The 144,179-nt window shown below is 38.9% G+C and overlaps 1 protein-coding gene and 1 pseudogene across 10 annotated transcripts; both read left to right on the forward strand.

Annotated features, from left to right (window-relative positions):
• Window positions 1–4,409: 4,409 nt before the first annotated feature.
• LOC131237236 (kinesin-like protein KIN-6) lies at window positions 4,410–109,960 on the forward strand. 10 transcript variants are annotated; one of them, XM_058234920.1, is made up of 24 exons: window positions 4,412–5,057; window positions 5,774–5,976; window positions 7,135–7,258; window positions 7,373–7,467; window positions 10,591–10,726; window positions 17,927–17,992; window positions 18,094–18,156; window positions 18,415–18,465; window positions 47,128–47,210; window positions 63,358–63,469; window positions 96,875–96,923; window positions 97,039–97,247; window positions 97,702–97,950; window positions 98,103–98,225; window positions 98,332–98,406; window positions 98,546–98,645; window positions 98,780–98,904; window positions 99,858–99,980; window positions 100,064–100,135; window positions 100,290–100,389; window positions 100,494–100,609; window positions 108,330–108,457; window positions 109,101–109,173; window positions 109,552–109,960. In XM_058234920.1, exons 1-24 carry the CDS (start codon window positions 4,560–4,562, stop codon window positions 109,645–109,647), a joined length of 3,069 nt encoding a protein of 1,022 aa, XP_058090903.1. In that variant the 5' UTR covers window positions 4,412–4,559; the 3' UTR covers window positions 109,648–109,960. The 10 variants fall into 10 exon arrangements, 9 of the variants coding, with proteins under 9 accessions (XP_058090906.1, XP_058090909.1, XP_058090908.1 ...); XM_058234921.1 differs by having other exon boundaries at window positions 108,333–108,457; XM_058234919.1 differs by having other exon boundaries at window positions 4,413–5,057; window positions 98,786–98,904; window positions 100,488–100,609.
• Window positions 64,278–66,030, forward strand: LOC131237238 (chaperone protein dnaJ A6-like; annotated as a pseudogene).
• Window positions 109,961–144,179: the final 34,219 nt, after the last annotated feature.

A 144,179-nucleotide genomic window follows, 5' to 3' on the forward strand; every position in this document is an offset into this window, starting at 1 on the left:
CCAATGTTTCATTTGGTGTTATCTTGATCCACATGAGATTTGGATATACTTCCTAAAATGAGCTGGAAAAAAGGATGGATGGCGTTGACATAACGTCCTCGAGGTGGGCCCCACAGTAAGGGTGTTACCCCCGTGACACCTGATCCGCTCCCAAAGAGGAAGACATGCTTTTACATAGAGTTGTACATGAACTGAGTTAGCTCGGTTTGTTTGCTTGACTCGACTCAAAAAAGCTCAATTCGACTTGGTTTAAAAGTGAGTTCAAGTCGAGTCGAGCTGATTTTTTGAGCTCGAAAAAATTTTGAATTGAGTTTGAGCTTGCCCAAGCTTGACTTGACTCAACTCGGATCAAACCCCAACTCGAATCAAACTAATCCGGTGACTCGGTTACTTTGATATTGATATTGCTCACCAAGTGTTTGATGAAATGGCTCAATGAAGTGTCGGCTGGTGGCAAGGAAGGTATGTATGTGAAACAAATACCATTTTTTCTTGATTCTGATATTGCCTACAAGGTGTTTGATGAAATACCTATAAACAATTGTTGTTGTTTTACATGCAGTAAGAAATTGAAGGTGCACTCCATGTGTTTGTGAAAATGCCACACAAGCTCGAACTCGGCTTGAATTGGCCGGAGCTGCTGACCAAACCGAGCTGAGCTGGCTAGTCAGGCTCGAGGACTAAGCCGAGTTCGAGCTAGGGTCTGCTAGTGGCCAAGCCGAGTCGAGTTGTGCCAAGCTCGACTCGGTTCGACTCATGTACACCTCTACTTTTACCCCCCTAGTTACCAAGTCGAAAAGGTGTGCATATACCAACTAGATCAGTCCCGTTCATCGTATCGTGCACCACACTTAGTGCTGCACGTCCAAATGTTAGGTTGCTGCATCGGTTATTGGACAAATCTTGGCCGTTGCTCAGCTTCCGGCTCCCCTTTGAATATCCAATTCCTCCCTTTTGTTCTGCTTAGGTGGAGTAATCCGAACTCTCGATATGATATAAAAGAGGATTGCAGCTTGTGTACACAACACAACGAACTCACACGGACATGCAGAACGAGATCTACTTACTTATGGATCTCGTTAGTTTGTTCAACCCATGGGATAGGTGTGTATCTTGTTTGTGATAAATGCTTCCTAATTCCTCTGAAAAGAATATTGGAACATGGTTACGAGTGGATCCATTGGATCTGCATTGGGTTAGAATCTCATTTTAACTCACTCTCCCACCTAATAAGTGACGGCCCCATTAGTCTGGGCTGAGATAGGGACAAGGAGTAAGGATTGAAGTCCCCCTTAGCTTTGCCATACATTAATTGGTAGTAAAACATCAATTTTCTTGTTAAGACCCAATTCTATCTTTAGAGATTTCTCAAAAGACTTTCTTACGAAATTTCATTATATCATCTATAATTGCCTTTTGGTTTAGATGCTCTTCTTGATTGTCCTGAACAACTGAGCATGCTATGGTGTGTTGAGTAAACTTTGAGTGGCCACCATGATGTATCTGTGTTATCGGTTATCCATGTTGTCTAATCGTTTTTTCACATCAATGTTAGGGCATGAGCTCAAATTTGAAGCACATACAAAGCTCAAGTATACCGCACTGTGGGAAAGAGTGGGAATTGAACGCCTATATTTGAAAAAAAAATTGGGGCTAAGAAATTTTAAATCAAGCTTTTATATATATATATATATATATATATATATATATATATATATATATATATATATATATACACACACACTTCATCCATGTCTGCATGACCTTATGAACAGCTTGGATCACAGATAAACATCATTATGTGCTCATGGAAGGTTTTAACCATGGACGTCATTATCTCCATTGTTTTATGTGGTGTTGTATATTTAGCTTTTTGTTGTAGCCTATTTATGGTCATTATGAGAAATCTAATAGGAAGGTGACATGTGACATTGCATGAGGAATGAGAAGTGAATAAAAGGATCTTCAAGATTTGGAGCGCTTTTTGCGGGAATACAACTTTCATAAATCTAGTTCACACACTGGTAGATGGTTGACAAAGTGTTGTGAGTGGATGGTCGACAAAGTGTTATGGTCGACATATAAGAAAAACGATCAAACTATTTAAGATAAAAAGAGTAGGGCAACAAAGTCCTGGCAGACAAAGGTGGAACCATCATGGAGAGAAACATGCTAGAAGAATGATTTATAAAAGCTTTTAGAATACAGTAACCGTTGCAGTAATGGAAAAAGGATATGAAAAAATAAGCTACAACAAAAATCTATAAATAATAGATGAATGAGATAGGGAAAGATATCTCAAATAATCAAATATCCAATAACAAACTAAAATCAAATTTATCAATTTATCTTTTATCTAAACTTATCCTAGGAGGAATAGTAATTCTTAGCCATAATTTTTAGCTGTAATCTAAGTCTATGCTCATTGTAAACACCCCACCCTAGGTAGATAAGCTGATTGAGTTTGAACTGATAGGTGGACAACTAAACCCCAATCATAAACCCTAACCCTATAAGTCTAAACACTGAGAAACCTAGTCCTAAACCCTAAACTCAACCCATTCAACCCAATCAACCCAGTCAGCCTAACCCTGAACCATAAGAACCTAAAACCCTAGAGCCTTGAGTCATCTCGGCGACCCGATCAACTTACCGAACCCTATAACCCAATCAACTCACCTAGTTAAGCACGTTTCATCAGTGGTCACTCAATCCTCACTTTTTTCTCTCGTGTGACCCACTTTAGTTTTGGACCTGCTTCATTTTTAATCGCATGTCCTAAAATGGTTTGAAAAAATGGATAAATAGGGTAGATTTCTCACGGACATCAAGGTGGCCCCACCTAGCTTCCCAATGCAACAACTTCTTGTTTATTGGACGGTGCCCTGTGGGCCCCTCCATGGTGTATATTTCTATCAACGCCATTTGTCCATTTCTCAAGATCATTTTAAGGCATGAGCCCAAAAATAAGAGAGATGAAAGTCTTTGATGGACCACCCCACGAGAAATCAACGGTGATTGAACACCACCATTAAAAAATTATTGAGGCTCACTGTAATGCTTATTTGCCATTCAACACGTTGATTAAGTTAAAAAAAACATGAATGAAGTTAAAAACACAAATATTAGCTTGATCCAAAACTTTTATAGCCCCCAAGATTTGTTTAATGGTGAGTGTTAAATCACAATAGTTTCCTATGGTATAGTCCACTTGAGATTTTTATCCATTTTATTTTTGGGCTTATGCTCTAAAATAAGCTGGAAAAATGTATGGACAACATGGATTAAACACAACCATCATGCCAGGTCACATAAAGCAACATCCAATAGCCAGTGTCATTTCCTCTCCAAAACATGTCGGGGCATATAAGTTCGGGTCAAGTTGATATCATGTCTTCCCTTTATCCAATCTACTGCCCTATCAATAGATTAGATGGCCCTCATGAACATTAGTGTGGGCCTTAGGAAGTTTCCAATGGTGGGTGTCAATATTCTTACTTTCATTTTGATTTGCCCTTTGCACGAACAATTAGGGTTTTAACTGCGGGTGACTAGAATGGGTTATGGAGGGAATAGAGAGAACATGAGAGGGAAGAGATGCGCAACGGGAGAGGGGGAGATGATTAGTTGGCCCATTGATGTTTTTACCTAATGAGAGGGAACATAAGAAGGTTTAATCAAATGAAAGAGAATGAGGGTAATTTTGTCATTTTAAAAATATAGTTCCTAAACTGTATATAACACTATCAGTATATGATGGCAAGTGACTGCATGTCTAACATTGCAAACCAGCCTTGTTTTGACCCATGAATTTGAAATACCCTAGATTTGGAATCCTCTGGTTGTGTTTAGCACCTGGATTCATAATATCATGTAATCCAAAAGTAGCTATATATATATATATATATAAAAGATATTTGAATTTAATTGCTAAATCAACTTTAATATCCATAATTAGTATTCACATGTAATGTTTGACACAATGGTTATAGTAAGCCCACTGAAATATATATTTTGGTCGAAAATAATGAGATTCCAAGTCTCAAATGGGCCATAAGCACAAGATCACATCCGAGTGATTAACCAACAATTTTTAACCATTGATTTACATGGATAATGTTTGGGCGGCACATATCATCATATTAAAGTAATTTTAGTGTAGTTGATAATCCGATTGTTTTGGAATATCATGAGTAGGCCATTTACCTAATAGATTAGTAGCCCAGTGGCACACATGTTACACGTGAGACTCTTAGACTCTTGGAAGGATTTTAGAGCTAATCCTCGCTTCCACCCTGGATTTCAAATCGATTTGAAATTCCCTTGATCTCCCCCAAAACACCGTCTAATGAGAGAGCCTCCCTCTTAGACACATGTTATCGTGATAATACCGTCTAATGAGTTTCCCGCGATTTCAAAACATCGTCAATAATTGCCCCACTGTCCCAAATAACAAGAGAGCCTTCCTCTCCCGCCCATTTCTTTAAAGCTTCAATTGAAAAGCAGAGAGAGGAGAGACAGCGAAAGCAAAAAACGGAAAAGGAAAGTCCCCCATAGCCATGGATTTCCAGTTCAAGACAACTCCTTACACGGTCACGGTTCGGCGAAACCCACACCGCAAGGCTAGACAAACCCCTTCAACAGCCAACGCTCCAGATCCCTCCACGTCATCCTTACCTTTTGCCATCACTGACATCCCCCCACTCCCTGCCATTGACCTCGACACTCCATCTCCTTCCAAATCATCTGAGCCTGCACATGCCCCCGAAACCCTTAGAGTCTTTCTCCGAATCCGGCCCGTCATCGTCAGTCCTCCTGGGGAGAAGAAGAAGACCCCTGCTGCCAGCGGCAATGCAGCGTCACGACCAAAAGGTTTTCCAGAGAAAGAGAAGAAGAAGAAGAAGAAGACGGCATCAGCGAAGAACAATGTTTGTTTATCAGTGAATGATACAGGATCCGTGACGATCACAACACCGTCGTCCATGATTGATGTGAAACGCACAAAGACCGAAACCTATGATGGTTTCACTCATGTATTCTCCCCGGATTCTCTCCAGGTATTGTTCTTGTTGCTGCTGGTGTTAGGGCTAGACCACGTTGATTGCATTTGCAGAGTATGTGTAGATCAATCTGGACTGTCCTAATCACAGGGCATGATGTGGATGGAGCGTAGGTTGAAATTCATACTGATCTATTGCGTCAAACCATCCAATTGGAGTCCGTGAAATGGATGGTTAAAAAAAAACCATTGTCGGTCCAAATCCAATGCGTGAATTATCACCTATTTCAGTCTCCAACCCGTATTCTAATTTTGGGTTTCTATTTTAGTTTTGTCCTTCTATTGTTATGACAAATATAATTGGGGCGTGGCACAGCAAATTGACATGTGGCATAATAGTCCATGGTCCTGACTCTGATCATCAGGTGGGCCCTGCTGCCGTTCAAGCATGGGAGAAATTTTCACTGACTGGACAATCTTAGCTGTACAATCACCAACGTGTGATTTGAGAGCAGAAAAGGATATCGGCAACAGCTGCGTTGAATGCAAAAGGTCCACTTGGATGGCTATGATCATCCATTCCATGCAGTTTGCTGAAAGTGATCCATCCACAGTGGGACCCACCTGAGCAATGGTCCATTTAGCTGAATGCTTTTCCATGTTTCTAATTTGAATGAAGCACAGTAATTAAAGAAATTTGTTTGCTGCGCTCGGGTTAGGTTTCACACATTGTTATAATTATTGCAATTTATAATTTTGAACCTCTATAAGCAGAGGGAAGTCTACGAGCGGGTGATGGATCCTCTGGTTACCGATTTCATCGGTGGAACGAGCAGGCTGTTGGTGGCAATGGGACCCACAGGTTCTGGAAAGACCCATACTGTTTTTGGCTCTCCAAGGGAACCCGGTATGGTGCCTCTCGCACTTCAGCGGATTTTCAATGACAGCAGTGGCATTGGTGCTTCCAAGCTGCCAAGGTAATTGCGATTTATCACAGCATTTTGTCACTGTCATATAATAGTTTCTTGTTGTCCTTCTCTTTTTCGTGCTGATCTTGGGCTTGTCCATGTTGTGAAGTCTTGATACATATAGTCCAATCATAATTTATTCTAATGTGATGATCGGTTATTTGCTTCTTATAAATCACGACTGCCCATTTGCATGCCAAACACTTGTCATGCCTGTAAAAATCTACACTCAATTGCATTTCTGAATCTACAGAAAGATAACAGTGAATAAGGTAGAGTTTCATTTCTGGAGTTGTCTGTTCATGTACCTGACTGAATTGCAACCTTTTTCTTTCCATTTCATTTCCCACTCATATTTATGCCCTCTTCTTAATTTTACTTTGTAGTAATCAAATATCTGCTAGGATTCAGATGTTCTTTAGAGTTGATGCCGATTTTCTATTGTAAAGAAGGCAAAGATGTGTACATGGCCTATTCATGCAAAGAAGGCTGCCAGCAGATTGACACCTCAATGGTGTCACAGTTCTTATGCAAGATGAAGTCTTCCTGTGGTGGTATAAAAAAGAGAGTATTTTATGCCATTTTCTTATGTAATTTTAATCTTATAGCTATTAACACAATTGGAAAGTAGAGAGATGCAGTGTATACTCCCCCAACCCTGTTTGTTATTTGCTTGCGTTGCACATACATACAAATGGCGCACATGTTTGAGATTGGTTTGATCATTAGGTGTGCCCAACTGAGGCCCAAAAGGAAGGCTGGTTAGGTTATCTGAACCTCTGGTTTGAGCATTGAATGTGGTTGTTGTCAGTGTTTCTTTCCCATCATCCTTTTTATTTTTATTTTGTTACTCAAATGCAGTTGGGGTTGTCTAGTCAACCTGATGTTTGGGCAGGGATGTCCTGCCCATCACTTGAGTGGAGTGTTTCCTAAACATGCATGCGGTTGAGTAGGGATGGGCGAGTATGCTTGCCAGCCCTCTGCAAACTAGCTTTTGGAAGTCATATTGTGTTTATATTGGTCAGTGCTGCATGCTTATTGTCAGAAAGTATGGAGATACATGTTTATATGGACGTGTAGATGGTTAGATGAATTATTCCCTTCTCTATCTGCATTTCATGAAATTAAATTTAAGATATTATTAGTTCTTAGTGGGTGATTTTTCAGGTCATACTATTTGTCTATGTTTGAGATATACTCTGAACGAGGAAAAGGGGAGAGGATATTTGATTTGTCTCCAGATGGTGGAGATCTGTGCCTTCAACAGGCAACTGTAAAAGGTCTTCAAGAGGTCATTATCCATTCTGTTTTTTTATTGATCCTGTCTTGTCTGGGATTTCTATGAGGTAATTTATTTTGCTGAATGCTGATGAGGCTTAAAAACATGTGTGGTTCTTGTTTGCAGATAATGGTTTCTGATGTCACACAAGCCGAATGTTTAATTGCCCGTGGAATGCTGAAACGTGCAACTGCTATGACAAATGCAAATAGCCAGTCGAGGTATATAGAAACATTAGTACCATTCTAGCTACGTGCCTTTGAAATTTCAAAGAAAAATGAAGCAACTATTAAATTAGGCATGCTGTTTTTCTTTAATTTGTCTCTATTTTATGGAGGTGTCGTTGCCTTAGCTGAGCATTGGTTCTATAGATTGTCAGTGTTGAATGAAGAGGTTTATGGTTATGGCATTTGAATTTAGAATGTGGTGCAAAAGCATTGAGAGTGAGAGCCCTCTTCATCGCTGTCAGTTTTGCAGGTCCTTTAAAGAAGAATTTCATATTAGAATCAATTCTTTATTGGCCATCAAGGTATCCCACAACAGATATGTAACGGCTGTTGTGCATCGGTAATGGTGGTGCCTGATTGCCCGTTATGTGATATGGAGGCATAACGGGCACCCCAATAAAATTTGGCTGTAATGGGCCGTTATGAGGATATAGTAGCTGTTACGGGGTGTAACTGCTGTTACACCTTGTAACGGTGAGATTCCCTCGTAACGGTAAAAAAATGGCCACTTTTTTCCCCTTTATAACAGGGGGTTGTTTGGGGTTGAAAGTCCAACATTTCTTGGTTGTTTTGAGTTTCCTAGAGTGTTGGTAAGGCAATTTCAATTGTGTGTGCACTCATTGGCCATTAAAACTTACAATTGAAGGGGGGTGGATAGATTGAAGCTTGAGTGGGCCATTTTGGGAAAAAAATGGGTAAATGTCCTCTTTTTTTTTTTTTTGTGTGTGTGTGTGTGTGGATTGCATATACAATTACATGCACTAGATCAATTGTTTGCATATACAATCACATGCACTAGATCGGTTGTTAGAATGCCTTTTTATATTTTAATTGAATTTTATACTTTCGGTTGAATATTAGAATGAATAGTGGCAGCTTTAAAAAATTATAAAAAAATTTTTTTTTTTTTTTTTTTTTTTTCTTTTTTCCCCAAATTCAGTGGTTTATGGTTGGAATGCATGTTCAATAATTGCATATACAATTACAAGCATTAGATCAGTTGTTTGAATGCCTTTTCATGTTTTTATTTGAATTTTTAAATTTCGATTGAACATTGTAATGAATAGTGGCAGTTTTTGAAAATTAGAAAAAAATGTCTTCTTTTCCTAATTCGATGTTTATGGTTGGAATACATGTACAATGATTGCGTATATGATCACATGTGTTACATTAGTTGTTTGAATGCATTTTTATATTTTTAATTTTGGTTGAATTTTCGAATTAATAGTGACAATTTTAAAAATTAAAAAAAATGGTTTTCTTTTTCCCAAATTCGATGGTTTATTGTGGGAATACATTTACAATGATTGTATATACAATAACATGCATTAGATCAGTTGTTCGAATGCCTTTTTATATTTTTAGTTGAATTTTCAAATTTCAGTTGAATATTGGAATGAATAGTGACAATTTTTAAAAATTAGAAAAAATGATTTTTTCCTGAATTCGATGCTTTATGGTTGGAATACATGTACAATGATTGCATATAGAATCACATGCATTAGATCAGTTGTTTGAATGCCTTTTTATATTTTTATTGGAAATTGTAAAATTTGTAATATTTTTGTATTTATAACACATTGTCCATGTTTATGTAATTATAAATAAATAATTATCTTATTATTACATTCATCATTGATACCCATATTATCTTATTTATATTGAATCATTGATAAAAAAGATATTTAGGAAATGAAATATAGGACTTTTCCAGCCAATCCAAGCCTGTTAGGTTCATGAAATCAGCAGATAGGAGAGTGGAACATTAAGCCATCGTAAACATGTTCAAAACCAGAAAAGAGTATATATTTGGAATCCTCTAAATATATGGGATTTCCCCATATTTTCTTTTCACAATTTTTGGCAAAAAAAAAAAAAGCAACCGTTACGGCTACGTAACGGTGGGGATTATTACACCCACTGTTACGTAATACCTCGCTGGCCATAGATTTTTCATGCGCTCTTTGAGCGCCTGATTGAATCTATTTGTTCCTCGTACTATCTAATATTAATGTCTTTACATCCATTTAGTACAATATTTCCGATATATGCTTCTAGGTGGCTAGTTTCGAGATTTGGTCGGTATGTCTTGATTCTCTCAGGAGGATATTTTGGTTTATTAAGTAATAACTGAGCATGCAAAGTTTCTTTTGCTGAAGTAAATTAATAAAAGTTCATTGCACTTTATCATCTTACCAAGTTAATGGCGACATATATCAGCATCAAAACTACGTAACTGTATTCTTGCGTACTTTTTATCATCTAAGGTAGTCAATCTATTTTTGACCTCAGCAATTAATCTACCATATTTTAAAATTTAGTCCAATCCACTGAAGTGTTTTTAGTTCTTGAAAAGTCTCTTCTTTTCATATACAGCTGAGTCTGTTTAGCTATGCTGTGGTGGAAGGTGTGATGAACCAACATAAGTTCATTGTAATGAAGCATAAGAATAACCTTTATACAGAAGGGTACTTAAGGAAAAAAAAACTAATGAAAATAGGGAATAATGACAGTTTGATTTTTGAAACCTGCAGATATTTTGGAGGCAACCATGAAATTATAGGAACTGGTATGGCATAAATGAATATTGTACAAAAGCAGGCGCCTCAATTAGTTTTCATTATATGGCGAAAAGGTTCAAATGGGTAATCTGACTGACAGTCAAAAGTGGGTCTTTTACCATAAAAGGGAACTTAAAATTTGCACAAAATTTAACTGTAATATTCATTTCTTATCATTCTCTGGTTCATTTCAAAATATCTCCATTCGCCATGCATAACAAGTGATTTCTTGTTTAGAAGCCTGGAATATAACTTCATGTAAGCCATGTACTCTCTGTTCATTCCCTCACATTTATGTAACATAGTTTGTTATTCCTCTAACTGATAACGTTTGCATTTAAGGTGCGAAAACAGCAAGAAACCATTATACAAAATATATTGACAGCGTCTTCACTATAGTAAATTTTGAAAGAATGCATTCATATGTATTATGGCATGCTGAAATGTGTTGGGTTTCTACCCAGTTGCCAATTTTCCATATGATGTCAAGTTTCCTTGATGTTTTCTAGTAAAGTCATTGATTGTTTTAATATTGGGGCATGCTGTTTGCTTGCAGTCGATCACAGTGCATCATTAACATTCGCAGTGCCTCTAAAAGTGCTGATAATGAAGACGAGTTTCTTGCAGACAATGCTGTTTTGACTATAGTTGACCTGGCCGGTGCTGAGAGAGAAAGGAGAACGGGAAATCAGGTTCCTATTGTTCATCATAATTTTCTTTCATTCAATCAAATCCGGTTTACTTGTCTCTTTATTTAAGGGCCTGTTTGCATTGCTGCCATAAAAAAGAATTGGAATCACCTTTAATAGCGACCTTCCATGTCATGACATTATTCACCAAACTTCATATGCATATACAACACAACAGAATGGGGTAGCAGAACATAAGAATTGTCAATTTGTCATTCACTTGAGGTTGCTAGAGCCTTTTTGTATTTGAGTGATGTAGCCTTAATTGCATCCTACTTAATAAATTAGAAGCCTTCATCTATCCTAGATTGAAAGTTACCTCTCTCTGTCTTGTGTCCACACATTCCTACCTACTTTCCTCCCAAGGTGCTTGGTTGTGTATTGCTTTGTACATTGGCTTGATCATGTTAATGACAAGTTTAAACCAAGGGCTATCAAGTGTATCTTTCTTGTGTACCTCTGTACTCAACAAGGATACAAATGTTATATACCTTTCTCTCGGAGATGTTATGTGTTAGCCAATGTCACATTTTTTGAATAAACTCCATATTTCTTTGAGGAAGGAGAGTCTTTACAGTTTGAATAGAGCTCCATAACTACTCTTACCATTGTATCAGATAGGGCTGAAAGTTGGGCGGGTTCAACCCGACCGACCCGACATTGGGTTGGGTTTGGGCAGGATGTATTGGGTTTGGTCTTGGGCTTGGGCCATACAAACGCCAACCCGATAAAACTTGGGTTGGGCTCGGGTTGAGGTCTCGGGTTGCCCGACCCAACCTGAACCCGATCAATATATAAGTTCCTTATAAATTAATTATAATTGAGTGCAGATCGTTTGTGTTGAACGCACAGGACATTCCAATGCTGTCCGGTTTCATTGGTCCATGTCATTTCCGATGACTCAAGCTAACAAGACACACCTGATTTCTCTCTCCCAAATAGATTGCTTGATACACAATACGACTTTTAAAGGAGTAGTTATCGTATGTTTTAGCTTGTTTGTTTAGAAAAAATGTTCTTTACGATAAATAACTACATATATAATTAATAAAATTATAGGTATAAAAAATAAAACTTATATTGAAAATATAATAGACTAATGTAATAATGAAAATATTAGCATATATCTACCCGGCCAACCCAACCGAACCCGCTTGGGTTGGGCTTGGGTTGAGAATTCCTAACCCGAGGCTGGGTTGGGTTGGGTTAGGGTTGACGTATAGGAACCTTGGGTTGGGCTAGGGTTAAGCACCAACCGGACCCAACCCGCCTGACTTTCAATGTCTGTGCAACATACATATTGGCCTTTGCAGGTTTACTCCAGACGTTTCAAACGTGGAGATGGATACGCATGATAATGGCTTCTACCAATTCTTCAAATCCATTAGAAGATCATTATTCTTCTAAGTCCTTGCCTCCACCATCAGTTGAAGATAATCTACCGATTCTTCTTTGTAACGGTATTCATTTATGGATGGAGTATCTAATTTCTTTGTTTTATTTCTTGGTGTATCTCCATCATTTCAACAATTTGCTTCGTCTCTGTCTATTTCTCGTTCTTTTTAGAAGGTTCTGAGTAGTGATTGGTGGAAATGGGCTATGAAAGAAGAAATGGTGACACTTTATCGTAATCAAACTTGGATGTTAACTGAAATGCCTGTTAGAAAGTGTGTAGTTGGTTGCAAATGGGTGTATACGACAAAATACAACCTTGATGGCTTAGTAGATAGTTTAAAAACTTGGTTAGTTGTCAAAGGATACTCTTAGATCCTTAGTGTTGATTACTTAGAGAACTTCTCACATGTGGCAAAGCTTCTCTCAGTGTGAGTAGTTATTACCATTGCCGCAAATTTGGATTGGCCATTATATCGGCTTGATGTGGAGAATACTTTTCTTCGTGGTGATCTAGTTGAAGAAGTTTACATGGAGCAACTCTCTGGGTTTGTTGCTTATGGGAGTCAGATAAGGTACGCTGTCTCAAAAAATCAATTTATGGGTTGAAACAGACTCCAAGAGCTTGGTTTGACAAGTTTAGTAAAGTGGTATTTGAGTTCGGGATGAAGCGTAGCTAGGTTGTCCATTCTTTTTTTTTTTTTTCCAGCAAAGTTAGACATGCACTGTTGTGTTGGTTGTATATGTAGACGATATTATTGTCATATGCAATATAGGTGATGACAAGTTGAAGAAATTCTTTCAGCATATTTCTATGCGAAGGGCTTGGGTCGTTTTTTATATTTCTTGGGCATTGATGTGGCTAGATCTAAGGTGGGCATCAACTTGTCATAACAAAAATATGTGATGGATTTACTGGATGAGACAGGTCTTATAGGAGCCAAGCCTGTTGAACTCCCATGGATAAAGTAAAAAACTTGGTGTGGATCAGGGTGAATTAATTGGCGATCTAGGGAGATATTGTCGACTTGTGGAAAAATTAATTTATGTAATAATTACCCGACTTGATATTACATATCTTGTCAGCATGGCTATCAGTTCATGTAGGCTCCTTGGGTTTCTCATATGGAGGCCATGCTTTGTATCCTCATGTACTTAAAGGGAGCTACAAGTCGTGGTATCCTCTACAAGCAAAGTGGTCATCTTTGAGTGGAAGGATATTCTGATGTAGATTGAGCTAGTTCTCAATTTGATAGGTGATCCACATCTTGGTAATGTACTTTTGTATGTGGTAATCTTGTTACATGGAAGAGTAAGAAGAAAAGTGTTGTGGCCCGTTCAAGTGTTGAGGCGAAATACAGGGCAATGACCCATGTTATATGTGACCTTTTTTGGTTAAAAATATTAATGGGTGAACTTGTTTTTATAGTTGGGGTTCCTATGAAACAGTCTTTTATATTGCCAACAATCCTATCTATCATGAGAGGACCAAGCACATTGAAGTTGATTGCCACATCCTCCCAAGATCAACTAACAAATATATTTATGAAAGCTCTATGTTGTACTCAATTGGATCATCTCTTTATCAAGCCGCACATTCATGTTATATATCCTCAAGCTTGATGTGGAGTGTTATTGAATGTGAATGTGGGCCATTTTATTTTCCCATCTTAGGCTCATCTAGGTTTAGGACGTAATGGGTATTTTTTCTTTTCTTATTAATGGCATTCTTGTAAATATTGAAAACTATATTAGTAGGTTTGAGAGGTGGGGATTTGGGAACCCTAATCCTCATTCTCTCTCCTTTCTTATCTTTTTCTTCTTCTATTTCCTGCTTTCTCAATCTGTTCACAGAGTATGTGTCTCTTTTTAGTTGTTTGAAGGCCATTTTAGATAGATTGGAGAGGTTATTTTTTTAATTAATTATTTATTTTTCCCTAGAAAAGGAGCAGAAGAGAATTTTTTTTTTCATTTGTTGAAGTGGAAAGAGGTGTGTTCATGGTGTGTCGTAGAGGCCGTTATGGGGCAGTAAAGGTTGTTACTGTTGGGGAATCGTGGAAGCGCACAGAGATGAATCAAGCAAAGTACTCCAATTGCACAACCAAGTTCAAACACAACAAACCGAATTTTATGTGGAAAAACCCTTGTGGGAAAAAACCATGGCATAAAGCGACAGTAATGCACTATGAAAGCAGAAAATTACAAGAGATAAAGATTATCGAATTGAAAAAGCCTTGAATCTCCCTCAGAAGCCAATCTCTATGCCCTTGAAACTAAGGTGTACCGTTGCGGTAACGGTGGGCGTAACGGCCCCCACCGTTACCGCTCGTATCAATCGATACAGGGCCGTAAGGCTGATACGGGCCCTTTGCCGGTCTTTTTTTTTTTTTTTTTGTAACAAAAATCTGGAAAAATATCCATTAAATCCAAAAAATTCTAAATATTCCAAATATGCATTCATTTATAAATTTGAACATGTTTATGGTGGTTTAACGGTCCACTCTTTGGTGAGAAAGTTATATCGGGCTGTCTGATGAATTTATGAACCTAACAACCTGAAATTGACTGCAAAACTCATATTTAATTTTCTAACTATATAATATCAATGATATATATATTAGAATGAACGTGATATCAAAATATCTCAATGTGTAGTTGTTTGCAATTATTTTTCATAATTTATTATATATTAAGTTATTAACATACCTGAGGAGTGAGGACTGGAGACTTGCATAAATTGCAATGTTCATTCTATTTTCAAGTCTTCAACATGTCAGAGTCTTCTTCTATCCCGTCATCCTCAAGTCAAGAATATAGTAGTGTCTGATATACTCTCCTGCAACTTAAAGGATTACTTGATTGGTTGTTAGGGGAGTTATTTTAAGTACAAGTTCGGCAATGTCAAGTGTGTGTTTGCTTGGTGAATGTGTGGGTAATGGACTAATGGGTATATAACAATACTTGCCTTAATAAAAATATATACTTACAGTTACCATAATAAAATTCACGAGTCACCACTCACCACCAAAATGAAAATCTGCTTTGTTGTGGTTGCTCGACCTCCACCTCCATGTCATCATCATCATCAGGCTACAACTGTGGAATATGTGATGCATATCCATAATATCCAGTGCCAGAGGGAAAGACTAGGTCAATGAAACCAGAGGATGACTGATCCTAACTAGGCAACGACTCCGACCCCGAGTAAGGATATCCACCAGTGTCCGTCGAATAGTCGTACTGGTGCCCGTACTCAGGTTGTTGAGAATCTTGAGATTGAGAATGTGTCTGTGATGTGTAACTTAGATTTGGATATGAATATGTATAATCATATGGATATGGATCAGGAGGACTACTCCAACATGAATGTGACAGAATAGGCTCCATATAACTATAATCCCATTGGCCATAAGAATATCCATCGTAATGCCCGGGACCATGAGCCTGCTGATGTTTCGGACCTCCCGGTGTACCATTAGACCTAGTTTCCTCTTGCTGGCTGTATTGTGACTCAGCAAACTTATAAGTACGACCTCGTGTACCTTGTCGATGTTCATCGGCCTTGTGATCTGTAGACGGCTGTATAGTTTGCCGAGCAATATCAGAAGTTGGACCAACATCATGGGCGTCATCACCACCACCAGTATGATCATCCGACTCGATGTCGCTGCTGCTACTGCTCGTACTCTTCCGTTGAACTTGAGCTGGACTTTGCATGAAAGTTGTCCCTCTTTTTGGGTCCAACACAGCTGCACAACTCTTTTCCTGTGCCGTGCGTATTATTGGGTCATCAACTTCCAATTCTTCATTATCCTCTTCAATATGTTTTTCCGTTGCTTCCAACAAATGTAGAAGTGGGTTGTCCTCATCATAAATATTGTTTAAGTTTATTGGACAACAATCCATGTCACTGGTGCCTGTAATGTTCCTATGATGTCGCTGCATTCTTAGCCTCATGTTGTAGTGCATGAAGACAAGTCTATCCAACGTCCTCCAATTCCTTTCATAGCTCACTGAAGATGTTGTCTGGCTTAAAATTTTTATTGCAATTTTTTGGAGAGCCTTCGTACTCTCTTCGAAATTCATCCACCATTCGGCCGGTTGCAAACTAGATATTGCATGCTCTGCAAGAGCATCGCCAAAGCTACCCTGGTTATTTCCAAATGTATCTAATTCATTTAATGCCTTTATTTGCATATCTAAGTCAAGCTCTAATCTCTTTATCACATTTTTTAGCTCGACATGAACTTTATTATCTACAATAAATGATTGGGCATATCTGTACCTAGGATTTAGATAGTAACTTGTTGTATGAAGATCGTGATGGAGTTGTTGTGTTGTCAATCTCTTGTCGATCATCTTCCAATAAGACTCCCAGTTTATACAATCACGATGAATTGCCAACTTTGCCTTATCCATGGCATCGTAGAGGAAGCCCATGGTAGGTGCTTCGTCGGTTTCAACAAGACAGAGTACCCTCATTAGTGTCTCCATCACCTTTAGGATCCTCTTGACCTTATTCCAATATTTGTTGTCCCTTATGGTGTTCACAACATCAACTGGTCCCTGATGTTTTCTTCCCATGTTTTGTGTTGAGCCAATTCTGAGAAGCGAACATCTCACTCAACTCTCTCTTATACTGGTATAAACTCTCCAAGGCTAAGTTTGTTGCGAATCTAGTCGCCGCAAGCCTCAACAACTCTCGTCCCTTCGTGAACTTCCTCATTATTGTGACTACTTGATTATGGTTGTAAATAAATGTCGTCACTTGTCTTGCCCTTTCGACTATTTCCCTAACACTCTTCTTCTTCCCCAATATCTTTCAATATAAGATCAATACAATGGGTAACACATGATGACCAAAATATATGTGGTCTCTTTATCATCAACTTTTGTCACGCAACCTTATATGTTGCTTCGTTATCTGTAACAATCTGCACCACATTCCCCTCTCCAATCTCATCCACCACTTTATCCATTAGGGAAAAAATATAATTAGAATTTTTTGTTTCGGCCGAGGCATCAATTGACTTATGGTACACAGTTCCCAAGTGGTAGTACACCATGAAGTTGATCATGCTGTGTCTGGTTGGGCCAGTCCAACCATCACACATGATCATCCATCCTTTGGCCTGCCATATGGGTTTAAAGGTAGCCCACTCATGCTTTCCATTGGATGATATTTTCATACAATATCTTGATGCGAGGTAATCTCCAAAAGAGGCAGCAACACCTTTCTAAATTTTGTTTCATGTGTAAGGCGACGAAGGAGATGGTAATCACCTGTTTATTTAGGAATCATGTTTAGATCTATATTCATAGCTATGGCTACATTATGAAACACTTGTATAGTGGACTCACACACACAGAACCACACACATGTTTTGCGGGACTCTATTCTTACCTTTTCTTTATCTTTTAGCTTGCACCTCAATATCCTCTAGGTTAAGGGTCCTCTCGTCTAACTTACTTCTTTATGATATCATTGTCTCTATTCGCAATCTTTTTAGGGCATGTGGCATGTTCATTTTGTTGGCTAAATGGGTGGGTTGGCAAACTATGGTTCTTTACATCCGGTTTGTGTTTGGTATTGTTTCTTGGTGGTCATGTTTTTTTACTAGCTGAGCACTTGTAATAGTTGTAATAGTTTAGGTGATAGAAATGTTTTGCTCAAATTTTCACGCACACATATTTTCCTTCTTCACGGGTTTTTCTATTAATTCTGTAGAGCACTTCGGTTATCTTTTCATTGATATTTGGACTTGGGCATGATTTCTTGTTGTTGTGCATGACAACTTCTGTGTTCTGCAGGGGGCAAGGTTGTTAGAAAGCAACTTCATAAATAATACATCCATGGTTTTTGGTCTGTGCTTAAGAGTATGTGGATTTTTACATGTTCTTGCCTCCTTTACTATGTTTTCTTTGATGGTTATTTAGGGGATGGAAAATCTTTGTGTTCATTGTTTTTCTGTTTCCAGTCTTTGCTAGAGCACCAAAAGAACCCAAAAAGACCACCACATAAGCACTTCCAGAATTCTTTGGTAAAATTTCTTTGTTCTCCGTTTGGTTTCATATATCCATGTATATCCTTTACTCTCTCTCTCTCTCTCTCTCTCTCTCTCTCTCTCTCTCTCTCTCTTTTTTTCCATTTTTCTAAAACTATATAACTAGCATTTGATTATGATTTTTTTTCCCAACTTTTCAACTACTACTGTAAAGCATATAGAAATGCTACAATTTCTTGAGTATTCCACTTTTTGAAGTTGGTCCGTAAAAGATGTTACCTTCTTTTTGAACAGCTGACCAGGTATCTAAGAGATTACTTGGAAGGGAAGAAGCGGATGACTCTTGTATGTGGCTTCCTTTTTCTTTTCTCCCTGATTTACAATTTAAATTCTATTTTTTATTCGTTCGCAATTTCATGCACTATTGTTAACTTTTCATATCTATGTTTGATTGTTCGAATACAAGGTTTTGTTACTTTAGATAAGTTCTTTTTTCATTTTTGTGCCCCCAAGTATTTCCAGTTACATAACTGATACTATGACTTGGCAGTTTCTGTTGAAAGAATCATAGTGCAGTTCATGACTTCACTCAAGGATCAATTAACACTTCCTATGTGATATTATGTTGCAAATCTTTGATGAATGTAACCTTCAGCCAGTTGTTTATAAAGAAACGCTTCTAACCAAACTTCTTCACCTTTTGAAGCTCTTTGGAGGCAGAAGAGCGACAATTACTTTGTACTGTATTTTCTGTCATCTTTTCACTCTTAGCCTTTGGATTGAATTTGTAAACGTCATAACAATGGGAGCAGTTGTTCTGTAACTGTAAATTATAAACCACCACAGACATTTATCCTTGTCTGTAAAAAACTATAGTGATGAGAACACCTCCCCTAATATGTTTAATTCTTCTATAATTCCTTAGCAGTAGACATATTACAATGTTGTCATTCCCCTTGCAGCAGTTCTCTAGCAACTTCACTAAATGTGTTTCTGATGGTATCACAGGGAAGACAAGGATAGAGTGATAATTCACTATCATCTTTAAAATTGCATTAACTTGTCCACTGCACGTGGCATATGTATTTTTGTCAATCCAGACTGTCCAAACCATAGCTCCCATTATGGCCTGAAACATTGATACTAAGTAATTAATTGGTGGTTATCAAATTGATGGGTAAACCAGATGGTGAAGATTGACTAGTCAGCGTGTTTTTTGGGCTATGCCCCATCTATGGTGGGCCAATGGACGAGTGTTTCAACTTCCTGAAGTTTGCAATGTATGACCCAAATAGGTGCTATAAATTTCCTCAAAAATCCCACGCCAACTATTCAAAACAAAAAATTGAAATAGATTTTTTATCTGATTGTTTCCTATATCTGATAAAACACCTCCAAAAATTTGTCAAAAGTTCTTGAAAAATTATTACAAATTCTCTAAAATCATACTCTACTAGGTGCTATGGTTTTTCTTTAAGGGTGTTAATGGTTAGGTATGGGCCCATGGCTCTCTTGGTTTTGGTTATGGGCCTATGGTCCACAAGTTTCTTAGTGTTTTTAGTCTTAGGATATTGATGGGGACATCAGATGACCTACTCGAGTGTACCAGAGACGAAGATGATCACCCACTTCAGCACAACTTTATTCTTGGATGGGAGACGAGTTCCAGATGGGGCTCGTCAGGCCATTTTGAAGACCCCACTTGCATTGGACGTGCATCAAGAAGACCTCACCTTGGGATGATGCATGTGGGCTGCTTAGGAGACTATTTTAGTCATAGGATTTCTATTTTGTATTGATCCGACCATTGAATCTTGTCGATCAGGCCATCGGGCCACCAGATCTTTTACATCTGGCCCCTTGGACTCTGATCTTGCTTTCTTTATGGTTTTTGGTATTTTTAAAAGTTATTTGATGGTTGAGATTGATAATATATGTTTAGTTTTCTTATTTTGGACAATGGGCCACTTTACTTAAGTGAGTGGCATAGTTGTAATTATGCTGGATTTTAATTTCGAATTTTTTATTATAAAAGCACATGAGGGGTGGAGTTCCAACCCTAGTGGTGTTATTGAGAAGGAAAAAAAGAAGAGTGGAGCTCTCTTGTGTGAAGGAATTTTCCTCCTTATTTTCTAGGGTTTTTTTATTTAAAAAAACCCTCTCTTCCAATTAAATTGTGGAACGGTAGAAGCTTGTTTGGTAGTGGATTCCAAGGTACATCCTCTTCTTCTTCTTTGAAAGGTATTCTCTTCTTCTCTTGTCTTCCTCTTTTCCCTTCCATTACAACCTTCTAAACCCTAGATCTTCAACTTCTTATTTTCCCCAATTTTTAAAAACTCTAATTCTAAAATCCCCAATTCCCATGAACCCTAATTCTCTATAATTTAGATTTTCCCCTTCCTAGCCCTAATCATAAAGCCTACTAGTCTTTCCCTTGAGTGTGAAACGTGCCTACGCTAGATTGGAAGTCCCTACTTCCAACTGGGCCACTCTTGAACTATTTTATATTTTCGTACACCGTGTATGTGAAAACCTAGGATCTTCATGTTATAAATCTGAATTTTTGAATCTATTATGAGGATATTCTTGATTTTACATGTTGATTGCTGAAATTAATGTGTAATTGATCTCTTATCGTGCATCCTAGGATAGTTTCCATCATCCTGCATCAAATTTGGTATCAAAGCCTAGGTCTAGCGTAGGGTAGGTCTTCGACAAAATTCCCATACCCATAGTAGAGCATATAGGTCACATATAGCTTGCTGAATTTTCTGCTTGGGTGTTTCAAAGCAGGGTGTCCCACATCCGTTACGATACGGCCGTATCAGCCGATACGTAACGTTAACGGCCGACACCGTTACGTGATACGGGGTCGAAACGGGCGCCCCCCCAATTCTGTGACCGTAACGGCCGTTACGGGCCTAAAGAAAAAAAAAAAAGAAAAAAAAAAACATACCTTTTTTTTTTTCTTTCTTTTCTTCTTCTTCTCCTTCCTCTTCTTCTTCTTCTCGGATTGCTACGGCTGCGGCCCTGCGCGCGTCCTTCTTCTTCTTCTTCCCTCTCTCTCTCTCTCTCTCTCTCTCTCTCTCTCCCTTCTGTCCCTCTTTTTCTTTTCGGTTTCCCTCTCTGGTATCGAAAAAAGAAATTGGAAGCGGATTGGCTGGTGTACGACAAACTAGCTATATAGCTGCTGTAGGTACGTGTCATGCTAAGACGAGCGTTGAAACTCCTCGAGCTCCAAGTTGCACGAACGGTTCAAAGGAGATCAAAGTTACATGGGTTCCACGGTGATGTATTTATTATATCTACACCGTTCATCTATTTTTAGAGATCATTTCGGAGCATTACCCAAAAAATGAATTATATCCAAAGATCGTCTGGACCACACCAAAAATAGCAGTGGAGATAATGATCTTCACCGTTAAACAATTCGTAGGGCCCTTATTTTCCATCCAATCCGTTCATAAGGTCAAAAAGACTTGAATGAAGAGGAAAAACAAATTCATATTGATCCAAAACTTCTGTGATCCCAAAAAGGGTTTTGATGGTAGACGTTCAATCCTCCATTGCTTTTTGCAGTGTGGTCCACTTGATAACTAGATCTGTATTATTTTTCGTGTCAAGCCTTAAGACGAGCTCATCAAATGAATGGACGGTTTGGATATAACACATACCTCATTATCAGACCCACAGGACTTGTTGACGTCAATACAACAACTATATAGGTGTAGTACAAGTTACGCGGTACGCTGTTATCGCTCCACGTGCCGCGTGGGCCCCACCATGATGTATGTTTTTTATCCATGCCGTCCATCCATTTTGCCACATCATTTTAGGTCATGATCCAAAAAATTAGTAAGATCCAAATCTCAGGTGGACCACACCATAGGAAACAGTGGTTATAGAATGCTCACCATTAAAAATTTTAAAATTTCTTAGGGTCCACTATAATGTTTATTTTCCATATAACCTATTAATTGGGTCACACTGACGTGGATGAAGGGAAAACACACATGTCAGCTTGATCTAAAACTTTTGTAGCCCGCAATAAATTTTTAATGGTGGACGTTTAATTATTGTTGTTTCTTATGATGCGGTCCACTTGAGCTTTGGATTTGCCTCATTTTTGGGCTCATGCCCTAAAATTATTTGGCAAAATGGATGGATGGTGTGGATATAACACATTCATCACGGGTGAGGCCCAAAAAACTTTGACACTCGTCTGCTACAGTTCACAATCCGAGTCCCACCTAATTCGGGCCCTTAAAAAATTGTACACGAGACATGTATTTACTTAAAATTTACCAATTAAATTATGGACTATAGTTGCTAACTCACAATGCCAAAATCAAATTGTTTGAATAGTTTTAATTCTTAATTTGTGGACGCTTATTTTTTAAAATTAGGCCTTTTGATTTTTTTCATGATTCACTATCCAATAAATGTCCACCAATTCATAAGTGGGATAATGCTAATAAATTGCATGAATTTGAGGCTGATTTGGGGCATGGATTGGTCCTCCAAGTCAGCCCCAAATTGGCAACACTATCTACCTGAATTTAATTTCATTTTTTAAAAGAACTATTGGGAGAAATGATATTAAATTGTTAAGTATATAAATTAGATATTTAGAAAATTAAATATATAAATTTTGTAGTCAATTTCAGGTTATCTGGTTCATAAATTCATTAGACAGTTCGATACAACTTCTCACCAAAGAGTGGACCGTTACACCACCATAAACATGTTCCAATTTATAAATGAATGCATATTTGGAATGCTTAGAATATTCCAGATTTAATCCATATTTTTAAAAAAAATATTTTTTTGGCCAAAAAAAAATAATTTGCACTGTTACGGGCCATTACGCCCCCATATTGCCGTTACACCCTCGTATTCGTATCGGTATCGGAGGGCACCGTTACGCCAACCGATACCGATACAGGATACCTTGTTTCAAAGTCATATGTTGTTGGAATTTTCAGATTTAGTGGCTTTAAGACACATAATTGCTGAATTTTCAATTTTAGTCTTATTAGAATTATTCTAGAGTTGTCATAGGGTTTAAGGCACATAGGGTCATCATACATAAAGTACATGTGCATCATATAGTGTCACATTGGACGTCATCAAATCTGATTTTTGCATCGGATTCATCATATAGTACACACATCTAGATTGTCTCTCATTACGGTCATTTAGCGTATGCAAACGCGAACTGGTTGTGGTTTTGGTCTATTCCCTACCATGAATCCGGATCAAATTGCTGAGGCTCTGGAAAAGATTAACTGCTGTTTGACGGCCATTGAGACGCACAATAAGACCATTGCCGCGCAATTGACTGCCAGCAACCAGCGTATCGCGCGGCTAGAGGCTACCTCTCACGATACTCTTGTCACTGGGGAAGACTACCAGTCTCAGGCAGGAGAGCCAGTAGATGAGGACCCAGTTGAGCAGGGTTCAGTCCCAGTAGAACCCATTAGGGGTCGCAATAGGAACGTTGGTCAGGGAGTAGGTCATGTAGGACCGCGCGCTCATGCGCCCCGTAGAGAGTCGCGAGATCTTTACGACCCTGAGGATAGGGTTATGAAGAGCGTCAAAGTCGATGCTCCCAGTTTTGATGGTCACTTGAACCCAAAGCATTTCCTTGACTAGCTAGCTGACATGGACCACTTCTTCGAGTGGCATGATATGTCAGATCACCGTCGAGCGAGGTTCGCTAAGATAAAGTTGACGGGTCAAGCCAAGTTGTTCTGGATCAATACAGAACGGAAGGTAGATCGGCGTGGAGATGAACCCATTACATCAAGGGTTGAGATGAAAGAACTTGAAGAAAAATATGTCCTGCTCTCCTACCGCGATCGTCTTTTGGACCAGTGGCAGTCCTTGAGGCAAGGGTCGATGTCTGTATCGGATTACATCAAGAAATTCGAGGAGTACATGATGCGATGTGATGTCGATGAGTCCCCTGCTGTGACCCTGTCTCGTTTTAGGACTGGCCTGCGCCCTGAGATTAGGCGTGAGCTCATCCCTCATGATGTTGGTACACTAGAGGAGGCCTACCTCAGGGTAGAGGAGCTTGAGCGATACCTAGTGCAACCGACCATGAGGCGGTTTGGATCTCGTGATTCCAATGGCCGGGTTGCTCCTCAGGGAGCCAAACCTAACCTTGGGAGCCAGACCAAAGCCCCAACTGGTGCTCCCACCTATAGCAGAGATGTTAAAGGTAGGGATCTAGTTAGCACTAGTTCGAAGGGAAGTGTGCACATGCAGTGTTTCCGTTGTAATGGTTATGGTCACCTCTCAAAGGAATGCCCAAACAAAGAAAGAGGTAAAGCTCTTATGATAGATGAGGCAGATGAGGATGACGGGGACAATTGCAATGTAGAGGATCTTGAGCCTGATGTTGGTGCTAGTGATGAGGAGTTTGATGATCAGGAGACCCACACTCTCGCAGTAGTCAGATGCGCCTTTAACCAAGCTAAAGAAAATGATGATTGGCGCAGGAACACGATCTTTTATACTTATACCAAGTGTGGAGAAAAGAATTGTAAAGTGATCGTGGATAGTGGCAGTTGTGCCAACGTGGTCTCTACTAGCACCGTGAGTCGACTGGGCTTGAAAGCCGAGTCTCACCCTTAACCCTACAGAGTGTCGTGGGTTGATGAGTCCTCCATTCCGGTTTCACAGCGATGTTGTATCCCCATCCAGTTTGGGTCGTATAAGGATTCGCTGTGGTGTGATGTGGTTCCCATGGATGTTGGCCACATCATCTTGGGTAGGCCCTAGTTATTTGACTTGGACGTTACAATATTTGGTCGCTTGAATATTTGTACATTCATGTTTGAGGGGAAGAAAATTAGGTTGAATCCCCTTCCACCCAAGAGCATACTGGGAAAGAAGTAGATCACCAAGAAGGGTGAACTTTGAGGAAGTCCAAACCTAAGTCTCTTAATATCATTAATGCAAAAGAAGTTGAAAGAGAGGCTAGGGAGGATTTGGAGGTGTATGCCCTCGTGACTAGAGAGGCTTCACCCCAGGATGGTGTAGAGTTGCCTAGTGAGGTGATTTCGTTGATGGATGAGTTCAGTGATGTCTTTCCCGACGACCTCCCAAATGAGCTTGCACCTATGAGGGACATTCAACATGCCATTGATTTTGTCCTCAGGTCGACTCTCCCAAACCTTCCTCATTACAGAATGAACCCCACGGAGCATGCAGAATTTAAGAAGCAAGTTAATAAGCTTCTTAGGAAAGGGTTCATTTAGGAGAGCATGAGTCTATGTGTTGTGCCCGTCTGCCCTTCTGACGCCTAAGAAGGATGGCACGTGGCGTATGTGTGTGGATAGCAGGGCCATCAACAAGATTACCGTTAAGTATCGGTTTCCTATACTACGTCTTGACGATATGTTGGACATGATGGCCAATGCCACAATTTTCTCCAAAATAGACCTCAAGAGTGTGTATCACCAGATCCGTATTTGCCCAGGTGATGAGTGGAAAACGGCCTTCAAGGCGAAAGATGGGCTGTACGAGTGGCTAGTCATGCCTTTTGGGCTGACCAATGCCCCAAGCACATTTATGCGGGTGATGACCCAAGTGTTGAGACCCTTTATGGGGAAGTTCGTGGTTGTGTACTTTGACGACATCCTTATTTATAACATGACTAAGGAACAACATCTCCACCATCTGAGGCAAGTGCGTGGGATCCTTAGGGCAGAGAAGTTATATGCCAACCTCAACATGTGTTTGTTTTTGTCTAGTAGTGTCATCTTCTTAGGTTTTATCGTGTCATATGAGGGCATGTCTGCGGATCCCGAGAAAGTCAAGGTCATATTTAGTTGGCTTGAGCCGCGTAATATTTATAAGGTGCATAGATTCCATGGTTTAGCCACCTTTTATAAACAGTTCATTAGAGGGTTTAGTTCCGTCATGGCTCCCATTAACGATTGCATAAAAAAAGGGGAGTTCTAATGGATTAAAGCAGCCTCTAGGGCGTTCAAGGAGATTAAGGTCAAGATGACTGAAGATCCTGTTATGCGACTTTCAGATTTTTACAAGGCTTTTGAGGTCGCATGTGATGCTTCTGGTGTAGGTATAGGTGGAGTGCTTAGTCAGGAAGGGCACCCTGTCGCTTTTTTTAGCGAAAAATTGAATTAAGTGAAACAAAAGTATTCTACCTATGACAAGGAATTCTATGCGGTAGTGCAGTCCTTGCACCATTGGCGACATTATCTATTACCACAGGAGTCTTATTTTCTGACCATGAGGCTTTGCGCGATCTCAACTCACAAAAGAAGTTGAACCCGAGGCATGCTAAGTGAGTCCAAATTCTCCAAGAGTACACTTTTGTATTGAAGCACAAGGCCGGGGTTGAGAATAAACCTGCCGATGCATTGAGTCGTAGGGTTGCGTTACTTCGCTCCATAAGCGTTGAAGTCACTGGGTTTGAGCATTTTAAGGAAGATTATCCTAGTTGCCCGGATTTTGGAGAGGTGTATGTATCATTGTTAGATGGTCAGTTTAGGGGTAGTAGTGAGTTTGTCCTAGTCAGTGAGTTTTCGTTTAGAGGTGATAGATTGTGTATACCCTGTAGTCCCTCCGTGACTTTCTTGTTTGTGAGCTTCATGCTAGAGGGGTACCTGGTCATTTTGGGCGTGACAAGACTATTGCCCTTGTAGAAGAGCACTTTTATTGGCCAAGTCTCCAGCGAGATGTGGCTAACATCATAGGGCTCCCCAAGACGATTAAAAAGCACGATTCCATTTTTGTAGTTGTGGACCGTTTTTCGAAAATGGCTTACTCTCCCATATTCTAAAACGTTTAATGCCACTGACGTGGCGAAGATATTCTTTAAGGAGATAGTTTGTCTACATGGTTTGCCGAAGACCATTGTGTTAGATCAAGATGTACGATTTATGAGTTATTTTTGAAAAACTTTATGGCACATGATGGGGACTAAGTTACAGTTCTCTTCGGCATACCATCCTCAAACTGATGGTTAGACGGAGGTTGTCAATCGAAGCTTAGGAAATCTGCTACGATGTTTGGTGGGAGACTATATTAGGACCTGGGATGCGGTTTTGCCCATAGCCGAGTTTACATACAATAATTCCATCAATAGGTCCACAGGAATGAGTCCATTTGAGATAGTATTTGGGTACAAGCCTAGAACGCCTATAGATCTCATACCCATGTCTGTTTCACATAGGCCATCTGAGTCCGCAGACACATTTGCACGACATTTTCATGATTTGCATAGTGAGATCAAGAAGCGCATTAATGCTAGTAATCAACATTATAAAATCTCTGCAGATTCACATCGTAGGTTTAAGGAGTTTCATGTGGGTGACTATGTCATGGTCCGCATTAGGCCCGAACGATTCCCACAGGGAACCGTGAGGAAATTGCATGCCCGTAGTGCAGGTCCATATAAAATTTTGACAAGAGTGGGCCCTAATGCGTATGTGGTGGATCTTCCATCTGACATGGGCATTAGTGCAACATTCAACGTGGAGGACCTTGTGCCTTGTGATGGACCCACACAACTATCTTCTATCCCTCCTGCAAACCTTTCTCCTATCCCAGATGATGGTGTCCCTGACCCTATCCCCAACCCATGGCCTTTACTAGACTTTACTTCCCACACATTGCCTTCTCTTCCATCACTACCTAGTTGGAAAGAAGAGATCGAGGATGTTCTGGATCACCAAGCAGTCTCTACTCGTCATGGAGGATATCAGAAATACCTCGTGAAGTGGAAGTACAGGCCAGAGTCAGACAACACCTGGATTACAAAGGCAGAGTTCCAACGCATTGATCCTGACCTCCTCGAGCGTTATCACAACTTTATTTCGCCAGTTGCGAATTCTTCTCAGCCGAGGAGAATTGATGGGGACATTAGACGACCGACTCGAATGTACCAAAGACGAAGACGATCACCCACATCAGCACAACTTTATTCGTGGATGGGAGACGAGTTCCAGATGGAGATGGGGCTCGTCGGGCCATTTTGAAGACCCCACATGCATTGGACGTGCATCGGGAAGACCCCACCTTGGGATGATGCATGTGGGCTGCTTAGGAGACTATTTTAGTCATAAGATTTCTATTTTGTGTCTATCCGACCGTTGGATCTTGTCGATCAGGCCATTGGGCCACTAGATCTTTTAGATCTGGGCCCCTTGGACTTTGATCTTGCTTTCTTTATGGTTTTTAATATTTTTAGGAGTTATTTGATGGTTGAGATTGATAATATATGTTTTAGTTTTCTTATTTTGGACAATGGGCCACTTTACTTAAGTGAGTGGCATAGTTGTAATTATGCTGGATTTTAATTCCGAATTTTTTTATTATAAAAGCACAGAGCTCTCTTATGTGAAGGAATTTTCCTCCTGGAGCTCTCTTGTGTGAAGGAATTTTCCTCATTATTTTTTAGGATTTATTTATTAAAAAAAAAACCTCCCCTTCCAATTAAATTATGGAAGGGTAGAAGCTTGTTTGGTGGTGGATTCCAAGGTACATCCTTCCTCTTCTTCTTCGAAAGGTATTCTCTTCTTCTCTTGTCTTCCTCTTTTCCCTTCCATTACAACCTTCTAAACCCTAGATCTTCAACTTCTTATTTTCCCCAATTTTTAAGAACTTTAATTCCAAAATCTCCAATTCCCATGAACCCTAATTCTCCATAATTCAGATTTTCCCCTTCCTAGCCCTAATCATAAAGCCTACTAGTCATTCCCTTGAGTGTGAAACGTTCCTACGCTAGCTTGGAAGTCCCTACTTCCAACTGGGCCACTCTTGAACTATTTTATACTTTCGTACACCGTGTATGTGAAAACCTAGGATCTTCATGTTATAAATCTGAATTTTTGAATCTATTACGAGGATATGCTTGATTTTACATGTTGATTGCTGGAATTAATGTGTAATTGATCTCTTATCATGCATCCTAGGATAGTTTCCATCATCTTGCATCAGATATGCTGCACATAAAGTTTATTGTATAGGGGTATTTTTGTCATATTTACTTTAATAAAAGAGAAAAGGGGTGGGGTGGTGCAACCCTAACCAATTCCTTTATTTCTTCATCTTTTCTTCTCTCCTCTCTTCTTTTTCATTTTTTCTTCTCTTTTTCAATCTCTATACCAATTTACATGGTATGAAAGCCTCGTTAGGAGTGGTTCAAGCCTCGCAATCTTCTCCAATCCACCCCCAAGTTGCTGGATTTAACTTTGGGGATCTTTCAGAAATGTAGGGGGCTGATTAGGCTTTAAGGTAAAGCAAGTTGCTATTTTTTGTGTGTGTGCAGAAAACATGTTTTCCGTGTCGTTCTTCAAATAGAAGGAAAACACCCTTAAAAAAAAAGGAGCACAGGCGCCTTGACGGATAATGAAGTCTTGCTGATTTTTCATGACGTGATTTTTAAAGTTGTTCTTTTATGTTGGTTTCATTGTGTAGATGCAGTTTTTGGTTGAATATTCCTACCCAGAAAGTCGTATCCGATGTAGGAACTGTTTTGACCTGAATTAGAGTTATTCTGGGCTAGAAATTTCTATGTTATGTGATTTTGGACATATAGTTGTGTGTGGATCTGGCGTTTAAAATTAGGGTTCTTCATTGGTGGTAAAGTAAGTTTATTGTGGAATGTATATGGAGCCCAAAAGTGTAGTTGGTGGTTCCTCGTCTCTTGGGGAAATGCAGGGTCCTCCTTCAATGCATTTATAGCCTCTGTCAAGTTGAACGGGAAGAATTATCTTCTATGGGCCAAGCCTATCGAGGTTTTTCTCTTAGCCCACGAAAAGGATCAAAATCTCACATATCCTAAATCAGAGGAATCTAACCCTAAATATAGACAATGGATGCATAAGGATGCCCATATTTGATCTTGGTTATAGAATAGCATGGAGTCTGAAGTCAGCTCTAATTTGGTGTTCATTGTTGATCTTTGAGAGGAAGAAAAAATGAATGGAAGAGGAGAAGAGAGGAAGAAAGAGGAAAAGGTGTGAGAGAATGGGATGCTTCACAACAGCCCCACATGCCTCACCTTTTGTTTTATTATACTAGGGCTTTCACTTAAAAGGTGAAATTACAAAATACCCTCGATACTTAAAAGAGCTAAAGACCCAAGTACACACAACCCCAATGCACAAAGATTGAACCCACAATGCATAAAGGCTGAACCCAAACAAGATGATCACACGTGTGATGGACATGTCACATGTGTCCACAAGTGTGATCATTCTAACACTCCCCCTCAAGCTGGAGCATATATATCATAAATGCCCAGCTTGTCAAAAGACCTGTCTAGATGAGCTCGACTTAAAGCCTTTGTGAACATGTCGGCAACTTGATCTTCAGATTTAAATAAAGGGGTTGATATTTCCTTGTTTGCGAGCTTCTCTTTGATGAAGTGACAGTCCACTTCAATGTGCTTGGTCCTCCCATGATAAACTGGATTATTGGCGATATGTGACGCAACTTGATTATCATAATATAGATTCATGGGAGTATCAACCACAAAAACCAACTCACACATCAATGTCTTTAGCCACACAAGTTCACACGTGGTATGGGCCATGGCTTTATATTCTGCTTTTGCACTAGAACGAGTAACAACTTGTTGCTTCTTGCTTCTCTAGGTAACGAGATTGCCTCCTACAAAGGTACAATAACTTGTAGTGTATTGCCTATATGAAGGAGATCCATCCTAGTCTGCATAAAAAAATCCTTCCACTCTAAGGTGTCCATTCACTTGCAGAGAATTCCACGACTTGGGGCACCCTTCAAATATTTAAGTATGTGGAACACAGCTTTCATATGAGATACATGAGGGGCGTGCATAAACTGACTAATTACATTGATTGGATAAGTAATATCTAGTCGTGTAATGGTTAAATAAATCAATTTACCAACTGGTGATATCTGCTTGGATCATCAAACATGTCTTCATCATCTGCACTTAAGTTAGAGTTTGTATCCATGGGAGTTGTAACTGGCTTAGCCCCTAATAAACTTGTCTCTTCTAACAAATACATAACATATTTCCTTTGTGATAAATTAATTTCCAATTTTGACCGAGCTACCTCAATACCAAAAAGTATCGAAGGTAGCCTAAATCCTTTGTACAAAAGTGTTGCTGCAAGAATTTCTTCAACTTAGATATGACTTTACCATCATTTCCAGTAATGATGATGTCATCCACGTAAACATTAAGAACTGGAGTGTCTGTCTCACTCTGGCTAATAAAGACTGAGTGATCAACTTGATTGCGTTTCATCCCAAACTGAATTACCGCATTACTGAATTTGTCAAACCATGCGTATGGAGATTGCTTTAAACCATAGATTGATTTTCTTAGCTGAGAAACTTTATCAAACTCCCCCTGAGCAACAAAGCCGGGCGGTTGCTCCATATACACTTCTTCAAGCAAATCGCTATGAAGAAACGCATTCTTCACATCCAGTTGATATAGGGGCCAATCCGAATTTGCAGCAATAGATATCACCACGTGATTTGAATCAAGCTTGGCCACCGGGGAGAAGGTTTCAGAGTAGTCTACTCCAAAAATATGAGTATACCCTTTTGCCACCAATCAGGTCTTTAAACGATCCACACTTCCATCAAACTTGTACTTCACTGTATATACCCATCTGCACCCTACTGCATGTTTCCTTGCAAGTAACTTGGCCAAAGTCCGAGTTTGATTTTGATAAAGCACAACTATTTCTTCTTCCATAGCTCTTTTCCACCCATCAATATGAATAACCTCCTGAAATAATCTAGGGACAGACACAGACGACAAGGACAAGGCAAACTGCTAAAATGAAGGTGATAGACCATTTAACGAAATAAAATTGGAAATAGGATGTAGAGTACAAGAACATATACCCTTTCGGATAGAAATAGGTTGATCAGCTTCATTTAGCAAGTCTGGTGGAGACTGAAGAGGAGGATCTTCTAATGGATTGGTAGAACTGGTGGAGGGCACATTACTAAGCACTTCAGTACTTCTCTTAGAATGTCTGGAGTAGACCTGCAACGGTGGTGGATTTGGATGTGACTCGGTGGCTTGCTTTTCAGGTAAATTTGTGTCCGTCACCACATGAAGAGTGGTAGAGTGTTTGGAAAGTTGCAATGTCTTCCTATTATCTGAGAAGTATGGGGTATTTTCAAAGAAGGTGACATCCATAGACACATATAGTCTACGAGTGATAAGATTATAGCATTTGTAGCCACGTTGAGTATTTGAGTACCCTAGAAACACACATTTACAACTTTGGGTTCAAAATTATCGGAGACATGATCAAATTGAAGTACAAAACATACACATCCAAAAATTTTAAGAGGAAGAGAAAAAGAAGGATGTTGGGGATACAAGACGGAAAAAGGAGTTTTACCTCCTAATATTGATGACGGTATCCGATTTATAAGCTAACATGCAGCTAAAACGACATCACCCCAAACACTCTTTGGAACCTTAATGTTCAATACTAATGCCCTAGCCACTTCAAGCAAATGATCGGTTTTATGCTTCGCAACTCCATTTTGCTGTGGTGTGTGTGTGCATTGGATATTTGATGAATGATGCCATGAGATAAGAGATATGAGTGAAAAAGATTTGATGTATACTCCTTGGCATTATCTGATCTTAAACACGGATGTTAGCATCAAATTGAGTTTGGATTTGTGCATGAAATTGTTTAAAACACATAAACACTTTATAACGATCTTTCAACAAATATAACCGTGTCATTCTAGAGCAATCATCCACAAAGATGATAAAATATTTAAAGTCAGATAAACTAGAAATATAAACGGGCCCCCAGACATCTGAACGTATTAAATAAAATGGTTTATCACCAAGGTGTCCCGTATCGGTATCGGTTGGTGTAACGGTGCCCTCTGAAATCGATATGGATACGGGGGCGTAACGGCGCAAATTTTTTTTTTTGCCAAAAAAATATGAAAAAATATGGATTAAATTCGGAATATTCTAAGCATTCCAAATATGCATTCATTTATAAATTGGAACATGTTTATGGTGGTGTAACGGTCCACTCTTTGGTGAGAAGTTGTATCGGATTGTCTGATGAATTTATGAACCAGATAACCTGAATTTGACTACAAAATTCATATATTTAATTTTCTAAATATCTAATTTATTTACTTAACAATTTGATATCATTTCTCCCAATACTTTTAAAAAATGAAATTAAATTCAGGTAGATCGCGTTGCCAATTTGGGGCTGACTTGGAGGACCAATCCATGCCCCAAATCAGCCTCAAATTCATGCAATTTATTGGCATTATCCCACTTGTGAATTGGTGGACATTTATTGGATAGTGAATCATGAAAAAAAAACCAAAAGGCCCTATTTTAAAAGATAAGCGTCCACAAATTAACAATTAAAACTATTCAAACAATTTGATTTTGGCATTTTGAGTTGGCAATTACAGTCCATAATTTAATTGGTAAATTTTAAGTTAATACATGTCTCGTGTACAATTTTTTAAGGGCCCGAATTAGGTAGGACTCAGATTGTGAAGTGTAGCACACGAGTGTCAAAGTTTTTTGGACCCCACTCGTGATGAATGTGTTATATCCACATCGTCCATCCATTTTGCCAAATAATTTTAGGGCATGAGCCCAAAAATGAGGCAAATCCAAAGCTCAGGTGGACCGCACCATAAGAAACAATAATAATTAAACGACTATCGTAAAAAATTTATCGAGGCTACAAAAGTTTTAGATCAAGCTGACATGTGTGTTTTCCCTTCATCCACGTTAGTGTGACCCTATTAACAGGTTAGATGGAAAATAAACATTACAGTGGACCCTAAGAAATTTTTAATGGTGAGCATTCTATAACCACTGTTTCCTGTGCTGTGGTCCACCTGAGATTTGGATCTTACTAATTTTTTTGAATCATAATCTAAAATGATGTGGCAAAATGGATGGACGGCATGGATAAAATACATACAACATGGTGGGGCCCATGTGGCACGTATACAATTTTATTAAATTGTGCAACGTGCTGCGTAATGCGTACCAGTCCATTCATTTGACGCAAGCAAGTCCTGTGGGTCTGATCATGAGGTATATGTTATATCTAAACCGTCCATTCATTTGACGAGCTTGTCTTAAGGCTTGACACGAAAAATAATACAAATCTAATTATCAAGTGGACCACACTACAAAAAGCATTGGGGGATTGAACGTCTACCGTTGAAACCCTTTTTGGGATCACAGAACTTTTGGATCAATATGAAATTTGTTTTTCCTCTTCATTCAGGTCCTTTTGACCTTTTGAACAGATTGGATGGAAAATAAACGTTGTGGTGGGCCTACGAATTTTTTAACAGTGAAAATGATAATCTCGCTGCTATTTTTGGTGTGGTCCAGACGATCTGTGGATACGATTCATTTTTTGGCTAATGCTCTAAAATGATATTTAAAAATAGATGAACGGTGTAGATATAATAAATACATCGCTGTGGAGCCCATGTAACTTTGATCTCCTTTGAACCGTTCTTTCAACTCGGAGCTCGAGGACTGTCAGCGCTCGTCTTAGCATGACACATACCTATTACAGCAGCTAAGCTGTGTGGTACACCTGCGAAAAAAAAAAGGGGAGAGAGGGAAACCGAAAAGAAAAAAGAGGGAAAGAAGAGAGAAGAAAAGAGAGAGAGAGAGAGAGAGAGAGAGAGAGAGAGAGAGAGAGAGAGAGAGAGAGAGAGAGAGAGAAGAAGAAGAAGAAGAAGAAGAAGAAGAAAAAGAACCGCAGCCGCAGCCGTCTGAGAAGAGGAAGAAGAAGAAGAAGAAAAGAAACGAAAAAGGTAAGTTTTTTTTTTTGTTTTTCAAGGCCCGTAACAGCCGTTATGGTCACAGAATTCCATAATGGCCGTTTCAACCCCGTATCGCGTAACGGTGTCAGCCGTTACCGTTACGTATCGGCCGATACGCCCGTATCGTAACGGATACTTACACCTTGTTTATCACTAACTTTATCTTCACGGGAAAGAAAAGACACTCTATGGTGCTTTCTTAACTCACAAGCTTCACATTTTAACTTAGACACATAGGACAAAGGTGGGATGAGACTCTTCAAATTAGTTAAGAATGGGTGCTCAAGCCCGGAATGCCATTGATGAGGAGAGATGTTAGTTCACAATACTGCTCCATCTCCGGTCGTTCCACCCTTGAGATAATAGAGTCCATTAGATTCATGCCCTCCACCAATCATCCTCCTCGCCTTTAGATCCTGAAACTCACAATAAGAAGGATAAAATTTGACAGAGCAATTTAGCGATTTGGTTAGTTTACTTATAGATAATAGACTCAACTCAACAAAAACTTCAGAATATACAAAATTGAAGACAAGGAGAGATTTGATGTAAGACACATAATGCCTTCACCAGATACATTGGTTAAAGTGCCATTAGCCAGGATGACATATGAAAAATGGGTTGTTAGTTCTATTGACTAATACTGTATTATTAATGTATAAAAATGAGTGAATTATGTAGATTTTTGTGTGTGTATATAGATCATTAGTGTGGTGGAGCACAATAGTATCTTTTCCTTTTTTTTTTTTTGTTTCGTGTTTTTGTTCTGTTTGTTTTTTACATTAGTCTTAACCAAAGAAGAGAGATGGGTGGGCGTCTAGACTTGTCACACTAGTAGCAGGTAGGGCAACAACTTGGGTTTGGGTCAACTCGACCTCGATTCCATGTCGGATTGTCAAGGTCTTTGGGTTAGGTTTGGGTTGAAAAATGCTAGCCCGATTGGAATTCAAGTTGGTTTCTAGTTGAGCAAATTCGGGTCAGGTTGGGTTGGTTCGGGTTAGGTCGAGTAAAAAGTACTTCAGGTTGGGCAACTCGGCTTGGGTCGGGTTGTGGGTTAGGTTCTCTAGAGGTCGGGTTGGACTTGGGTTGTCCCTTAACTTGCCCCTACTTGCCCGAATTGCACCCCTACGAGTAGGAGCCCTTGGCCCTCTTAGGAGCATTGGCCAACATCTCTAGGGCCGACCAACCTTTCACGTGAGCAGATATGCTTCTCTAACATGATTTAAAGGTTCCACTTGATCTTTGACATCTTTCATCTTTTCATCCTTCTTTTGTTGTTGATCCCACCCCCCCCTTGATTTATGACAATATGAGGTATTCCAATTTTTGTTGTTGTTTGAGATTAAGCATCTGATTGCACTATGGTGTAGACTAGATGAGGGGAGATCATAAAGGCTCGGTGTTAATGGGGCCCAATCTAAGTGATCCTCGGTAAGGGAAAATAGAGATTACTAGGAATGGTCTCAATCTACCATATTGTATATTAGAGGGAAGAGAAAACTTGGATAATGGGAAGGAGCCCTAATTTGACGACCCATCCCTTGATGACGGGAAAAGTGACAACATGGTGGTGATGTCATGACTCCTTCATTCCATGCAAGATGCAACTAAATATTAGCCATGGTCTCATGTTCAACAAGATTGCAAAAGAGATATGGGACAATTGCGAAGATGTATATCCAATGGGATAATAACAGGAAGCTAGGAGCCCTCATTTGATGACCCATCCCAAGGTGAATGGAAAATTGACTACATTATGGTGATGTCTTGGCTCATTCATTCCATGCAACTAAGAATTGGCCATGGTGTCATGTTCAAGAAGATTGCAAAAGAGATGGAATGCAGTTATGGAGATGCGTACCGAATGGGAAAATGTTGCTCACTTTTATTAGCTGCATCATGAGCTTAGGGATATGCAACATTGAAATATGATTGTTAAGGAGTATTTTGCTGCTATGAGATGGATGTGCGAAGTACTAGATCATTCTAAACCTCTGGTTCTCTCTGCTGAAGAAATGTAGAAATTGGCTGAACATAATATCTTTGAATTTCTTGTTGGCCTTCATCTTGATCTTAAGTTGTAGAGGTTTAGATTCTTGAAGGACATCCTCCCCTCTTTCGAATTTGTTTATTACTACGTTTGTGGTGAGGTAAGCAAGAGAGTTGATTGTGTTTTTTTGCCTTGAAAAGCTAATGATGACTATGATCATTGATTTGGATGACCACCTACATTTATTATATACCATGGATGCGCTAATCAATGCGCGGGAAACTTCAATTGTTTGTCATTATGTGGGTTATAGAGAGGGTTTCCTCTAGTTGTCTTGTGGGAAGATGAGATTGTGCACAATGGCCATTGACCGAAGGAGAGTTGTTGTTCATGGATCTCATTAGCCTGAATGTCCATTACTACTTTAGCATGATTGAGATTTGGGCAACCCATGATCATCTTTTGTGGTCATCCTGTTTGTTGGGAACCAATGATGAGTTGGGATTGATAGTCTTTACCAGCGAGCTCTTGGTGCATTGCACTACCCCACATGGGAGTATTCACTGTGCCTGTGGGTTCTTAGTTCTAGGCTTGATTGGACACTTACATTGGAGGATTGCATCATTTTTTATTTGATAGACCCATCATTTCGGTACTAGCTTTGACTAATCCTTAGACTTAAGGACGCATGTGGATTTCGAGGTTCCAGTGTTGTGTTCTTTGGCTCATGCCATAGGTTTAATTAGTGGTTGATGTATGGGTGTTGTTGGGCGCATGCATCAAGATGCAGTTGAGGCCCATATCTTTCAACATGGGATCCACATGCTCATTTGGGAACTCATTAGTGGCTTTTAGATTGTCCATCAAGTGGTTTTTAACTATGCTTGTCACTTAAAAAGGTTTAAGATGTTCTATCAAAGGTTTTTGACTGTTGATCTTGTTTAATTGTTAAAAATTGTTTTGTTGGACTTGATGAATATTCAATGGTTAAGATCTTGAGGTCCATCTCTTAGGCTAGCATGGATTTATGGCCAAGGGTGGATGCAAGTGGTAGTGGAGTGATTTTGGTCAATTTGGGTACATGGATAGGCGGAATTACAAACTTTTGGTGATGCGGGGCATACCAATATATGTATGAGTGAAGAGCATCATAACAGGTTCATCTCTCTAAAACCCTGACTCCTTGTAAATAGATCCTATCCCGAGGAGAGGAGAAAGAGAGAGCTTGATGCAAGACATGAAATTTAAATATGATATGTAAGATTTCAGGCTTAGATCATACTAATTCAGAACAATCACATAATAATTCCACATCCCACACAAAAAGCTCAAACATTCAAGTAAAAGGGAATCTGCATGGGTCTAGGCCTACACAGGTTAGGACTGGATCAATAAAATTATGGACCAAACGATGCTCAAAGGGAAATAGAATTCAACCACACATGCACAACAATCAGTCCCTAATCTAAGGGATTCCCCAATTTCAATTCAAGGAGCCCTAGGGTGAGAGAAGGGGCAAATAAGTTAGGGATAATGCAATCTAGGGTTAGGATTATGAAAAAAGGTATGAAAAGGGGGAAAATAAGGAGGAACCCTGAACATGGGATAGTCCGTGCGTGCGGACAGTGGGCCAAGGCCTGACGCACGTTCGCGGGAGCATGGCCGCACGTGCGAGCGTGGCCCGATTCCCCGAACCGACTCCTAGGGTCTGGTCGGCCAGGGGAGGACTCTAAAACCCTTGATTTTCAGCTCGATCTGAGATGCGGTTTGTGCGTGGTGCTCCGCCGAAGTTTCAGCCTTTCTGCAGGGCCAGATTCTGGAAACTGGCTGTAGGGAGAAGAAATGCTACAAAAACTGGCGGATTCGAAGTGAGGATGATTATAGAAGGGGGAAATATGAATGATAGAGGGTAGGGGCGGATGAGGATAGATGTGGCTTCGCACCACGGTAGTTAGCCCTTCGAAAAGGGAGGGCTTCGCACCCACTTGAAAATTTCCACAACTCAGAAACTCAGAGAGTAGAAAAAAACTTGCAGGAATTTTTTATTAAACTTCAATGAATCAAAAGAACTACAAGGGGTGCCTAGTTATAGGAAAACCCTATACCTTAACACTCGCGCCATGTGCGCAACCTATTACTTGGCGATGAAGTAAACCAAAATAAAAACCAATCAAAGAAATCTAAAGCGTTTATGATGTTCTAAATAACATAAATAAGCAAAACCTAAATTATGAACTTAATCCGACTTGCGAGCCCCGACCACGAGATCCCATGATGGGCTTTACTTGACTATCGGGCCCACTTCAATGAACCAAACTCCGTTTTCTAAATAGGAGGTCCTCCCTGGACGTCGTCATCGAGCCAGATCGACGGTGGGGCCCTCCTTTTCCTTGCGTACGTGCATGGGGGGGGGCGTGCGTGCGCGTGATGTCCCTATCAGAGCTTGGACGTCTCCTCACCTCCTCTGGATATTTGGAGAGGAAAGGAGAGAAAGATAAGACGAAAAGGAGAAGAAGAAGAGACAAAATGCTCTCTTGCTCTAATGCGGACATCAGACCATTCAAAACATATCAACGCAGGAGGCGTGCGCTACCTATGTCATTGTGGTTAGATGACGGGTACGGGTCGGGTCTCTAGAGGTTGAAGACCTTACACATGTGTTCGTGACGTGTGTAAGTTGCTTGAAGGAAATATTTGGACCGTTGGATCGTCTTGGCCCACCTTTATTGTGTTATCATCGGGGTCCATTGGACATCTTGGATTTGAGTTTATTTTATGCACATTTTATTTATTTGAGTTTTGAGACAGTGCGCGTACAATTTTTTGTAAATATACCTTTTCAAAATAGAGCTTTTGTAAATATATCTTTTTAAAATTGCCTTCGGACAACTAAAAGGAGACATAATCACTATATGGACAGATTGGGAAAGGAAGAAAGAGAAGAAAAAGAGAAGAAAGAGAATGAGAGAGAGAATGATGATAAGGGTTTACACATCACATCCCCACCCCTCTCAAATCTATTAAAATATTTTTCAATATTTACTAGAATGCAATTAATAAGAAAAGTAAAAATATCCATTATGTCATAAACCTAGATGAGCCTAAGAATGGGCATTATAGTAGCCCACATTCACATTCAATAATGATCCCCATCAAGCTGGAGCATATATATCATGAATGCCCAATTTGATAAAGAGACGATCCATTTGAATACGACATAGAGTTTTCATAAATATATTTGTCAGTTGATTTTGGGACTTAACGAATGGCATGCAAATTTCCTTAGATGCAACTTTCTCTCAGATGAAGTGGCAATTGACTTTGAAGTGCATGGTCCTCTCATGATAGACAAGGTTGTTGGCAATGTGAGAAGCTACTTGATTATCACAGCACAACTTCATAGGAACCTCAACTATAAATTCAAGTTCACTCATTAATGTTTTTAGCCTTATAAGCCCACATGTTGCATGGGGCATTGCTCTGTATTCTGCCTTTGCACTTGAATGGGCCACAACACTTTACTTTTTACACTCTTCCATGTAACAAGATGACCATATACAAAGTACAATACCCAGATGTAAATCGCATATTAGATGGACAACCAGCCCAATTTGAACCGGAATATCATTTCGCTCGAAGATAACCATTCCGCTTGTAGAGGATACCACGACCAGGTGCTACCTTTAAATACCCGAGAATACGAAGAATGAGCTTCATATAAGGAACCCAGGGAGACTGTATAAACTGACTAACTACACTGACATGATATGTAATATTAAGTTAGGTAATTGTTAGATAAAATAATTTTCCCACAAGTCGATGTTATCTTCTTGGATTATCAATTAATTCACCTTGATCCACACCAAGTTTTTAATTTGTACCTATGGGAGTTTCGACAGTCTTGGCTCCTAAAACACCGGCCTCATCTAGTAAATCCATCATATATTTTCGTTATGATAAGTTGATGCCCTCCTTTGTCCTGACCATCTCAATGCCCAAGAAATATCAAAGACGATCCAAGTCTCCTTCGCATAGAAATGCTGCTGTAAGAATTTCTTTAACTTTTCAACACTTGTGCTATCACTGCTTGTTACAACCAACACAATTGTGGGTGTCTCACTTTGTCGAACAAAAACATAATGGTCATCTTGGCTATGTTTCATTCTGAACTCAACACCACTTTACTAAACTTGTCAAACCAAACTCTTGGAGACTTTCAACCCATAAATTGATTTCTTGAGACGACAAACATTATCTAACTCATCTTGAGCAACAAACCTAGGTGTGCTTCATGTAAACTTCTTCAACTAGATCTCCATGAAATAAAAAAAGCATTTTAACATCAAGCTGATATAATGGCCAATCCCAATTTGCAGTGATGGAAATAACTATTCACACCATGTGATGCTTTACCATAGGTTAGGTCTCTGAGCAGTCGCTCCAAGGTCCAAGAGTATCCTTTGGCAACTAACCGAACTTTTAAGTGATTCACTAAGCCATTATGGTTGTATTCTATCTCATGCACCTATCTGCATCCAATTGCATGCTTTCCAGGAGACAATTCATTTAACGTCTAAGTTTGATTATGATAATTTGCAACCATGTCTTCTTTTGTAGCTCATTGCCACCCATACAACTCAACCTCCTGAAAAGAACAAGGAATGGACATAGGCGGTAGAGACAGTAAATTGTTGAAATGGTGGAGATAAACTATTGAATGAAATAAAGTTGGAAATGGGATGTTGCATACATGAACGAATATCCTTACGAAGAGCAATTGGTAGATTACATTCATTTGATGGTGGAGGTAGGCAAGCACTCAAATGAATGACGATCTTCTGACGGATCAAGAGGATTAGTAGAAGTTATGATCATATGTACTCCATCTCCACGTTTGGAACATTTGGAGTAAACTTGCAAACGACGATTGAGAAATATGGAGTTTGTTCAAAGAATGTGACATCGATTGACACATAATGTCTCCGGGAGAGGATTATCACATTTGTATCTCCGTTGGGTATGGGAGTACCCAAGAAAGATACACTTGATAACCCTTGGTTTAAACTTGTCATGAACATGATCAAGTTGATGCACATAACATACACAACCAAACACTGTGGGAGGAATCGAGTAGGAGGGAATATGAGGACAACTCTTCAAAAAAAAAAAAAAAAAAAGAGTATGAGGACACAAGATAGAGAGAGGTGACTTTCAATTTAGGATAGATGAAGGCACCCAATTTATTATGTAGCATGCAGTTAAGAATGCATCACTCCAAAATGTTTTTGAAACCCTCATATTCAACAATAAGGCTTTAACAATCTCAAGTAAATGACAATTTTTATGTTCTGTGACACCATTTTGTTCTGATGTACATGCACATGAAGTTTGGTGAATAATGCAATGAGATGAAAGGTATGAATGTAATATTCTCTAACACTATCTGGATGTAGAACAAAAACCCTAGAATTGTGATGCAGGACATGGAAATTAAATATGATATGTAAGATTTCAAACTTTAGATCATACTAATTTAGAAACATTCACAAAACTTCCATATCCCACATAAAGTCAAGCATTCAATCAAGGGGAATCTACAAGGGTCCAAGCCTACAAATGTTAGGGCTGGATCAATTAAAATTACAGACCAAACAATGATTAAAGGAGAGTAGATTCATCCAAACATGCAAATGATTATTTCCCCAATCAAAGGGATTCACATGTTTCAATTCAGAAAACCCTAGGGTTGAAAAAGGGGAATAGAAATTGGGATTTAGGATAATCTAGGGTTAGGGCTAGGGAAATATAGTTAGAGAGGAGTGAAAGAGAGGAAAGAGAGAACCTGGGATCAGTCCACGCGTGTGGGCAGCAAGCGGGCCTAATGCACGTGCGTGGATTGTGGCCCGCACGTGTGTGGGGCCCACGAACCCAAAAGGGGTCAGCAAGGGGTTGGTCGGCCAGGGGTGGGCCACCCACACACCAATTTTTAGATCGAACAGATGACTGGTTTGAGCACAGTGCTCCGCCGAAGTTTCAGCCCTCCAGCAGGGCCTAATTCTGCAAATTTGCTATAGAAGGAAGATTGGCTGCAAAAAGGGATGGATTTGGAGATGGGATGGCTGTGGGAGATGATGAATATAAAGGGTAAGAGGTGCGGGCAGATTGAGATGGGTGTGGCTTCGCACCACGGTAGTTAGCCCTTCGAAGAAGGGAGGGATTCACACCCAATTAGATTTTCACAACTCAAAGAATTAGAGAAGCAAGAAAACGCAGAATTTTATTAATCATCTTCAATCAATAAAAACCTGTAAGGGGTTGCCTATTTATAAGAAAACCTATACCCCAAAAGTCGTGCCATGTGCGCACCCTATTACTTAGAGACGAAGTAACAAAAATAACAACTAATCAAAGCAATCTAAACCGTCCATGATATTCCTAATAATAATAATAAGCAAAACTCAAAGTACTAGATCATCTAGAGTAGTAGGCCACGATCATGAGATCCAATGGTGGGATTCACATGACGATCGGGTCCATTCCAAGGAACTAAAACACAATCCTCTAACTAGGAGGTCCTCCCTGGACGTCGTCATCGATCCAGATCGATGGTGGGGCCCTCCTCCTCCTTGCGTGCGGGGGGGAGGGAAATTGAATTGAGTTGGTGCTTCTGTATGAAATTCTTTAAAGCAAGAAAACACTTTTGATCAATGTTTCATCAAATATATCTATGTCAGACAAGAATAATCATCCATAAAAATAATAAAGTATTTGAAAATAGATAAATTAGTAAGATGAAACGATCTACAAATATTAAAATGTACTTCATTAAAAAAGGTTTATCACTTGTTTTGTCTAGATAATGAAGAAAAGATACTTTATGGTGTTGACTCAACTCATGGGCCTCACACTCTAACCTAGACACATGCGACAGTGATGGGACTAGACTCTCAAATTGCTAAAGGAGAGATGTCCAAGCCTGGAATGCGACTGAAGAGGAGAGATGTTTGTCCACAATGCAAGTCTAGTTATTCCACGATTGAGGTAATAGAGTTAATTTGCTTCATGCCCTCCACTAATCATCCTCCTTGTCATTAGATATTCGAATTCGCAATAAGAAGGATAAAATGTGATAGAACAATTTAAGGACTTGGTTAGCGTACTCACTGATAACAAACTCAAAGGAAATTTAGGAATGTAAAGTACTGATGACAATGAAAGCGACGTAGTAGGATAAGCTGTAGCCAACCTAGACACACGGGTTGAAGTACCATTTGTTAATGTGACAAAAGACATGGATGATGACAGTACCAACTGAGATAACATTCTATGCTTATCGGTCATATGATCGGAAGCTCCTGAATCACTTAGGGTACACTATCAGATGATGCAAGACAAACAATACTTGACCGCATGAGGGTAGTTGTAGATGATGATGCATTGGTGGTGTGATCTTTCAAAAGTCTAGTATATTATTCCTTGGACAGTGTAACAATATTATGAAGTATTGGGCTCAAAAGTGGAGGAGATAGGCTTGGAAACATAACCCTTGGTGCCATCATCAAACGAATGAACTTGAGTCGCTCAGGTAGGCTTACTAATAGGATCCTAACATTGTCCATTGTGTGGTTACTGTGACCATAGTGGGTGCATTGTCAATTGCCACAACCATGTTTGTGGCTACCGCTAAAATCTGTACCACGACCTGCAAAGAGACCTTCCCCTGTATCTCTACCACCACTACTTCTTCTATCTCCTCTATCATTTGCAGACATAAATGCAAAACGATTTGATGAAGATGAGCTCAATACAATAATCACATGTTGAACACGAGCAAAAGCCTCAGTAGTAGATGGGATCTCACTACCTCCAGAGGAATTTGAGCTCAGGCAGGCTCAAACTTAGGAAGAAGATCAGAAAGAAATTTGGTAACACAAAATTCCTCTCTTTGTCATCGCATAGTCCCATAATTTGTAGATAGGGGCCAATATACGTTTAGTTCCTCCGTCATGCCTCGTAAGGCAGAATAATACTCTTCGACTCTCTTATTATTATTATTATTATTATCTGAAGTAAAGCTAGTTCTTTTTCCCTAAATGCATCCCCTTAAAGTTATCCCAAACTTCCTTCGCTGTCTTGTATGAGATAACATTTGCACTAATTTCAGGCTCCATACTATTCCCTAACAAAGCCTTAATTTTGGCATCCCCTGCCACAAAATCTTCTTACTCTATTGAACTTTCGTAAGGTTTAGGGAAGTTGAAAATTTCCTTTTACTCGTAGGGAATACCTCTACTAAGGTGGTCCACTATAGGTAGTTTGCCCCATTAAGTTTAGTCAATGTAATATGAAAGCTCATTGACTCGGATGGAGGCAAAAGTTTCTTGGCTTCATTCTTGACATCCATTGATTGAGGAGAACTGAAACACTCAAGGAGGAAAAAATAACTTTAACTTACCCTGCACATAATTAGAAACTGTTGTATATCAAAGAACACAATCACTTGGAACTTCTTATTTCAACACCTTCACACATGCATTGATTTTTTAACCATTGCAATGCTCACCTTTGGCACATATTTCGATCTCAAATCTGATAAAAAATCTGTCCATAAACACATGATGCCCCACTTTTGTCCATTACGATGGATCAACATGAAAATGGGCCTCACACACATTTACGGGACATGATCACCCTGCCCACCATATGGTGGTTGAGAGATTCAAGTTGATCAGCGCCCAACGACCTTAGATTTTCACCTCAAAACAATACAAGGAAAAAGAAAAGAGAAGAAATGTTGAAGAAGAAGGAAGAGATTGATGTCCGGATCAATTTCACTCTAATACCATGTGGACGAATTGAGACAGGAGAAAAGAGAAGCAATGAGATAAAGGGGAACAAGGATTAGAGTTCACACTTCCACCTCTCTTAGCAAAAATACCCATTATGTGCTAAACCTTGATGGGCCTAAAAATGGGCCCTATAACAACCCATGTTCACATTCAATAACATGTTCAAAATCCAAACCGTCACCAGACTCAACAGCACGAGAAATGACTGCCAGTGAAATTTCATGCCTTCTTGATGCCTATGTGGAACAAAATCTTTACTTGAATATCATCAGTTGACTTTCGACAACGACTGGCATGTGTGTCAGCGCCTGTCAGGAGAGCTCATTAAAACTCATTCTCATTTTGCATCCAAACACGCCCTCATGGTTTTCTTTGGGATGTGACTCCACCCATTATTTTCCTTTTGTTTATTCTATTTTCTGTTGTAAATGAAGAGATCGTCAAATTTGTGGCATAATTTTGGAGGCTTTTATCTTCCAATTGGTGCGTAATCTTAGTTTAATTAGGGCTATCCCAACTGAAATGTCAAGATCTTGCAGAGGAAAGTGGGTCCAATCATCAAGTAAAAGCTTCTATTCGATAGGACCACCTTGGATTACTTGTGATTCTAACTTATAACAAAATATACCTACACTTTAAGGATCTCAGATCCGTGTAATTTGTTTGCATATTGGCCTGCCAATAGTTGGCTGGAATGAATGGACTGTCCACATTACTTATTGTTCTGGCCCATTTGTCCACTACTACTTTTGTTGGCACACACTGCTAATACACAATTATTTCTATTTTTTTCTTGTGATAACATGGCTTTACTTCACCTAGACTATCAAACTAAGGATAAGTTGCATTGTGACTAAAAGTTCCATAGCTAACTATTTGATACGTGGCTTGTAAGACAGATGTTCGTTAAAAAAAAAGACCAACATTTAAATGGTAAGGATCACCTGATCACTGTGATTTCTAATTTGTGGCCTGACTATAGTTGACAGGAACAAATGGACTCTCCAGGTCGATGATCGGACAATCCCATGTGTGCAATACAACTAATTTTTTAGCTTTTGATACAACTAGTCATATAAAATGACTTCCATTTGTATTACTGTTAACATAGTTTTACCTACCAAATGAAGAAGAAGAAGAAGAAGTTGCATTGTAATTTGACATCCTTGGCTTATCAAATTTTTGGAGTAAATAATCTACTGAGCTGAGGGTCATTTTTCGTCTTGGATTGTGGAACACCATCATGATTTCATTTTCAAATTGATCAAGCAAACATATTCAGTGAAGGCTTTCAATTTTATTTATCTATTTTTGGCTTTGCAGATCTTAACCGTAAAGCCAGGAGAGGATGATCATCTTGATACATCGTATTTGCTGAGACAGGCTTCACCTTATGTGAAAATCAAGTATCTGTTCTTTAATTCTCCTGTTTATCCATTCCTTTCTGTTAACCATTATTCTGATCAAATTTCTATTGCGACTCTTCATCTCATTTCAGTATTGAAGAAATTTCAAAATTATATTTTGGACACCATTTTTGTAACCGAGCAAGTATAAATGATGTTTCTCTGAATTTTTCATTGAAAGAAATCTCAGTTATGTTGGCCATTTTACATGGCACTTCTTAGACAAAGTGACAGATATTTACTTTTATTTTATAAGTTCCTTTTAAAAAAAAATAAAATTACATTTGGAATGCTGAAAAATAATGAGGTTGTTTTCAGATCACCTTCAACACTAATTGTGTTCCTCTTCGTGTCTTATAGTGAGAGTTAGCATGGATAAAGAACTCCTTGCACTGCCTGGTGCTTTCTTTATTGCCTCAGGAATATCGATGAATTTTTGTGTCACGATATTTATAATCTACCTGGTGCTCTCGAAAGGCTTTCATTAATTCCAAGAACAGTAAATTCCAGGCCGTGATTTGACACAAGCCCTTAATTTACATTCATTGGAAAGAACCCTTGATTAAAAGTAAAAAAAAAAACCAAGTATATCCTGTTCTGTGATACAACAATATGCAAGCCATTCATGCATCCTAATCAAATGTCCTTCATCATCAAAGTGTTAAAGCATCAATTAGGATGGAGCCTTCGTCTCCTTCAAGGATCTTGATAGTCTTTGGCGAGTTGGCACCTTGTATAGTTTGATGGTGTGTGGACTTTTCTAGAGAAGCATAGCTTCATATGGCCTCGTAACCGGGTAGCGTACATCCTGTATGGCAATGGGTGGCTATATATTCAGCTAGACAGTTTCTTAACATGTTATTGAGGTGGGGACTAAGAATATTGACACTGCCATGGTCTCATATGTCATTTGCAGAATATGATAGTGTGATGGCCATGCTTGAGACATTTTGAAACCTTGGACAGAGATGGTGCATTGCCATTTTGTTGGAAAACAATGAGTCAACGCGAGATGAAGTGCCACTTGTGTCACGCCCCAAAATCGGATTCCAACTCCATTCGTTGGAACTTGAATTCAGAGGTGACAACCTCCATTGTACTGCGATTTCGGCTTGTAGCTTACATGTGCCAAGTTCTGAAAGCGGGATCCCATTATGAGGATTTAGGAAAAATTATAAAACCAAGCATAACCCAAAGAACTCCACAAGCAACATACATCTCCACTAAACAATGGTTCAAGGTACAATGCTGATAAAGTAAATACATGATATAATAAAATTCAAGGAGCAGGCGCGCGCTTTAGCCTTAATACTACTGATATGCTCTAGCTTAACCTGTAGCGTAAACAAACGTGCATAAGCTTCCTACGAAGTTTAGTAGAGTGCATGTGTGCGTGTGCAATGCATATGACAGATATATCGCAATAATATCCTAATCAATATCAGAGTAAGCTGCAAAGATGTAAGGAGAACTATGCTAATGTCAATTCGTGTACCATACCATAACCATACCAAGGTTATGCATATATGCTATGAGATATTATCAACATAGGTGTATCTAGTATACCAACTAAACATGTTATCATTGAAGCATGTTATGATATAAAGGAAAAAGAGTTCATGATGAATGATCGAGTCGTAATGCGTAGTATCGTGTGCCGATAGGGGCCTTGCAGCCAGAGTTACAACACATGTTAGTCCCATAACCAACATGTGAAGTAATTCCAAGATGATAGACTCCTGATCCCGAATAGTCCCATACTTATTGGGGACCGTGACCCACGATTGTATGTCACTTAAATTGTGCTTACACATCCAAAATCCTGAATGCATGAATTCCATATGCGATGCAACATGCCAATCCTGATGTCTAATCCACATCTTAGTACGGTTCCCATCTAGAACTACTAAGGTCTAGTACACTCTGACACTGGCCCGCCACCCCATCGCGCGCATGACCCAGTGAGTGGAAGATACCTCACTATCTGCCTTGTCAGTGGTATGCCAATGCCCACCCGGCTCGCCGATAGCAAACTCATTTCGCGAGTTGGTCAGACTCAACCTAGCTTATAGCCCCCTTCACCCGGGCGGATAAGGTCACACCCCATTCCAACCGACCCCGACATAGTGGGAGACGCGACCTATTGATATTTGGCACTTAGGCGCTTATGTTATCCACTCGGTCTTGACGTTGGAGCATCCTGCGACCACATGGTTTATGGACTTTCACCTAAGGACATCCAAGCGCCCAAGTACTAAAACATATTTCCAATGTCCATACCTACCAACCACGATATGTCCGTGGTGGCTACAATCTTGATGTTGCTAGTGTGTAGATGCAAGTGTCTTGTGCAAATTTGTAAATGCATGAATCCATTATTCAAATAATGCAACCATGTCATGCAAGCCGTGCATACATGCAGGGTGACCCTATCTTATACGGCTCCCCTAAAATGCCATAAGCTGTAAGGGCATCAGACAACCTTGGTGTACAAAGGCAAGCTAAAACCATGAATGGACCATCATCCAAGTGATGCACACATGATACAGATGAGATATGATAATGTACAATCATAACCACTATGCATGAGGTGTGTAATACCACATCAAACATAAAGCAAGGCTAAATTAATACAAAGCAATGCTAACTCAAATGTAAGAGCAATGCTACATCTAACATAAAATAAGTGGTGCATCAATATAAATAAAGCGCCATATCAATGTAAAGGAAGTACCATAGCAATCATAAGCGTAAACATCACACAAATCACTGATGTAATGCTACATAAATCATCAAGGAAGTGTCATATTAGCACAAATGTAAAACATCACACCACATGATAAGGGAAATACATCATTCACAACAGGTGGAACCCACTTGGAAACCAAGTCTTTTGTGGCTCATAAGTCTCTACTTGAGCGGTCTTTTATGCCAATGGGCCCACTCAACAACCCTGCACAAAAGCGGTCAAAACATGCTACTATCAGCATCCAAATGGGACGATCATCGTAGGTTCTACAAACGATCATAGTAGGCCTGAGATGGACATCAAAGTGGGACCTACGACCATCCCTAAGCAAGGCCTAAGAGGGCGGCCCACAATCTTCAATAATGAGCCTATACGGGCTAAATCATAAGCAACGTGTGGGACCCGAACGGCGGGCGCCACATACATCAAGGATGGGTCCCAAGGTGAGACGACACGACTACATGGGCCTATGACGCCAATACCACACATACAATAAGGTGGGTCCACGACGCGAGTACAACACGTACACTAAGATAGGCCCGTGGCGCGAATACTACACTAAAAAAGTCGGCTCATAAACTGCCCGAATACAATGCATACACCAGGTGGGCCTACGGTGTGGGCATAATATATACATTAAGGTAGATCCACGGTAGTACAATGCATACAACAAAGTGGGCGTAAAGTTGCCATACAACTCATACATCAAGCTGGGCTTCAAGGTGCCCTACAAGTACAACTCATGTGTCGAGGTGGGCCTCAATACATACATCAAAGTAGGCCCATGGTTAGATACAACACGTATCAGAAGGTAGGCCTACAACGTGGCCATACCTTGTACGTCAAGGTGGTCCATGGCATGGGCCACAATACATGCATTAAGGTAGGGCCACATTGTGGGCACAACATACATATCAAAGCGGGCCCTATGGTGCATCACAATGGGCCTCACTCTTTGGTGGGCCCAAAACAGTTGGAGGGAAAATAGGCATAACAGTTGGAGGGCAAATAGGCATTGCGGTAGGCCCTAGAAATGTTGCAATGGTAGGTAACTTCACACCTGCTAATACATGCAAAGTGGTGCACTAAATCATCCACGCAGTTGGGATCATTCCCTAAAACGAGCCGGCAAAACCGATGGGCGACGTGGGTCTACAACACATTCATCTCAGCGGATCCCACAGTGTGGCCCATAGCGTGGTCGCAAACATACGTCAAGTGGTCCTAAGAAAGGTTCCAATAATGGGCGCCCCAAACAACCCCGTGTTGGGCGGTGCGACCCACTTAAGATTAAGATCTGATTAATATTCGGGACCAGGCACTGAAATGAGATGTTAAAACAGATGGGCGAGTGGGATATACAACCCATCATCAAGGTGGGCCACCAAAGCGGGCCTATTAGATGGGTGGCGTAGATAACACATACATCATGGTGGGGTCCACTGCAGGCCCCATATGCTGTGCAATGAGCCAAAATTACAATGGGCCTGGTGAAGTTGGCAATGGTGGACGTCAATCGCCGTTGTTCCTGGAGTGCGGCCCAGCTGAGATTGGATTTGCTTCATTTTTGAGATTACGCTCAGAAATGAGCTGACATAACAAGATGGACAGGGTAGGTATAAAACACATGCACCATGGGTGGGGTCCACAACCCTTGGCCTGCTAGTGATTGGACATCACTGGGCCCAACACCCTGGACAGTCCAATCGTTGGACTGGTTGGGGGGCTAGATGGTGGATAAAACACAAACATCATGGTAGGTGTCTACAAGGTAGGTTTCAACGGTATGTGTCATTGTCTTACGAATTCCTGTGGTGTCACGCCCCAAACTTGGTGAACGAGCTTACAAAATTCCTGAGCTCCGAATCCGGCGGTGACAACCTCTGTACTACCCCATTCTCGGCTCTCAGCTCCCATATGCCAGGTTTTGATCATGAGATTCAACAAGGAGGATTTTCAAGGTGATTTTTTTTTTTTTTTTTGTACATGACCATAACCACAATTGTACCAAAATGAAAGACATGACCACATTTCTACTATAATATTAGTTCGAGTACAGTGCTAGAAGGGAAATACATAATATAACAAAAGTCCAAAAGATCAGACACATGCTCCTGCATCAATGCTGCTGCGGTCTAGCATAACCTGTACGTAAATAGCGTGCGTAAGCTTACTACGAAGCTTAGAGAGTGCGTGCATGTGTCAAGCATACAACTGTCAGAGTAAGCGGAATGATGGAGGAGGGGGAAATCCATAAATACTATCAGCCATATCTAGGCTATGTAATGCAGAGGCCTACAGGGCCAAATGTCATATGCTAAGGACGTAATGCAACATGCCAATCCTGATGTCTAGTCCACATCTCAGTACAGTACCCATCTGGAATCATCGGGGTCTAATACACTCTGACATCGGCCTGTCGCCCCATCGCGCGCATGACCTAGCGAGTGGAAGAGACCTCACTATTTGCCTCGTTAGTGGTATGCCAATCCCTACCCAACTCACCGATAGCAGACCCATTACACGAGTTGGTCAGACTCAACCTAGCTTATAGCCCCCTTCACCTGGGTGGATAAGGTGACACCCCATTCCAACTGACCTCGACACAGTGGAAGACGCGACTTACTGGTATTTGGCACTTGGGAGCTCATGTTATCCACTCGGTCGCGATGTTGGAATTGCAGTGCCCGTGTGGTTGATAGGGTACAAGTCTCGGGTCGTTGTGATACTTAAACACGATTGCGATAAAATCTCACCGATTTGGTCTGCTGGAATGTGCCGGCATCGAAAACGAAGCGTACAGAGGGTTAATTATGGTATGGGTCTTACATGCGGTGGCTAATCACCACCATTCCCTAAGGTGTGGTCCACCTGAGATTTGGACCGTCTTGATTTACAGAATCCTGTCCCATTGTGATCTTTCAAGACAGATGGATTAAGCACGTACAACAATGTGACCCATCTACTGGATGGTCAACGTGGATATAAAGTGCTTGCATTAGGGTGGGCCCTGCCGTAAAATGATCTGTCAAATGGAGGGACGGCTAGGATAAAACACATACTTCATGGTGGTATCCAAGGGTTCCAACTCCCCCAGCTACAGGTCAGTGGGTCCCACGTTAGTTGGCCTTGCCCTGCACAACTTGGAAAATGGAAGGACAGTGTGGATATTCAGTGGGTTCCACACGTGTAGCAGGTGGGCCCCCGATAAGTTCCAACGGTGCGTGTCATTTCACCATTGTTTCCAGAGGTGGGGCCCACTTGATATTTAGATCCACTTCATTTTGGGCTCCTAAGGTGAGCTGGCAAAGTGGATGGACAGTGTGGGACAGTCACACGTCTAGGGAGTTTTCAGCTGTGGGTGCTCCCACTGTTGGGTGAGGTGGGACCCACAAAAGCTTTGGATCAAGATGATATTTTTGCGGGTTCCACACCCAGGTCACTTGTGAGCTTGTGAAAAGGTTAGATGGTAAATAAACATCATGGGCGGACGTAGGAAGGTTTCAATGGTGGACGTTACTGTCCCCACTGCTTTTTGTGGTGTGGTCCACCTGAGATTTGGATGTCTCATTTTTGGGCCCATGGCCTAAAATGACTTGGTGAAATAGATGGACGGTGTGGATTAAACATAAACATCATGGGTGGGTCCCATGTGGTGGGCTACCTTGTCCCTCCCGTTTTGAGCAACCAGCAGCGTTGCTGCCGATGGCACAACAATGTCTTTGGACGACGTTGTGGCCAACGTCAGTGGCAATTTCCCCCCTTGTTGTATTATTTCTATTTATTTTCTCTTTCTTTTTTTGAATTCCCTAGCAGGTGGTGTCCGCACGAGAGATCCGCTTCTTCCATCAGGTTGACCAGCTCATAGAGGGCCTAATGAGCTTTGGGTCAAACTGAAATTTGTGTTTTTCCTTCATCTAGATCAGTGTGACCTCATCTACAAGTTGAATGGCGAATAAGCACCAAGGTGGACCACACAATGTGGCTCATGATAGCCTGCGATGCACGCTTCCTCATAGCGTGGCCCACTTTTGGGTCCCACACCAGTCCACTAACTACATAAGAAAAATGGAAAGGAAAAGGGGAAAGAAAGAAAAAAAAATGAAGGGAAGGGGAAACCGACCATCGGGGTGGGCTCCCGCCGTTGTGGGGTTCGCCACACACACCATAAATACACAAGGTGGGTCTCACCCTTGTGGGCCCACCAAAATGAAAGGAAAAAGGAAAAAAGGGGGATTTCATCCTCCCTTGCACTCACTTTGACAGACGGATGGAGTGCGATCGAAAGGTCCACCAAGTTCCATTCAAAACTCCTCTAATCCCTCTATAACTCTCTCAATCTCTTTTAATGTCTTTATTTTTCTCTCTCACTCTCTCTCTTTCTTTCCTAGTCTCTCTTTTCTTTTCCTCCCTTTCCTATCACTATCTTCCTAGCTACCATTGGTGGATACGTATGGGGCTTGGGAGTGCTTAGGGTAGTTGTAGAGATTTGAGGGATAGAGAGGGAAGAAGGGAAAGAGAGAGGGGTAGGAAGGGGATATGAAAAAGGAGAGAGGGATGGAGTGGTATGGATCATGGAATGGGTAAGTAATGGGAGGCATGGGCTAGGGATGGTCTTTGTTGACTAATGGGGAGAGGGAGGGAGGTGGGTAGGGGCATTCTTGGTAGTTTAGGGTGAGAAGGGGGGCTTTGTAGGGTATTTTGGTCTTTTGGTTAAGGGTTGTTGGAATGGGTATGGGTAAGGGTGTGAGGGTAGAATGGGCATTTAGAAAAGTCTCCTTTATGAGATTCTCTCCAAGATTCCTTGCAAGTGGGCCCCACTCGCCATGCGTACATGCATCATAATGCGTGCCTGCCTCGATTTGTGCACAGCTATGCATCTCAAACCGAGTATTGGAACCGAACTTGCCGCGTGGCATTGGAATCACGGTGCCCACGCCCCACGGGGTCGTCAATGTATAGGTCTCGGGTCATTGCGGTACTAAAAATACGGTCGTGAGCAAAGCTTGTTGATTCGGTCTGTCAAAGACATGTCGACATTGAAGACGAAGCATACAATCGGTTACTTAGGGTACAGGTCTTACAACCTGGAGCAAGATCATTGGGGATAACAGCGTAGGAGGTTTTGTTTGGTTGGCACATAGTTATCAACTTGTTGGGCAGGACCAACTGCCAGGGCCTTGGACAGCCAGCGCGTGATTGCTTTTAGGGCCCTAGATAGTTGGCGCAAGGCCACTACTAGTTTTAGATAGTTGGCATGAAGCCATGCTGTTGGAGGCATTCCACCACTCTGTTAAGAAGGGGAAGAAATGATGAGTCTTTAGACTCTGTGGGGAAAGAATGACTAGTCTTGTTCTCACCTTGTCTCATCTCTTGCAATGAAAGAGAGGGGGAAAGGAGCTTTCAAGTAAGAATCAATACTAAGAGAGCTTGAATCTTTAAAGAAACATAAGTGTTGGAAATGAGCACACAAAAGGGGTATACTCCCTGGGGGGATCTCATATGCCTTCAAAAGGGTAGTTAGGCAATTATTTCCGGCTCAAATGATGGTTATGGACACGTTTTGCAACATTATTGGTTGACTGCATTGATTTCCATCAAGTCAGAAGTCAGGGTGAGGAGCAACTTATCATTTTGTGTGACTCTTGAATCGTTCTATGTTGACCACAAGAGATTAGCACGAAGTGATCTTTTACTAGGAAGAACTCATGTCGCACCACTCTAGCACTTGGCGCGAAGTGGAATTGGACATTTTCTTGGAGCATTGTAGAAATTATCATGCGCCAGCTGTTGGTTGTCAGTGCGTGATAGGAATATGGTCTCGTGCTGGGTCTCAGCTATCAATGTGAGATGGCTTATACATTTTGTTGAGTCTGGAAGTTAGCACGAGATGGACTTGGTCCTTTTTTGAAGAATGTTGAAAGTGTGGTCTGATGCTATCTCTGGGCTGTCGGCAGGAGATGGGCTTTGTGATTTCGCACCACCCTTGCTTTGTGCAAAACCTCATTACATGTCCACTCTATTGGTTAGTGCCTAATGGAGCTTTTTAAGCCAAATTATAGTTGCACAATGCGTGAAGCAAAGCGACAACAATGTCGGGTGTGGGAATGGGGAAGCATCTCTTTCAAAATCCAAACAAATATAAATATTTAGGAAGAGGGTGCATGAGTGAGAGTCCAAAGCGTGGATTCAAAGCGGGAGCAAGACACCTAGTTAGAAGGATATGCAACTAAGAGCTAAATCTCTAATTTCAACATGGAGGGTAAGTTAGAAACAATGGTTTGCACAATTTAGTCGGTTAAATTTTGAGTTAATATATGCCACGTGTGCCACTTCAAGTGCATGTGTATCGAGAATCATACCAACCAATGTAGCAAATAGGTGTTAAGAGAGTCTTCGACTCTCTCCTTCTCCTCTATGCAATGATTCACATTCAAAGAGAGACTGATGCTTTGGCAAAATGTGATGGTTGATATGCATGCGCGAAGAAATTGTGCATGTGGTGCACAAGTGACTCAAATCAAACGGTCCAAATTGTGCTACATAGTTTAACATGGACTATAAAATCAAACTAGACTAACTATTAGGTCAGGCATGGGATGGGTCGCTTTCATATCCCACACTAGTGAATAAAATTGACCGTTCAAATTAGAGATTAAGATTGTTTGACGAATCTGATTTTTGAATCAGTGTATCGCATGCGTACTTATTTTAAGCACCTGAGTATAAACAATCATGCTCTTTCAGAGTATCAATAACTCTTAGAAAAATGCTGAATTAAATATTGAGATGGTTGTCATCAGGCAAGCATTTAACTTTTGGTCCGACTCCTATTGTAGTTCAACACCATTTTAGAAAATGGTAGTCACTCTTTAACACAACAAATGCTTAACAAGGCCCATTATATGAGTGGCATTGATGGCCATGTCCAAATCATGTTAGTGGTATGGATAATTGAATATGTAAAAATGTGTCCCGAATCCCGATTCTACAAAACATGACTCGCTCGAGTCAAATTTTAATAGTGGACTGAGTTGAGTCCAAGTCCTGGGTTTGCTAACGTTGGCCTATAATCCCTCTCACGGTCAACCCCCTACTATCCCACCTTCATCCCTTTCTTTAATACTTCAACAACGGTTGTAGCTTCTTTGGGGCATTAAGGCAACCACAATGTATTGATGGGCCCCTGACGGGTTTTCCTTTAAATGGGACACCCACGGCTCTTCGACACACGCCCGTAATACGTGCATTTGGACCTGAATTGGTTATCAATAAGTGGGTCAACGTGTTGCAAACCAATGCTCGATTGCCTCCCTTTTCCACTCAGTTCTTACCTACACGACCATATTAAAGAAGGAGAAAGAAACAACAATAAGTAACATCTCTTAATTTTTAGAATATTTTCAATTTTTGTTAGATTTTTTTTTTCTTTCATTTTTAAAAATAAATATTCCATTAATATGTATCTAATTCACTGATATATGTTACACACATTAATTCATTAATAAATCATCAACACTCAATTTGTATTAAGTGCAATTAATTTTTAATTTTTTAATTAAAGTATATTTTATTTTCGTAAATAACCACAAAAGTGTGGTTAAAATGTTCATCAGCCTACACCCATAAATTTACACACACATCAGCCTATAATGATAGATTATCATATTATATATATATATATTTAATTATTTATGCTTTTTTAATTAAAAATAAATTTTTACAAAAATTATGAAACCATTAACAATCCATAGGTCGGTCTACAACCAGTGTCCAATGAATTTTTGGCACCATGCTTCTAATTTAAATGGGTGAAAATGAAAGATTTGTGGATTTTCTCCAAATTCGATAATCGGATCTTCAAATTATTGATTTTGTATACAAATCATGCGTAATCATGGCTTACTAACCTATTTCTACAAATTATGAGCAAAAAATTGAGCTTAGAACGAAGCACATCACAAGTTCGTGCCGTATGGGTTTCTAGCATTTCCACTCTTTGATCCCAATTTACTCGCTAAATATGAGATTTCCTTTGTAACAACTTGAAAGTAGTTACCTAAATCCATTCTAGAGGAGACCCCCTGATGCAGGACCGATGTATGAACTAAATAACATGTGAGATCAAGTAACAAAATTAAGACAATTAACAAAAAAGCACAAGCATTGCCATAATCATCACGGATACCATGAAAACCAAAAGAACATCATGTATAATCCAAGCCCAAGTTACAAATATCGTCACACAAGATCATTAAGTAAAAGGAAAATATGATCTAATGGATGTAGGGACCTCCAATTAGCATAGGGTATAATCTATTTCAAAGTAGAAGACCTAATACAACCAAGGGTAAAAATTAGGGTTTGGGTAATTTGGTAAAGTAGGAAAGTTAGGGATTTTATATTTAGGGTTAGGGTTTTGGGAATGGAAGAAAGGGGTTTTGATATAAGGACGGTCGAAAACCAAAAGGGGTAAGGTGTGACTGTAAGGCCAACCCGAAGGATTCACACGTGTGGCGTGGGGTGGATGGGTTTAGGTCAATCAAGGTTTTGGATTGTAGATGGGTAAATGAAAGATGAGTTTAGGAGAATATGAGGGCTTAGGATGTGAAAATCAAAGAACTTGAAGAAAATACCTTGATGGAAGGGAAAAAAGATGATGGTGAGGGGATAGATGGAGACCTTGCACCTTCGTTGATGAAGATTAGCCTCGCACCAATCTCCCTTCCAAATCACATGGAAGTATCTTCAAATCTCATGAAGATAGAAGAAGAAGAAAGTAAGAGTTCTCTCTCTCTCTCTCTCTCTCTCTCTGTGTTTTTTTTTAAATCACAAAATCCAATGAGGGAGAGGGTCACATGCTCACCCTCTTTTATAGTTCGAAGAGAGTTCAAAAATTATAATAAACACCTTGTTTTGTGAATTTTGACGAAAATAGCCCTATTCTAACTAAAATCAACTAAAAACACTCATAATGGTGTCCAAACATAACATAAACAAAACTAAAACCTATAAGATGATAAAATCTAAGAAAAACTAGTTTGGACAATCCATAATCAACGGCCCGATCATGTGATCCAATGGCCCGATCATCACGTCCATCCAATCCAACGGTCTGGATCACTCCATAAAGCAGCCCATGTGCATCTTTCCAGTGTGGGTTCTTCTAGATGCTCGCACATGCACATGGGGTCTTCAGCATGATCACGGGTACTCGCCTAGCCACAGGGAAATCAGTGCGGCCCGCCTCCTCTGATTACATATGCGAAGGTGTACGCGTAGTGATGTCCTCATCACCCCCACAAAGAAATCTAAGAGAAATTTGACTTTTTATATTATTATTATTATTATTCCTGATTTCAAAAGAGCTGGATATGTTGTCCATCTATTGTTTATACATGTTACGTGTATCAATTATAATTGGAATATATATGAAGGGGCTAGACGAAATCGACCGATATATTGTCGATATCGCGATATCGATGATGTTTTGGTTGATAACTGAACTCCCTAGGTATACATTGTGCACGTGTGATATTAACTATATTATAAAACGAGTAAAATGCAACCAACTGATATTATTGACTTAAAACACAATACAATTAGCGAAGTAAATCGCATAGTCATTCCTATTTTATATAAAATGGGATCTGTCACACGGATGATCAAGTGGGTTCTATCTTGGCTCTCCTTTGATGCATGTTCTGATGTGAGGTCCAATATTTGATCCCAGCTGATTGCTTGAATTGTCTGCATCATTTCTCCTACCTACAATGATAATAGGATCCCACTGCAGGAATATACACGTTGTAGATAACTGCAAAGAGCTCAGCGAGGGAGGCGATTTCATGAGCTCTTCAATGGGAATTAGGCCACCTTTCGATTTCATTCGCTTACCTGTAAAACACATCCCCCTACTCTTGCCTCTTTGTTCCAAGCTACCCAAAAAGAGCATTGGAACTCTTGGTAAGCAGTTTGTCCCCACACCACATTCAAAGTAGATCTTGCCACCAGTCCTGAGTCTCCTGACTATATAAAAACTTCATATATTAATGAAACTATGATATAACTTATGACTTTATACATAGACCACACCCCTGAACCACGTCTCTTATTTGCTTTATTGATATGCCAACTATTTCTTTGTTTGCCATATTTAGTAATAAGAATTTCCATCCATAACGCCTACTCATGTGCTGATTGTCCACCACCATTTCCCTTGAAGAGGCACATTTGTTTCTGTTAATGATGATGGATGTGGGCTGTATGATTGGCCCACATCCATCATCATTAATTCCATTAGCCTCCTGAATCTTGATACCCAGGCTACCTACCCCCTTATGTTTGCATACTTCTTTCCATTCCACTTGGTGATACCAGTGATTTAAACATTGAAACCGGGTTTCAATGTATCATACTCTTGGGATGCATAAACATACCGGTATCACATGGGAAATATTGCATGTATTGCGGAATGTATCGCTGTTTTTGGGAAACATTGGGAAATTGATTGAATTTTTCAAGGAAACTTGAGGGGATGTTAAGAAATTACATTATTACAAACTTAGAACTCAAAAGATCACAAAAAACAAGCATACGTAATAAGTTTTCGTTGTATAGGGTCCTAAACTATGAGCTGTTTGACAGAATCAATGTTGTCATATGCGATCAAATATGCCATTTTGGGTCCTTGGACTGCATATGGCAGTGGCATAGGCAATTTTTGGACTGTTGGAGCTTATGTGATTATGCCATCACATAGCATAATCTCTCTCTTTCTCTCTTACTCTCTCTCATCATTCTAATACCCTTATTCTTAAGTCTTACTCTCTTACTACTCTCATTCTCACTTTTTTTTAGTATATTCAATTATGCATTCATTTGAGTATTAGTAATTAATCTAATACTTGGGGGATTTTCATTAAGGATTCCCTACACAACTTCAAACTACCCAAACGTGAATAATCTAATACTTGGGGGCATTCATTTGAGTAGTTGTTAGTTGATTTCATTTGAGTGTATGTTATGCATTCATTTTTTCATATAATTTTCATTTGAAGAGTGTAATAGATGTAATAGATATAACCAAACTTTAATGAAGTTGGTAATAAGATTTAAAAAAAACAGTTCTGTACACTTGTAGCATTTTTACATTTTTTTTTTCATAAAATTTCTATTTTCTCCTTAAATTTTCTGTTTTCTTTTTCAAAAGATTTATGTTTTGGGCTTGTGTAACACGTGTTATGCCATCACATATGCACACAACTTCCTACTGTAGCACGTGATCACTAATGTGATTTGACAACATTGTATAGAAGTGATGCAGTTATATCCAAAACAATGTTTTAAACAGTGGTAGCGTGTTGTGTAGCATTCAACCCTTTGTAGTGTGTAGCGCAACTACACGATACTTCAATTTTTTAATTTAAAATAGAAAAAATATAAAAATATAAAAATGCCTAAAAGATGATTCAATTTTTCAAGTATAAGCATGTTCAAACAAGTTATTAATCATTATTTATCAAAAGCCAATTCACATACATAAACCAAATCAAATCATTATCACATCAACAACTTTTTAAGCAAACTATAATTAATAATATGTAATTGAAACTACAAGTCACAAGTATGAGAAGAAATTAAAATCCCACAGGTTGAGAGTATTAAGTACAAAATAGAAAATATAATTACCTTTAAAAAAAATACAAAATATAATTACCATTTACAAAAAAAGGCGTAGCGCACACTACATACGCTAGGTGCACGCTACATACGCTACACGTACGCTACGACTCCTGTAGCTTACACTATAGGGGATTTATGTTATTTGCAAATGCTACCTAGCGTCGTAGCTACGCTACGCTACAGGTGCTATTCAAAACACTGATCCAAAATGAGTTCATATCATTGAATCATACAAGACAAGTACGTAAACACAACCAATACATTTAGAAACCAAAAAGGAAGTACAAGTTATATTGTATTGATACAATAAATGTATTTTTTGAAAGACTAATGTAGTACATTTGTTAAAAATATATATATTTTTTACAAACATTCCAAAAAATTTCATGAATTTGTAGATCAGCCTACAAGCATTTCACATGATTTTCCACCCTCTAATTGCAAGTTAAATGGGTTAAATCGTGGAATTTCAGAATTTTCCTAAATTCCATTATTATCCCCAAAATCTACAACCGGTGGTAAGAATCCATGATTGAACATGCAAAACATGCAAAATCATGGATTAGTAACTTGGTTCCACTGATTACAAACCATTTAAACAAGAAAAAACACTTTAAATAAAAAAAAACTCATCGATTGGGTTTCGGCTGGTCTTGTCTTTCCAATCTCGATTTCCCCACCCAAATCATCTTTTTTTTTTTTTTACAATCAACTCTCAAGGACTGGTTGAAATCCTCTTTGGAATCTAATCCCCAAAAAAATTGGGAAAAATGGATTTTTAGCGTTTTTTTTTTTTTTTTTAAATTTTTCACAAAGGGAATTTTTCTCTCATTTTGTTGAATATATATATATATATATATATATTGCATGTATCGATGATATTCGAGAACTTTATACTATAATATATTCAAAATATTGGATGTATCAATGATATTCGGGAAATTCATACTGTAATATATTCAAAATATTGCAATGTAGCGATATATCGTCGACATTAGCAATATTTTGTGATATTTTTGGTGATATGGGGGAGTTTGATAAATCCCTCCTAATTTCGTATCACCGGAGTGTGATACCGATAGTATTGGAAGATATATCGGCTGATACTATCGATATTTAAATCACTTTGATACCTATGGGATCTTTTGCCATTCTTTTAGAGGAAATCCTATTGAAGGCATTCAATTATGTCAATTACTTCAAATTGTTGTTTGGGTCTTTAGGCTAGGAAGTTTAACATTTTAGTTTGTCTAGTTAGGGTCTTTCCCATGCTTCTAATAAAATGATTGGTTTCTATTGTTGTTTTTTTCCCCTTGAATAATGGTGCATATATGCTTGTAAGTTGTAACTTTCTCAATTGAACTTGGTCATCAGAAGTTTGCATGTTTTTTGTTTAAGGCTTGTGCATGGGAGCATCATTCTGGATTGGGAGTTGGGATGTGAGAATCCCACTGTAGAGTAACATGTTAAACAACTCCAAAGATAAATATCATGATCACAAATTAAGGCAGATCTTGAAGTCTATCAGTGCACAAATTCAACTTTTGAGCTCATGATGTACCAAGTGTACACATTTGTTAGCATCGTATCTATTTATTTCTTTTTTATTTTTGCCTAATAATTTTCTGGCTTCATCCTAGTTTCTGTCTTTTTATTTATTTAGGTTCTTGTCATACCGAACTAATTTATTTTGATATTCTTGCCTACATTTAGGTTTAATAATGTTGAAGAACTACCCAACATGCCTTGTTCGAAGAGGCATATTCCAATTACAAAAATAGAGCAACGTAAAAGAAGGAAGTGCAATGCTTTGGAAGCTTCTGTGGTATTTTACTATCTCACTCATATTTGTCATCTTTGTTGTAGGTGTACTCGGGGGAAGTAGAATCATATCATGTTGTGGTTTTCTTTTCACTGGAACTTGTAATTTACTACTTAGCCTAACTAGTAAGTCCTAGAAACCACATTATTTGATATATATATATATTCCTTTTTAAATTACTAGATACTAAGGAAGACTTCTACCAGGATAGAATGAAAGCCACAAGTTGCATTTGGTTGGTTTCATGATGGATCATTTTACAGTTCACATGAAATATTAACTCTATGGTTTCGTTCTTTAATGTGGCTTCAAATCTTATTGGAACTTAGGAATGCAATTGCTTTCATGATGAATCATTTTTAGAGTTCATGTGAAATAGAAACTTTTATTGTTTCTGTTTGGAAGAGGGTCATAATGTGGTTCATCCTTTGTATGTGGTTTCCATTCTTGTAGTATCCCTTTTTATAGGTAAAGGTATTGAATGGGAGAATAAACACAACTCCTCTCTTCTCCTTCTCTAGATTCCTTTCTCCAATATCATGACTAATCCTTCTTCATTATTCCTCCCTCATCTTTCCTGTTTATTCTCCATCATTCTTTTATTATTTGATGTTGAGAGTCCACCGATCAAAAAGATGGAACTTAATGTTAGGGAATGGGGTAGAACATACATCTTTATTCTCTTTGCTGTAGATACTTCTTATGCATCCGAACGTGCTCCTGTACACTAGAGAAACTGGAAGCGAGATTCGCTATCAACTCTAGTAGTGTATGCATAAGCTGTTGCATTTTTCTTTGAATTGCTTTAGTCATGTTTGGGCATGTTCCAAAGAAGAGTGACAACACAAAGTATTATGATATTCTTGATGTTACAAAAGGTGCAAGTCAAGATGAACTAAAGAAGCATATAAAAAGCTTCCATAAAGAATCACCCCGACATGGGCAAAGACCCTAAGAAATTTTAAGAGTTGGCTTAGGTTTTGAAAGTTCTTAGTGATCCTGAGAAAAAAAGAAATCTATGACCTTCAAGAGGGAGCGGGAGGAGGCAGTGGTTCTCACAATCCTTTTTGATATATTTGAATCCTTCCTTGGAGGAGGAGCTTTTTGTGGTTGTATATCAAGAGGATGAAGGCAAAAACAAGTAGATGATACAGTTCACAATATGAAAGTTTCTTTGGAAGAGGTGTGTTTGTTGGTGGTAGAATTGTATAATGAAATGTTGCAAGACCTGTCTCTAAGTTGGAATGTGCTGTGTCCGAAATGGGAAGGCTCAGAGTGGGGCATCAGGACGATGCTATGGATGCCAAGGGATTGGAATTAAAATCTTGAATTGATTCATTGGGCTGGGCATGATCCAGCAATGCAGAATGTTTCTAACAAGCGTAGCCCAGTTGAGATTATAACGAGAAGGACAAATGGACTCAATGGGAAGGGAACAAAGTAACTCAGGAGAACAAGGTGATGGAGGTCCGCATTGAAGGGAATGCAACATGGTAAAAAATCATATAACAGGGAGAAGCGGAGGAATCTCCTGATACAGTAATTTACAACATCATTTTTCTTTGCAACTAAAGGAGCATCCTTAGTTTAAATGTAAGTTTGATGATCTTTACATGGAGCACACTCTCGGCTCAAGAGTAAAGCTGTACACGAGCCGAACTGAGTCGATCTTGGCCCAGCTCGGCTCGACTCTGCCGGGCTCGGCTAGACTCTGCCTGGCTCAGCTAGCAGGCTATGCTAGCTTGAACTCAACTCAGCTCGATCCTCGAGCCTGACTGGCCAGCTCAGCTCGGCTCGGGCCAGTTCGAGCTGAGCTTGAGCTCGATCTTTTGAGCCGAGTTTAAGTTCGAGCGTACGAGCTAAGTAGGAGCCGTTCCTTAGACGGAACGCTAATCATAACAATCCGGGGGGAGGGGTCCTTGAGGAGTCGTCGTTGGCTTAAGAAACCAAAGAAGTTCTGCACGCAGATCCCGAGTAGGAGCAGCGTTCGGAACTTCGAAGTACCATTCACATGAAGCTCACAGAGCAAATTCGTTGAAGCCTAGGTTTTAGGGTTTTTAATATCCATAATATATATATATATATATATATATATATATATATATAATATTTATATAAAGTAAACTCGATCCGAGTTGAATCGATTCAAACTGAGTCAAGTTCCAAGCCGAGTTCAGTCAAGCTTGGACTTGGCTCGAAATTTTTTTGAGCTAAAAAAACCAGCTCAACTCGGCTCAAACCCAGTTTCGAGCCGCGTCGAGTCGAGTTTTTTCAAATTGAGTCGAGCGAGTTAACCGAGCTAACTCGGTTTGTGTACAACTCTACTCAAGAGAGGCTCTTTGTGGCTTCCAATATGCCTTAATTCATCTCGATAGGAGGCAACTGCTCGTCAAATCAAATCAGGGCGAAATCATTAAGCCCGGCTTATACAAAGCGATTAATTATGAAGGGATGCCCATTAGTGGCTCTTCATGAATGACCTTTACATCCACTTCGACATGGACCTTCTAGATTCTTGAATCCTTTCCCTCAATCAGTGGCGTACATTGAAGACAATCTTATAGACAAAACTGGGAAACCCCTTGTTAGGAATGGAAAGTGTCTTTACAGATAACTAAGAATATCTTGACAAATAACTAAGAATATCTCTAATATAAGCAGCTGCCTTGTGTAAGTTTGTGTATGACTACATTGCATACAGTATTATAATCCCCAACACCTTTAGTGTTAGTAGTGTTTGCCCTTGAAATCCAACTTGATTCTTTTGTTGATTGGAATTAGTTCACGTCTTACCTCTTATGATGAATGGAACTTGGTTGTTATTGACCTTTATGCTTATGTTATTGTTTGTTACGATACAATTGTGCATGGGAACATTTTTCTTATGGGTATTAGTTGATCTCCTAGGGTTAATTCTGAGTTGGTTTCGTGGTGAAATAGTAATGGACACATCAGCCAAGTTTTTGGTCATGGGAGAGTTGTTTCCGGTTTTTGAGTACCTTAAATTCCGTAACCACTCTGGGACATTGTATCACCTAGATCTAGTTTATGGTTATCCTGTGTGCTGATTAAATTGGTGACGAACCGGGATTGCTTAATCTCCACCATCAGGTCATCTGTTGTATCTTTGTTTGGGCCCTTCATCACGTGGGAGTGTGGATGTTCATCAGTATATGGGCTCTAGAGTCAGGCCCGATAGGATATTTGTATTGCAGGATCACATCGATCTCCTAACTAAGAGTCCCATCATGTTCATGTTAGATTGACTTGTTTGTGCACTAGCTTGGACTTAGCCTAAGACTTGAGGACACAGAGGGTGATCTTAGTTGTGATGTGATGGCTTTGACGCATCTAGTGATACCATAATACATGATTGGCATATGAATGTGGTTGGCCACATGCATTAATGCTGAGAAACTTTTGTTATCCAATACATGATCCACCATCTTTGTGGACACCAATTAGTGGTTTAGATCTTGGTCATCATAGTTCCATCAAGCTCATCTTTTTGGGATCACACTTTTGGATGTTTTCATATAGTTTTTTGAAGCATTTCAACCGTTGGATATTCTGTTTAGTTACTAATTCGGTTTTATTGAGCTTGATGGAAAACTAGTGGTTGTTGTTCTTAAACATGTAATTGAGCGAGAAATAGGAGAAATGAGAGAAACAAAGAGGAGAAAGAGGGGGGACTACAATAGCGTCCACATGCCCCCACCTCTATTCTCTATTAGATTAGGGTTTCACTAATTAATTTAAATCACAGGTATGCCCTTCGTGCTTTAAGTTATTACAGTACATCAGCACATATGCCTAAGACTTAAACCGACACATGTTAGGCCTAAAAACCAAACCAAATCACATAAGCCTACAAGACCACATGTGTGACACGTGGGACCACACGTGTGATCGACATGGGCCATTCGCACTCCCCTTCAAGCTAGAGCATATATATCATGAATGCCCCGAGTGACGAAGAAGTGATTTAGATGAACACAACTTAGAGCCTTTGTAAATATGTTTGTCACTTGATCTTGAGACTTGACGAATGACATGTGTATTTCTTTGCTAGCAACCTTTTCCTTGATAAAGTGACAATCTACTTTGATGTGCCTAGTTCTTTCAATAGAAGATGGTTTGATGATTATAGTGTGGAGAAAAGAGGAGAAGAGTGAGAGCGGAGGAGGTGGAGAGTTTGGGGAAATGTTTTGTGTTAGCAAACATGCCCGAACACACAATGTTTTATTAGAATAGAGCATATAGTACACTGCAGGAGAAGAGGAAAGTGTGCACATGCACTTACATTAAAAGAGCTACTAACCACACAGACTATACAGTAACTGATGGGGACATCATGCACACGCCCCCTCTACGCACATTTTCGAGGAGGAGGCGTGCCCCACTTTCGATTTGGATTGACGACGACATCTTTGGAGGGCCTCATAATTAGGGGGCTGCGTTATGGAGCATTGGAGTGGACCCGATCATCACATAGATTCTACCATTGGATCTCATGATCGTGGCCCACTACTTTGATGATCTAGGATTTTGAGTTTTGACTATTTTTGTTATTAGAAATTTCATGAACGGCTTTGATTGCTTAAATTAGTATTTATTTGCTTTAGCTTTGGTATTAGTGCGCACACATGGCGCAAGGGTAATTTTATCTTTTTTGGATTTAGGGTTTTCTTATAAATATAGCAATCCCATGTAGGTATTGCAATGATGTTTTATGAATAAAAATTCCTGCGTTTCTTCCTCTCTCTCTCTTTGGGTTGAAGAATCGAATTGTGTGCGAAGCCCTCCCTTCCTCGAAGGGCTAACTACCGTGGTGCGAAGCCACATCCGCTCCAAATCATCTCCACCTTCTTACGCACCACATCCATCACCCTCTACACCCTTTCCACCTTCAGATTCACCCACAATCCAAGTTTTCTCCTACAGCAGTGCACAAACAAAATTTCAGATTTTGGCCCATCTGAGGGGCTGAAACCTTGGCGGAGTACTACGCACACACCTTGCGACGGATCGACGTGAAACTTGGTATGGAGGCAGCCCATCCCTGGCCGATCCCAGCCTAGAAGTCGGTTTCCGACTTTGTGGGCCCCACACACCTGCGGACGACTTGTCATACATGTGCGTCCAGGCCCATTTGCTATCCAGCGTGTGTGGCTCATCCCAGGTTCCTTTTTTCCTTTATTTCCTTCTCTTTTGACTAAAAAAACTCCTTAATCCAAATCCCTAACCCTAAAGAGTCCCAAATCCCAATTATCCCCAATTTTCAAACCCTAGATTTTCCCCCAAATTGAAACTTAGTGAATCTCTTGAGTTGGGAACAATCCTTTGTAAGAATGGATGATTCTTACCCTGCTTTGGGCTTGTTTGGCGTATAATTTTATTTGATCCAGTCCTAAAGTTGTGTAGGCTTGGACCTCCATAGATTCCCTTTTTTGAATGTTTGATAGTATGTAGGATGTTGAATTTTGTGACTGTTTAAAATTGGTATAATTTCAAGCTTGATCTCTTGCATTCCATATTTAATTTCATATCCTGCATTACTAACACTCTCTAGACTTTCATAATAAACCGGGTTGTTAGGAATGTGTGAAACAACTTGATTATCACAATACAACCTCATAGGGATATTAACTATGAACCCGCGCTTGCACATTAACGCCTTTAGCTAAATGAATTCACATGTTGCATGGGCCATTGCCTTGTATTTTGCTTCAATGCTTGAACTAGCAATTACGCTTTGCTTCTTACTTCTCCGTGCAACATGATTACCCCTTAAGTGTAGTAATCCATTGCAGACCGCCTGTTGGATGAAGAGCCAGCCTAGCATTTGAATACCCTTCCATTTGAAGATGGCCATTTCACTTGTAGAGAATACCATGACTAGGAGCTCCCTTTAAATATCTGAGGATGCAAAGTATGACCTCCATATTGGGAATACGAGGAGCTTGCATGACTTAACGGACTGGATAAGTGATATTCAGTTGGGTAATCGTTAAGTAGTTTAGTTTTCCAACAAGTTGGCGATATCTTCATGGATCATTGAGCAATTTCCCTTGATCCACACAACTTCTGATTTGTATCCATGGGAGTTTTGGTGGCTTGGCTCCCAAAAGACCTCTCTCTTCCATTAAATCCATCACATATCTTCGTTGTGATAAGTTAATGCCCAACTTCGACCTTATCACCTCAATACCCAAGAAGTATCGAAAGTGACCTAAATCCTTTGTATAGAAGTGTTGATGTAAAAACCTCAACTTGTAAATACCCATACTGTCACATCCGGTGGCGATGATATCATCCACGTACACAACCAACATAATAACACCTTCCTCACTTTGTCTTACAAAAACAGAGTAGTCAACTTGGCTATGCTTCATCCCAAACTCACCTTCCGAATCGTCGAGCCAAGCTTGTGGAGATTGTTTTAAGCCATATATTGACTTCTTAAGGTCTCATACTTTGTTGGACTCTCCCTAAACAACAAAGCTAGGCGGTTGCTCCAGAGACTTCTTCAACAAGATCTCCATGAAGAGAGGCATTCTTCATATCAAGTTGATACATTGGCTACTCCAGGTTTTGACAACGGAGAGAACAACATGTATATAGTGAAGTTTGGCCACAGGAGAAAAAAAGTCCATGAGAAGTCCACTCCTAAGGTTTGAGAATACCCTTTTGTAAGTAATTGAATTTTTAATCGATCTAGTAAGCCATCCGGGTTATACTTCACCTAATACACTTATCTACTCCCAACTATGTGCTTTCCTGCAAGTAGTTCAGCTAATGTCCAAGTTTGATTTTGATAGAGTGCAACCATACCTTCTTCTGTAGCATGTTTCCACTCATCATTGTCGAGAGCCTGAGTACGGAACAAACACGGATGACAAAGATAGCAAATTGTCAAAATGAAGGAAAGAAGCCAACAAAGGAAACAAAATGAGATATAGGATGTTGAGTCACCCTCATTTGACTGTACTGGTGATGACTTAAAGGGATGATCTTCTAATGGGGTAGAAGGATTGATAGAGGACATTTTTGTATGCACTCCATCTCCTCTCTTGGCACATCTGAACTAAGGCAAATCTACATGTTGTACAAGAACCTCTTCCATTAATGAAGTCGTGTCTAGCATAATGGGTAAAGTAGTATAACATTCTTCAAATTGCAATGACCATCCTCCCTCAAAGAAATATGGAGTATGTTCAAAGAATGTAGCAACGGTTGGCACGTAGCATTTACGAGTATCAAGATTAACATTTGTATCCTCATTGGGTATGAGAATACCTAAGAAAAATGTAATTCATAGCTTATGATTCAAATTTGTGGGGGAATGGTCAAACTTTTGTATGAAACACAACCAAATACCTTAGGAGAAATCGAAAATGTTTGACTATGAGGACATAAGATAGAGAAAGATATTTTCCATCGAAGACTGATGAGGCATCCAATTTATTAGATAGCATGGAGTCAGAATTGCGTCATTTCAAAATGTTTTTTGAACCTTCACCTTCATAGTTAATAACAATGCCCTAGCGACCTCAAGTAAATGTCAATTTTTACAGTTTGCTACTCCATTTTGTTGTGGCGTGTGTGCACTTGAAGTTTGATGAATAATGCAATGGGATAGGAGATATGAGTCAAAGTCATGAGATACATATTCCCTAGCATTGTTGAACATAGAATATATAATTTGGCATTGAATTGAGTTTGTACTTGGATATGAAATTCCTTAAAACAAGAGAACACTTTCGAACGATCCTTCATTAAGTATAACCATTCATTCTAGAGCAATCATCCACAAATATAACAAAGTATTCGAAATCAGATAAACTAGTAGCATGAACTGGACCCCAAACATTAGAATGTATCAAATAGAAAGCTTTATCACTTCTTTTATCCACATGAGGAAGAAATGACACTCTATGATGCTTACTTGACTCGCAAACTTCACACTCTGACCTAAACACATACGACAATGACGGGAAAAGACTCTTTAAGCTACCTTGACCAAGCTTGGAATGCCATTGATGAAAATAGACATATGTTCATAATGCAACTCTAGTTATTCCACCATTGAGCTAATAGATTCCCTTCACTTTATGTCCTCCACCAATCATCCTTTCCATCTTTAGATATGAAATTCACAATAAGAATGATAGAATTTGGCAGAACAATTTAAGGATTTTGTTAGTTTACACATTGACAATAAACTCAAGGGAAATTTGCGAATAAAAAGTACTAACAATAATGAAAGGGCTAGGTAGGACAAGCAGTACTTACCCCAGATACATGTGTTGAAGTATCGTCTGTTAATGTTATAAAGGAAATAAACAGACTAGACTAGTTCAGATAACGCGCTGTGCTTTCCTGTCATATGTTGGAAGTTCCAGAGTCAATGACCCAAGGAACACTCTCAGAAGAAGCAACACAAATTGTACCTGACTAAGCAAGAGAGATGAGGTATGAGTGAAGTGCTCGATCAGATGGTTGGCATACTCTTCCTTGGATAGTGTAGTTGTGTCATTGGAAGTACTCGACTCTAAATGGGTGGAGATATACTTGTAGACATAATTTCAGAACCATCTTCCAAAGAGCTAACCTAATTTGCTCAAGTTGCTTTATCAACACGATCCTAGCATCCTAGCATGTATCAGCTATGTGGTTACTAAGATCACTATGAGTATACTACCAATTACCACGGGCACGACCAAAATATGTGCCACAACCATCCCATGTACTCCTGCCTCAAAAAAGACCTCCTCGGGAATCTCTACCATCAAATTGTCCTCTATGATTATGACCAGTGTTCGAATTGTCTCCGATATTATCGAAATATCTCCGATATTATTTTTATCTCTAGCTCAACGATACCGATAACACTGGTAGCGATACCAATAACGCTGGTAGTATCAGAAATTCCAGGTATTAGCAACGTATCGCTAAGTATCGCCAACGTATCAATATCATTAATGTAATTGTCAATATTTTCAACTACGTAAATTCTAGGTGTTGCTTATATTGCCAATGCATCAATATCGCCAATATTTTCGACTAAGTAAATTCTAGGTAATGCTTGTATCATAAGTGTATTGACAATATTTCAATAATATTGCCAACGTATTGATATCATCAAAGTTTTGTTTATTAGGAAAAAATCAATTTTTTTTTTCATGGGCGCATGGTTGTATGTAGTGTTCAATTTGTCATTGATAATGTTGATAGTATCTCGATATTATCGATATCACAACATGCGAGACATTGAGACCACAATCTTTCGTTTCCTTTCCAATTGTTGATGATTTCTTAGTGAAATATCATGTGTTGTTGATATTTTGCAATATCAATAGATGTTTGGAAGGAAGGTTGGATGGTTAAATAGGTCGGAGGGGATGGTTGGACTGATTTCTTACAACAACACATGCTTTTAAGGCCCCGTTAAATGGAAACTTGTTATGTATGCATTCTTTTTGTGTGTGTGTGTGTGTGTGTGTGTGTGTGTGTGTGTGTGTGTAATTTCTAAATATTCAAATATGTACATTTTAACATCTCCTGAAATTTCGTCGAAAATTCCACCGTTTTTCCTATGTTTCCCTGCATTTCCGGTTATTGGCGATATCGATATTGTTTTTGTATCTCTGGCCAGCGGAACTTGTAGCGATACCGATACTTCGAACACTGATTATGACTACCTCAACTTCCACCATCTTCTCTACTAGATGCAGAGACAAATTAGACTAATCAAATGAGGATGAACTTTGCATTTATATTAGTTGTAAGCTAAACTCGGGCAAATGCGTCCATGGCGGATGAAATCTCACTGCCTTCAAGGATATGAGTTCAAACTCAAGACATAACAAAGAGGAATTTAACAACATGAAATTCCTCCCTCCGTTGTTGCATGGTCTCATAATATGTGGTTGGTATACATTCAGTTCTTCGCACATGCCTCTCATGGCTGGTAATATTCTCCCACACTCTTTATCTCCTTGTTAGGGAGAAAATATTTTGGAGTAACTCATAGATACGGGTTAATTTCTTCTCACGTGAATACATCTTACTCAAGTTTTCTTATGCTACTTTGGCTGTCTTGAAGAAGATGACATTCACACTGACGTGAGGTTCCATACTATTCTACAACAATGCTCTAATATGGGCATCTTCCGCCACCCAATATTCATATTTTGTTGAGTCTTTTGCAGGCTTGAGTGAAGTCAAATATTTTAACTTTTTCTTACATGTAAGAAAAACTTCTATGAATGTGGCTTACTATAGGTAATTTGCTTGTTAAGTTTAGTCGATGTGATTTCCAGATTTGTTGACTTGGATAGAGACAAGAGATTACTGTTGCTTCATTCTTGACATCCATATTCAGAGAAATAAAAAATCGAATGCACGAGGGAAGAACTTTTCAACTTAGTCCTTCCCACCACGCACTTCAGGATGACATACATCCACAGACAATCAATCGGAAAAATTACTTGCTTCACGTCTTTCACTCATACACTTGATCTTTATTCTTGGCCATTAACAACTTCCACACACAACTATTGTCTTCAAATCTTATCATTTTCTTTTATTCTTATTGTAAATCTGCTTATAGATGCACAAGGCCCACCTTGACCCATCGTAGTGGTAGAATATGAAAGTGGGCCTCACACACCTTCATAGAACATCATTACACCACTCACCAAGTGGTGGTACAATTACGGAATGGATTTAGGTTAGATCAGCCCCAAACACATTAGGATTTGACCACAAGAAGAAAGAATAATAGAAAGAAGAAGAAACTGGAGAAAAAGTAGATGAGACAAGGTATTGGATCAACAATGCTTTGATACCATGTTATTAAACACGTATGGAGAGATTGCAATAGCCTCCACATGGCCCCAACTTTGTTCTTTATTAGATTAGTGCTTCAATAATTAATGCAAAATTACAAATGTGCCCTTCACCCTGTAAGTCATTACAGTACATCAGCCCATTGGCCTAAAACTTAACCAACGCATGTTTAGGGCCAGAAACCAAACCAAATTACATAAGAACTGATGTTGGGCCTCTAGACCACACGTGTGATCAATATGGCCCATCAATGGTTGTGATCTATTAGTTATCCACCTCTTAGTCTAGCATGGGATTAAGATAAGAATCAGTAGCCACAATGGAGGGATATGTTTCGTTTTGGTGCATGGATAGTGTTGGGATCCAAAAAGTACAAAATTCTTCTTAGTACAAGGATGGTGTGACCGAGACAGACGAAGAAAGAGGTGGCACGGCCTAACAATCACATTGGTGCGGACATATAGCGCGACCCTAGCCCAAGTCCTCTCTAGGCCCTTGCCACGTGGACCGGTTTGAGCTCAGATCCTGCCATGTCATTAGCCAAGCCTCTTAGTGCGGTACATGTACCACGTGGCACAATTTTGAACCAATTAGAAAGTGACACATCATCTTCAAACTTCCAAAGAAGTCTATAAATACCCCATGAGGACCTTTTCTCTCACTACAATTCCTCATTTTCACTTTTATTTGCTATCTTCCCCTTGCTCTCCTCATTTGGGATGGTGTGGCCCATGTTTTAGATAGTGTAGTGTATAGTGTAACGGTCAACTCTCTATAACATGTTGCGTTAGCTGCATAACGCATAGCGTAAGCTACACGATACCTAAATTTTTTAATTCAAATAATAGAAAAATATGATGAAATTTACAAAATGCATAATTCCAATGAGTTCTTGACTGTGAATCTGGATCATCAACCACATATTTGCATGCAAAATATCTCTATTTCTTTGCCTTCAAACATCTCTAAGTGTGACCTCTTTTTTTTTTTTTTTTAAATTATTGAAACATCACAAATTCACAATATGCACCACAATTTGGATGGTCTAGATTGATCCAAGTGCTCTATCCATGATATGGACCACAATTTGGATGGTCTGGATTGATCTAATGTAGTGCCACATGTGATGGGGATGAGTCAACACCATTTTAAAATAGGTGTTGAACTAGCATAGAAGAAAAACTAAAAAAAAGGAGATTTCATGTAGCATATGCTACTTGCGCTACACACAACGCCACGCTACATGCTCTATAGCTTACACCACATGCGTCGTAGCTTATGTTACCAAGGAGCTACGCTACCTGCATATGCTACATATCATTTTAGCTACGCTATGCACGACTGAAAACACTCGTGCGGCCTTTCCCAAGTGACATTCAGAAGAAACTTCAAAGTTTCTTCCATCTTTGAGGAGGGCGTGGCTGGCATGGCCACGCCAGCCTCCCAACTGAGGGAGAAGCCGTGCCAAGTCTCCCAAGGCTATGATCCTTGGAGTTGGCTGATTTAACTAGCCTGCATGCTGTCTAACCAGATGGCGCGACCATACCATCACCTATAAGAGCGTTATTTGGCTTCTCTTTTCATCTTCATGAAATATTTCCATAACTTCTCATGATATCCAATTATCGAGGCATTGACCCTAGCTTTATAATCATTCCCATGGTGATTCAAACGTACCATTAAGAGAGATACTCCCAATTCTCCAATCCAGTACGAATTTGTGGATATCTCCCATATACATAATTCAATATAGTGCTATGGCAATGTCCCTTCAATATGCAAATAATGCGTTCTTGAAAACAAATATAGTGCTATACTCCTGTCTAGGAGACTTACATGTGACCAGTGTATAACCCTTTATCTCGTATCCGCTACATTATCATGTATTCGTACTAGAAAGGAGATCATGAATAAGGGTTCTCACTCTAATATCTCACCATGTGAGGAGGCCATAGAGCCCGAGTTATAGATCGAGCAGACGATCTTTAGACTATCAAGATACTGTGATCTTGCATGCATATTTGCATATCATGCATTCTTTGCATTCAATTAAATATCACCGTTTTGTCACCATAGATGTATTGGTCACTATTTTGCCACCATATTGTATTTTACCCTAAAATCAAGGGTAATCCAAAGCGATGTAATTAAGGGTTTGTGGTCAATCACAGCCTGGAATGTAATAAGCACCCATATAATAGTAAAAGCTTTCTAAGTATATGTGCTCTCCTGTCTTTTGTGAATTTGGCGATGCAATGAGAATATTTTACAGATGCGTTGTGAAATGAATGGCAATGAATGTGATTCCCAGTGCAATATTTATCCAATATTTGCATCTGATCCAAATCGCAAGCAACAAAGAGGCGACGATATTGGGGATCAAACCCAAAATTTTTGGTTTTACTCTAAGTAGTATCAGAGCCATGGTGTGCCGTAAAGGCCGTTATGTAAAGGTAACAGTTGCAATCGTTACCCATTACGGGGTTGTAAAGGCTGTAATGACCGCTACGAAAAAATGATCTGCAAAGGCCGTTACAGTCCCCATAATGGCCCGTTACGCCCCTCGTATGGGGCCGATATAGGTTTTTTGGATTTGTTTCAGTAAAAAAAAAAAAAGAGACCGTAATAGCTGTTATGGCCTTTGTAACGGCCGTTACACCTCGTATCGTAAAGTTAACGATGGTGGCCGTTATGGCCATCGTTACTGTTATGGAATACCTTGACTAGAGCTTCAGGAAATTGGCTTTCATAAATGTTTGCAAATATTCGTAAAGCATTTGCCAATGTAGGAGAGCACACATAGATGGAAAGCTCTTTGGCATCGCTTGCGTCTCCTAAGAGGTGACTCATAATGGGTGCATTCCTACTTTATTTATCCGAAGGTAAAGTACGAAGATCTATTTCATAAATATGATGTCTTATTTGTACAATGACTAGGGGAGTCTGAGCATTGCACCATTACCTATCATACAACAGTTACAGGAGTAGGCAAAAGCAAACAAGCCATTGGTGGCAAGAAGGCGTTTGTCCTTTTCGTCAGATAGAGGAGCGATGCCATCTTCATTGCACGATCTATCTATATGCCGATATCAGTCACCTTCCCTCTCGCAATCTCAATCGTTGGGCTCAAACATGTTGTCGTCAACATAAATGTGCCAAATTCCTCTTGTGACTGTTCCATCGACAAAAGAGACACATAGCCCGACTATTTTGATAAAGGTGATCTTCCCAAATAGGGAGGAAGTTGCTGAGTTAGGTGAATCATCGATGAGCGAGTCTTTAGTGAAGATATTGCAAATGCAAACAATAATGATGGAGCAATTCAAGGCAATGCAAGATGCCCTAGCTATCCTTACACACCAAGTTGTACAATTGTCAATTTCTCATCCTGTAGGGAGTGAAATGACATCGGGGCGTCATATCAAGAGGGTTATTGATGAAATGCCCAGACAAGAATGTGCGCGTCAACGAAACCGTTTCTGGTAAAAAAGACTAACGTGTCGATGTCAGTTCCCATTCATGATGCAACTGAAGGTAAGCTAAAGCAAGTAGTGTTGGACTTGGTTAAGCAAGAAAAAGACAGGAAGGCAAGCTCCATTGTCGAACTCCTTACGCAAAAGAAGTGGAAAATATTCCTTTCCCGAATAATTACAGACAACTCGAGTTTTAAAAATTCGATGGGATGAGTTCCTTGAAGCAACACCTCGCGCACTTTGTCACCACTATGGGTGACCTTACATTAGTATCCCAATGCTGTATGCAATTGTTCGGGTCCTCTCTCACTGGTAAAGCCTTTACGAGGTATGTTTCACTCGCTCTGGGTTCATCCATTCATGGGAATCCATGCAGCGTATGTTCATAACCAAGTTATTTTCATCCGATAGGGAAGTTAGCCTCTCAAAATTAGTGCTAACTAGGCAAATGAGACTATTGAACAATTTGTTCATCATTGGAAGGTGCCGAGGCTTAGGGCTTGTTTGATTTTTAGGCACAACTGTAATTACCATGTAAATGGGTAATAATTATTTACCTAGGTAATTACCACATCTTTCCCAATGCAGATGTGACAACTTACTTTTCTAACACTTAAATCGAGAAATTTACAAAATCAATGTGGGGCTCATTGTGATGTGACTTATCCACACCGCTCATTTGTTATGCCAGCTGAATTTAGGGCATGAGCAAAAAAATGAGGCAGATCCAAAGCTCAAGTGGACCACACTACAGGAAACAGCTGGAATCGAACACCTACCATTAAAAACATGTTGGGGTCCTTAAAAGTTTAGAATCAAGTTGATATTTATGTTTTCCCCTTATTTATTTGGCGAAAAACTCTGTTTATCACTCTTGTACTAAACATATTGATGTTCATCATCATTTTATCCGACATGTGCTTTAGGAAGGAGGCGTGATTCTAGAGAAGATCTACACAAGCGTGAATCCAGTTGACATGCTTACGAAGGTACAGAGAAGTTCAAGTTCTGTATGACTTCTCTCGGCTTGGGGAAGGCTTAAAGATGTTGGAGTGTGCACAAAAAGCGATGACGAGGATAGAGTTTGTTGTCAGATGTCTTCTATTAGTCTGTAATTGGGTCTGTCGATGGCATCGACAAACCACTCAATCCCATTGATAGCCCACTCAATCCCATCCAGAAAATCTCGTTTTTTGGTCTTTGCTCGGTGGACAATTTTTTGCGTCTTAATTGATCTGATCGAAGGCAATGGTTTGTTGATGACACTCGAGATGATTGAAGCTCTCATCAACCGATTTGTGTAGTTTTGCGGTGTTGTGGGTTTTGTTTCGTAATTTGGTTTTAATCCTATTTAAGGGTTTGTAATCGGGGATTAGGGTGAAAAAATGTGCTTAGGGATTTTGGTGAGCAAAGTGAGTTCAAAGCTAGTGTTTTTTGTGGTTTTCGAGGTGTATTCTCGGATTAGTAAGCTCTTCCATCTCTTTTAACATTGATTTCATAGTGGATTCGCTGTCACTTTGTGCCGTGGTTTTTTTTCCCGCGAGGATTTTTCCACATAAAACCTTGTATTTTCTTTGTGCTTGGTTTGTTTAATCTCTAATTGTTTGATTCTAACTCGGGGTTGCTTTTGCGCGTCCCCCTAACAAGGGTTGTCTATAGCATTGGGAATTTAAGATGAAACCATATTGTTACACCTCTCTCAGGCTTGAAGCTTTGATGAGTTTGAGGATGGTTTACTTAAAATACTATCAACGAATCCCAACTTTTTTTTTTTTTTTTCCCATTTAAAACATTTTTATGGCCCTTTTCCAGGTGGTGTAATTTTCTCCGATGAGTGGAGAGTATACAAGGATGGCACCTAGGTGGTCAAAAGAATGCAAAAAAATAAGAGGGTGGCACATTGTTGATTAGGCTTGGCATGCTAGATGACATGTCGATGACAATAACTCTCACAAAAGCGAATCATCGAGTGATTAGGAAAGATAGCACTTGAAATATGATAATGCGGCTGGAAGCTAAGTAAGGGGAAAGGGGTTGTGAGCTGCAGATGATGACGAATATCAACTTGGAATCATGGCTGATGGTGACTGCTTTTGGATTGCCACAAATAGAAGAGACCTGCTGGATTGGTGTCTTGGAACGGAAGAAGGGGCCTAATCAATAAATGACTGTGTTGTTGTTGTTGTTCACGTTGCTGAAGAAAAGGGTGAAATCTTTAAAAAACATGATTCGATGACTCAGAATTTGTTCGAGAAGAAGAGCGTCGGTGACGCTGCAAGTGGCTGGTGATGAATATCGTTAGTGAGCTTGTGTCGACAATGGAGGTCGCCACAGTGATGGTCGATAGATCACCTTTGATTTGTGATGTTAGGGCCATATGGTAGATTTTGGTGAGTGTGATTGGCAAGAAGGTGCGGCATTAGTCATGATGGGAGATATTGGGAAAGGAGGAGATGATAGAGCTAATGTCTAATGGGGGCCCAACCATTAATCAATGGGGATGGATTTTCAGCAGGTTAGGGATGGGTTGTCGGTTTGCGGTTTTGCGGGTTGGAGAAGTGGACATAGCAAGAAAAGACGCGTTATAGATGTTGTAGCGGATTTGCAGGTGTGGTTATGGCTCGTCGGAATTAACGAAAACAACAATAACAGTAAATGAAGATGGTGATGCTACCACTGTCTAGTCACTGTAGTTGTATTGCTTACAATGATGATGAATGAATCAGAAGCCCTATATTGGGTGTTGTGATACCATGACAAAATTGGAAAAATAGGAAACAAGTGGAGAATTATTGCTTTATTTCTCTATATTTGTAAAATAGCAGAAATAGAGATGGAATATAGAAGAAGAAAGAGAGAGGGGAGTATAAAGATAGTAGTATGGACTGAAGTTAGGGTTCACACTCCTATCTCCTTTTATATAATGAAAGTTTCATAGTTACAAAAAACGCCATTTATAACAAAAGCGAAAGTTCCCTCTATGTCTTAGACCAAAATAACCCATCTAAGTGGGCCTATGTAGGCCCAGATCACATTCATTAACACCCCCTCAAGCTGAATCGTAGATATTATCTATGCCAAGCTTAGAATATATATGTGTAGCGTGGGTGGAATGAAGTGCCTTGGTGAACACATTAGCAAGTTGGTCTTGAGATTGAACATATGGAGTAAAGATTTTGCCACTGGAAACTTTCTCACAATGAAATGACACATGACTTTGATGTGTTTAGTTCTTTCGTGATAGGTTGGATTGTTTGTTATGTGTGAATAAACCTGATTGTCAAAATAACTGCATAGGTAGGTGCACTGTAAATCCCATTTCTAAATTTTTTTCCTTGATCCACATTAACTTACCGGAGGTATGATCCATTGCTTTGTACTCTTCTTTGCGACTTGATTGGTTTACCACACTGCTTCTTGCTCTTCCATGTGACTAGATTTCCTCCCACAAATGTACAATATCCAGTAGTGGTCGATCGTCTATCTGCTAAAGAATCTGCTCAGTCTGCATTTGAATATCTCGTGATGCGAAGATGACCATTTTGTTTATACAAAATTCTTTTACCTAGTGCTCCTTTAAGGTAACAAAAAATTCAAATAACTGCTTCTATATGAGGCGCTCTTAGAGAACTCATAAATGGCTTACCATACATTACATAGAATATGTTTGATCGAGTAATAGTTAAGAAAGTTTTCCAACGAATTTTTTCTCCCTCGGATCCCACACTGCATCTCCTTGATCATTTACAAGCTTGTGATTAGGATCCATTGGAGTGTCAACTAGCTTGGTCCCAGAAGATTCATCTCCATGAGTATATACATAATAAATTTCTATTGAGATAGACTAACTCCTTTGGATCTGACTACTTTATACCCAGGAATTATAGAAGGTGACCTAGATCTTTTGTGAGAAACTGCTCTTGAAGGTAGTTCTTTAGTTCTTCAATACCCCTATTGCTTCCTGTAACAGCCCACGCCCACACTGTATGATATTGTCCGCTCTGGGCACTGCCCGCACTGTTTTGTTCTCGGGGTAGCCCCCAAAAGGCCTCATACAGTATAGGGTGACAACTCCACATATAACCACCACAACTTCAGACGACACTTCCGATGTGGGACAAAGTTTCACCTTCACTGTGTGCACAGTAGATTGCCAACACAGTAGCCTGCTAGCCACCTTGGGGCCCGCCCATATGTGCGCCCGCCCACGTGTGCCCGCCCACATGTGACCACAGTGACGGGGCGTCACAATATCCCCCACCGAGGGCAGAGCCGTCCTCCTCTCTGATACCATTTGTAACAGCCCACGCTCACACTGTATGATATTGTCCGCTCTTGGCACAGCCCGCACGGTTTTGTTCTCGGGGTAGTCCCCAAAAGGCCTCATACAGTATAGGGTGACCACTCCACATATAACCACCACAACTTCAGACGACACTTCCGATGTAGGACAAAGTTTCACCTTCACTGTGTGCACAGTAGCCTGCTAGCACAACAGCTTGCTAGCCACCTTGGGGCCCGCCCATATGTGTGCCCGCCCACATGTGACCACAGTGACGGGGCGTCACACATTCAGTAACAACAATATCATTCACATATACTACTAGCATAATGAGACTTGAGATCGGTGTTGTCAAAATCGTTTTTGTATCACAAATCGTAATAGGGGTTGAATTGTATCGAATCACAAATTGTATCATAAATCATAAGATCCTTTTAGTAAAATATAAATAAATAAGAAAGAAAATTAAAAACTTAGCAATCGTCCTTTTGCCATCAATATGCACCAAGTAATACCATGTCATGATAATGTTAAAGGATTCTTATCCTTCCTTTCTTTTTTGTCTTTCAAGAAATTTTTCGTAAAAAACCAGACAAGGATACTTTAATAATTTAAGTTCTTGTTACCTTTCTTGAATAAATAATCATATTGGAAACGCGGCATTTGATTTTATAGATTGACAAAAAAAGATATTTTGATTTTTAACCATTATTCCATAATAAATATAAGTCAACATGATCGTAACCATCCATAAAAGCAATCCGTATAAGTCATACATCAATTTGGTGTTTCAACCAATTAAGAAGTAAGAGGTCATAAAAAAAGCTCTATGATTTAATGTTGAAGAGAATATATATAAGTTATTCTCTTATAAAGAACAAAATATAATAATTTACCTTTTCTAAATGATTCATTTTTTCTAAATGATTCTTAAAGCTCTCACCAATTTAAAAACATAAAATGAAAGCTAAGTGAAGCTTAAAATAGAAGAAAACAGTTATAATTTCAATCGTAAATCGGGATTTGAATTGAAAATCATAGCATTCAAATAATAAAATCGTAAGATTCATATAAAAAGGGATTCAAATCATTTGCTTAAGATCCAACTCAAATCGTAAATCGTAAATTGTGAATTGTAGGATTTTGACAACACTACCTGAGATACCCTTTCATACAAAAACGGAATGATTAATATGACTTCAAATAAAGCCATAGTTTAATGCAACCTTACTAAACTTATCAAACCATGCACGTGGAGACTATTTTGACTTATAAATTGCCTTTCGCAATTTACACACTTTGTCAAACTCCCCTAAGCAACAAATCATGAAGGTTGCTCCATATTAACTTCCTTTGCATAATCATCGTAAAAGAAGGCATTTTTTTATATATATGTCAGGTTCGAAGATGGACCGTCCATGATTAACAACTACTGACAGTATAATTTGAATATAATGCAACTTGACTATAGGGGAGAAGGTTTCATTGAAGTCAGCATTAAGTGTTTGAGTGTACGCCTTAGCAACTAGGTGAGCCTTTTACCATCAACCGTACCATCAGGATGAAACTTGATTGCGTAGATTCATTTGCAACCCACATCATGTTTACCAGTCGAAAGAGCGGTAAGTTTCCAAGTGTCATTCCGATGAAGTGCATCCATCTCTTCCTCCATAGTCTCCGTGAATGCTGCATCACTTTAAAGACTCTTTAGAACATTCATGTGATTTAAGAGAGCATGAGTTACCTCAAAGAAGTGGCGATTTTTACATTTTGCAACCCTATTTCGTTGTCAGGGTGTGTGTGTGCATGATATTTGATGTAGGATTCCTGTTTTAGAAAAAACTGATTAAAAGCCTGGGATATGTACTCCTTGGCATTATTAGATTGAAATACAGACACTTTCGAATTAAACTAATTTTACTTCCATATAGAAAGTCATAAAAATAGAAAATAATTCAGCTCTATCTTTCATTAAATAAAGCTATGTCATTCTCAAACAATTATTAACAAATGTAACAAAATACTTGAACCCATTCCTATTCGATATTTTAATTGGACCTCAAATATTTGGATGAGCTAAAGAGAAAGGAACAGAACAACGCTTCTTAACACAGTGGAAAACTAGCACTGCGATGCTTACTCAACTCACACACATCACACTCTTGACATGACATCGACGACAAGGAAAATGACACCCTTAAGAATCTTCAATGATGGATGAGCAAGACGGCAGTGCCACTGATAAGCCAAGATGTCTTTTTGTGCTGTTGCACCCACAACGTCACAATCAAGATAGCACAACCCCTCATGCTTATGTCCCCTACCAATCTTCATCTTCGTCTTTAGGTCTTGAAAAACAAAATGTGAAGGATAGAAAGTGACACAATAAATAAGGGATTTTGTATGTTAACTAATAGATAGAAAGCTTAAAGGAAATTTTGGAACAAAATAAAGTTGAGGATAATGAAAGAGAGGGACTTTTATGAATGGTAGCCATTCCAAATACTTTGGATTGGGTACCGTTTGCCATAATGACTAAAGAGCCTGTTAATGACCTATCAATAGACGAAAACACACTACATTGATCAGTCATATGGTCGGATGCTCTAGGGTCAATTACTCATGAGGTATGAGACATGGATCATAAAAAAGCTATACCTGAAGTCACAAATGCATTCGTAGGGGTGCAAGTAGCTGCAGAAGTAATAGGAACAAACTAATTCTATAGATTGTTCAGCAACTGAGAATTTTCTTCTTAAGTAAGAGTAACCATCTCACCAACCATACATGTTTGTGGAGCAGTGGATGTAAAATTAGCTCATGCAAGCTTTCCATGGAGGTCCCATCATTTTTTGACAGAATGATTAAAGAGACTACAATACATGCACTTCTTAAATCTGCGACCTCAGCCACAACCACCTACCTTGTCACCACGACCACCTCTTCCACTATAGCCACCATTGCGACCCCTACCAGAGAACGGTGCTGGAGTTGAGTTATCATTGGCTCCACTTGTAGAGCCCAAAGATACATCCTAGAGGCATGCATACACCTTGTTTAAAGATGACACATCTTAGTCACCCAAAATTTGTGCACAAATTGGTTCATACTCACGTTTCAAGTCAGAGAAGAACTTGTCCATGCAGAACTCTTCACATTGCTGATGCAGTTTTTCTAACTTAGTAGTCAGGTGCTGATACACATTTAACTATTCCCATGTTCCTATGAGTTTGTAATAGTATTCTCCCAATGATTTATTTCATTGTTTGAACTTGAATATTTCCTCATATAACTGATAAGTATGGGAGATCTTTTTATCAGATGAATACATCTCTTGTAGAGCATCTAACACTTAGCTGTATCTAGAAACATGTAGGGTTCCATACTATTCTATAACCAGGTCATAAGTTGGACGTTTTCCTCGATCTATCAGTGATAAGGGCTAGATTCTTCATCAGGTTTCTCTATGGTTAGTTATCTTAATTTTCCCTTGGTTGTGAGAAAAAACTTGGATTGACTTTGATCAATGTAAATAATGTCTCATTTAATTTAGGGCTTGTTTGGCATCTCTACTCTAATCTAATAAGAGCTTTTCAAATAAGGCTACTCTGATAAGCTCCTTTTGTTTTAGTTCTTGTTTTAAATAAGCTTGTTTGGTAAAATCATATTTTCAAACAAAAAAAGCTCTTATTTGAAATAAACACGTTTGGTAAAATGTTCAAATAAGATTTTTTTTAGGGGTAGTTGATGTCATTTGTAAAGATTACAACAACTCCATTATAAGAGCAATCCAGATGGTTTTGGTGGACCTCATCATATATTGACCGTGCCCCAAATGGCTAAAGAATGAATGGCTATAGCCTTAATGTTTTAAGACATTTGGGCCGTCCACTATGTCGGGCATTGGATGTGGATCCTCCATCATATGGAGCCCACCTTTGATGTGGATCGTCCATTGTGTGAGCCAAACCTTTAAAGTGGGTCGTCCATTATGCGAGGCTTGTCTTGGATATGGACCATTCATCATTAGGGGTTGACCTTTGACATAGGCCATCCATTATGTGGGGCTCACCTTGATGTATGGCATCCATCATGTGGGGCTCCTCTATGTCCACAACCCATCACATGAAATCCACATTTGATGTGTTCATTGTGTGGACCTCACCTTCGAAGTGGGTTGTCCATCATGTGGAGCCCACTTTTGATGTCCACCATCCATCGTGTGGGGCACACCTTTTATGTGGATCATCCATCATGTTGGGCCACTTTGGATATGGGCCGTCCATCTGCGAGACCTTGGATGTGGACTGTCCATTAGGTGGGGCCCAGTTGATGTGGACTGTCCATCATGAAGGGCCACAGTTTGATGTGGCCCATCCATCATGCGAGGTCCACTTCGTCCATTATGTGGGCCACCTTGATGTAGTCCATTCATTATGTGTGCCCCCACCTTCAATACGGGTCGTTCATTATGCGGGCCCGCCTTTGATGTCAATTGTCCATCACGTGGGCCCACCTTTGATGTCCATCATTCAGCATGTGGTCCCACCTTTGATGTGGCCCATCCATCAAGTGGGGCCCACTTAACGTGGGTGGTCCATCATGTTGGGCCACACTTTGATGTGGACCATTCATCATGTGGGGGCCACCTTCAATTAGGGCTGAAAGTCAGGCGGGTTGGGTCGGGTTGGTGCTCAACCCTAGCCCAACCCAAGGTTCCTATACCTCAACCCTAACCCAACCCAACCCAACTTCGGGTTGGAAATTCTCAACCCAAGCCCAACCCAAGCGGGCTCGGTTGGGTTGGTCGGGTTGATACATGCTAACATTTTTGTTATTACATTAGTCTACTATATTTTAATACACGCCTTATTTTTTGTACATATGATTTTATTAATTATATATGCAGTTATTTATCACAAAGAACTTTATTTTTTCTAAACAAACAAGCTCAAATATAAGACAACTACTCATTTAACAATCAAGCATATCAAATTTCAAGTATTATCAAATATCAACAACATATCAATTTTCTTCAAATAATATCATAAGTAAGAAAGAAAACATAGTAGAAACTATAAAGACAAGAACATAGGTCCAAAAAATGGAAGATCCAAGTTGTACATATATGATTACTTTTCGAATCCAACAGTGGATGGCTCACAAGATACTGAAACACAATAAATAAATATTATATTAATTCATCAATAAGATAAAAATATATTTATAAAAACACCACTAAAGTAAAAGTTTAGTTTAGTTACTTGATTCATCATCTTCTAACTCTTCCAATTTTTCTTCAATATCGATTGGAGTTGATGAAATCCGTAACCAATCTTGTGTACATATCAAAGATTCCACAATATCAGGTGTCAATGAACTCCGAAATGGATCAAGAATTCGACCCCCAGTACTAAAAGCCGACTCTGAAGCAACGGTGGATACCGGAATTGCAAGTATATCACGAGCCATGTGTGAGAGTACGTGATACTTTGAAGAACTTACCTTCCACCAATCTAAAATGTTGAAATTGGACAAATTTACTTCAACATCTTCTTCAAGATATTGATCAATCTCAGATTTAGTGGCAATAACTTGTTCTTCTTGCAGAAATCTGAGATATTCTTGCCTAACATCCACAATATGCCCAACAACTCCATCAGAAGGAGTATCAATGCTCTTTTGCATTAATGCATTATCTTCGGCTGAATCTAGAGTTGTTGCAAAAGAATTGTATTGCTCAAAGAGACGATTCATAATATCTTTAACTTTCTCAATCATCTCCTCAACCTTTTCCATTGGATACAACTTGGAATAACAAAACTTCAAATACTTTAACTTATAACAAGGATCCAAAACCACAACAATCACTAACAATATATTAACACAATCAAAGCCCCCCCAATACTTTGCAAACTTCATTTTCATCTTTAATCCCATGTCAAGAAAGCTCAAATCTTCGCTTACGGACCATGAAGATAAGAGTCCTTCAATAGCATAAATCTCATGAAATTATCCATTTGCAGTAACATACTTCGAACCAATAGACATTTGGTGACATTGTAAAAAGTTTTTAGAAACTTGCATAATACATTTGCTTTAACCCAATCTGCATTTGTAGGCATCCACTCACCAATGTCTTTTTGATATTGCTAGTCATTTTCTTCCATTCTCTCAAAAGCCTTTTGGAACACTAAAGCAGATTCCAACATGAAAAAAGTAGAGTTCCATCTGGTGGCAACATCCAAGCAAACAACCCTTTTACTGGTTATTCTTTCTTCTGCCACACAACGTTTGAAATCTTGAAGTCGAGAAGGTGAACTTCTAACTTGTTGTACACAATGACGGATACGAATGATTGCTTCTTTAAATTCGTCGATACCATCTCTCACAATCAAGTTTAAAACATGTGCACAACAACGCACATGAAGGAACTCACCATCTAACAGCAACCCATTCCGTTTAGCTAGTTTTCTTTTCAATGAATGAACTGCCACATCATTTGAACTTGCATTGTCTACTGTGATGGTTTGTATATTCTGTAACCCTCATGTAATTAAACAAAGCTCAACTGCATTAGCGATGTACTCACCACTGTGAGGCGTTGGAACCACGCAAAAGTTAATAATTTTTTTCTAGAACTTCCAATCTTTATCTATATAATGTGCAGTGAGGCACATATATCCAAGATTTTGGATGGATGTCCACATATCAGTGGTTATACAAACTCTTTGAACCGACTTCTCAAATTCGCCCTTCAACTTAACCTTCTCGCACTTGTATAACTAAAGACAATCTTTCCTCAAGGTGATGCGTGACAAAATCTGAAACTTTGGTTGCATTACTTGACAAAAGTTTCTAAAACCTTCACGCTTGACAAAATTAAACGGCAACTCATCAACTATTATCATACGTGCAAGGGCTTTTCTACAAGCTTCTTGATTAAAACTCCAATTTACAATCCCACTGCTCCCACCATCTTTCTCTACTAAGATTGCCAATGTTTGTTGTTTTGGATCTTTATTATTTGGATATTTCTTACATTTATCCAAATGTCTCCAAAGTGCAGTAGTGCCTTGCTTACTATCGGCTCGATATTCTTGATTATAGTAATTGCAAAATGCTCTCCTCTTTTGTTTCTGACTTCTCAACTTTTTTAAAGTGTTCTCATATTCCTGAGACATTATTGTGTGTCGCTGTCGTCTTCCTTTTCTTTTTTGATGTCACTTGTTCACTAACTGTAGAACTACCCGTAACATCAACAGGAGCATTACTATTACCCATTCTAGATATCCACTTATATATCCTGATATTAAAAGAATTAAAAATAAAAATAAAAAATCTGTAATAAGAGACATGTTGAAAATAAGTCATCAATATTAATCATATGCATTTTATATTTCATGATATTATTACCAAAAAAAATTAAATCTTTACATGTGTTGCGCGCATATGCTGATCATGACCGTGAAAAATATCAAAATAATTTCAAACGCAGGAAAAAAAAGAAAAAAAAAAAAGAAAAAGAAAGAAAGAAAGAAAGAAAAACGATCAAACCAACCTTTGTATGATGCAGAGAGAGAGAGAATAATAGTTTGATGGTGATACATAGTTACATACCTTGTGAGATGTCCTCTCTCTCAGTCTCTCTCCGGCGCAAACAAGCTCCTTGACTCCCTCTCTCACTCGTACGCCTGAATTTCTCTCTCCAAAATAGTTTGCCTATTACACACCATGACTTTTAGCATGTGAAACTTCTTGGGGCCCAATAGTGATTTAGGTTTTACATCCCCACATTGTCCATCGATTTTTACATATCGTTGTTGAGCTTGAGCCCCAAAATGAGACATCCAAAGCTCAAGTGGACCACACCAAAGAAAGCAACGGGGATTAAATGACTACTGTTAAAAACTTTTTGGGGCCATAGAAGACTCTGATCAACCTGATATTTGTATTTTAACTTATTCTAGGTGTGTGTGATATCATGAACAGGTCAGATGAAAAATTAGCTTCAAGCTTGGCCCTAGGAAAGTTTCAACGGTAGTTTGTTCAATCTGTATTGCTTTTTGTGGTGTGGTCCACTTGAGCTTTGAATGTGCCTCGTTTTTGGGGTCATGCTCTAGAATGATCCATAAAAATTGATGGATGGTATGGATGTAAAATACAAATCATTGTTGGGCCAAAGAACTACCACACGTTAAAAGTCATGCGGTGGATCAAGCAATTAGGATAGAAGTTACGCAGTGGGAACGGATTCACTACTCAATGGTTCAATGGTTAGTGGTTGGTGTTCTGTGGACCTCAACATGATGTATGTGTCTCATCCATGCCGTCCATCCATTTTTCCAGATAAATTTATGCTATCAGCCCAAAACTGAGGTAGATCAAAATCTCATATGGGGTCACACAGTGTCGATTGAAATCCTACCATTAAAAACTTTTTAAAATTTTCTTGGGGCTACAAAAGTTTTGGATCAAGCTGATATTTGTTTTTTGCCTTCATCCCGGTCTCTATGACCTAATCTATAGGTTTGATGTCAGATAAACATTACCGTGGGCCCCAGGAGGTTTTTAACGGTAAATCTTGAATCACTACTATTTTCCCATGGTGTGGTCCACTTGAGATTTTGATCCGCCTCAATTTTAGGTTGATGCCATAAAAATAGATGGACGGCATGGATGAGACACATACATCATGTTGGGGTCCATAGAGCATCGACCACTGGCCATTGGCAATAGCCAATCCGTTTCCGCTGCCGTGGAGCATGCAAACGGAGGCGGATTTCCCGCAAAAGCCTTCCGCAAGAAGTTTCTCTGCAAGGATTCCGGGTGGGGCCCACTGCCATGTTTATTAGAAATCAAACCCGTCCATCTGTTTTTTGAGTTTATTTTAGGACATGTGACCAAAATTAAGATGGATCCAAAACTCAAATGGGCCACACGAGAGGAAACGGTGGAGATTTAGTGACCACTGTTGAAATATTTATATGGCTATAAAAGTTTCATAGGTCTAATTTTTTAGTGTTTTTATTTCATCCTAGTAAAAATGACCTTATAAACGGTTTGAATGGCATATAAACATCAAGGCAGAGCCTAGAAAGGTTTTAATGGTAGGAATTTCTTTTCCCACTGTTTCATCTTTTATGGCCTAGTTGAGTTTTGGATCCTCCTCATTTTTGGTCCAATGTCCTAAAATGAGCTAAAAAAATGGGTGGACGGGTTGGATTTCTCATAAACATCACGATGGACCCCACATTGCATCCTTGCACAGTATCTTTATGCGAAAGGCTTTCGCACTGTATCCGCATCCCATGCAATCTGGGAGAGAAAATCTGGCGCATGAGAGAGAAACATCCGACGCCGCATGGGAGAGAGAAATCTTTTATCGGAAATGACATGCAATGAAGGCTATCCCATTAATTTATTATATATTTATGTTATAATTATCGGGTTCGGGTCGAGCAACTCGAGACTTCAACCCGAGCCCGACCAAAATTCCATCGGGTTGGTGTTTCTATAGCCCAAGCCCGAGTCCGAACCCGCCATATCCTGCCTGAGCCCGACCCATCGTCGGGCCGGTCCCGGGTCGGTCGGGTTGAACCCGCCCGACTTTCAGCCCTACCTTCAATATGGGTCATTCATCATGCGGACCCACCTTTGATGTCCACCATCCATCATGTGGGTCCCACTTTTCCTGTGTACTGTCCATCATGTGGGGCACACTTGATGTGGATAGTCCATGCGGGGCCACATTTTGATGTGGGCCATCCAGATGTGGGACCCACCTTTGATGTTCGCCATCGATCATGTGGGTCCTACCTTTGCTATGGACCATCCATCATGTGGGGCCCAATCTTTAATATGGGTTGTTCATCATGTGGGCCCACCTTTGATGTGTGGTTCCACCTTCAATGTCCACCATCCATCATGTGGGTCCCACCTTTGATGTGGGTCGTCCATCATGTGGGCCACACTTTGATGTATCGTCCATCATGTGGGGCTCACCTCGATGTGGACCATTCATCTTGTGGAGCCCCACCTTCAATATGGGTTATTCATCACATGGGCCTACCTTAAAGAGATTGTAAAGAGAAGAGAAGAAGGCAAGATGAGAATTATTTAAAAAGTTTAAAGGACAAATTGTCAAAAAATTAACCAAAAATGTCTACCCACTGAAGCCAAATAAGCTCTTAAAGAAAAAGTGAACTCCCCATCACTTATTTTTTAAGAGCTCATTTGCTAGTTTCTAAAAAAATAAGCTCCAAAATTATGACTTCACCAAACAATCTATTTCTAAAAAATATTTCTAAAATAAGAGCTTATTTTTTTTAGAATAAGCAAATAAGCTCTTATTAGTAGAGAGGCCAGACGGCCTCTTAGTAGAAGTTATCTGGACTCCTAAAATATTACATGGGTTTGTAAATCTAGATTTCGGTTCACTTTTCATCTCCATAACAAATAAAAAAAGAGTACCTCACAAGCACAAACATGGGCCGACCTAGTACAATTGAAGAGCACCACCCTTGAACACTTCACACGATATACACGTCACCCTAGATAGAAGAATCTATACACACGTCCACTTCTTCCACAAAGAAATATAGTCATGAACACGACATCCAACACAGGCAAATAGCTCACACATGATGAACAACCGAACCATTACAAAAGGCTCGACACACAAAAGAAACAAAAAAAGAAATCTTAGCTTTCTTAAGAAAATTTCAGTACAGGCAAGATGAGGGACATCAAGGCAAAGAAAAGAAGAAATTTGGAGATTTGGAGAAAAAGAAGGATTTAGAAATAATGAAGCTTTGATATCATGTAAAATAGTGGAAAGAGAAATGGAATAGAGACGAAGAAAGAGAGAAAAGATAGGAGAATGGGTTAAAGTTAGGGTTCACACCCCCTCCCCCTCTTATATTATGAATTTTTTTTGTAAACTATAGAAATCCCATTAATAACAAAAGCAAAAAATCTCTTTATGTCCTAGGCCAAAATAACCCATCTAAAGACTTGTTTGTTAACTCTGAAAAATATTACTTAATGCGGAATTGAGAAAATGCTCAGTGTTCAGTATTGTTTGTTAACGCCTAATTCGGAAAGCACCATGTGATTTTTCATTGATTTTTTTTTTTAGCGACAGGGGTCTAGCTTAATGGTGAATACGGAATACGCTCCATGAATTCTTCTATTAAAAAAATTCTCCTTCCAAAATTACCCTCCTCAAGTTGCTACGGAGTTTTTTTTTCCCTTCTGGATAGTTTGCGTAATACGTAACCAAACTTTTAACATGTAGAACTTCTTTACGTCCCACCGTGATTTATGTGTTAGATCCACACTGTCCATCAACTTTTTTAGATCATTCTAGAGCATGAGCCCAAAAATGTGGCACATAAAAAGCTCAAGTGGACCACACTATAGAAACCAATGGAAATTGAATAACTATTATTGAAACCTTCCTAGGACCCAATTCAATGTTTATTTCCCATATAACTTGTTCATACGGTCACATAGACCTGGATAAAGAAGGGAAAACACAAATATCAGCTTGATCAGGGCCTTCTGTGGCCCTGAGAAATTTTCAAAGTTAAGCACCCAATTTCCACTATTTCTTGAAGTTTAGCCCACTTGAGCCTTATATCTATCTCTTTTTTTGTCTTATGCCCCCAAATGATATGGAAAAGTGGATAAAACATATACATCACGGTAGAACCCACAGAGCCACCCTTCTCCAGCCCCGGAGGTGGCATTGGTGGATCCCATGCGGATGGACGCGGATTTCCTGCTAAACCCTTTCTCGGGAAGTTCTTGCACTGAGATGCAAGGTGGGGTCCACCGTGATGTTTATTAGAAATCCAAACCATCCATCCATTTTTCGAGCTCATTTTAGGACATGCGACAAAAAATGAGGAGGATCCGAAACTCAAGTGGGCCATACGAGATGAAATAGTGGGGAAAGGAATGCCTACCATTGAAATCTTCCTAGGCTCCACCTTGATGTTTAAATGCCATCCAAGCCGTTTATAAGGCCAGTTTCACTGAGATGAAGTGAAAACACTAAAAACTTAGACCGATACAAAACTTTTGTGGCCATATAAATGTTTCAACGACAGTCACTAAATCCCCACTGTTTCCTCTCGTGTGGCCCATTTGAGTTTTGGATCCACCTTATTTTTGGTCGCATGTCCTAAATGAGCTCTAAAAACGGACGGATGGGTTGGATTTCTCACAAACATCGTAGTGGGCCCCACCTAAAATCCTTGCACAGGAACTTCTTAGGAAATGATTTCGTAGGAAATCCGCGTGCCATGCGGATTGCCCACTGACACTGCCAGCAGTGAGGAAGCTAGTGGACAATGGTCTTTCTGCTCCATCATAATATATATGTTTTATCCACACCGTTCATCTATTTTTCCCGATCATTTTAATGCATTGGCCTAAAAATGAGACAAATCCAAATCTCAAGTGGACCACACCATAAGAAAACAGTGGTGATTGAACGCACACCATTAAAAACTTCCTAGGCCCACTGTAATGGTAAAAGGGAAAGCACAAATATTAGGTTCATCCAGAACTTTTTTTGGTCCCTACAAAGCTTTTAATAGTGGGCATTCAATCACCACTATTTCCTATTGTCTAGTCCACATGAAATTTGCATCTTCCTCATTTTTTGGATCATTCCCTAAAATGATCTGAAAAAAAAATGGATGGACGGTGTGGATAAAACATATACATTATGGTGGGGCCACACAACACTGAGCCACCTCACTGTGGCAGTGTCAGTAGGCAATCCCCATCTAGATCCACCACGTTACTACCAACGGCACAGTGACAGGAGGCAATCCACATCTGGATCCACCCTACTAAAGACGGACAGTCATGTCAGGGGCTCTATGGGGCCCATTGTGATCTATATATTTTATTCGCATCATTCATATATTTTGAAAGATCATTTTAAGGCATGATCCGAAAAATGAAACAGATCTAAGGCTCATGTGAATCACACCACATGAAGCAGTGGGGATTTAAAGCCTACTGTTGAAAATTTCTGGGGGCCAAAAAAGTTTTGGATCAAGTTGATATTTATTTATTTTTCCTTCATACAGCTTTATGTGAACTTATAAACAGGTTAGATGGAAAATAAACATCATGATGGGTCATATGAAGTTTTCAATGGTAGGAGTTAAATCCCCACTGCTTCATGTGGTGTGGTCCACTTGAGCCTTTAATCTATCTCCTTTTTAGGCTAGTTGTAAAAAATGATCTGTCAAAATAGATGGATGGAGTGGATTAAAGATTTAGATCATGGTGGGCCCTATGAAGACCCTGATATGACCGTCTATCTCTAGGTAGGTCCTAGGAGGATGCAAATTTACTACGAAGGCCTTTTAAATGAAGTTCCGGTGGTGGGATGCAAGGTGGGGCCCACTATGATGTTTGTGAGAAATCCATCCCGTCCATCTGTTTTGCAAACTCATTTTAGGACATTCCACAAAAAAATGAGGTGGATCCAAAACTCAAGTGGGACACACGAGGAAAAATTGGGGAAAGAAATTCTTGCCATTGAAACCTTTCTGGGCTTGACCTTGATGTTTATAGGCCATCCAAACTGTTTACAAGGTAATTCCCATTGGGATGAAGTGAAAACATTAAAAAACTTAACCTGATACAAAACTTTTGTGGCCAAATGAATATTTCAATGGTGGTGACTGAATTCCAACTGTTTCCTCTCGTGTGGCCCACTTGAGTTTTTGATCCACCTAATTTTTGGTGGAAAGTCCTAAAATGATCTCACAAAACGGATGGACGGGGTGGATTTCCCACAAACATCATGGTGGACCTGGATGAAGAAGGGAAAACACAAATATAATGATGAAAATGTTCTTTTGGAGATAATATCGAATCAAAGAATGATATGCCTAAAGTTGAAGGAGTATTTGGAGACTTTGAACAAACTATTATGTCCAATATGTGAGACGCAATTGCCGCCACACTTATACATGCAAATCATATATTTGTTTTTGCTTTGTTTTTTATGTATAATGATATTTTAATTTTCTATTAAGTACTTTAGTTTATTTGAATTAAATGGATGTTAACTTAATGATTTTAGTTTCGTTTAATAAAAATTAAATTCTTCATAATGTAAAACATATCCAAACAGGAGATAGGGGCAAATGTGTCAAATTAACAAAATTCAGACATTTTAGACGTTTGTTAACAGACAGGTTGTTTCAAATTCAGTACTTAATTTTCAGACTTCAGCAACAGTTACCAAACGAGTTTTTTGACTTCAGATTTAGACTTCATATACAGATTTCAGATTTGGGCTTCAAATTTTGGATTTAGGCTTTAGACTTCAGATTTAACAAACGGGGCCAAAGTGTGCGTATGTAGGCCCATATCACATCATTAATGGATTTCATTAAAATACAACAGGTTCATAAAGACTAGAGAGAAAATCAAATCTTTAATCAAAACCCTAATCAGATCTCTAATGAAATCTGGTATAAAAATTCAAATAAAGAAAAAAAAAATACCACAGGCTGGAGTTTCCTTATACCAATATTTGTCACTAAAGTTAAAAACTCCAAAATTTTCATTTTAGATAACTAAAGAATATCCTGCGATCGGTCCTTTTAGTCATCACTGTGGACATAGTTTTGCAGTTCAATATGATAGTTAGCATTATGATCTCTGAGCTTTTGAATGGGAAAAAAGTTTGTTTTTAATTGAATTGTCCTCTATTCAAGTATATTTTTATTACAATTTCTCAAGTTATGGGGTTTCTTGCAGATTGATGGAGTTAAGGGTGCTAGAGATGGACATCTAATTCCTGAGAAAGGTTTGAATCATATCATGCAACTTCTAAGTTTCAGTGTTGCTAATCTCCTCATCCTCATGCCATTTGAACTCTATTAACGGGAACATAACAATAATATTCATTGCTTATTCTTCAGAAGCAATTTCAGAGAAGCTCCAAGAACTTGAACCCCTGCAAGTTCTGGTCTCATCTCCACCATCTGTCAAGGCAGAAGTGCACAAGTGTGGACCACTTAGTGGCGAGTATTTTGATGAGTCACGAAGGAAGGAAAGGAATGATCGAGTTATGCGAGATTTTGCCAAGGCTTTATGGAATGTTTTAAAGGAATATAAGAAAAAACTTGAGGTAATGATCTTACAAGTGTGGCATTTGGTGTTAAACGTATCAGTTGCATTACTCCAGGAAGCTGCTGTCTCTGACTCTGGTCTCTAAGATACAAGTATGGGTATGCCACGTTTAAATCATGAGTGCTTTTATACTTGGTTATAAATCACTGCATACAGATATAGCATGGATCTGGCACCCATTTTGAAGCATCCAATTATATTAGGATGTCAAGAGGCAGAAGTTCTGATTACCTTTATGTCTACATTGGATATTCCATCACAACTCTTATTTATTGCTTGGTTTAGTTCTCGCACTTGCTTTGTTGATTTTGAGTAATTCCAGAATCGTTGAAATTTCTATTAGTCGATTATGGCCATATTTCTTTTATAATTCAGACCAAGTCCATATGAAGTCTGTTCAAGTTTAAAAAATATTGCATGTTATCCCATTTACAGCTTTTGATGCACAACAGGTATCAGAGAATGAAGTCCAAAGTCTAAAAGAAAGCCTTACAAAGGAAAAGATTCGAGCCCTGGAGCTGGAAGAAGAGTTGAAGGATTTGAAGTCCTCTTGTTCATTTGATATCCGACTTTCATCGGAGGCACCTTCTGGTCGTAAACTGGATGCTGCCTCTGCTATTTGTGCAACTGGGTCACTGCATTCAGCAGGAGAATGGCCCACAAATGATCATGGTTTTCTTGAAGAGAACCTCACACCAAAGGTGGGCATTAATGTTTCTTGAGATGGTATAGAAGTGACACTTTGTGATAAACACAAAAATATTTTTCTAGTTTCTCGTATTTATTGCTGGTCATAGGCCAGCCATTTAAAGTGAAAAAGACTAATAAATAATAAATCTTCCTTTATTTTTAGGTAAATGATACAAGTTTATTTGCTGCCGACACTGCTTGTCTAAATCTGAAGGGTTCTGAGAGTAACAACAATGTGGAGATAGATTGCGGCTCTTCAGGGGAGAATCCGAGGATACCTTTAATGGTTGATATATACTGCGGGCTGGATTTTACTATTCTCAAAACATTTTCTTGCATACTTGTAGGAATAATCTGTTATTTTGTGGACTGAGAGCCTGTATTTTTGTCAGATGGAAACTTCTGATACAGCAGTTATTGATTCAAGTTTCTCTACGAAAAAAGAATTCAAAAGGCAAAGCTATCAGGTTAGATCTATAAGGTACCACATTTGAGTTAGAAAGAAAAAAGAGGAACTGAATTCTGTAATTTTGATATTTTTTACTTTCTTTCTTTAGTTTGTTTTGAAATGAGTTAATTAACAACTTTAACATATCTATGGATCAGAAAGTTGACAGCTTTCCTGGAATTGTACGTAATGCTGGAGATTTGATAGGACCAGAACATTCGGAAGTTGATTATGTCTCATCTATTACAGAAGTGACAGGTTTAATTTCTAGAAAAAACTTCCTTTTTGTACAGTTCTGTTGTCTCTGCTTGATCTTGACGATGAGGGATTTTTCTAACTGGAAATTGCTGGTCTAGTTGATCATTTTGAACTAAAGATGGATTGCTTGACAGAAACAGGTTTCTGTACTTCAGGGCCATTGGCCAGCTCTTCTCAGTCTCTTGTTCTGGTAGAAGAGAGCAGCTGTGGATTGACATCGACGATGGAGCAAAACACATTAATCAGTGGAGACGAAAATGTGAGATTCTTAGTTCTAGTTTCAAATCTTTACTGGAATGTGTTTATCTTTCTAGTTACTTATTTGCTTTCAAATCTTTATGCATTGCTTTGGGGTAGAGGATTTATCGCCTTCTCCGGTCTTGATGCATCACGACATGAATGCTTGTCCTTATGTTCCCAACCCATATATGGCCTGGGACTCAGATGTGGTTTGACGGGCGTCACTGTGGATGATGAATCCCCAAAAACCTCCAGACTGGGAGATCTTCACAATCAATAACCTGTCTTTTTTAGACCGTTGCTGTGATTTCTTAACTGTCTATTGGTAGTCCACAAATTGAAAGGTTGCCAATCTGGAAGTTTTGTGCATTTCCATCCATGATTGGGCCCATCAGATCAACAGTTTGGATTGCCAAACTGTGGATGTTACTCATTCAGACTGGCATGAATGCTGTTGATTTCCTGATGTAATTGGACCTAATAATTTCTCTTTGGAATGATGCCATAAAGCATTTGATATATGTGATGAAGTTGATTTTTTATTTTATGATTATTTTATGAAGCTTCTATATGTTTGATCTTGAAACAAAAACATGAAAACAGGATATGATTCTGTTGGATTTAGAACTTCATGCATCAAAACAGCCTTTATCTTGTTAACAAGCATAGAATAAGGAAAATGGGAAAAAAGAAAGAAAATGACAATTCGTAAGTGACTATATGTGTGATGTTCGTTTGATAGGCTTCTTCTCTAAACCTTAACATGGATCTGTTGTGAAATAATCTGAACTCTGGTGATCATACAAACAGGGCAACTAGTGATTAGTTTGCAATAAATTATCAATTTGTTTTAGTCAGGAGGTTATGGTTCTAGTTTCAATTATCTTTTGCCAATAATAAATGCTCAGCCGCCCATTTGAAATGGGAAAGACTTAGAACTTATCTTTTCCTTTTCTTTTTCTTTCATTAAAGGTAAGAGCAGCATATTTGTTTGGTGTGGATGCTTGTTATCCAAACCCAAAGGCTTCTGAATGCCACATTAATGTGAAGGTACCTGACACCTCTGTAGGGCAGAATTGGAAGTTTTCTTTGCAGGTAGGTATCTTTTGACAGCTGGTATTTACCATTGCCATCAATTTTCCTTGCATACTATAAGGAAGGGCCTATATTTTCCCCAGATGGAAAGTTATGATGCAGTGGTTCTTGATTCAAGATTGTCTATAGAGGACTTCAGAACACAGAGCAATGAGGTAAATCCAGTAATAATGGATTACACTTGTAGTAAACTAAGAAAAAAGGAAAGTTAACCAAACTCTATTGGCGTTGTTCATCTACAATTCCTCATTAGACTACATCTTTAATTAGTTCACAGTGAAACTACCTAACTATCAGTCTGTGACTCAGAATCTTGACAGCTTTACTGCAAACAGCTATGATGCTGAAAATTCGGAAGGAGTAGAGTATTTGGAGGCCAATGACATCTCATCTGTTACAGATCAGATAGGTTTGATTCCAAGGATTGCTTCTTTTGTTTCTGTTTGATCATGGTCCAACATTGATGGTCTATCCAATAATTTCAACTAAAGGTGGATTCCTTAACAGAAACAGGTTGTACTCTATTTCCATTGGCCACCTGTTCTCAGCCCCATGCTCTTGTTGGAGACAGCAGCTGTACATTGACTTCATCAATGGAGCAGAACACATTAACCAAGGAACAGAAAAATGTTAGATCATTAACTATACTACCAAATTATTATTATTTTTTTCTTTCAAGTTATTCATTGCTTTCAAATCTGCAATTTATGTTTTGTGTAACATTCTGTAGCATTTGAAGTAAGAAACTGATTGATTATATATGTTTCTATAACCTGCATCCTTGGATCTCCAGACAGAAACCCAAAACAGGATGCTGCATCTAGAAATGATGCAAGAAAACAGCTGTCAATATGCTTACTCCTAGCAAGCAGGTTTTAATAAATTGGGAAAAGCATACTACTCCCAGATGAGAATATTTGTAATGATTGTTGCAAAAAGCTTTGCATTTTAATCTAACTTCTCTTCAATTGTGCATATTCAACTGTAATCCATTGTTCTTTTATAAATTTGTGTGAAATCTGAATCTTCAATTCTAGCCTACCCTGAAACTATTCAAACAGCTTGAATGGTCAGGTCAATGGGGGCAACCAATCATTGTTTTGATTTTTAAGTTTTTGTAACCTTTATCTAAATTCACATTCATTTCTTGCAAAAATAATTCAAATGTAAAAGAAGCTGCATGTCTTGATCAAGTAAAATCCTTGACGAATTTTAGAACCCATCAACCAATAATTGGTAAGATATTTATATAATTATATTCTTGTCCATGTTTGCAGTGAAGCATTTAAGAAAAAATGATAAAGAAAAGTGTTTGCAGTGAATTATTCTCACTTTTGAAAACATATCAATAGCATAGTCAGAATGTTAGTTTAGATTCATATTCCGGCTCTTAAGCTCAGCAACTAGAGCATGGACTGGATCAAGCATCAATGCTCTGGCCAGAAAATATAACTCAGAAAGCACAAAGGATGCTTGAAACAGTCAAACGACGTAACAAAAACTTGAGGAAGTTTGTGGTCATGAGGCATTTGGATATGTACCGTATGCATGCAATCCTTAGAAGTGTGGCCCATAAATTTTATATTCAGAATGCTGATATGATGCTCCACTGTGGATGGTGGACAACCGGAAAACTACATAGACTAAAGATTTTACTTCTGAACCATTGATTTTTTTTTTTTTTGTACCGTGAATTTCTAGGCCACCTGCTGAAGGGTAGGTTTTTCTAATTTTGTATTTTTTTTTTTTGTTCCTGATTGGCGAGGCCCATCAAGTGTTCTGACTGGGCACCATGTATACTGATTGGGAGCATCGAAATGTTATACAGATCCTTCCTAATCAAGGTCTTATAACTGTTGAAACTTGATCCCTGTCAGAGGAAAGCCCTCTCTTTATATATTAAGTGAATGACAAAATTATATAAACTACTTTTAGGGCCTGTTTGGATTCATGAAAAGCATGAGAAAGGAAATAGTGTTTATTGGGAAACTTTATTTCCAGAATATTGTGGGAAAGGAAATATCGTTTTCCTAGTTTTTTTTTTTTTTTTTCAATAAGATTTTCATAGAAATTTAGAATCTATTTTCTAGTTTGTTATTTGGCAAAACAAAAAATTTTCGTGAAAAAAATCTTAAATAGTCACTAGCATGTGTTAGATTAACAAATGTGGCACATGTGGGATGCTTAGAGATGAACAATGGCACATGTGGCAAACACAACATATGTGGGCACTTTAAGCTAAATTGTGGCACACGTGGTACATGTGAGGTGCTTGAAGTTGTACAATTGCACATATGGCACAAGACACATATTGGTACATTTGACATGTGGGCGCTAAAGCTAGATGATGGCACTTGTGCACATTGGTACCATTGGCACATGCCATATTTGGAGAATTGAAGATGGACAATGGCATGTGCCATATTTGGAGGATTGAAGATGGACAATGGCACGTATGACACATTGGTGCATGTGGGGCACAAGTAAGATGAATGGTGGTACATGTGGCACAATAGCCCATGTGGGGTGCAAGAGAAGATGGATGGATGGTGGCACATGTGGCACATTAGCACATTGGGGGCTCTTTACACATGTGGGGCACAATATAAGATGGATGGTGGCACATGTTGCATAGAGGCACGTGTGGGGCATGACTGAAGATGAACAATGTCTCATTTGGCGCATGTGAGGCGATTGAACATGGATAGGGGCATGACTGAAGATGGACAATGTCTCATTTGGCACAAGTGTATTCACTGGAGATCCTAACTTAGAGTCAACTTTTTAGTCACAAGATTTCACATGCAATATTCACCATAGCACAGTACTCAGCCTTTGCATTGGATCACACAACAAATGTTTGCTTCTTGGTTTTCTACGTATCAAGTTTTCTTTTGAGGAAAGGGTATAATATCCCTTTGTATAACGATGATCATCAAGAGAACCTTCCTAGTTTGCATCTGAATAACTTTCAACATTCAGATTATTATAACAACTAAATAGGATGCCATGACCTGGAGAAGACTTGATGTAGTGAAGAATGCGATGAACAACTTCAAGATGGCTGGAGCAAGAGCATGCATGAATTGACTCAAAGTCTTTCCCATCATCAACATGAAGCTTTTTAGCTAATCAAGTGTTTTGATGGCAAGATTAGTAGTAGGAGTCAAAAGATTAAGAGCATATTTTGGCTAAGATAAACAATACCCTTGTTCGAACAAGAGACTTCAATGCCCATAAATATTTTAACAGACCCCAATCTTTGTTAAAAAACTTGCTCAGATAGATCCTCAATTCAGAAATCCCACTTGCATTATCAACTATAATAATAATATTATCTGCATACACATTGACAATGATAGTCTTGGACATGTTGCTTAACAAACATTGAGTGGTTTGGCTAAGTACGAGTAAATCTAAAACCTATCAAGGCCCAACTAAATTTCTCAAATAAGACATGAGGGGCCTGCTTCAAACCGTATATCGCCTTTTTAAGACAAGCCTTATTTTCTTTCCCCTTCTGAGCAAAACTAGGAAGATGAAGCATATAAATTTCCTTATTCAAATCACCATTCAAGAAGGCGTTCTTAACAATAAACCGATGCAAATGACCAATTAAGATTAGCAGTAATAACATGAATTGAGTTCATCTTCGCAACATGAGCAAACGTCTTATTGTAATTCTCACCATATGCCTGTGTAAAAGCCTTTAACAACCAGGTGAGCTTTTTATTTTGTTATACGACCATCAAGGTAGTATTTTAGGGCATATACCCAGTGACAATCCACTTGAGTCTTCCCAACAAGTAGTCATCTCCCATGTATGATTCTTCTTTAGAGCAACCATCTCCTCCTTCATGGCCTGACGCCATAGAGGAGAAGAGCCTCCTTATAATTTTTTGGTATAGTAGAAGAAGAACACTCAAGGATAGAAACAAAGAACTAGTGTTTAGGAGGCAAGGAATGATAGGAGACAATTTTGAATGGGATGATCAGTACATTGTCTTTTAGCTTTCTTGATAGCAATAGGAAGATTCAGGGATAGTTCTAAGTATGGATCTGAATAAATGGGCAAACAAGTAGGAATACGATTAATACTTGAGTTCAAAGGAGCCTGCTTTGTGGTGGACTGTGGGAAGACATGTCCGGACATTCCTTCTTTCATAAACCTTCAAATTTGGTTTAGTTGACTGAGAATCAGAACCTATGCTATCTACACCATTATTAGATTGAGCACATGCCCCTGGAATAGATGAAATAGAAAGAATTGGATCAGGGTCAAGAGCAGGTATAGGAAGAACCATACCCTATTGTTTTTCACTATCTTTAGAAAAATGTGGAATGCTTTCAAGAAACTTGACATCCATAGAAACATGATGTTTATTTATTTATTTATTTATTTTTAATTTTAATTGATCGGATCAAGGGTAATTATTATAAACATAACAAACACACCCAAAGACTTACAATGGAATTTTAGAAATAAAGTAGAATGTTGAGAAATTTTGAAAAGATGGTCGACCCCCAAGAATTGTAGTAGGTAAATGATTAATTAAATAATAGGCAGTAAGAACAACATTCGACCAAAAAACTTAAGAAGAGGCATATATATGAGAATAACATGAATAATTTCTAAGAGATATTTGTTCTTTCTTTCAATAATTCCATTTTGTTGCAGAGTATGTATACAAGTCGTTTTAGAGTTTATATCATGCTCATGAAGATAAGACAACATTGAGTGAGAAAGGTATTCCTTTGCATTGTCAGTACAAAGGTTTCCTATATTTGTATTAATCTGATTTTTAACATACGCAAGAAACACTTTGAAAATTGAACCAACCTCATCTATGCTTTTCATTAAATAAATCGATGTCATACAAGAAGCATCGTCAATAGAGGAGACCAAGTATTTAAATTCAGTAGAATTAATTGGAATTGGTCCCCACACATTAGAATGAATTAATGAAAAAAAATATATATTTATCTTTCTTTCCACAGGGGAATAAATTGACATATGATGTTTAGTTAAAACACAGGCTTCACATTGAGAATTCTTGATATCCCCAGACTCAACCGACTGATGACAAAGACTATAAAACTGAATTAGAAGGATGACTAGAATGGCAATGCCAAAGATAAAGCTCTTTTTTAATATATATATATATATATATATATATATATATATTATGACATTCATTTAAATTGACTTCAAGTATTCAAATGAAGAATTATAGTCCATCTTTCTCAATTTCACCACCACGTAGCTCCTTCATCTTTACATCCTGAAAGATAATGATCAGAAAAAAATGTTGTTACAATTTAGATCCTTTGTAATTTGACAAACAAATAATAAACTGGAAGCAATATTTGGAACCAATAAGACAGGACAGAGAACGATGGTGAAGCAGAAATATAATCTCCTTTACTCTAATAGGTGTCAAGGTACCATCTGCCAACTTCACACGGCGTAAATAAGACTCTGAAGTAAATGAAGAAAAAGAGAGATGTGCCTGTTATATGTTCCATAGCCCCCAAATCAATTTTCCAATGGTTGAACGCATAGGTAGTGTGAAGAGCAAATAATGTATTACCTTTTTTTATCCAAAGATGTAGATGGAGAGGCATTATTCTGTGTGGCATCCCTTATAGGCAAAATACTCAAGAACCAAAAGGAATACTGCAATAAATTTCAAATAAGGAATACTCAAAATCAACAAATCATTAAGAAACCAAAAAAAGGGAGGGGTGTTCTTACAGCTGAATTATTAAAGAAAGCAAATATAGAAAAATCTAGGGTTACCACAAAGGAGATTCTTGTAAATTTAGAATAAATCCAAAAAACTGTCCAAACCATAATGATCAACAAACCCTTATTGCTGCAATCCTGTTTCAGTAAATGTAGAAGAAAAGCAATCCCAAAAATCTGAAGAATATGAATGTCCAGCAAATTGAAATCAGTCAAACATGTTTTTGATCCAACCAAAGGGAGCAAATCAGTCTAGAATTTCCAACAGAACCATATTGTTGTTTACGATAAAACGTAGCAGCCTTGAATCTTCAAAGACTTGATCAGTCAGAATTTCCAGCAAAAACTTCCAAAAGCTTCCACAAGATCTCTAGACACCATAGCCACAGGACCACCCGTCACAAATCACATACAATCATGTGATTAAAAGATTAATACCTCTCAAACCAAGAGAGATTATATGAAAAGAAGAGAAGAGGAGATTAAAAGAGGAGGAAGAGATCAAGAGATAAGAAACCCTAGGGACCTTCTTGCTTTGATGCCATGTTAGAGGAAAGAAAGAACTTGGGAAGAAAAGAAGCTTAGAGAGGCTTTGATGTTCGACCCTCTTTCTTTATATATTAAATGAATGAGAAAACTACATAAACTACCCTTAGAGGAAAGGGTAAAAAAGGAACAAAAATTGAAGAGAACTAATAAAAGGGAAATAAGAGGCCCACGACCCAAGTCAGGCCCAAGTAAAGGGAATGGCCCATGGCCCTTAGGGATATGACCCAATTATGTCAACAATGCCTGCTATGAATACTTAACCTACATCAACTTAACTGGGGAGAAGTCCAGGAATGGGATTTTACATGAAGAAAAAGGGATATCTTGGTCCTATTTATTTTTTTTAGACATCAATAGCAAAAACTTTCTAAAGGCTTGATGATGATGATCAATAACTAAATATGGGTAGCTAAACCTACTATATGATATTTTTAATCACATGTCTTAGCTTTTTATGCCCTAACCTCCTAGACACAAATAACTAGTTCATCTAGGGAGAAATAATTGTATTGCATGAAGAAATTATTTCGAGCCTCTTCAATTTCTATTAAAGAAAAAAAAAATGATGAACACACCCTCTATATATATATATATATATATATATATATATATATATATATCTTTTTTGCTTTAATACATTGGAGAGACAAAATAAAAATAAAAAATACCACCAGTTTTGAGGTCCAAAATGCATAAATGCATCATATTATATCATAATTAGGCCCTACCTCAACTAGTTAGGGTTGGCTAATGCATCATATTGTATCGGAACAAGGAAAAAGTATGCTAGAAAACAAGATCATTAATTAAAAAAAAAAAAAAAACCTTCATACTGGTATTTGCTAAATCAAATCCGAAGATTTGGAATCAAATTGTAGAAATTCACCAAATGGTGAAGAAGACCCCTAACTTACCATGCATACATATGCATACCCAAAATCTTGAGTCCTTAATAACAGTGTAGGAACATGAGTAATCACAGGTGTAGATCTAGTGCTTGTATTTATGTTGCGTCTCTATGAAATAAGGTGCATGTTAAAGCCTCTAGCGTGGGGTTAGCTAGACTTAAGGTGTTCCGTATCCATTACGATATGGCCGTAAAGGCCGATATGTATAGGCAATGTTCGAAGTATCGGTATCGCTATAAGTTTCGCTGGCTGGGAATACCGAAACAATATCGATATCGCCGATAATATCGCTGATAAATGGAAATGCGGGAAAACATGGGGAAAATAGTAGAATTTTCAGTGAAACTTCAGGAGATGCTTAAAATACACATATTTATATATTTAGGGATTAAAAAATTGCAAAAACAATGTATACACAATATTATAGTCTAACCATCCAGTCATCCATCCAACATCCATCTATATTGCAAAATATCGATAACTCACGATATTTTGCCAAGAAATCATCAACAACTAGAAAGGAAACGAAAGATTGTGGTCTAGATATCGTGCATGTTGCGATAACGATAATATGGAGATGTTATCAATATTAGCAACGACAAATTGAAAACTGTATAAAACAATGTGCTCATAAAAAAAAATAAATTAAAATAGATATTTATTTATTTATTATTATTAATAAACAAACTTTCTGTGATATCTCTACATTGGTGATATTATTGAAATATCGCCGAGACACTTGTGATACAAGCGTCACCTAGAATTTACATAGTCAAAAATATTGGCGATACATTGGCAATACAAGCGACGCCTGGAATTTACATAATTGAAAATATTGGTGATATCAAGTGGATTGTCTAGGTGTCCCATTATAACTAGGAGCATTATAACATAGTGCTCTTAGTTTTGGAAGTATGTGCCCTTGAAATTCAACTTGGTTCTATTTTGGGGGGGGGGGGGGGTTTGGATATTGCTGCAGAGCAATGATACTGGATCATTTCTTCTTTGCAAGGGGGGGGAGGTGGGTTTGGATATTGCTGCAGAGCAATCATACTGGATCATTTCTTCTTTGCAAGTGTATCTTTAACTTATAATCTTCACTGCTTATGCTAACTAACCAGTTAACATGCTTGTATTTTTCTATAGCAGGCGGCGGACTCATGCATCTCACCTGATGAAGATGTAGCATGCAACGAAAGAAATGCCAGGGAGGTTCCACAAAGTGAGATGGAACACCACTCTTGCAAACCTCTGAATGCAGAAAAACCTAGAAGGTTAGACCTTGCATATCATAGTAGCAGCTGCATTTTGTCAGTTATATCTACTCTTAGCAAAATCTGTTTCAGCCAGTTCATTCAACGCTACCATTGGGGCCAAGCCATGATGCAGGAATCATGCTGATCGGATGATTCATTGTCCTAAGTTCCTAACCCTAGGAAGGAGGCCAATTTGTTACAACCGTTTGTTTTTACCAGCCGTAGATCGCATTGCTAGACTCATCAAACCAAAGTGCTCCTTTGGAATCATAAGCAATTCAAAGTGGGGTCTAGGGATTGATGATTGGATCTATTTTGTTTATCTGCTCAATCTTGACTGTCCATTTTACACACTATTGATCAAATGCTTAGGATCATACAGTTGGTGTATTTTTGCACCACGGCTTGTCACTTTTTGTATGAAAGAATGGACAATTCAGATTGGTGATTATCATCATCGTAAACCTTCCTAACTACTTGAGGTCAGCTACACAAATCCTGTTCTGCCTTCCCACTCTATCAAGGGCCACAACACACTACCATGAGATTCAAATGTCATATTGTCAGGATTCATGATGAAAGTTGTGGCAAAGTTATGTCATATAGGTTGATTAAAATAAACAAGTTGTTCGTTCATCTTAATCTGTTTATTAATAACCAGGAGACTGCTGCCGGCATCATCAATTCTAGTAAAGGAAGTTGGTGGCTTTCACATGGAGGATGAAAATCCAAAGGTGAGGCCTCTCCTTAATTTTTATAAACAACCTTGTTGCCCTTTGCTTATTATTCGTTGCCTTTTTTCTTGTGCATTTCCTTTTCCCTGTGAACACCAATATGTTGTTTTAAATGACGAAGAATGCTGATTTAGCCCTGGGGGGTGGGATATGGGAGTCATATATCAGTAAGTATGAACTGATATTTTTCAAAAGAAGTTAGTTTACCCCACAGTTGACAGTAAGCACTCATTTTGTCTTGAGATAAGAGGGGGAAATGTACTTTTAGTATTTTTTGTTTTGGCTTTAAGTGGGAGTCTAACAAAGTCCTTCCATGTATGGAATCAATGTATCTGGTCTTCAATCCTTCTGAAAATTTACATCATGGTTGATGGACAGAGAAGAGGCGAAAAGAAACCAAGCATGGAGGAAAGAGAAAAGACACAAGGTAGTGTTTCTCTGATCCGGTTGTTGAGGAGCAATCTCTATCTGTGATTGCCAGAACCGAAGTGTATGTATAATTCTATTAGCCCGGAGAGCGGTTTTCTTGTTTTGCTGCCTCAATCTTTTCAACTGGAAGAGTTGCACTTGTTTACAGATGTTCTATGTCATCTGCAGAAAGTTTCAGTAAACATTTTGAAATATTACTGACATCTGTGTGTGAGTGCATTGGCTTGGAGCTGTGTGCTTGCATGTGGCTGTGTGCATGTGCATGGGCAGGTGCAGTCATACAAGCATGCAGATGTATTCGATACCTTATGTGGATGTGTTTTTGGATGCACATGTATGAACCATCACTCTTTTCACATGTGCTGTGTTCAATATGTTATGCCATTACTCAGTATGATAGTGTGATTTCAGTAGTATGAATTACTTATGCCGAACCTTGAAGATTGAAACATAAGTGATGGGCTGAACCTAAATGGAGCCTGTTTTTGTGCAATAAAAATAATAATAGCACAAGGTTTTCCCTGTTGGAAGTAGAAGACCTCCCACATGCAGTAGACACAAGAGACAACCATATGTGCAAAGTAGTCTATTATGTTAGATAGATATTTAATATGTGCAATAAATTAAATTCCTAGCATACAATCTATTCATTCATCCATATAAAAATAAACGAATCAATCACAAGCATAAATAGAATTGCATACACATTAACAATCGTAAACACAACGATATATAATAGTTCGGCTAAATCCCTACTGAACGCCCAAATAACGAACTTAAACTCGAGTTTTCCGAATTTCACTATCTCACATAGTTTTCCATACGTTCACCACAAACCGTTACAATCCTACACAAGGACCCACGTACAAACCCATCAATGGCTCACATAGAGACTTCCACGTGCACACCCGTCGGTGGCTCACATAGAGAGTTACACATACATACCCATCGGTGGCTTACATAGAGACTTAATCGAGTTTGGATGACAAATTCTATATCCAAATCTACGCAAGAATTGAGTGTACAATGGACTCAAAACAAAACTCTTACTAGTTGGATGAGCCCTGTTGATGGTACATTTTTTGAGATGCTTCTTCACACTTGAATCAGCTTCCCTTCAGCTCCCTCGATCTTTGAAGTGGGTCTTGTTCAGCTCCTAGATTAGCAACCTTACAATGCATCTTCTTATTGAGAATAGCAAGGTAATGGGAGTGTTGTATGGTGGTAGAATCTCATACAACTAATGGGGTGGTTGATTTCAATTGGGAATTCACGTATATAAGCATTCTAGAGGATGATAGACAAATGATTTACCTGTGGATTAATGTCTAACATCTAAAGCATGCAAGAGAATATGTACATCTTCAAGTTAAGCTTGAAATGCTCATATAGAGTAATGAATCACAAGGAAGATGGCATGAACTCAATGGATTAAAGCCTAAGAGAGTTGATTAAGAGTTGTATGCATAGAGACTCTAAAACCTTAAAAAACCCATCTATTTTGCGAAGGTCCGAGTGCTCATTTTATAAGAAAAGTGCTCCAATGGATCTTTAATGGCTAGTCATTGATCCGTCGATTCAATCGACTTGAATTGACATTGTCGATTTGATCGACAGTTCATTGAACTTGAACCAACAGTAAACGTGTCCAGCTTTGAATTTAGAACCATTGCAGATAGTCTGGGTCCAAACGTTCACAACCTGATTACTAAACTTGTTGTGCCTGGGACCACTCAAAATCAACCAAATCTAACAGGGGCCCAAGTTTTTCATGTTTTGATTTTTGACCATCCTAAAATGGACCCAACCAAACAGACCCAGATCCAGGAAAATGATTAATTACCAAGTCCCAAGGAAAGAGGGGATTGGAAATTATAATTACTAAGTGTAGTTAATACATTATCTGCCTATGTAAAGTGGTAATTTTGCAGCGTCCAAATGGTTAATTAGTAATTGGTAATTACATAATTCTGAATTGAAAATAAAATATATTAGAATAAATTCAAATTTCCTCCTCTTTCCCATTCTATAGAACAATACCATAGTTGTAAAATGCTGTCACTCCACTTGAAAATAGGCCAAGTCAATGTAGCCAAGTCAGTGAAATTCGTTGATGAGGTCAACTTGATTCAAACTCAGGCATGACTAGAGGACTTGGCTTGCTTACTCAGTTGAACCGAGTCACTGATGAGTTAAATATGTTTTCAAATAAGAAGATGCAAGCGGTTGGTGGATTTGAACCCATGACTTCAAACAAGCAAGACAACTTCGTCTTCTAGCCTCTCTTTTTTATTTTTATTTTTTTTATTTTTTATTTTTAAATTTTAAATTAATGGAAAGAGCACTTTAGATTTCGCAACTTCCCATTTTTTTTTTTTCTATAGATGGATTGATTGCGTACAAGTAGGAGCATAATCATTCCTTTGTTAGCTATTCACACCATCCTTTGAGATAAATTGTATTGATAATGACCCCTTAACCAATTTTTCCATTCATTCATTCTAGAATCCGGAAGTTTCTTAGACCTTGATTTGGCATCCAATATTCCTGGTGTCCCAAAATGGTCCTTTATTCTATCCTTAAGAAAAAGATATGCTCCGCAATATTGAAGTACATATCTCAAGTAATACTTATTAATAACTTGGATTTGTGAAAAATTGTAAAATACATATGCTTGGGACAAGGAAAATAAGTCACAATAAATCTGTGATTTCTTATTACTAATATTAGAAAGCGACTTTTTGATAGTCGAAATAAAGTGAATTGCATTTTGATTTGTTTCATCAATTCCTTCTTTATTTCTTTCATCATTGTAAATTTCTTTGTCAATAATTTTTTTTGTTGATTCAAATTCAAGGAAAAGTTGTGCATTTATTCTGGGAATATTAATGTTACATAGAAAGATATCCATATAGATTCTTTCAATGAAAGATTTCATAAAATAGTGCCATTTACGTATTAATCGGGCACCTCCTCTTTTTGATATCTGCCAAATATGTTTCTGTGATTCCGATCTTTTATCATCACAACCTGTCTCGTTAGGACTAATCTTTCTATTTGGAGTTAGAAATATTTTTCTCTTGTCTTTTGTAATCCTTTCTATTTTATTTCAGATTGTGGTTGTCCTATCAGCCAGATCCTTCATTTTTACTTTTATTTCCTCTTTCAGTGAATAATTTGTTCAATCCACAGATCTAATTCGAATGATCGATTCATGGTTAATCTAATTACTAATTATAGAATCTTTTCTATTTTCATTCGGTTCATATACTTTCCTCAATCCAAATAAGAAAATTGGATTTACTTTTGCAAACTCTTTTATTATTCTTTTTATAAATAGAACTGTTTTGAGAATCCATCTTGTTTTTTCTTTTAAGACCCTTGGAAACCATTTTGTTCTTTCTCCTATTGCCATTGATTTCTCCGATATCAAAAGAGTATTCATTAGCAAGTCACTCTTTCAAGGACGCCTTTTCAACTGCCTATTTGCCTCACATATCTTTTTCTTGTCTTCAGGTTGTAAGATTACCATGAATCGATTGTAGCTTTCATATCCCAAAAGATATCTATGATTGGACAATCACAACGAAATCACAACGATAAAAATTAAAGGCATGCAGAATGGATGTTAAGCATTAAACTGTCTCATCCATTTTGCAGGCCCTTGCTGGAATGGCTCTGATCAAATGATGAGAATCCACAGTGGGTCCCGCCCATAATAAGATGATTGCTTGCATCAAGTCTCTATGCCAAGCAGGGTGGGTAGGGTCAACTCGAAGACTGACTCAGCCCTATGTCAAAACTGGGTTGGGTGAAGTTCAAGACTTGACTGGGTCTCTAACTGTCTTGTCTTTACTTGATATTTTAATAAGTACATTTTTTAAAATATTACTTAATGCATTTAAAATTGCCTTGCACTGATGTAGTAATTAAAATATCCAAAACCAAGCACTACCTGGTAGTGGTACCGTAGCACACACTGCCTAGCGTCTTCATGTTTTGAAGATGAGGCTGCCTCTTCCAAGATTCACGCTTAAAAGCTTTTCTTCTTCTTCTTCTGCAGATTCACGCTTAAAAGCTTTTCTTCTTCTTCTTCTCTCTCTCTCTGTCTCTCTCTCTCTCTCTTCTTCTTCTTCTTCTTTTTGGTGGGTTTTGAAAAAAGGGCCATTGAGTCAGTTGAGTCCTGCCAAGTTGTATTGAGTCGGCCGAGTTATTGAGCTGACTTGATGAGTCTTGCCGAGATGAAACTCAGCTTGAATTCTCACTGAGTTGAGTTGACTTGGCTGAGTTTCGAGTCAACCTACCAATTTTTAGAACTATAATAGCTTGCTGAGATCATGCATGTAGATGCTTTGGCCCAAGAATCAGTTCAGTCCACTAGTTGAGTGGGCCAAAACCTACTAAACCAATGTACGGGTTAGAAAAATAGGCTGAAGTTTTCTAACCCATTCACCTGTTTCTAATACCGTGACCTGCTTACTGAGTTGAGTAGATTCATTTTTGGGCAAGAACATAGGCATGGCTGGACCCACCTAATGGATGGCCTCGATATTGCAGTCGCCTGCAATGCGGGTGCAAGTGGTGGCAATGTAGAAAGTGGCCTTAACAAAGCTCATTTAGCAACTAAGTTCCATTGTGGTTTACTTTGATTCAAGCTGTTATAAAAATCTGCTACGTTAGTCAATAATAATGAGAAATGCTCCAATTCTCTGAGATCACTATTAGTTGCAATGGGTCATTTTGACGGTCTACTTTATCAATCTCAACTCTCCATTAATTCTAGAACACATTTCCTGAGTTACAACGTGAAAAATCACACCAATAGGATTATCCAAACCATCTTTTTTTTTTTTTTCTTTTTTTCTTTTTCTTTCTTTCTTTCTTTCTTTCTTTTTCTTTTTCTTAAGCCATGAATGGAATGGCTACGATTGCCTAATAAAAGCGATACATTTCAATCATAAGCAATCCGTGATGGATTGAGCCTTAACAAATAAAAGGATCAAAATTTTGATACGACCCACTTTTTGTTTAAATGATCTTGGCCATTAATATTAAATGCTACTGATCAGATGGTTAAGATTGTCAGATAGATGTGATGTTTGCATGGCAGCCCATTAAATGGTCCCTGAGCCTAAAAAACGGTCTAGATCAATGGATTAGATTGTGTCCCAATGTAACTTATAGTGCTCTAAGAACACTGAAGCATGTCTCAATAATCGTTAAAATTCCATTCTCACGTACAACGCGAATGTGATGTTACTATTTAAAGAAGAAAAGATCATCAAAAGGTCCACTTGAAGTTATGACACAAGCGGAAACCAGCTTCGATGCTTACTCTATAGAAATCATTCGATCATTTAAACTAGGTTTTTATGCATGCCAACAGATGCCTGCCCGTGTGGCCCACTTGATACCAAAAGTATTTTTAGGATACTGATCAATGGATATTTTTACTTGATCATCTCTCATTATAGTTATTTGTTCAATGTATGGACAGCTAGGAGCATCTGTGAAGTGTCATTTTCCTGGGTTTTGAACCATCTGCACTGGATAATAGGATTTGGATGGTTATAGATTGAGCTAAATCTATGTTTCGTGCGATGTGGAAGTGTGCGTCTGTATAGATACTGACACTAAAATTCCTATGGTGCGACTTATGTTATGTACCTTTGAACGTGGGTGGTTTTGGGTAAGTGACATACATCTTACTTTGAGACATTAAAGGTTGATTATAGCGAAATCATCTAATCTATCGATCATCATGCGTCACTGATGCAACAAAACTCTCTCTCTCTCTCTCTCTCTCTCTCTCTCTCTCTCAAGAGATTGCATGGAATAGACCCATTAGATTGAGAGTTTCAATACCGATAGTACCCTGTATTAATTGAGGCCGTCCCTATAGCGTTTCCAGTTCATCGTGATGGACTCCATTACAACGTATCATCGATCTCCTTGTTGGACTCCATTGGATGGACTATATATAATCATGGCATTAGAATGAACAGTGGACAACAAAAATTATTTTTACAAGTCCGTACATATCATCGACTAATTAGATGGCTACGATCTTCCAATAGGTGTAGGGTCCTCACTCATGCCTCGGTGGTAGACTCACAAGAGTTACAACACGGGGTCATGGGTCATGAGTAGCCATTGTGGTGAAATTTCACGGCGTAAAGGTTTTGCACTACTTTCCGGATTCCTGATTCAATCAAGAATTCCATTGAATTTCTCATTTCCACTCTTTCTTTTCTGTAACCTACTGTCATGGTCCACTTAAGTTTTGGAATTGAGATCATGTTCTAACTTGAGCTGAACTGATGGATAAGGTGGATTTCTTATGAATCCCACTGGGTCTCACGTAGCTACGGACCACTAGAACTTCCTACAGGCCTGACTGGTGCAAGCAACAGATGTCTCATTTTTCAGCCAAAATAAATCAATTGGAAGTAGGGATTAAGAAAATAATATATTTTAGGATTGTTTGTGGCTAAAAATGCATTCTATGGAACTTGCCATGCTGGCAAACTAGGAGTGTTAAGTTTTCTTTCTCTATGGGAACGTTTAATGTACATTTCTCTATCTATAGGTATTGATAACACCACCTCTTTCTAAAGTACAAGGGCATTTTTGGTTTTTCAATTATAATGGTAAATGACTATAAAAGGTTAATGATTATTTACTCTTGTAATTTCTTGCCGGTGACATTACTTACGTTTGCTTGCAATGATGATTTTGTTATATTGTTTGTTTCTATAGACACTCCATCCCAGGCCGATAAGTTGATTGAGTTTGAACTGATAGATGGTCAACCAAGCCCCAATCCTAAACCCTAACCCTGGAGGACTCCAATCCTAAACCCTGAAATCAATCCATCTAGCCCATTCATCCCAATCAACCTGGCTAACCCACTCAACCCAGTCGACCTAATCCTAAACCCTAGGAACCTAGAACCCTGGAGCTTTGAGTCAACTCGTTGAGTTAACAACCTAGTCAACCGACCTAATTAAGCCCAACCTTCCTTATGAGACCTGCCAACCTTACACTAACACCATCCTCCTCTTTGAGCATATGTATTCCCTTCTCTCTTAGCACCACCTTAGAATTATTAGCTCAGTAGGATGTGTCCCATGATTGGGTATTTTCAGCTAGCATATTAAAGTAATCCCATGTATCCTCCGTATCCTTGCTCATAAATTTACCGTTAGACATCATCTCTACGAATTGGCGTATGTTTGAGCTTAAACCATCATATAAAAAGCCAATCACCCTCCAAATCTCGTAGCTATGGTGCGGGCAAGCAAGAAGTAAGTCTTTGAACCGTTCTCAACACTGGAAAAAAGTTTTAACTTCCTTTTGGGAGAAGTTCATAACATCACACCTGAGAGTGTTGGTTTTATGAATCTAAAAGAGCTTTCTAAGGAATTCCTGGATCATCTTGGCCCATTTGCCAATAAATATCGGCCTTAAGGAGTGGAGCCATGGCTTGACCCTCTCCTTCAAAGAGAATAGAAATAGTTTCAATTTAATTACATCATAGGGAACATTGTTAAAGTGTATAGTTGCGACAATCTCGTTGAACTCTTTCAGGTGCATGTATGGATTTTCTTAATCAACTCTATGGAATTTAGGGAGTAATTGGATAACCCCCGGTTTAAAATCCATATTTCCTGTTTTGGTTGGAAAAATAATGCAAGAAAATGTACTTTTTTATTGCCAGTTGTAAATAATCATGTAAAGTCTTAACCAGTGGAACTTGGTGTATATCATTCTCATCACGCTCCGTTCTAACCAATGGTGTGTTCCGCACATGATTCTCATCAAAATTTTGTTATGTTTGAGCCATGATTATCGATGATGTTTCAGGAATATTTGTGTGTTTTCTAATTCGTCGATGGATTGTGAGCCCACCAACCAAACCTCATTCGCTTTGAAGTCTCAATGTATGATCCTTTACCCAATTGGGCATAAACCACATAGAACCCTAATCTAGAAAACCTACCCTAAATCTTACAACAAAATAAAAATTCTACATCAATTAAGAAAGCAAGTAGAGGGACTGAGGAAGGATGTTACCGATATGGAAGAATTAGAACTCAAAGATCCTACAAAACATAAATAAGTAAACGATGTTAGTGATGTTAGAAAATTTGAAATAAAACAAACCCTAAAATAAAAATATGAAATTGACGCCCTAAAAATAAAATCCTAGGTTAGAATTAGAAGTCAAAACCCTAACCTAAGCCTAAGTATTCTCAACACAATTTCCTCGGCAATGGTACCAAAAACTTGATTGAACCCAAGGGCTGACAACCCCAAGTGCAGGGCTGCGATGTAGTAATAACTCAGTGAGACCAAGATCAAATTCACAGGGAATATGGTGGGAAACAATTGAAACTAGACTAAAGGTAACGACTGGTCTGGGTTTATAATCCAGTGAAGAAAAAAGGATTTAAAACAAATAATAAAAGATTAAAGATCTAGGAATCCACTTATAACAATCACAATATCTAATTAACTAATTCAATTCTTATGACTCAGTTGGAATCGAAGTCCTATCCTATCCATCGGAAAATAATTCTATTAAACCAATCATAAATAGCAATAAAACATATTTTCAGTTGAATGATGTAACACTTGGATCTCAATCGCAGGGAATTAAGAGCATCTATTGTAACCTAGGTCTACAATAGATCAATTAATTATACAAATTGATTCCTTCTCTAATCAATTCAAGCATTTGCTAAATCAAAGCATTCATTGTAACTGTAGTTCACAATAATTCTAAAAATAAACAACTCAAAGACTTTAAAGTAAAACCAAATCAATTCAATCCAATGTCATCATTCAAACCATTGTTGTTGAATCAAATAAACTAATTATTGTAATTAATTACAAGCTTCATCCCTTGGCCTTAGCTAAGAGATTAGCTTAGCGTGGTTAACATCCTAGAACAAAAGGAAACATTAAAAAAAAAAACTAACTAAAACTAAAGAATGGAAGAAGAATAGCTCTGTAGAAGCTTTGTCACATCTTGGTCTCTCTTCCAAGCCCTAATTCATCCTTAAAATGGCTTAAAACACATCCATAAATAGGAAAATTCCACACCAACTTTGGACTGACTTTAAAATTTTACAGTTTTGTTCTGATTCGGTCGCACTGACGATACCCTTCGGTCGCACCAGACATAAATTCCGTTGTAACCGAAGGGGTCTTCCTGTTGGAATGGAATTTCTTCAAAACACATATTTAAAGTCTCTGTCTCCTTTAGGTCGCACTGAGCCTACCTTCGATGGCACCTAACAATTGAGCTGAATTAAGTCTGAAAGACATTGTTTCTTCCTGGAATGTTTTTGGCACCTTCGGTTGGACCGAACTTACCTCAGGTGGGCCTGAACAGTCTGTTATTTCTATTATTAAATTGTTAATTTTCTGACTTTTTTTCATCCTTGGTACTTAATTTTCTTGGATCTTCCACACTTGAATTCTTCAATATTGTCTTCCAAACATTCAATTCTTCATTACCTTTGGGCTTGATCTCCTTTTGAGCTTAAAGCATCCATTTAAGCACGATTTCATCTTTGAATCAAAATCACCTCGCATGTAGAAAATATATCTTATTAGATTAATTTAATACTTGAATGCAACCGAAACTAGTGCAATTGAGGGGTTAAGTTGTAACGCCCCACATTTCGGGGGCCGAGTAAATACTCAACTCCTGATATCCCAGGTGAAACTTATGTTTTGCGGAAGAGGGATTCTACAGTTCGTTTCACCTGATATTTGAGCAGTTCATAGAATTAAAACAGACTATGTGATGCACTCTAGAATAAATGTAAATTTTAATGCAAGTAAATCAGTTAACAAGTAAAATACGTCTATCTAGAGTACGAGACTACAATTGAGAAAAATTTACAGTTTCAAAAATACAAAATGTGTCGACTCTAAAATCTCATCACTTGCCCTAAGCTGACCTATTGTGGCCCGCCCAGTAGCTGAAAATACAAGAGCTCCTCCTTTGAGTCCACAGACGCGTCCTCCAGCATGTTGGACTCCATGGTATCTACATCTATGATAAGGTCTGATTGGTGTTTTAAAGCACTGTCCCAGAGTGGGAGTGAGTAATCAACTCAGTGGTTCCATTAACATCAAGTTACACAAATTATCAATTCTACAAGCACAATTAATGAAAAACAACATAAACATACAGTCCCTAGATACTATTGTTAACACATGTGCATGTTATTATGATATGATGCATGCCTTTGCAGTCCAACACTCCCTTATAGTGACTCCAACTCCTCATTTGCAAATGGCTAACACTCCCTCATCATGCGACCTTAACTCTCGAGTCGCCACAACCTGTACTAATGCAATGCGATAAGTGATCATGTTAGCCGAGCATTTAGTGAAGTTCATTTATTCAGCCAGGTTGGGGAATCTGAAACACCTCCACTAAATCAATGGCCCTAACCCGATCACTAGGTCCAGGCTGGCCGTAGTGGCCCCGTGCCTGTAATCCTTAATCCATATTAGGGTTTACCACCCAGACGACAACTTTCCAATCAATGTGAGGCTAACACTGGCCCGAACGATCACTTAGGACTCGGATGACATAGTCCGGACACACAGGGTTAGGCCGCCCATCAACAGGTGGAGGGAGACCACAAATGATGTAAGGGTCGTCACCCAAACGCAATTGTGAAACGGTCGCGGCATCATTATGGTTTAATGTATTAGGCTCATAGCCTTATTGGTTGCTAATTAGTCATTACGGGGAGGCTTGTTGTCACGCCCCAAACTCAGAAACCGGGCTCACAAAATTTCCAATCGCCGAATCGGCACTGACATCCTCCGCTGAACCCCATTCTTGGCTCCCAGCGCCCATTCGCCAGGTTCCGATCCTGGGATGCTACGAGGAGGATTTTTTTTTTAACATCCGTTTGATTCGTAATAAACATAACCAAAGGCATAACCCAAAACAACAACCAAAAACTCCATCACATTTCCACTATGATCAAAAACTTTACAAGTACAATGAGCATAAAGGGAAATACAATGAAGATGAACAAAAACTCCAAAATGATCTGCCACGTGCCCAAGCCTCAGCGCTGCTGCGATCCAACGTCACCTGCACGCAACGGTCGTGCATAAGCTTATAGAAAGCTTAGAGGGTGGTGAAAGTGTATGCTTAAGGTGGTAATGCAGTTATGTAGTATCAGAGTAATGCGGAACATGCTGATGAAAGCCAAGAATACCATAGCCGTACCAAGGCCATGCAGTGCAAAGGATGTTGTCGGTCATACCAAGGCCATGTAATGCAAAATGCAACTCAAGCATACAAATCCTCATCTAAGTCCACATATCGATACGGCTCAAAATCTAAAATATCACCGGGGTCTAGTACACTCCAAGCCAGATTGCCTCCTCATCGCGCGCAATAAGGTGAGTGAAAAAGACCTCACTATTCGCTTGCCAATATCGGGCTTGGCTCGTCAATAGCGGACCCATTCCTTGAGCTGGTCAGACTCAGCCTAGCATTGCCCCCTACTCTCGGGCGGGTAAGGCCGCACCCCCTTCCAACCGACCACGACACAGTGGAAAGCGCAACCGTCTGGTAATCGGCACTCAACGCTCATGCACCCACTTGGTCTAGACGTTGGAGCAACCTCTTGGTACCATAAGGGTTTAGAGACTTTCACCTAGGGATATCTATAGCACCCCATGTAGAACAGTATTTTCGGTATCCAATCTTGCCAACCACGATACGTCTGTGGAGGCTACGGCCCTGATGTTGCTAGGGCGTACAGTAACCATATCACACAATGCGAATGCATGAATCACATTATCCAGTCATATAGCAATCCTGCACGTATCGTGTGCTTATGTAGGGCAACACCCCCTGTACGGGAGCCCCTAAATAATCTGCCCGAAGGCATATGCTATGATCAGTCATTTCTCATATCAAGCATACGTATGATGCATATGATCATGAATCATGGAACTAAACATGTTATATGGGATGGATGATGTTCATAACAAAGATGGGCCTAGACGGCCTACACATTACACGTATGGGCCCTAGGGGAAGTCATAATGCGGACATTTAACTAACACTATACTTGTAATGGGGACGTCAAACCGCCATTGCTCCCAAGGTATAACCCGTCGTAAACATCATTACATAAATCATGTTGGGATTGCACATTGCAATGGACTTTAGGTATATCCCATTGGGCCTTTAATACATCAAATGGGCCGTATCATATGGGCCTCATATTCATCAAGTGAGCCACATCAATGGGCCGCACCAATGGGCCTTATGTGCATTGCAATGGGCCATAACTCGTGGGCCTTAGAATGCATCAAATGGGCCTAATCTTATGGGCCTTATGTGTATCAAATGGGCCACACCAATTGGGCCTCATATATACATCAAATGGGCCACAACCCATAGGCCCCAATACATGTTAATGGGCCTTAAACCATGGGCCCCTAATACATCAAATGAGCCTCGACTCATGGGCCTTACATATATATCAAAGTGGGCCTCAATCATGGGGCACAAGTAAACTGAGATGGGCCTTACACATATATCAAAGTGGGCCTCAACCATGGGCCACAAGTAAACTGAGATGGGCCTCCCACCACCAGTATATTATATATAACATAATATATAATATGTATATATAGTACATACAATATTATATATAATATAATATTATATATATATATACATATATATATATACACACACACGTACACACCCACACACGCACGCACACGATCACACCCACCATCCCTGGACGGTGGGGATAAAGCACAAACATCACAACGGGCTCCACCGTCCGCTGGACGGTGACAATAAAACACCTATCATGTGGGCTCCATGTGGGGCCCACCATAATGTTTATACCCCATCCAACCCGTTGATAAGGTCAAGTAGACCTAGATGAAGGGTGAAAACAAATTTCACCCTGATCCAAAACTTCTGTGGACCCAAAAAAAGGGTTTCAAGGGTAGAGTTTAATTCGCACTGTTTCCTATGATGTGGGCCACCTGAGTCCTGGATCAGGCTGATTTTTGGAGTGGGCCCTGAAAAGGCCAAGCTATATGTCCTAGAGGGGGGATGAATAGGACAATGCCAAATAAAAACTTATAACAGCGGAATAATAAAGAAAATGATAGCCAAATTAAATAACAATGCAGGAAAGTAAAACAACCTCAAAATTCAGATCTTGAGAGGTTGATACAAACGTTATTCTAAGGACAACCTTACACCAGAAACAGAGTTTGTGGTAGGACAACCTTATTTCTAGAAAGGTCTTTGTATCAAGTCTCAAATCGAAGAGGAATACAGAATTAAATATAAACTGAAATGAAATAACTTGTAATTAAAAATGTATTGTTCTAGGGACAGCCATACACCATAAAAATGGCAGGGCAACCTTGCTGGAACAACTTTCAAATGAAATTGAAAATCAAGCTTATAAAGGAATAGCAGAAAGTAAATTCTAAGCTATTACAACATTCTCACAAAGCTTGAAATAATTACAACATTCACCACCATACATACATCCCACAAAAAGAATAAAAAATTAGAAGAATAAAACAATCAACCACAACTCAAGGGATTATAGTGGTTCGCCTGTGTGTTCACCAACTGTTATCCAACAGCCACACAAAAAGCTACTCCACTCCTAATATCCTCACACAGGGGATATTAGCGTTCACTAAAGATAGGTTTTCCCAGGTTCACCCAAAACCCTTACAATTGTGTCTTTGTATGTGGGCTTACACAATTAAAAAAACCCCACTTCTGAGTTTTCCTGGCTTTCCTCAGATAACCAAAATAACAAGATTTTTCGGGCAAATCTTGAAAGAAACCAAAATAATAGAAAGGAATTTACAATATGTAAAATACCTGAATATCTTCTTCGTTGTAGCAGCCCGGTAGAACCAAATCAAAGTAGATGATTGAATGTCCAAGTTCAATGTCCAGTACTCGATTACAATGGTTCTAGTTCTAATAGATTTTAAATTAAACCAAATAGGGCTTGCCTTAATTGATTTTGATTCCAAAGAAAGGGAATAACAATTCCTCTTTTCAAATCAGATTGGAATATACGAAACAAAATCAATTAAAATAAAGCTAAGGAAAGAAGATATTAAATAAGCACACTTAGCTTAAATGGAGCACAAAATTATCTCTCAGAAGTTCGACGAAGATTGGCTTGAATACTATAATTAAATCAATGATTTCTTTTGAGATTCGTGCTCTATTTATAGGTGAGAAGATCAGGTCTTCGACTGGTCTAGAGTGCTCTTCGACTAGTCGAAGCCATAACAGATATTTGAAAGATTAGGCGGGATAAGCGCAGACCGTTCTACGACTGGTCGTAGCCCTCCTACGTCTTTCACGACCGGTCGTAGGTTTCCTTCGACGGGTCGTAGGTCCTGAATATCGTTGGACTTCGAGTCGTAGATTCTACGACTGGTCGAAGATCAGTCGACACTGTTCCTACGACTGGTCGAACAGATTTCTGAACTAGTCGAAGGCTAACAGATTTTATCCGGAATATGTAACAAACTTACGACTGGTCGAGGATTTTCTTAGACTGGTCGAAGCAAGTCTAGGACTAGTCGAAGAAGCCCTAGGACTGGTCGAAGAACAGACCAATCACATGTAAAATAACATTCGACTTATGTATCCGAAATGACCTACTTCTAAGGTCATCCTATGGTCAAACAAACCTCAATCATGAAGTATGGACATTGAAACAAGAGACCATGAAGAATGAGCCTTGAAGTCTTGATGTAGACTAAACCTTGAAGTAGCTCAATCATGAAAGTGGCTTGAGTTTCAGCTTGAGTCTTGATTTCAGCTTGACTTTCAACTTGAGTCTTGAGTTCAGCTTGAGTCTTGCCTTGTACTTTCTTTTTCTTTTCAGCTTGAGTCTTGTTTTGTGAGCAGCTCTTGCATTCAAGATCTTGAGTCTTGTACTTGAGAGCTTTGCTTGATGTGAGCTTAGCTTGTTCATGTATGTTGATCCTTGAGAGAGCTTCACTTAAGCAGGTTATATATAACAGAGTATAATAGTGATTTTGGCACCACAAATTTGACAACACACAGGGATAGAAACTATAACACTTACAATCTCCCCCTTTGTCAAATTAGTGACAAAACACATAACCATAATAAACAAAAGTAAAACAGCTGGTTAATACATGCAAATCAATAATCAACATTTAACATTCAACCAGTTTCAACATTCAACAAGAAACAAGATCAAACATATATTCTTCTTGACACCCCACTCCCCCTGAGTAACATAACCAATGCTACTCCTCTCACAATCACATTAACAACAAACCATTGTCCCCCTTTTTGTCACAATATGACAAAGGAGAACTAAATAAAGGAATGAGAGTAAACATGAGGAGGAAATAGAGTACAACAAAAGAGTCATAGAGATACTCAAGATAGCATCACAGATATCCAGCATAAATATTACATTAAGAACAAATATCCAGCATAAAATCCAACTCAAACTCAATCAAACAAGAGCTAAGTAATAAAGATATTACATACCAAAAGTTTCATAGAAACTAGTCAGAATTAGAACTTGAAGATGGAGCAGGAATAGAAGGTTCAAGTTGGTGCATGCCTTTGTTCAAGCGCCTAAGATATTTGCGCATATACTTGAATTGCAAATCATGAGCAACAGACATGTTCTCCAACTTAACATTAATATTCTCAACTCTACCTTCTAATGCACTCAAACGTGCATCAACATCAGATGGTACAAAATCTAGATCATTAGCTGAGTCAGAATCCAGTTCCTCAAAAATATCATCCATATTAATATCAACACCAGCTTCTTCAGGACCACCACCACCTTGTTCAGGAAGCAGATCCAACTTCATCTTATTAATATTTGTATTGTTGAAGATCAGATGATGGATAGGTGCTTCATCAACAGGCATATCGACTAACATATGAGTAGCCAATACAGTCATAAAGTATGCAAATGGAATGTCACTATGACCAGGATGGAGGCGAAACTGAAGAATGAAATGATAGATTAAGGAAGGCAAACAAATCTGAGTACCATTTGAGATAGCATGGATACCATTTGAAGTGAAACCCGTGCTCCATGACTGGTCGTGGGTATCTACGACCGGTCGTAGTACGACTGGTCGTGTATACTCACGACTGGTCGTACAAACCCCAAAAATTCAATATCTTGCAATATACACAAAAATTGAAATTTAATCTAGCAAATATATACAATATTATACAAGAAGGCATAAATTATCAATTTAAAATGCACATGCCAAGATCAAATTTCATCTTTTTGAACCTGCTTTTATCAAGAGGTTTTGTGAAAATATCAGCACGTTGATCTTCAGTAGGAATATATTCTAGAGATATAACTTTTTCTTCTACTAATTCCCTTATATAATGAAATCTAATGTCAATATGCTTAGTACGAGAATGCTGTTATAAGTTTTATTTGGCATATTTATCGCACTGGAATTATCACAATGTAATAACATAGAATCTGTTTAATTCCATAATCACTTAGCATTCGTTGCATCCAAACAAGTGTGTACATGCATTACCAGCTGCGATATACTCAGCTTCAGCTGTTAGAATTTTGTTTCTTACTAAACCAGGAAACTAGACAATTTCCAATAAAAAAACAACCACCACCGGTTGATTTTCTATCATCTAGATTACCAGCCCATTCGAGTACCCAACTAATTGAACATTGGTTTCATGAGGATACCAGAGACCGAGATTTACAGTACTTGCGACATATCTAATAATTCGCTTGACAGCAATCAAGTGAGATTCTTTTGGATCAGATTGATATCTTGCGCAAATACCAACACTTAGAGAAATATCAGGTCTACTAGCAGTTAGATATAACAAACTACCAATCATACTCCGATAAAGTTTTGAGTCAACATTTTTACCATTCGAGTCTTTTGATAGTTTCAGGGTAGTACTCATAGGAGTATCGAAATTCTTGCCATTTTCAAATCCAAATCTCTTGATTAAATTCAAGGCATACTTAGATTGAGAAATGAATATTCCTTCAGATTGTTGCATTACTTGCAATCCAAGGAAATAAGTCAATTCCCCAACCATGCTCATTTCAAACTGTGATTTCATCAAATCTGCAAACTCAGTAGTCAAGTCAGTACAAGTTGATCCATAAATGATATCATCAACATAAATCTGTACTATTAAGATATGATCATTTTGTTTTTTAACAAACAGAGTTTTATCAACAGATCCCATTTGAAAATTATGAGTTAAAAGAAATTTCGTTAGTTTCTCATACCATGCCCTAGGTGCTTGTTTTAATCCATAAAGTGCCTTTTTAAGCCGATATACATGATCAATATTTTTGGAATCTTCAAATCCCATTGGCTGTTCAACATAGACTTCTTCATGTAAATCGCCATTTAGAAAAGCACTTTTTACATCCATCTGATAGATCTTTATCTTTTTAAAACATGCAATGGATATAAATAGTCTGATAGATTCAAGACGTGCTCTGGTGCAAAGGTTTCATCGAAATCAATCCCTTCAATTTGAGTATAACCTTGTACCACCGGTCTAGCCTTGTTTCTAATTATATTTCCACACCCGTCAGACATATTATAGAAAATCCATATTGTAACAATGATGTGTTTATCTTTAGGTCTTGGTACGAGATACCAAACATCATTTCTTATGAATTGGTTGAGTTCATCTTGCATCGCAACAATCCAGTTCTCATCAGTAAGCGCTTCTTTTACGTTAGATGGTTCAATTTGGGATGTAAAACATACATAATTACATATATCCTCAAGTTGTCTACGGGTGGGAACACCAGTGAGAGGGTTTCCAAGAATTTGTGTGGTTGGATGATCTTTAACAGTCCTCAACTCAGAATCAGTTTGATTTGATGAAGTATCAGGTTTATCAATGATTAGTACTTCATCATTATCTGAATTAGAAGTTGGTGTGTTTAAATGATCATCAATGACAACATTAATGAATTCTTGAATCACACCAGTCCTTTTGTTCAGGACCCTATAAGCTCGACTGTTTAAAGAGTATCCTAAAAAAATACCTTCATCACTCTTCGTATCGAACTTTCCCAAATTTTCACGATCACGTAAAATATAGCACTTGCTGCCAAAAACTCAAAAGTTTTAACAGTAGGCTTTTTATTGAACCACAATTCGTAAGCCGTCTTATTATTATCTTTTTTTGTGTAGACTCGGTTAATAATATAGCAAGCTGTCTGCTTCAACCCAAAGATTTTTAGAGAGCTTCATGCTATTCAACATGACATTAGCCATTTCTTGAAGCACCCTATTCTTCCTTTCTACAATTCCATTTTGTTGTGGAGTTTTGGGAGCAGAGAATTCATGTAATATTCCTTGGTCGGTACAGAACTTCTCAAAATTGCTATTCTCAAATTCAGATCCATGATCACTACGAATTTTATTGATTTGAGAAGATTTTTCAGTTTGAATCCTTTTGAGAACTTTTCTTACTTCTTCAAGGGTTTCAGATTTATCCCTTAAGAAGACTACCCAAGTGAATCTGGTAAAGTCATCAACTATTACCAAGATGTACTTTTTACCACCACGACTTTCCGTTCTGGTAGGTCCTATCAGGTCCATGTGGAGAAGTTCGAGTGGTCTTGATGTGGTATTTGAATTCACCTTTTTGTGTGAGTTCTTTGTTTGTTTGCCTATCTGGCACTCACCACATATTTTATCTAATTTCTGAAGTTTGGGTAAACCTCTTACAAGTTCTCGTTTGCTCAATCGATATAAATTTCGATAATGTACATGTCCAAGACGTTTGTGCCATAAGTCAGTCTCGTCTGTATGGACCATGTAACATGTTTGATTAGATGAGCTGGATTCACTAATAATATAGCAATTTTCAGACGTTCTACGTCTAGTTAATATTACAGAACCCTTATTATTTAGTATTTCACAGCTTTGATTAGAAAACCGAACATTATGGTTATTATCACATATTTGTGATATACTAAGCAAGTTATGCTTTAGGCCTTCAACATATAAAACATTTTTAAACACTGGAAGATTAAAAAGTTGAACCGTACCTTGGCCTAAAATCTTGCAGTTGCTTCCATCACCAAATGTGACTGAACCATCAGTCATATCTTTCAGATCGGTGAATAAGGCTTTGTCACCTGTCATATGCCTGGAGCATCCACTGTCTAGGTACCACTTTGAATGACTTGTTGCTTTGAAAGCAGTGTGAGCAACCAAGCAGGTGACTTTAGGAACCCATTTCATAACTGTTTTGGGTTTAGGAACATAGTTGGTCTTCTTTTGTGTATACTTGTAGGAATGACCTATAGAGTTAGATTTTAATAGCTCCTTGAGTAAATCAACTATCTTTTCAGCTAGTGGATTTCGATTCTGATTAAAGTTGACTTGGCTGTTTCTAGGTTTTTGAAATGTTTTTGAATTTTTAGAAAAATCTTGATAAGTATTTTTCCCTTTTGAGTTTAAGGACTCTCCTTTAACAAACATAGGAGGAGTATACATTTGTTTAGGAGATAAATTTTTATCATAGCCCAACCCGGATCGATCGCCACATTTTCTTGATCCGGATAACAGTTTTTCTAACTTTGGATCACCTTGGGCATATTTCCATGTGTCCTTTAAACTTAGAAGAGAAGATACTTCAGTTTTAAGATTCTCAATTTCAGATTTTAAATCAACAATTAGTGAGTTTTTGAATTCCAAATCACATTTTGATTTTTCAAAATTATCTGAAATTTGTGATTTTTCTAAGACAAGTGAATCAAAACAATTCTTGAGTTTGGAAAACTTTTCTTTTTGAAGTTTAAGTTTGACAGCAATTTTACAACTTTCCTTATATAGGGCATTGTAAGCGTCTTGAAGATCATCTTCATTTTCACATTCACTATTCAGATTTTCTTCACTTGTAGAGTCATTATCTGAAAATGTGAATTTGGCTAAAGTCATAAGAGCTTTAACCTCATTGCCCGACTCAATTTCAGAATCTTCTGATTCAGAAGAACCTTCAGAATCAGATGATTCATCCCATGTAGCCAACATACCCTTCTTCTTGGGTTTGTCCCTTTAGGACATCTATTTGCTAAGTGCCCATATTCTAGACAGTTGTAACATTGACTATCTTTCAAAGATTTTCGAGATTTGGGTCTAAACTTCTTTTTGTCATTTGATTTTTGATAATCAACTCTTTTCTTGCTTTTGAAAATTTTGTAAAATTTTTTAGCTAAAAGAGCCATGTCATCTTCTGAATCAGAATTTTCTTCTGAACTACATTTAGAAGATTTTAGAGCGATAGATTTACCTTTAGGAGCTTTAAAGTTTAACTCGTAGGTTTGTAGAGAACCAACTAGTTCTTCAACCCTCATATTATCCGTATCACGAAGTTCCTGGATTGCGGTTACTTTAGAATTGAACCGTTCAGGAAGTGAGCGTAATATTTTTGCACATACTTTACTTTCTGGGATTTTATCGCCAAGACCCCACATTGAGTTTACAATGTCATTCAATCTAGTGTAAAAGTCCATAAACATCTCATTTTCCTCCATATGAATTTCTTCAAATCTGGTTGTGAGGAGTTGGACTTTAGATTTTTGAAAATTGTAGTACCCTCGTGTGTCATTTCTAATATATCCCAAGCTTGCTTTGCAGTATCACAAGAGATGATTCTTTTGAACTCATCTGGTGATAGTGCGCAAGTAATTGCATTTAGTGCTTTAGCATTTGTACTACTCTCACTTTTCTGAAGGGTGGTCCATTGGTAATATGGTGTGGTTTTCATAGACTTTGAACCATCAACCCCAGTAACTTCCATGATAGGAGGATTCCATTCAGTCACTGTGGCTTGCCACACATTTTCATCCATTGATTTGAGGAAGATCCTCATTCTGGCTTTCCAATAAGCATAGTTGGAGCCATCAAAGGGTGGAGGCCTAGTGACTGAAAGGCTATCAAAATTTGACATCTTAAATAGCTTAAATCGTTAGCTCAGGAATTAAATCCAAGAATTAAAAAGGAGCTATTAGGCTTTGATACCACTTGAAAAGGCCAAGCTATATGTCCTAGAGGGGGTGAATAGGACAATGCCAAATAAAAACTTATAACAATGGAATAATAAAGAAAATGATAGCCAAATTAAATAACAATGCAGAAAGTAAAACAACCTCAAAATTCAGATCTTGAGAGGTTGATACAAACGTTATTCTAAGGACAACCTTACACCAAAACGAGTTTGTGGTAGGACAACCTTATTTCTAGAAAGGTCTTTGTATCAAGTCTCAAATCGAAGAGGAATACAGAATTAAATATAAACCGAAATGAAATAACTTGTAATTAAAAATGTATTGTTCTAGGGACAGCCATACACCATAAAAATGGCGGGTGGAACAACTTTCAAATGAAATTGAAAATCAAGCTTATAAAGGAATAGCAGAAAGTAAATTCTAAGCTATAACAACATTCTCACAAAGCTTGAAAAAATTACAAAATTCACCACCATACATACATACCACAAAAAGAATAAAAAAATAGAAGAATAAAACAATCAACAACAACTCAAGGGATTATAGTGGTTATCCTGTGTGTTCACCAATGTTATACAACAGCCACACAAAAGCTACTCCACTCTAATATCCTCACACAGGGGATATTAGCGTTCACTAAAGATAGGTTTTCTCAGTTCACCCAAAACCCTTACAATTGTGTCTTTGTATGTGGGCTTACACAATTAAAAACCCCCACTTCTGAGTTTTCCTGGCTTTCCTCAGATAACCAATATAACAAGATTTTTCTGGCAAATCTTGAAAGAAACCAAAATAATAGAAAGGAATTTACAATATGTAAAATACGTGAATATCTCTTGTTGTAGCAGCCTGGTAGAACCAAATCAAAGTAGATGATTGAATGTCCAAGTTCAATGTCCAAGACTCGATTACAATGGTTCTAGTTCTAATAGATTTTAAATTAAACCAAATAGGGCTTGCCTTAATTGATTTTGATTCCAAAGAAAGGGAATAACAATTCCTCTTTTCAAATCAGATTGAAATAAGCTGAAACAAAATCAATTAAAATAAAGCTAAGGAAAGAAGATATTAAATAAGCACACTTAGCTTAAATGGAGCACAAAATTATCTCTCAAGTTCGACGAAGATTGGCTTGAATACTATAATTAAATCAATGATTTCTTTTGAGATTCGTGCTCTATTTATAGGTGAGAAGATCAGGTCTTCGATTCTAGAGTGCTCTTCGACTAGTCGAAGCCATAAGATATTTGAAAGATTAGGCGGGATAAGCGCAGATACGACCGGTCGTAGCCCTCCTACGACGGGTCGTAGGTCACTGGTCGTAGGTTTCCTTCGATCGGTCGAAGAACCTACAAAGGTTCGGTGGACTTCGAGTCGTAGATTCTACGACTCGAAGATCGAGTCGACACTGTTCCTACGATCGGTCGAAGTCATTTCTGAACTAGTCGAAGGCTAGATTTTATCCGGAATATGTAACAAACTTACGATTGATCGAGGATTTCTTAGATTGGTTGAAGCAAGTCTAGGACTAGTCGAAGAAGCCCTAGGGCTAGTAGAAAAGACCAATCACATGTAAAATAACATTCGACTTATGTATCCGAAATGACCTACTTCTAAGGTCATCCTATGGTCAAACAAACCTCAATCATGAAGTATGGACATTGAAACAAGAGACCATGAAGAATGAGCCTTGAAGTCTTGATGTAGACTAAACCTTGAAGTAGCTCAATCATGAAAGTGGCTTGAGTTTCAGCTTGAGTCTTGATTTCAGCTTGACTTTCAACTTGAGTCTTGAGTTCAGCTTGAGTCTTGCCTTGTACTTTCTTTTTCTTTTCAGCTTGAGTCTTGTTTTGTGAGCAGCTCTTGCATTCAAGATCTTGAGTCTTGTACTTGAGAGCTTTGCTTGATGTGAGCTTAGCTTGTTCATGTATGTTGATCCTTGAGAGAGCTTCACTTAAGCAGGTTATATATAACAGAGTATAATAGTGATTTTGGCACCACAAATTTGACAACACACAGGGATAGAAACTATAACACTTACAGGCCCACGTCAGGGAGTGGCCCACCCTATGAACGGGTTAGATGATAGATAAACATCAAGGTGGGGCCCACGGCTACAGCCGTGGGTGGCTGTACGTCCGCCCGTCCGGGCGCTGTGCGCAGGCAGTGCCTGCTGTCGTCTGACACAGCAGCAGCGCCTGCTGCTGCTGGATTTTTTTTTTTATTTCTGATTTTTCTTGGTTTTCACAGGTGGGGTCCACATCTAGACAATCCACTCCGTCCAATGGCCCTTCATGGCCCCAGACAAGTAAAACAAGCCCAATATTGGGCATATTTCGTTGTATAAAAGTATTAGGGAAGGTTTCAATGGTGAAAACCACCATTTGCTACGGTATGGCTCGCCAAGACCTCGGGTTGACACCATTTTTTGGTTCAATGCCTGAAATGAGGTTGAGAGGGGAATGGACGGCATGGATTGAATATATGCATCAAGGTGGGGCATACATGAGTGGGCCACCCCAAAGCTTGGGAACAAGCTGATATTTGCATTTTTCCTTTTGTCCAGCGTCCAGAGACGCTGGACGGTTTGGTCTGGCAATAGTGAGGTGGGCCCTGCTTAGGTGGGCCACCAAATGGGGTATGGTGTGGGTACAATACACACAAAGTGGGCCCCACTTGTAGATGGTTTGGATGGAATACATACCTTGGGGTGGGGTCCATTTAAGTGGGCCACACAACCTCATTATCATCACACATAAAAAAAAGAAATAGAGAGGGAGAGAGAGGGATAGAGAGTGGGACCCGCGTGATGGAGGGACCCCAACACTATGGGCCCTCCCTTGCACTAAATCATACATCAAGTGGGTCCCCTTACACATAGGCCCATTAAATCAAAATCCAACGGTGGAGATCCCTTCTCCACTAAATTAGACGTTCTAGATGACCCTAAATATGCAAGAAAAATAAACATCATGATGGGGTCCATGGAGAATGGCCCCATCATGGAATGATCATGATTGTCCAAGTGGGCCATCGGCCACATCTTAGGGTCCAAAGTGAGATCCAAACCATTGATCGGTTGGCCTCACTTGGTCCATCTTAAAAATATTAAAAACTACCCTATCAAAGCACCCACCGCTTGATCTTCTTGCTCCCTTGGCTTCCTTAGCTCCTTGTGCTTCTCTTTGATGGAGGAAGATGAGAAATGGATGGTTAGGATGGGAGATCTAGGGATGGAAAGGTGGACCACACTTGTAGCTTGGAAGAGTTGGAGAGCTCATACGTATGGAATTTTTTTCTTGCTTTGGGAGAGTTTGAAAATGAGAGAGAGAGACTTGTAAAGGGAGAGAGAGAGAGGGAGTGATGGGTGATGGAGTGATGGATGTGGTGGTGATGGGTGTAAGAGCCCCTTTTTTACTTTTGTGGCAAAAGTTGTAAGAGAAGGTATGGGCTTGTAAGATCTTTTTGACTTTTGGGGCTTATTTGGGAATGGGTGAAAGGTGATATGTACTTGACAGATGGATGGGTTGATTGATTGATGTGACATCTTGAAGAGATTCTCTCGAAATTTGCATGCGCGGCGTTTTCCTCGCACCGAACGCTGGCCCACATCTCCCGACCAGGGTATCGCCTCAACGCGCGAGTCTCGGCATTGGAACCGCGGCGACGACGCTGTCGTTAAGGTACAAGTTCTGGGTTGAGTCGACTCGGGTTGACGGCATGAGAATCAGGGTTGCGCGCAAATACCGGTTAAGGGTCGAAGGTTGCCGGAATTTGACTGGAAAGACCGCGGAAGCCTATGGAACGGTACGGTCTAGGATACGAGGCTTACACTTATCACCCCAGTGTAGGCCGACAGCACGGACACAATGTCCCATACCACTATGCCCAACTCTTAAGACTTGGGTATTGCATCACTAACGGTTATCAGTAGGCCTCTCTAGGGTATGGGGATGCTCCAGATTCAAGCAAACATGATGATACATGGTGAACACACATGGTTAGTCGGCTATTAGTCTAGTTTGGTTAACTCAGGCGAACCTTGGCGAAATCGGCATTGAGTGCAAGCATCCTGTATAGTCCGACTATTGTCAATTATTCGCGTTCAGCCCGGGTCAATCGGACTAGTTTAGGGCGGCTGACTCAATTATGACTGCTCTCATAAATTTATGGTTTTCCAGCCAACCCAATTAACCAAATAGTTGCAATTAATCAATATACTAATAAATTAATTATCATAGTTATAGGAAATTGTACAAACAACAATCGGAAAAATTCTACTTTATTTGGGCATTTTATCAAACATACAGGTGAATAATAGGAAGTGTGAGCAACAAATCTAGCAATTTCAACTTATTCTAGCATCCAATCGAACATATAGGCTTCATTACACATGGATAATAATTCATGAAAAGTAAACGGGCCATACAAGTACGCACAGGTTAACATGCATTCATCCATTCATAGCATAAATCATTAATTATGACATGAGGTTTGATAAATAACAACCTAGGATAATGGTCTGCACCTTAGAGTGCTACGTCGACTTTCGGACCCACTCCCAAGGCTAGGGTCCTGTGGATTGGCTTGTCAGTGCCCTGCGCCAATGAGATTAACTTGCAAGGGCATATGCAATTGGCCTCTAAGGTCCAAATCATAAGAAATGGCTCAATGGTTACCTCTATTTGTCGATGGGATAATTCCAGCCATGCGATGTAGTTGCGGTTACATCGCGGGCTAGTGGGGATGGGCGAATGCTCCAATCTACCCCCTCTTACACCTTCTCTCATTCTCCTCTCCTCTCTCTCCCCTCTTTTACAAGTAAAAATTCGTATGGGAGTGAGAGAGAAATTTTTGGGCTTTTATAGTCTCAGATTTTGTGTCCAAATGGCCCTGAGGGCCTCCTTTTCCATTATACTTGCCCATAGTGGGCCGGTTTTGGCCCATGGGACCCCTTTGGGGGCCCGCTAGCTCATCCGCACCAAGGGACAGGTGCCCCATCATAGGATTCGCTATAAGTCAAAATCGAGTGGAGATCAGATACTTCGATCAACTGCGGGGACCTCATTTATGATGGATGGTCGTCGATGATCGATCGGGGACACGCCTATACGGAAATGGGCAGGAAAATATCCTTGACTCGTACCTTAAGTTTGGTCACAATCTAACAGTCAGAAGGTTGCAACTTTGTGAAACAATGAGGGGTCTATTTCACTTAAGTTTTCAGGTTTTAGCCTATGAGATTCGCATGCTTCAAGCACTTGGCTTCTGACCTAAGTTGAGCAGTTTTGTGCACTTTCTTGGTTTACCACCCTCAATGGACGTCAAGCCCAGTGAGATAAACATTATTCTATAGTTTCGCAACTAGTGACCAACTAACGAGCGGTCTAGAGCTCGTTTGGATAATCAAGACATTTCTGGAATGAATTAGGTATTAAGATTTCTTGTGCGTAATGATTAAGGTTTGGATTAGCTAAGTTCAAAGTGTGGCCTACTTGCCACTAACAGAAATGATGATTCATTCATAATCACTATAAAACATCGGTTCTTATACTAGTCGAGTAACTAAGTCAATTTGGTTCATTAATTAAGATTTGACCCATAATCGTCTTGGCCTTAGGTAGATCTTTAATTAGTTGCGGTTTTCTTGTTTACTCAATGATAGGTCGTGTCACACCCCAAACTCAGAAACCGGGCTCACAAAATTCTTGATCGTCGAATCCGGTGCCAATAGCCTCCGTAGTATCCCATTCTTGGCTTCCAACGCTCATACTCCAAATTCGGATCATGGGATCCTATAAGGAGGATTTTTCAACGTATGTTTATCTCATAAGAAGCATAACTACAAGTTTATCCAAATTACAAAGGCAACATCATCATCACATATCCACTAATATAAATAGTTGAATACAGTGCTGAAAGAGAAAATACATATATCGAGAATCAAAGCTCCAGAAGACAGTTACACGCTCCAAGCTCAACGCTGCTGCGACTTAACGCCACCTACACGCATCTATCATGCATAGGCTTATAGAAAGCTTAGAGGGTGGTGTAAGTGTGTGCGCAAGGTAAGTGCCAAGTATGCAATATCAGAGCAATACAGAAACATGCTAGTAAGTTTATAAATACCATCAGCCTTATCTAGGCTATGCGATGTAAAAATATAATAACTCATTATCATATAATGAGGAAGCAATGCAGATCAGTTATGCAATGCGGAGACATAATAAGCCAAATATTATAAACTGATGATGCAATGCAATATGTAAATCCTGACGAGTCCATGAATATCGTTGGCCATATCTAGGTGAAGCATCAAACCTGCGCATATCGCGTGATCATGAGGAGGCAACTCCGTCTCACAAGGAGTCCCATAAACATCTCAGCCCAATGACATATGCTTTAATCAATCATCCCTCATAACATGTGTACGAATGATGGGGTCCACAGAATGACGACAAATCTATTCCAAATATCAAGATAGGCTCTAGACAGTGGATACACCAAACCTGATATTGCATATCCTATCGTCTACAGCAAGGGGTGATATAGACTGCTTTACCGAAGCTCACTAATTTAAAACGCGTCACGACAGTTAAGGAAGGAATCCAACTTATAGCCACCACAACATCGGACGATGCTTCCGATGTGGGACAAAGTTCTGCCTTCACTATGTGCACAGTAGCCTACTAACCACTGGTAGCTCGCCCAGGCCTGATAGGCCCCGCCCACATCAGTGTCCGCCCACGTATGCCCACCCACATGTGATCACAGTGACGGGGTGTCATAATATCCCCCACCGAGGGCATAGCCGAGTCTAAGTACAATAAATGAGCTTCCTTACCCTCTCTATTATGCTATAAACTGGACTTCCCTATGAGGCCCAATATATACACAAGGTGGGCTCCAAGGTATGAGTAATTCTACAAGGCATGGTGTAAGGTATCATCATTAATGGGGGCCCCACGGTTTGGGTAGCCCAAAGGGTATCACTAACATCAAGGTGAGCCCAACAGTTTAGGATAGCCCAATAAGAGAAGATGGAAATGGGTTTGATAATCTAACTTACAATGGGGAAAGGGCCTCATACAATCACAACGGGCCTCATACAATCTCAATGGGCCACATCTCATGGGCCTAATACACATCACAATGGGCCGCATCACATGGGCCTGATATACATCACAATGGGCCTCATCTCATGGGCCTCTCATACATCATAATGGACCTCATATACTTCATCATGAGCCGCATCACATGGGCTTCATATACATCACAATGGGCCTCGTTACTCGGGCCATAACGGGCCCTGCATACGGCCATAATGGGCTTCACATATGGCCACAATGGCCTCACACTCATTAAGTGGACCCTGCATATAGCAGGTGGGCCTGCATCTAGTAAAAATGGACAGACGGCGTGGTTATAAAACACACATCGAGGTGGTCCCCACCGTCCAAGTCATTGGGCGGTGTGGATATAAAGCACATATATCATGTGTGGATCCCACCGTCCCATCTGCTGGACGGTGCAAATACACATCACATAAGTGGGTCCCACTGTCTGGGCCAACGGCGTGGACATGCAACACACATATCTGGTGGCCCCACGTCCATATTACTGGACGGTATGGATGCAACGCATTCATCAAAGTGGGGTCCATGATCTGGACGGAGTGAATGAAGCACGTACATTATGGCAGGCCCCACGTGCATATTACTGGACGGTATGGATATAAAATACCTACATCAATCTGTGCCCCACCCGTCCAGTAAAATCGACGGATGGCTGAACATCAGATACATCACGGTTGGGCTCCACACAGCCTGTCGAGATGGAAGGTGTGGATATAAACACATACATCAAGGTGCGCCCCATACCGCACCGTCCAGATGGACGGTGTGGATACAAAATACATAAATCAAGGTGGGTCCCACCTGCCCACACATGTCACATGTGTGGGGTAGGCCCACCCTTAAAACAGATGGGCGGTGTGGAGAAACACATACATCTTGGTGTGGCCCACGTCCTCAAACGGACGGACGGTTAGATATAACACAACCTCATAATTAGACCCACATCTCAAGGTGGGTCCCATAACATGTGGGCCCTAAATAAAAAAAATTTAAAATCTAGAACTATGAACACCCACCGTTGGATCTTCTTGACCCTTAGAATCCTTGGCTCCTAAGCTCTCCCTTTGATGGAGGATGATGAGGACTGAAGGGCTAGGATGTGAGATGACGGGGTAGGAAGTGGGCCACACTTGGCTTCTCCTCTCCTTAGAAATTGCTTGGATGATTCCTCTCTTTGCTAGCATGGAATGGAGTGAGAAATGAGGGAGAGAGGAGTGGTGTGTATGACATGGGAAGCACGGCTCTCATTGCCTTTTGGGATGAGATGAATGGGCTAAGCATGGGTCTCATTGGCTTGGTGAAGAGAGAGGTATGGGTGAGTGATGGGTTGTACTTGACTTGATTGATGTGATTGATTTGATAGATTCTCTTGATTTTGTAAATGCGTGGCGTTGTTCTGAAATATGAGCGGGCCCATAACTCCTGGCTTGCGTATCGCATCGGCGCGCGAGACGCGGCGTTGGAACCGCGGCGACGGCGCGGTCGCAACGGTACAAGTCTCGGGTTGAGTCGACTCGGGTTGATAAGGTGTGACTCAAGGTCATGCGCAAACATCGATTACAGATCTCGGGTCACCGAAATTCAATAGGGAGGACCGCGGGAGTCTACGGAACGGTACGGTCTAGGATACGGGTCTGAGAGGTTGGCTAGACTCGGGCCCTATGTGAACAAATCACGGGGCTAAACTCGATGTTTAAGTGATCGGACAAATTTGTTGGCTTTCTACGATTGATTAATCTTATTTGTATGGTTTTTTATTGGTACCACCCGTGTATAGGCTCACTTCGAGCATACTTATGTAACATCCTGAATTTTTACTTTTTTGGATTGTAAAAAATCCTTAAATTATTATATATATATATATATATATATATATATAAAACTAGCCTACGTCACCACTTACTGACCTTTGATATATATATATATATATATATATATATATATAATTTAAGGATTCTTTGCAATCCAAAAAAGTGAAAATTCAGGACGTTACATAAGTATGCAATATTTAGGTGATGTCAATTGTCCAGCAAGCTTTTTGAAGCAAGCTTTTTGAGAAAATTTGGAGTTTCTCAATTTAAGCTCGATGGATCGAAGTCCTATTGAAATCCACTCGATAGGATAGAAGGACCTATTGATGGGATCGATTGGAGCTGAATTTTTAAGTTTTCAATTTCTCTTTTAATCTTCACTTTCTCCACTCTAGTATTTAGTTTCCTTATACGTTTGACTCTTTGAGATTTTCACTTTAAGGCTCCAAACTTCAATTCTTCATCTTGATTTTTTTTAAAAGCTTTAATTCCATCATTTTAATTACATTTTCATAGTTGGTTCCGAAATTACCTCGCATGTAGAAAACATACATTAATATACTAAATTAACACTTAAATGCATGAGAAACTAGTGCAATTGAGAGGATAAATATGTAATATTTAAGTCTCAACAATTAGCTGAAACATATGCCGATATATGTGCCCATCAATCGCAAAATACAATCCTTGAACGAATTTCACATAAGATTAAACTTCTTCACGCAACAAGAGACGAAAGAAAGATATGAAGACTTTAATGCAAATAAGATTTCAAATATCATCACCTAAAAGTAATTACTCCAATTCAGATTTAAGAGTATCTTCGACGGAAATTTCATGTATTGTGGGTAGAGTGACACTGTAACGTCCAACACCCTGTTAAAATATTGGCTAACTAATTCTATGGACCTTACGAAGCGATGCCTTATAACTCAGTTTCAAACACTATGTCCCAACGTCTAGAGAAACATTTTAAGTTGTTCTTCCATACTGACATGCTTCGCATCAACTATGAGATTTTTGTCCCTAAGAATTTGCAAAGGTTAAAGAAGGTTGTCCAGCATATTCTCAATTAGGAGATATAGTCAGTATCAGCAACCTTAATTATATTGTCTATTACTTGGATACATTCAAAATCCCCTTGTTGGCGTGGTGCGTGAAATAGATATTTTTAGTAGTACCTGCATTGCCCCGAATTTTTGCAACTAGAGTATATACTCGTGCCTAAGAATTTCGAGTGTTAATAATGTGTAAATTGGATGCTTTAAAATTTTCACCTTATCTTTTTTATTTACATCACATCCTGTTACATTCACGAGAATAAAATAGACTATTTATTATTCCATTAGGGTAAAAAAGAGTTCAACTAATTTTCTAATGCTCTCTTAATGAGAACTTATTACATTGTCTTAAAGTAAGTAGTGGAAAAATAAAAGCAAATCATGTGTTATTCTTCTTCGCTATTCGAACATATCTTCCATAGAACGGTCGTTGTCCATATTATCAACCTGTAATTTACTTACAACATCTGTATGGTTGGAGAGGGTCAATGCCCTACTCATAGTGATAGTTATCTTTTAAGATTAATAATAATTTAAGAGACTCATAAGAATAATGTGAGGGTTCCGATACATCTCGTACTCCACCACTACGAGTGGTATCGATATGCACAACCAATATACATAAATGCATGCCTAGCATAGTGTGTGCGGTCCATCATACGTAGTGGTCATCACAATATTGAATATAGTTCATAGAAAACCTGGCTTGCCCCGCATCCTATACTACAGAGATTCATCAGCGTGTCCAACGCTACTATGAATTTACGTGAACACCTCAAGACGGCACAACACACGGATCAGATGAATTATGTGACACGATTTGTTCATGAAGTGACTATTTATGACATCCAATCCCCGAAGTAATGTAACACGTATTATGGATTACTTACATCGATTTGTGCACCGCCACTCAAAATCTATGGAATTACGTGTCGACTAAGAGGGTCACTACCCAGAATGTATTACGTCCACGATAAAATATATGAACCACTATATATGAAGCCTATAACACATCACTTGCATCAATAAAGAAATAAATCGAACCATGTGAGTTTTGAAATTTCAAGACACATGCCCAAGCCATAAGGGGAGGTAGCAGAAGACTGACTTAATAAATGAGAAGAGTAGCAATTAGCTAACTTAATAAAAGAGGAGAGTATCAGATAGGTTAACTCAACAAAAATAAGGGGAGAGGAGCAAAAGGCCAGCTCAATATAGAGTGGAAGTATGCGTCGCTCTTCAAATTGGCAAAGCGCAAGGCTTGTATCCATCACCCCACATAAATTCATAAAAATCACGCGTAATTAAAATCATACCTTAACCATAATTTTCAAAAAGATAAATACTTGATAATGGTGAATCAATTAATTGCATAGAAAATCACAGTAATATTAAAGTATGCAAAAAGAAGATAAATCATATCAACTCATATTAATGTAAGCTTTAAAAGAATTCATCACTTTAGCCTTGGATCTAAACCTTAGGTAGATGTCCATGTAGGAAAGCTTTTACATGAATCATGACATCGCTTAAGTAAGAGGGAGACACCACACGCGTGGAGAAGGAAGAAGACGATGGGCATTTATGCTTCTCTTTCTCTCCTCTTTGGATGTTTGAGAGGTGGTATGTGAGTGGACAATGGAATGTACATCCCCTTTATAAAAGGAGTAGGCGTGTGAGAGGGGTATATTTCACATCCCACTTGATTGAGTTTCTCTAATTTGACCTTTTTTGGTGATCTTTTTTTAAATCTAATTTGTTTAGTGTGTCGGGATCATCGAATAGAGTTGGGGTATATGATTTTCTTGGTGATCCGAAATTTAGATTGGTCTATTTTGAAAATTCTCCTAACAGGTGCCAAAACGAAGTTGATCTCAATTAACAATCCATATTTAATGATCAGGGCCCAATTTTGGAAGAAATGTGTAGTCAGGATAGGTAAACAGTTGGACAAAAGTTGATGGTTGATCAATAGTAGAAAGGCCTAAATCTGAAATTTCACCTTTTGCACCAAAATGAAGGAATTGGAATCAAGATGGTTATCGTTCAACAGTGTAGGATCATAAATCAAGGTCTAATTTTTTTATAATATCGTATTCATATGAGGCCAAAGTATGGTCCAAATTTGAGTTGTGATTGATAGTGTAAAGTGGGTCAATCAGAAGCTCCAGATTTAGAAAAAGTTGGTAAGCCTAAAACGGATAACTTCGCGGCTAAGTAAAAGCTTACCAAGGTGGGGTTCTCATATTTCACACTTAGTCTATATGATGAAAAATTTAAGTCATTTACGTGAAGGAAAATATCCTACCGTGACTACCCACGAGCTCTCTTCATTCGATGGACACCAAAATCAACGATTAAGGGGCTGATTTGTCAATTAGGCTACTTTTACAATGATCTAAGGGATGAAATTCTACGTATATGGTTAATTTATGATAAATAGGCATGGTATAAAATTTTACATGAAACGGATCATGGGAACCATGTGATCTAGAATTCAAGGGTATAGGTTAATGATATTAAGTATTTACGATTTTGCCATCTTTTATTTCTCCAACCTCCACCGTCTGTAATGTTGGACTACACTATCCAAATGCATTGAAATTTGACAAACATTATTTTTTTCATTTTATTTTCATCGCCCCATTTTGGGCCTTGATTGCTTACAAATGACCAAGATGCCTTTTTAATGGGCTATATCGCCCCGAGGACTAAATCAACGCTTTCATATATCTAATAGAGAAGTTAGCTGTCAGTTGTGGCATATACCTTATGATCTTTGAACTGAGATGTTCATTCTGATATTTAGGTCGCCCGTTTGGCGGATCCAAATATGATGGATGGTTAGATGACATGTTAAAAAAAAAACTTGATTGTTAGTAATTTAATCATGTATGTAGGTGTACAATCATTTTTGTAAACGGATGAACACAAGTGGATTTTTAGAGTGATCAAGAGGTAGAACATGTATACTGTTAGATTTAAGTGACTTGTTCATGTGTAAGTTTCTCAGATTATAGTTCTTATAGTAGGTTAAGCATATTCTTAGGTGGTGAACAAGAATGAATCATAATCTCAATTTGATATATGTATGAGTAGATGCAGATATCAAGTAGTTAGTTTACTATGATCCGGTGGTCCAAACTAAATGTGGACGGTCAGATATCTTTTCCTATTGGTGGATAGTTGATTGAATGGTTGGTTGTGGTGGACAAGTGGGAATACTTGGACATACAATGATCTTGTCTTAAAATTAACGGTCAGATGGCTTGATCTATGGATGAAGATTATTCTCAATTGTCAGATTCATGTAAGAGAATAAATGTAAGGTTAGGATAGCTAACTTGGTATCGTACACATGTACATACTAAGTTAAACTTCATGGTGACACTCAAGAACTTTTAATACTCAAGTATTGAAAAGTTTGAGGTGTTATAGTAGTCCCCCACATTTATAATAGCT

The sequence above is a fragment of the Magnolia sinica genome, chromosome 2 (assembly GCF_029962835.1).
Source record: "Magnolia sinica isolate HGM2019 chromosome 2, MsV1, whole genome shotgun sequence".
In the NCBI taxonomy this organism is placed as follows: Eukaryota; Viridiplantae; Streptophyta; class Magnoliopsida; order Magnoliales; family Magnoliaceae; genus Magnolia; species Magnolia sinica.

What these genes read in the sequence shown, in the direction of transcription:
- LOC131237236 (XM_058234917.1), top strand. Translation starts at nt 4,560, where the DNA reads ATGGATTTCCAGTTCAAGACAACTCCTTACACGGTCACGGTTCGGCGA. An exon ending in TCTCCCCGGATTCTCTCCAG is followed by an intron (nt 5,058 to 5,773) that starts GTATTGTTCTTG and finishes CTCTATAAGCAG; the next exon opens with AGGGAAGTCTACGAGCGGGT. An exon ending in GGAAGAAGCGGATGACTCTT is followed by an intron (nt 18,466 to 47,127) that starts GTATGTGGCTTC and finishes TTGGCTTTGCAG; the next exon opens with ATCTTAACCGTAAAGCCAGG.